The sequence below is a fragment of the Trachypithecus francoisi genome, unplaced genomic scaffold (genome assembly GCF_009764315.1).
Source record: "Trachypithecus francoisi isolate TF-2019V2 unplaced genomic scaffold, Tfra_2.0 Lachesis_group20, whole genome shotgun sequence".
Lineage (NCBI taxonomy): Eukaryota > Metazoa > Chordata > Mammalia > Primates > Cercopithecidae > Trachypithecus > Trachypithecus francoisi.
The window spans coordinates 20,403,915-20,536,739 of NW_022681466.1; the positions used below are offsets into that span (position 1 = coordinate 20,403,915).

Here is a 132,825-nt window from a genome sequence, read left to right on the forward strand (position 1 = left end):
GCCAGCATTACTCTAATACTAAAACCAGATAAAGATATTACAAAAAGTAAAACTCCAGACTAATATATCTCATGAACATAAATGCAAAAATCCCTAACAGAATATTAGCAAATTAAATCCAACAATGTATAAAAATATTTATTCACATAGCCAAGAAGGATTTATTCCAAATATGCAATGCTGGTCCAACATTTAAGAATTAATTAATGTAATCCATAACATTAACAGGTTAAAGAAAAATCATATGATCATATCAATAAATGCAGAAAATGCATTTGACAAAATCTATTACCAATTTGTGATAAAAATTCTCAGGAAACTAGGAATAGAGGGGATTTTTTAACTTAGCAAAGAAAGTCTACAAAAAGTCTATAACTAACATCACACTTAAAGGCAAGAAACTAGGTGTTTTCCCTTTCTCTTAGACTGGGCATGAGGCAAGGATATCCCCTCTCACCATTCTTATTCAACATTATACTCAAAGTCCTAGCTGATGCGATAAGATAAGAAGGAAAATAAAAGGTATACAGAGTGGTAAGGAAGAAATAAAACTGTCTTTGTTCACAGATGATATGATTGTCAATGTAGAAAATCCCAAGAATAGGCAAAAAATTCCTGGAACTAAGTAATTATAGTAAAGTCACAGGATATAAGGTTAATATACAAAAGTCAATTGCCTTTCTATATACCAACAATGAACATTTGGACTTTGAAATTAAAAGCACAATATCATTTATATTAGCATGAAAAAATTAAATATTAAGGCATAAATACAATAATATATGTACAGGATCTATATGAGGAAAACCACAAAACTCCAATAAAATATATCAAACAATATCTAAATAAATGGAGAGAGATTCCATTCATAGATGGGAAGACTTAATATTGTTAACATGTTAATTCTCCCCAACTTGACCTACAGATTCACTGTAATCCCAAACAAGCTCCCAGCAAGTTATTTTGTGGTTATCAACAAAATGATTCTATGGTTTACATGCAGTAGCAAAAGACTCAGAATAACACCAAACTAAAGAACAAAGTCAGAGGACCGATGCTACTCAAATGTAAGACTTACTATATGGTAATCGAGACAGCGTGGTATTGACAAAATAATAGACAAAATGATAATGGAGCAGAATAAAGAACCCACACGTAGACTCTTATAAATGTAGTCAACTAATCTTTGACAAAGGAGCAAAGGAGCAAATGTTATTCCATGGAGGAAGAACAGTCTGTTCAGCAAATGGTGCTGGAACAATTGGATATCAATATGCAAAAAAATGAATCTAGACATACAATTTATACTTTTCATAAAAATTAACTCCAAATGGATCTTAGAATTACATATAAAACATAAAAGTATATAACTCTAGAAGATAACAGGAATATCTAGTTACCTTAGGTTTGGCAATGAGCTTTCAGGTATGACAACAAAAGCATGTGACTCATGAAGGAAAAATTATTAAGTTGGACTTTATTAAAATTAAAAACTTCTTCTCTGTGAAAGGCATTATTGAAGGAATGAAAAGCTGAAAGAATAAAGAGAAAGAATTTTGTTTGCAAATTTTCACAAAGAATGTGAAAAGATCTTTGCAAACATGTATTTAATTAAAAATTTGGAAAAAAAGAAAAAAGATGTCACCTCTATCATCTTGTCAGATGTCAGTCAGCTCAAGCGGGTTGGTAATGTCTATGTCTTCTACATCCTTTATGGCTTCTGTACCAGTTGTTCTATCAATTATTGAAAGTAAATTATTGAAATATTCAATTATTATTATCGAGTTATCTATTTTCCTTTTTTTAATTCTTTACATTTTGACTTGAATATTTTGAAGCTCTGTTGTTAGGTGCAGATACATTATTTCTCCTTGATGTATTTAACCTGTATTCATTATGAAATACCCCTTTCATGCTGAGTAGTATGTGTTTTAACATTTATTTTGCCTGATACCAATATATTCACTTGAGCTATATTATGATTACTGCCTGTGTAGTGTCTATATCTTTTATTTTTACTTTGGGACTATTTGTGTCTGAATCTAATGTATGTCTTTTGCAGTTAGTGATGATTGAGTTTTTCTTTTTACTCAGTCTGTCTGACAATTTTTGCCTTTTGATTGCATTATTAGAACTATAACATTTAATACAATGATTGATATGATTATACTTAAATTTACCATTTTGCTAATTGTTTTCTGTATTTCTCCTGTCTTTCTGTTGTTGTTGTTCTTTCTTTCATCTTTAATTGGGCTCTTTTTTCTTAAATAATATTTTCCAGTGTAGATTTTTAGTTTTTCTGTTTTTGAGTTGTATTATTTCAGTTGTTTTCTTAGTGGTAGCGCCAGTGATTGCAATATGCGTATTATTCTATCACAGTCTACTTCAGATTAATACGTAAATTTAATTCTAGTAAAATACAGAACCTTGCCTTCAACATTGCTTCACTTTCTCGTCTTTTGTAGTTTTATTGTCATATATATTACATGCATATATGTTGCAATCTGTTAATATAGTATTTAATTTATTGTTAATAAACTTAATGTCTTTTACAGTTACTAAGAAAATAAATTGAAAGATTTATTAAAAAGAATTTGTATCCAAAATACACAAAGTCCAGCCTGGGTGATGGAGCAAGACTCTGTCTCAAAAAAAAAAAAAAAAAAAAAAATATATATATATATATACACACACATGTTCTTAAGAGTTCTTTGCATATATATATATGCAAAGAGTTCTTTGAGTCACTTCAATAAAAATCACTTCAATAAAAAAATACACAGATGGCAAATAACCATCTGAAAAGATGTTCAACATCAGATGTCATTAGGAAATTGCAAATTAAAACAATAAAATACCACCATACACCTATTAGAATGGTCAAAATAAAAAAAAACTGACAATACCAAATGCTGGGAAGGATAAGGATAACAGGAATACTTTTTCATTGCTGGTGGTAATGCAAAATGGTAAGCCACTTTGGGAGACAGTATGGCAGTTTCTTATAAAACTACACAGTCGGCCGGGCGCAGTGGCTCAAGCCTGTAATCCCAGCACTTTGGGAGGCCGAGACGGGCGGATCACGAGGTCAGGAGATCGAGACCATCCTGGCTAACATGGTGAAACCCCGTCTCTACTAAAAAATATAAAAAACTAGCCGGGCGAGGTGGCGGGCGCTTGTAGTCCCAGCTACTCGGGAGGCTGAGGCAGGAGAATGGCGTGAACCCGGGAGGCGGAGCTTGCAGTGAGCTGAGATCCGGCCACTGCACTCCAGCCTGGGTGGCAGAGCGAAACTCCGTCTCAAAAAAAAAAAAAACTACACAGTCACACTCCAGCAGTCACACTCCTAGGTTATCTACACAATTGGGCTGAAAACTTGTGTTCATACAAAAACCTGCACACAAATGTTTATAGCGGCTTTATTCTTAATCACCAAAAACTGGAAGCAACCAAGATTTCCTTTAATGGGCAAATGGATAAACACACTATGCTATATCCATACAATGTATATCCATACAATGAACATTATTCAGCAATAAAAAATGAGCTATCAAGTCACAAAAAGACATGGAGGAAGCTTAAATGCATATTACTAAGTGAAAGAAGCCAGTCTAAAAAGTCTACATACTGTATAATTCCAACCAGCTACATGACATTTTGGAAAAAGCAAAACTGTAGAGACAGTAAAAAGATCAGTGGTTGCCAGGGCTCAGGGGAAGGGATAAATAAGTGAAGCAGAGAGGATTTTTAGGGTGGTGAAACTATTCTGTATGAAACTGCAATGGTGCACACATGCCATTATGAATTTGTCAAAACCCACATAAACTTAAAACACAAAGAATGAACCTTAATGTGAACTATGGACTATAATTAATAACAAATTAATATTGGTTCATCATTTGTAACAAATGTGCCACACTAATGCAAGATCTTAATAATAGGAGAAATTGTGTAAGGAGGAATGAGGGTATGGGGTGCGGTAGGTGTATAGAACTCAATGTATTATCTGCTCTATTATTCTATAACCTAAACCTATACTTTAAAAAATACAGTATATGAATTTATCTTAAAAGTAAAATCATAGGGACCAAAATAAATAACTTTTTTGGTTCTAATACAAAGATAATATACATGCCTTTATATCATACAAGAGCGATTCCAAACAAATAAATATATGGAGAGTATAAAATTTTTATTTTATTATACTTTGATACCTTTCTTGACCTTACTATACTTCTAGGTACAAAGCAACATACTGTTTGTAAACAATAAAACATTTCATTAAAAATCATTCATTAATACTTCAAGTTTCCTTTGTACACTGGAGATACTGGATTAAATGCCTTCTTAGAAATGCCATGTTAACCATTTATTTTAAAGTTTCTAAAATGCATGTTTTCCAGTGGTTTGGTCTTAGTGATTTTACTTAATGGAAATATCTATGATGCTCTGGGATGTGAAAATCATCTTATGTCCCCCACTTCCACAAGTAAGTAACAATGCTTTCACCTCTAATCTTCATATGGCTGATTTTTGTTTGAAGTTTATGGGCAAGATTTAGCTCCGTAGATAAGGACAGAAACGCAGGTCTGACAAACTACACCAACATCAGGACTAAAAGTCGCAGGACTACAAACCACTGCAGAGGAAAACACAGGGAGTAATTATAATTTAGAGGTATTTTATGCCTCTACCACTTGGAGGTATTTCATGCCAACAATATAAATCTGCCTTTAATATCACACCATTTCAGTACCTATATTATACCAAGTAATGATCAGCTCATTTAAGTTGTGGAAGATTATTTACAAGTTTCAAACTTTATAATTTGATGATCTTAATAGGAGAAAGGGAGAATCCTATTTTTTCTTTTACTATCAGCATTTTACAGTATCTTCTGCAGTGCCCCATTTATGAGTTCCTATTTCTAGTTTTCTAGTTCCTATTTCCTAGTTCTCTGTTTTCTAGGTAGGACAATTATGTTTTCCTTCATTGTACAGTAGGTTAAGACAGAACATTATAGAAATGTTTATAATACAAGAGAGTACATCAGGAAGAATTAATATACATTAAAATAGCTATATTTAGAAATTTGGGCTTTGGCTGGGCGCAGTGACTCATGCTTGTAATCCTAGAACTTTGGGAGGCCAAGGCGGGCAGACTGCTTGAGCTCAGAAATTCAAGACCAGTTGGGGCAACAGGGTGAAACTCTGTCTCTACTAAAAATACAAAAATGTTTATGCACACCTGTAATCCCGGCTACTCGGGAAGCTGAGGTTGAAGGATGGCTTGAGCCTGGGAGGCAGAGTTGCCGTAAGCTGAGACTGCGCCACACTGCACTGCAGCGTGGGTGACAGAGCCAGACTCCGTCTCAAAAAATAAATAAATAAATAAAAATAAAGGGCCAAGCATAGTAGCCCACACCTGTAATCCCAGCACTTTGGGAAGCCAAGGCAGACGGATCATTTGAGGTCAGGAGTTCAATCGAGACCAGCCTGGCCAACATGGTGAAACTCTGTCCCTACTTTTTACAAAAATTAGCCAGCTGTGGTAGCTACTGGGGAGGCTGAGGCAGAAGAATCACTTGAACCCGGGAGACGGAGGTTGTGGTGAGCTGAGATCGCGCCACTGCACTCCAGCCTGGATGACAGAGTGAGACTCTATCTCAAAAAAAAAAAAAAAAAAAAAAAAAAAAAATTGGGGCTTTGAATTTTTACTTCCCTTTAGCTAAATATATATATATATATTTTGGTAAGAGAATCACTGTAAAGATCCTATTCAGTTATGCCAAGTGAATTACTTATATATATTCTTCTGACTCTATAACCTAAATATTTAGATATTTATATTTTATAGTTACCACAACAGCTAGCGCAATTACTGTGTAGACCGTCATCTTTTCCAAAGCCTGGTCGACAGCTATCCAGACGTACTACTTGCAAACTGTGGTCCACAAAATGCATTGCTGGTAGAGTTTTATTAAAGTTATGGTAGAAAATATATGCTTGGCTCCAAAAAAATTCTTCTATTCGATTTCTTGCCTAAGGTTGAAAAATACCAGAGAAAGGTACAATTATTAAACCATGAGCCAAATTTATCCTCCAGTATCATAGGCAATAATGTACTGTAAGCATGCCATACTTTATATAAATTCCTGAAAAGGTGTGTGTTAACACCAAAATTAGTCTAGCCTTGACCTTATCAGCTGTTGTTAATTAATATGTGCAATGGTTAAGAAAAATTGGCTGGGTACGGTGTCTCACACCTGTAAACCCAGCACTTTGGGAGACCAAGGTGGGCAGATCAAGAGATCAAGAGATTGAGACCATCCTGGCCAACACGGTGAAACCCCGTCTCTATTAAAAATTCAAAAATTAGCTGGGTGTGGTGTTATGTGCCTGTAGTCCCAGCTACTCAGGAGGCTGAGGCAGGAGAATCCCTTGAACCCAGGAGGCAGAGGTTGCAGTGAGCCGAGATGGCACCACTGCACTCCAGCCTGGCGACAGAGCAAGATTCTGTCTCAAAAAAAACCAAAATAAAATTAAAATTAAAATTAAGATTAGGCTGGGCGCGGTGGCTCATGCCTGTGATCTTAGCACTTTGGGAGGCAGAGGTGGGCGAATCGCTTGAGGCCACGAGTTCGAGACCAGCCTGGCCAACATGGTGAAACCTCGTCTCTACTAAACAGTACAAAACTTAGCCAGGTGTAGTGGCAGGCACCTGTAATTCCAGCTACTCGGGAAGCTGAGGCACAAGAATCACTTGAATCCGGAGGCAGAGGCTGCAGTGAGCCGAGACTGCGCCACTGCACTGCAGCCTGGGTGACAGAATGAGACTCCATCTCAAAAACAAAACAAAACAAAATGAAAAGAAAAATTAAGACTAAAAAACTTGTTTTGAATTATTTGCAATGTCTATCCCATATGTAGATAATTGGGGGTTCATTATATCTAATTTCCATGATCATCAAAGAAAAAGAGCCAAGCAAAACGGAAAGTAAGACTTTTCTTGGCCGAGTGTGGTGGCTTACACCTGTGATCCCAGCACTTTGGGAGGCTGAGGTGGGCAGATCACTTGAGGTCAGGAGTGAGACCACCCTAGCCAACATGGTGAAACCCCGTCTCTGATAAAAGTACAAAAAATTAGCTGGGTGTGGTGGTGCGCACCTTTAGTCCCAGCTACTTGGGAGGCTGAGGCAGGAGAATTGCTTGAACCTGGGAGATGGAGCTTGCAGTGAGCTGAGATGGCCGCCACTGCACTCCAGCCTGGGCAACAGAGCAAGACTGTGTCTCAAAAAAAAAAAAAAAAAAAAAAAGAAAAGAAAAAAAGACTTTTCTTTAATTAGCATTATAAACTGATGATGTTAATTTTGGGTTTTTGAGCACAGAATTTAATAATAACTAATTTTAACTAAGTACTTCTCATAAGCCATGCACAGTATCAATTAAGGGTATGAGCTCAGGAACTAGACCAGAGAGTGAAGGGATTTTTAAGACTATGTCCTTAGCCTCTGAGGATGGTAGAGGGGAGAGCAACTATTATGACCAATGTAGATATAATTTTGGAAGCACCATTGGCTTAACGTAGGGTGACATGTTTGTGAAGTTGTTCTTTAAGTTACTATTTAATCATCACTTGGGGAACAAAGACCAGGGATCTATCCTTCTGTAATAGATAAGATACATAATAGTAACCTTGGGAACTATCTAATATTACAGATGTGCTACTCCAGAATAACACATCTTGATACTCCAGCTCTCTTTTGATAAAGAAAAAAAATCACATCTTGAAATAACTAAGAATCTCATAACCTCAGTTTAAAAAACTGAAACCAAAAATTGATACTTGAAAAGTCAATATTATTAATACTTCATATTTGTTTTTTAAAAATAATTTATTTCCTCCTTAGAAATGTTTTTATTACTGATAAATATTCACAACATGGAGAAATAGGTTTTTAAAGAAATGTTTCAATATAACAAAGTATTTACAAAAATTTTTTAAATAGCTTTATTGATTTTCAAATACTCTTCCTTGGCTGAGGCAGGAAGATCACTTGAGCCCAGGAGTTTGAGTCTGCAGTGAGCTATGGTCGCACCACTGCACTCCAGCCTGGGTGACACCCTGTCTCTAAAAAAAGAAAAAGACAAATACTTCTTCCTTACCATGAAATTCTCACCTGGAGGATATTATGATTAGTGATATCTTCACAGTCAACAGATCCATTGCAAGCACCTTTCCACCCTGGTGCAAAAGGATTAACTGAAGAGAAAAAACCAATAGATTCACAAAGGGATTCTGAAAAGTTCCAAACATTTCAATAAAGGTCCAAGTGCTGCATTCCTTGTGCATGCAGGCATGTGTTTAGTCCAGCTATCTAATCCTAGTAATAAAACAAGGTGCACAATTTGAATAATTTATACTTGATGGTTTCACTCCATCTGGGGGCTAATGTAAGTAACTACAAGGCTTTAAAATGAATAGAAATAAATTTGGTTTGGTTATTCACTTTTACTAAGTTTTCAAAAATACAATTTAAAATTCTATAAGAAGTTATAAGTGAAATATTAGCTGCATAAAGGCTGTATTAATAAAATATTGATTTTAAAGAAGCAACAATATGTCATTTGAAAGTAATTAGTGTGTTAAGTTTTAAAACCATCAACAGGCTAAGGTCAACTACATACTTTAGTGCTTAACAAACATTTAAGACCTATTACTTTTAAAATATCTTATATTAACATGGTAATTAATTTTGCAATCTATTGTGGTTCAGGACTAAATTCAAAATTAAAGAAATTTTAAAAATTTTACCTTGAAATGCTATAAATAGCTCATGTATGAGGCCATGTTCTGGAATTTCAACAGAATGGCATTTATATGATGGCTCTATGACATGGCATGACAAATCAGATATTAGATTATCCAAGATTTTCTTCAGCATTCTAAAGAACGCATCATTGTATCTCCCTATGCAAGACTTTGTGGTAAAACGTACAGCCATCTGATATGAATAATCAGGTTCCCGATAGGCTTTAAAAACAGAAAGATGAGAGTAAAAGCAATGGTGCCTAGCATTAATTTCCTCTACCAAACAATTTTCAAATACCATGTAATACTCAATCCCATCAATCTTGCAATCAGCATAGAAACTTATCGAATAACGTTTTATCAGTTAGTCCTCACAAAAATACACAAAACTGTTAACTTTAATGAAAAATGTTGTTTTCATCTGATATATTATCTACTTGGTACATCAAGAGAAATGGCTTCTGTGGGTTGGCTATATAGATAACAGTATCAAGAAAAAGAAAGACTTTTTGGGGAGGGCCTTAATTCACAGAAATTATTATTGCTGTCAGCACAGCCCAGTGAAAGGATCATTAACTTGCTTTTATAGAATTAAAGATCAGTTTTAAAATTACCTGCTAAATTGTGATAAAGTAGATGTGCTTGCATATCTAGACAGAGGCAAGTAGGGAGTTGAAAGAAGATTATTTAGGATAAACTATCTTCATGTCAACTTAGGAGTTTGCTTAGTCAAATACATCCCAAAATATTCTGTAAGTCATAATTGGTGATAGTCACCTATTACAGACTCTTTTTCATTAAACGAAGAAACCATACACTTAATTATGATCCGAACTAAATGTACAAGTTAAAAGGTGCCTAAATTCTTACCAAAGACCATAAAGTCATATCTCTTTTTGACTGTCTTTTCTTCTTGGGTTTCTGCTTTAACAATCTTATAAGAAAGAGTACATGTGTAAAGTCCAGACAAAGGCTCCAAAAAATCTTTCACCATCAGCTGTCCAGTTTTAGTTATATTTATTCTATTATTTCCTAAACAGAATAGTAAATTACTTATTTAACATACAACATATCAAGCATTATTTAGTACACTTGGAGTTACAAATAGATACAAAATTTTTAAAAATTAATGAACTATCTCAACTTTAAGAATCCCACAAAATCTTAATTCTGTCCTATTACTCTATGGAAGACTACATGAGATAAGTACACTTTTGAAATATATTTTGGTTTTCTTTGTTTCTTGGCATCTAGTGTCAATTGGCTCATACCAGTAATTCAGAAAAAGGGATTACATTGCTCTGTAGTACTACACAATTTCTTCAGACAAGACGGAAACTAATTAATAATATTTATGTTCCAAGGCACTCTTAACATCATGAAAAATTATATATTAGATATTTCATCTCCTATTACTGGTGCTACAATGATAAATTTTAGGTTTTATAAAGACCTTTGAATTAATACAGCTCTGAGAAGCAGGGCACAAAAATTACCGCTTCAGTTTTTGCATATGGAGAAAATAAGGAAGTGGCCAAAATATAACATGATTTTTCTAAGTAGGGAGCAAGAGAAACTGCCATTAAAATTAAATTTCAATTTGTTCTTTCCAATAAGCAATAGTGATTTTCTAAAAATATGTTCACACCATTAAAAAAGTACATATTAAAATCAAATTTACCTGTTAACGTCTTTTCATTAGGCCCAATCCATAAGTAGGTGGGGTCCACTATTTCTTTTTTAGAAAGCTTAAAATCCATACAGATAAGGACTGGACTATTTTGATGTAACTTTACATATATTTTTTCTGTGAGGAAATAAAATAATGTATAACTACATTATATAGCAAAATTAAATTAAGAAATATACTCCTACCATTTTGTCCTGAAGACACGAAGTAGTTCTTGCTGGATTTCACTATTTTGAAAATCAATATATAACATTTAGAACGCTAGTCTGAAGTCCTTTTTGCTTCTCATAGTAATTTTTTTAAAACTCTACACTATTAGTCATGAGTCATGACATTTTTCCATATTACAGTTTTGTTTATAAAAATATGCATTATACATTTAAAGTTCATTTTAATGTACAGATTTAGAACTCACTCAAATCATAATTTTTTGGAGGGTTGGTGGAAGCAATTCAAAGTTCAGAAAAGGCCTGGGCATGGTGGCTCATGCCTGTAATCCCAGCATTTTGGAAGGCCAAGGCAGCAGGTTGCTTGAGTCCAGGAGTTTGAGACCAGCCTGAGGAAAATGGCAAAACCCCATATCTACTAAAAATACAAAATTTAGCTTGGCATGGTGATGCAGACCTATAATCCCAGCTACCCGGGAGGCTGATGGAGGAGACTCGCTTGAACCCGGGAGGCAGAGGCTGCAGTGAGCCGAGACTGCACCACTGCACTCCCGCCTGGGCAACAGAGCGAGACTCCCTCTCAAAAAAAGTTCAGAAAAAGACTTCAGCAACACTATTTTAAAGATGATCAGCCGGGAGTGGTGGCTCACGCCTGTAGTCCCAGCACTTTGGGAGGATCACCTAGGTCAGGAGTTCAAGACCAGCTTGGCCAACATGGTGAAACCCCCCGTCTCTACTAAAAATATACAAAAATTTGCCGGGCATGGTGGTGGGCGCCTGTAATCCCAGCTACTTGGGAGGCTGAGGCAGTAGAATTGCTTGAATCCAGGAGGCGGAGGTTGCAGTGAGCCGAGATCACACCACTGCACTCCAGCCTGGGTGATGGAGAGAGACCCTGTCTTAAAATATATATATATGTATATATATGTGTATATATATACAAACACACACACACATATATATACACACATATATATATGCTGGGTGCTGTGGCTCATGCCTGTAATCCCAGCATTTCGGGAGGCTGAGGCATGCGGATCACCTGAGGTAAGAAGTTCGATACCAGCCTGACCAACATGGTGAAACCCCATCTCTAACTGCAGATTTTCTCCATTAGGAACAATAATTAAGCCTATCTGGGGCATATAGGAAGATGTGCGATTACTCCTTGTTTCTGGTTGGGTGGACAGAATGATGGTATGCTTGGAATCACTGCAACCCAGAAATATATTAATTTTAAAGCCTACTGAATGCCAGGCTCTGAGCACATGAAGACAACGTCCTACAATTTGGTTGGGGGTCGGGGAGAGAACCCAAACATACAAGGAGTCTAAACATGACACGTGCTATCAACTGGCTCAATTTATCTAAAATTAGCTATGTAATTAATTTTCCTTGGGAAAGTTTCACTGCAGAGATAGAGGACATTTGAGCTGAGCCCTGAAGGATGCGTGTGAGTTTTCCAGTTAATAAGGGGAAGATTAAAGATATTCCAAACAGAAGGCCTTGGAAATCACTCCTCTGCGTGGGTTTCCCGCGTTGCAAAGCAGCAGAGACACCTGGAAGTGAGATGGCATCAGAGAAAGAGATCTGAAATAAATCCCAGCCCCTTGCGAGCTGCAAGGCTTTAGAGCAAGGCGACACAATAGGGGTCGCTGTAAGGATGAAAAGATGCGACCGTCGTGAACTGCCAAGCAGATTCTTGGTATAATAGATGCTCAATAAAGGCTGGCTCATTCCCCTTCCCTCCAGGTAAGGGAAGCTCTTCCGGGAAGAGCTTCGCAGTTCCGGCCCCTCCAATGGGCCCGCGTGTATAGAGGTCCTTATTACCTGGCTGTCCTGTCTTGCCATAAAGGAAGCCCTTCGCATTGAATAACGTAGATCGCGGGCATCGGACTGCGGAGGAAAGAAACCACCGACTTTTACTTAGAAGAGGAGCGGGGTTCAGAGTCGGGCAGGGCAGGGCAGGGCAAGGCAAAGGAGGCAGGACCGGGAAGCTCGGGCAGAGGGAGAGGACTGGGCACCGGGCGGAGGGAGCCCCACCTCCTGTGAGGCACCAGAGCACCGCGGGGAGTAGGACCCACGTTCGCATCACAGTTCAGGGGCTGGCGTCGCAGGAAGCGTCGAGGGACAGACCCCTTCCTACCTCAGCCCCGGCCCAACACCTCTGCACCTCCCCACCTCCTCCACAGTGCGGAGCAGAACGCCGGGGTCGCCTCCCCTACCCGTCCGTCGCCACCGCGGGAGCGGACGCGCAGGAGAGCGCGTGAGTGCTGCGATTCTCGCGCGCTGGGGCTGGGCGACCGCGAGGGAGGCGAGGCGAACGCCAGCTCCCCTCGCGCCCACAGAGCAGCAGGCACGCGAACTCTTCGCGCCTCGCTTCCGGCGCCATTTTCTCGCACTCCTGGCCCCTTGTTCTCTGAGTGGAGCGGAAGGGAGGAAGAGAGTAAAGGAAAAGAAGCCACAGCGTCGCGTTCCGGGGATTCCCCAGTCTAGGGGCTGAAGGGATCAAGGAGAGAACACCGCGAGTCACAAGGACCGTGGTGGGGTAGGGCGGCTAGGGGATGCGATGAGGAATCCCCTAGGAAGGGGACCTGAGGAAGGCAGAGACTTGTGACAATTTCCCCCTCACGTGAAGCAGAGAGGCCCGTGTGGGGATTTCCTACGCCTCTCTTCTCATGAACACTGAAACTGTGTGTCCAATCTCTTTCAAACTGACACGCGATTTTTACCTAATTGCATTCTTTACCCGCAAGACCAAGACCCAGAGGAGCCACTGCTGAGCCAAGAAGGCGCCTCTGGGCCTTCCCACTCTAGAGGAACGTTGAATCTTCATTTTCACTTCAAGTATGAGGCGATGTGAGAGACCTCCCCCAGTGCAAACGTATCTAGGTTGATGAAGTGACCTTGCTTTAAATATGGGCCCAGTTGTAAGGCAAGAGCCAGACTGGCTTTTTCTGTAGGGACGAATGATTAGTCAAGATCAGGGAGCTCCAAAGGGGATCATGCCCTCGCCTTTGATGGTTCCTTCTTGGCTACTAGTTTGGTGACCCGAAAGGCCCTGTGTGTTGTCTGTTTCTTAGCAGCGGGACACCACCCTCAGTAGTGGTTTTGAGTAGGCTGGTTAGTAGAGAGAGCCCAAGGTTCAGACAGGGTGCAGAATGGTTATTTTGGGTGAGATCAAGAGTTTTCGGTTTTATTTCCTTTGAGCCGAGTCAGTACTTGGACTATCTCATATGGTCCAGGAGCAACCTTTGTCAGTAATTTCATTTTTAGTCACTGTTAATTTTACCTATATAGCATAAGCCATGAAATGTGACTCAGTGAGTCAGATCCACCCATTGTCAGTTACCATGTCTGGATTCATGGTCTGGTCTCAACTGCTCTCTTCTTAAGGTGATGATAATGAAGACAGATTTAGGCATTATCTTGATTCCCTACAAGTTCATCATTCCAGTTTTTGTCAAAGTACATTATAAATCCACAGTGTGTTTTATTGGCTTCTCGGTTTTTTGTAAGTAATTGATCCTTGTAAATCCTATGTGATAAACTAAATCCTATGAGAAGAGACTTAACCAAATGAGTAATAGTTGTCTGTCAGAAGTACCCATCCACTCTTTTTATATAAACTTTTTATTTTAGAAGAGTTTTATATTTACAGAAAAATTGCAAAAACAGTGCAGGGAGTTTTTACATACTCCCTCCCGATTTTCCCTATTACTGACGTCTTACATGGGTATGGTACATTTCTTACAATTAATGAACTAATATTGATACATTACTATTAACTGAAGTCCAAACTTTATTCAGATTTCCTTACTTTTTTATTCAATGTCCTCTCCACCCCGTTTCTTTTTGTTTGTTTGTTTGTTTGTTTGTTTTTGCTCCAGGATCTCATGCGGGATCCCACATTACCTATAGTCATTGTATCTCCTTAGATTCCCCTTGACTGGGTCAGACTTCTCTTGTTTTTGAAGGTCCTGGCTTTAACTGGTGAGGTATTTTGTAGAATGCCTCTCTACTGGAATTTTGTCTTTCTCCATATTAGACTGGAACTATGGGTTCTTAGGATGAAGATTACAGAGATAAAATGACATTCTCATCACATCATATGAAGGAGACATACTATCAACATGCCTTATCACTTGATGTTAACCTTGGTCTGCTGGCTGAGGTACTGTTTGTTAGGTTTCTCCACTGTCAGCTTATTCCCCCGCTTTCATACTATATTTTTTGGAAGGAAGTCACTTTGTGCACCCACACTTAAACAGTGGGGATTTATGCTGCATCTCCTTGAAGATGGAGTAGCTACATAAATTATTTTACCAATCCACTTTCAATCCCCTTAGGTGTCACTCTCGGGAGTCTGAAATACTCAGTATTGAACTATTTACAGAGTACTAACACATTCTACTTTCAAATATACAGAGAACATTGTAATGGAAAATCATAAAGTTTCCTTACAACTTTTTTTTTTTTTTTTGAGATGAAGTCTCACTCTGTCGCCCAGGCTGGAGTGCAGTGGCATGATCTTGGCTCCCTGAAACCTTCGCTTGCAGGGTTCAAGCGATTTTCCTGCCTCAGCCTCCTGAGTAGCTGGGATTACAGGCGTGCGCCACCACAGCCAGCTAATTTTTGTGTTTTTAGTAGAGACAGTATTTCGCCATGTTGGCCAGGCTGGTCTCGAACTCCTGACCTCGTGATCCACCTGCCTTGGCCTCCCAAAGTGCTGGGATTATAGGTGTGAGCCACCGCGCCTGGCCTACAGCTTTTTAATAACCAAATAAGTTTTCATCCTCATACCATCCTTGTGAAATTTTACAGTTCCTCTTCTGCTACTTTTGATGTGCTATTTTTGCTTCTAGAAACTAACAAACAACAAATTTCCCCTTTCAGTACTAAAATTAGACCTAGTGTTTAGAGTATTTCTCCAAAATTGATATCCTGCAGAACTCCCAACTCATGCAGTTATAGAGATGCTACTGTGGTGCTTAAAGCCAGTGTAGCTTTTCACCCACTTAAATATATTTGTATATACAGACATCACATAGACTGCCTATACCAATGACGTACTATTGTTTAAAACTACAATTCATAAAATTACAGCATGTATAACTTGTAAGTGTGGGTTTCTTCTGATATGGTCAGCTGATGCACAAACCCTCAACCTTAAGTCTCAAATATATTTGTATACACTCATATAATTTTCTAATAGAGGTGACGGTGGCCTTTTGAGACTCATTCGTATATTGTCCAACACTCTGGGCATCTTTAGAAGGGCTCACCTGAACAATGTCACTTAAACCTCAATGTGAAGAAAAGTTCTGCTTTGAAAAACAGTTTTGTGGTCACTTCCCCTTTCCTCTGTCTGCAGTCAAATGTGTGCTTTACCTCTGGACAGTAGGGAGGATGTTGGGAGAAGATGTTGACTGATACATATCTGTATACTAACATCTTTAAGTTAATTTTACTATCTTACTGCCCCTACCTTCAACCCTTAGCTCTACTTTCTTTGATTAATTTTCTGGTACAGCCTACACGTATTTTTGTAAGGTGTCTATTTGGAAGAAGGCAGGCTGGGAGAAAATCAACACACTCTATAAAACACTCACTCTATTTATATAGAGTGGGTAGTATTGTGTGAGTCGTGGCAAATAAACCAAGCAGTTTCCAGAGGGAAAACAAAAGTGAGATAATTGCTTCCAAAGATTAAAAAGTTGAATTGATAAAAGTGCCAAAATCCAACTGTCTTTCTGAAAACTTGGATCAAAAACTTTTACCATGCGAAATGAAAAAGTGAGGAAGGAAAAAAATAATTTGAAAGAAGGGAGTTCTCATTGATACTTTCACGGCTGTTATCACCGAATCTAGACAAAAAGTTCCAGATCTCCCTCAATTTAAGATAAACGTCTTTGAACTTGAGCTTGCCAAGAAAGCAAGGCTGACCCCCCACCCCCCGTGTGATATTACTTTTCTCATCCATTATCCTTCTAAAATAGACATTTTGAGACAATTTAGTGATGCGCCATTTCCATCCTGTCAGGGTTCCTTGGGTTTGACATTCAAAAGGGGGCTGGAGGTGCGGAACCCGCCGCATTCCGCGGCCAGCGTCCTTTAAAGCCGCCGCCAGCCAGCGCCGCTGTAACCCCGCGCACCGGCAGGTCGCCGGCTCCTGCCCCTTTCAGTCTGCGCCGACGCAGCGGCCGGATCCCGGGGACTCCCCGCGCCGGGAATCTCCCGCCAGCTGCGCGCTGAGTCCAGGCGACGGCAGGAGCACGTGGAGAGGCCGGGTAGCCACAGCGGCAGCTCCAGCCGGGCCCGGCAGCGACATGGAAGGTGAGCCTCCAGCCCGCTTCTTTTCTCTGGGGTCTTTGAGAAGCTTGGCCTGTGCACAGCAGAAAGAGTTTCTTATGAATCTCGGTTTTGCTTCTATTTATTTCTTTTGTCAAAAGTAAATATGAGGTATTTCAGAGGACAAAGCGCGTCGGTTCTCTTACGTCTCTCATTTGTCCTTCCCCCGCCCTTTGGAAAGTGATAACTTCTTTGCAATTTTATTTCTAAGGGGTTGTCAGACATGGGGGGTCTACCCTACATCTGCAGAGGAAGAGCACTTAAGGGGTGTCCCTGAAACGCCTGCAAATCTGGGGGTGGAATAACTAACACTTTCGGATATTTTTTCCTTCATGGCCTCAGTGTTCATTGGAATTAGGCTAATCTGAGTAACTTATTTTCTTACAAGGGTAAATGGTGTCATATGGGAAAGGTACATTTTAAAGCGGTTGGCTTTAAAATTCCCTTGGAATTCGATCTTCTAATGAGTCTTCTTTACCCAACGCAAAAATCAGGTTCACTTTAGGAGTTTCATATTAATTAATTTTGAAAGTCGTAACGCTATCCTCGCTTCTCAAACATTTTTCATTCTGTACTTCCTTGGGATACCTAAAATTTCACACTGCTACTGTAAACTCTTCAATGGTCTTTTCAGCAAGTGTTTCTAAAACCTTGAAAATGGCAAATGCATCTCAACTTGGGGGGATGGTGGGATTATGAAATTCAGAATTTCATTCTATTAAAAATGAGATATTGTCACCTAACTAAAACATTACTTTGATAAATATGAAGATTGTGAATATTTTCTTCGTAATAATGGGAGGATCTCTAATTAACAATGAACTGATCTTTGGCAGCTTTATTTCTAGAGTATATTAAATTATTAAAATATCAAAAACTTTATGCTTTTGATTTTTTAAATTAGGGGTTGAAAACTAAAAATTTTGCATTTTTAACATTTAAGTAATGGTCTATTGAAGTGTAATTTTTAACAAAGGTTTTATTGGCCAATAACAAGGAAAAAAAGTTGGGCTGTTGTATACTATGGGAAAAATAATTTTTAAAAAGCTCTTATGCTTTAATTATTACAAATGATTAATTTGTTTTTATGAAATTATAAATCAGTACTCCGACACTATTTTTCCTAGCCTTAACCATACCACATATCAAGGATAATGCACAGAATTGTGTAAATCCATAGAAACTGGAATATTTCTCTATAAATGTTAATACTTCCAAATTCATTTATTTAATGTGAAATAAAGAAACTAATCTTATTATATAGAATAAATAAAGAAACATATCTTAGGTTATTGGTGTACTAACATAGATATTTAATAAGCCTGGATGAAGACTCGCTTAAGAAGAAAAGAATGAAAACTTGTGTAGAATTTAATTTAGAATGTGTAGACTATGAATGGAAAGAGAATATAGATCAATAATTCTTAAAAGTTGTGTTTACATGCTTAGATTAAATTTATAGGTCCATGGAGATAGTATAGATTATGCTTAATGCAAAAACTTTAACATTTAAATTTTAAAAAGAGGTTAATTATGTGAATTTGGCTATTTTAATGTCCTTGAGGATAGAGTATTTGATGTGGTAAAATATCTAGTTCATTATGGCTACCCAAAATTGACTAATCTGGCCCATGTTTTTGATATTTAAAATATTTTTTATATCATCTTGTGGTTTTGATTTCAGTCTAGAATAGAGATTTGGTCTGTAGTGTATACCTCTCTTGGCAATGTAAGAAAGTAGAATACTTTATGGAATACTTTTATTTTCTGCCCAATTTGGGGGTTACATTGATTCATAACAGTTTATTTTACAATGCAATACTGAATATAATTCATTCAGCATATAAAGTCATTTAGCAAATTCATTTGTCTTTTAATTAATGTATTGAGACTTTCTATGTATGAAGATGTCAGATGAATAAACTTTTGAAATAGAAATCTTGTAGAAATGAAGATTTAATGCATATACTAAATCAGAAGCTATAGCTTTTTAATTTTCTCACAATCTGTGATCTTAAATATTTTCTACTCAAAGACTATGAATCACTAAATTTTATTATTTGTACTATAACATCTCTTCTGTCTGTTATGGTCAGGAAATGAGGTGGTTCACAAACATGAATTTCACAGATAATGACAGACTTCTTATTTAATGTAAACCATTTTTATTTTTAACAATATTGAGTAAAAATTTTTCTAAGTATATTTATTACACAGCCCCCTGCTTTATAAGCAAGGTACACAAGAGATAAGTTTATCTCCGCAACTCTGAGTTACTGTTCTGACCATCAGATCATGTATTATTCCATAATATATTCTCACAGGGATTTTGAGTGATGTAAAGTTGAATGCCCCTACACCAAATATACCCAGGATATTGTACAATTTTTGTCTCCTTCTTGATATTAGCTTATATTTCTTACCACGTAGATTGTTTGGTAGTAGTTTTTTGTTTCAGGTCCCTTTCCATGTTCTGGATGGCTGAGATTAATGGAGATAAAGCCTGTAGTTGATGGAATCTGTTTGTCCTCAGTTGTATGCCTATGGAGGATGAAATACAAAGGTTTTAAGAAACAAAAGCCACAGAAAGGCCATGGCGTCCTGGTAGAACATATTTTTTCAAAATTCCTGTTTGTGCTTCCTATAATCCAGTATGCTATTTCACGCTTCCATGTCTTTACTATTATGTTCACCCATTCTCTACTTGGTTATGCCTGCTCATCTTTCAAGACTGTTCAGGCATCATCGCCATGAAGGCTCTACGATGACCTTCTTCTGATGACCTCCTCCTAGTGCCTTCTGGTGATCACCCCTACCCACTCTCTCATGTTCCTTCACCTTGGCTAAAGGCCTCTCCTTTCTGTGTATATTTCTACCACATTGTGTTGAAATTATTTATTGATTTAGGTGTTTATTGCGCCTCTGGTCTTTAAGCTTCTGGAGAGCAGAGACTGTGTCTTGTTTTTGTACACTGAGTGCCAAGGACAGTTTCCGGTTCATAGAAGGACCTCAGAATTTGTTGCATTCAATTAAAATAGTGCTGAAAAAGTACTTTTTATTATGTTTATTGTGATGCATTTTATTTAAATAAATTTTTAAAGTAGGAGATTGGGGCTAGTAATTATTTGATAAAACTCAGTAGTTTTTTTTAACACTTAAGCTGTATAATTGAAAAAGAAAGCTTGGAAAACAAAAATGTTGTTGGATATATTTTGCTACACTGTCACTTAAAGCCAATTTTAACAAAATTAGATTTAGGGGGTACATGTGCAGGTTTCTTACATAAGTATATTATGTGATGCTGAGGTTTGGGCTTCTATTGATCCTGTCACCCAAATAACGACCATAGTATCCTATAGGTAGTTTTTCAACCCTTGCCCTCCTCCCACCCTTCCCCATTTTGGGGTCCCCAGTGTCTAATTTGGGGGTCACATTAACTCATAACAGTCCATGTGTACCCAGTGTTTAGCTCCCACTCGTAAGTGAGAACATGCGGTATTTGGTTTTCTGTTTCTGTGTTAATTCACTAAGAATAATGGCCTCCAGATGCATCCATGTTGTTGCAAAGGATATGATTTCATTCTTTTTTGTGTAAAGTCAGATTTTAACTGTTAAGTTTACATAAGCAGATTTCAGGATCACAATTAGTCTATTAAAATATCCATTGAATATGAGCAGAAATTTGTTTTCTCAGTAAGATATAGATGATGCCATAAAATTAGCATACATTTTCAAATGATACTTTTAAAATATATTGTTATAAAATTTCATTCATATAAATGTATATACTTACACTTTTTTAGGACTAAAAGATTGTTGGTAGATCTTTTATCAGACATCCAGTTTTTTTTTTTTTAGAGACAGGCCTCGCTCTGTTGCCCAGGCTATCACAAGCTCCTAGGCTCAGACGATCCTCCTGCCTCAGCCTTCTGAGTAGCTAGGACTACAGGCATGCACCACCATAACAAGCCACCATGACCTGCTAATTTAGTATCTTTTATTTTTTGTAGAAATGGGGGTCTCGTTATGTTGCTTAGATTGGTCTTGAACTCCTAGCCACAAGTGATCCTTCTGCCTCAACCTTCCCAAGTGCTGGGATCACAGGAGTGAGCCACTGCACCTGGCCTAGATAGATGTCCGACGATAACTGGCTCATATGTCAAGCTATAATTCCAGAACATGTATGAGAAGAACTGAGTGATTAACACAGAAACTTGCCTGTAGTAGGTGCTCAATAAATGTTTTTTGTCCTAATGATTCATTAATTATTTTGAAAAGAGACCCTACACATCACAAGGCCATAGAATGTACTCTGCTATTTAGCCTTTATTAAATTTATCTCAGTCTTAACTGGTACATTTATGATAATTAGAAATCATAAGGATGAGGCCAGGAGTGGTGGCTCACGCCTGTAATCCTAGCACTTTGGGAGGCTGAGGCGGGCAGATTGCTTGAGCCTGGGACTTCAAGACCATCCTGGGCAATGTGGTAAAACCCTGACTCTACAAAAACTACAAAAATTAGCCAGGAGTGGTAGCACATGCCTGTAGTAACAGCTACTTGGGAGGCTGAGGTAGGAAGATGGCTTGAGCCTGGGAGGTCGAGGCTACTGTGAGTCATGAGCGTGCCCCTGTACTCCAGCCTGGGCAACAGAGCAAGACCTTGTTTCAAAAAAAAAAAAAAAAATCATAAGGATGACACCAAGGCCTTTTGGATCACTAAAAAAAGATTCAATAATGAAACAATACTTATAATTCATTTATAATATATGTAGATTGAAAAGTAATCTGTGTATAACTTTATTAATTAATATTACTGTATAACTCATCAAAATACTTTTATCCCTAGTGATTCTGAATGGGATTATTTTTTCAGCCTAATTGAAATCTGGTTTTTGCATCCAAAAGTAAAGGTTTTTTGGTTTTTTTTGGTTTTGTTTTTGTTTTTTTTGAGACGGAGTCTTGCTCTGTCGCCTGGGCTGGAGTGCAGTGGCCAGATCTCAGCTCACTGCAAGCTCCGCCTCCCGGGTTCACGCCATTCTCCTGACTCAGCCTCCGGAGTAGCTGGGACTACAGGTGCCCGCCACCTCGCCCGGCCAGTGTTTTGTATTTTTTTTAGTAGAGACGGGGTTTCACCGTGTTAGCCAGGATGGTCTCGATCTCCTGACCTCGTGATCCGCCCGCCTCGGCCTCCCAAAGTGCTGGGATTACAGGCTTGAGCCACCGCGCCCGGCCGGTTTTTTTTTTTTAATTAAAAAGTTATTTAAAAAATTTAAGGGCTGGGCACAGTGGCTCACACCTGTAATCCCAGAACTTTGGGAGGCCAAGGTGGGAGGATTTCTTGAGGCCAGGAATTTGAGACCAGCCTGGGCAACATGGTGAGTCCCTGTTTCATAAAAGATAATAATAAAATAAAAATAAATTGGCCTGGTGTGGTGGTGTGCACCTGTAGTCCCAGCTACTCGGGAGGCTGAGGTGGTAGGATGGCTTGACCTGGGAGTTTGAGGCTTCAGTTAGCTGTAATGACGCCACTGCACTCCAGCATGGGCAACAGAGTGAGAACCTGTCTCAACAACAACAAAAAATTTAAGTCCAAAGTGGTATAGAGTAAATTAAAATAATATGGAATTACCATATTATATTAGATACCAATACCATATGACAATATTATGTTAGATATGTGTCCAATCCAGGAGAGAGTTAAAAACTAGGTACTTGATGGTTGCAGGCGCCTGTAGTCCCAGTTACTCGGGAGGCTGAGACAGGAGAATTGGTTGAACCCAGGGGGCAGAGATTTTGGTGAGCCAAGATCGGGCCACTGCACTCCAGCCTGGGCGACAGTGTGAGACTCCATCTCAAAAACAAACAAACAAACAAACAAACAAACAAAAAAACAAAAAAAGCAAAAAAAAACTAGGTGCTTGATAATGGATATGAAACAAAGTGCATTACGCTTTACTTCTTGTCAGTACTTAAAATCAGCTTACTGCATGATTTTTTGTGACAGTGGAATTGGCAATATGTCACACATTGTACTTAGTAGTATTCTTAGAGATGAAATTTTTGGCACATTAGGTTATTGTGGGTTTACAAAGGAAAGTTTTCTTTCTTTCTTTTTTCTTTAAATAGAGACAAAGTCTTGCTGTGTTACCTAGGCTGGTCTTGAACTCCTGAGCACAAAAGATTCTCCTGCCTTGGCCTCCCAAAGTGCTAGGATTACAGGGATAAGCCACCAATGCCCAGCCAATGAAGGACACTTTTAAAATAAGAAATGGAAAACATTTCAATACTGTCACTCGTGAAACAGTGCAAAGCTATTATTTTTCTACTCTGAATTATCTAAGGATTATTCAACTAAGTTTCTTGTTTATTTTGTTGATTAATACACCTATAGCCCCTTCTAGACTGTTAGTTTCCAAAGTTTAGGGGTCTCTCTCTTTTATTTTTTAATTTTTGAGATGGGGTCTCTCTACATTGCAGGCTGGTCTCAAACTCCTGGGCTCAAGCAATCCTCCCACCTCATCCTCTTGAGTAGCTGGGACTAGAGGCATGTGCCACCATGCGTAACTAGGGATCTTTTCATAACCGGTGGTAACTAGTACCCAACCCAGTCCCCAGCACATAGTAGGCCTGTAGTCATATTTGTTTAATAAATTAATGAATGAGTTGCCTGTGTGTTTGGTCACTTGACTCTTTACTTGCCCAGCTTTTATAGTAAAAGGGAGGAAGGAAAATAGGGACATTCAAACTGGTATATTTTGCTGGCTAATTTTTAAAGGTACTGTTAAAGGTTTAGTAGAAGAGACTGAAGTATTGGCTAAATCCAATGGGTGAATACTGCCATTTTTCTTTCTTTCTTTCTTTTTCTTTTTGAGACGGAGTCTCACTGTGTCGCCCAGGCTGGAGTGCAGTGGCGCGATCTCGGCTCACTGCAAGCTCCGCCTCCCGGGTTCGCGCCATTCTCCCGCCTCAGCCTCAGCCTCCGAGTAGCTGGGACTACAGGCGCCCGCCACCACCGCCCGGCCAGTTTTTTGTATTTTTAGTAGAGACGGGGTTTCACCACGTTAGCCAGGATGGTCTTGATCTCCTGACCTCGTGATCCATCCGCCTCGGCCTCCCAAAGTGCTGGGACTACAGGCTTGAGCCACCGCGCCCGGCCAAATACTGCCATTTTTCTAATCCACGCCCCTCACAAAATACAATGCCTTCTAACTTTTGGCTTTATTCAATAATTTTGGTACATTTTTTATTTCAGTACCTATTTAAACAAGCACTGCAGTTTCCACAATAAACCATTTCTTCACAATAGATGTTTTGATTCTTAAACTTGTTGAACATAACTTCACTTAATTTGAATACTCTATCACAGCAACATCAGTTCATTTAAGAAGTACTGTCTATTAGAGAGACTATTAATTTACCAGAATGTTTGGCACATCAGAACAATTTAACAATTTCCTGTTTCCTAGAGGAGTCTGTGGATATGAGAAAAAGATCACTCTCACAAACCTATAACATTTTTATGGATATAGAATTACATCATAACTGATGGAAAACATTGTCCAGTATGAAAACTGGAAGTAACTAATTTTATTTCTTTAACAACTAATCATTTTTGCTGTCATCTACCTCTATTTATTAGTTAAGAAATCCCTTAACCTAGACTGCGAAGAATCACTAATAGTTGGTTTATATGCTTGCATACAGTGTAGGCAGTTCCACAAGTGTGCTTCACGGGCCAACTGGATTTCAATTTCGTTTGAATTTCACATAAAATTCCAGACTTTAAAGTATTGAAGATGATCAGTGTATAAATTTATCCTCTGACCTCAGAATGAGACTTTTTTTTCCAAATATTAACATTTTATAAATGTGATGAGTAAAATCATGGTGCTGCTGGTCTTTTTTCTCCTGTGCATATTTTCTCATGTAAAATTATTATTATTATTATTATTATTATTATTATTATTTTGAGACAGAGTCTGGCTCTTCTTGCCCAGGCTGGAGTGCAGTGGTACGATCTTGGCTCACTACAACCTCCGCCTCCCAGGTTCAAGGAATTCTCCTGCCTCAGTCTCCTGAGTAGCTGGGATTACAGGTGCCCGCTACCATGCCCGGCTAATTTTTGTACTTTTAGTAGAGACAGTATGTCACCATGATGGCCAGGCAGGTCTCGAACTCCTGATCTCAGGTGATCCGCCCTTGGCATCCCAAAGTGTTGGGATTACAGGCGTGAGCCACCATGCTGTAAGTTATTTAAGTAAGAATATTATTAACAGTTTGTGACCAGCCTGGCCAACATGGTGAAACCACAGTGAAATCTACTAAAAATACAAAAATTAGCCGGGTGTGGTGGCATGTGCCTGTAATCCCAGCTACTCAGGAGGCTGAGTCAGGAGAGTTGCTTGAACCCGGGAAGCCTAGGTTGCAGTGAGTGGAGATTGAACCACTGCACTCCAGCCTGGGCAACAGAGCCAGACTCTGTCTCAATAAATAAATAAATAAATAAATAAATAAAAAAGAATATTACTAACTGTCTTATTCCCTGTACTTCATTAAGTGGTTGTAAAGGCTAAGGCTCAGGTGCTTGGGGCACACTTCTGTCAGAGTATAGTAATCAACTACTCACTAACAAGGACATGTAACATGTAACCTTACAAGCATTGAAAAGATTTATAATGTACATATACAATATACATTGTATATTATAATACATGTTATATCATCATTGTATACTATAAATCTTAAATGCTTATAATAAGGTTGGGGCACTTCTTGTTTGATTTTTTTTTTTTTTTTTTGAGGCGGAGTCTTGCTCTGTCGCCCAGGCTGGAGTGCAGTGGCCGGATCTCAGCTCACTGCAAGCTCCGCCTCCCGGGTTCCCGCCATTCTCCTGCCTCAGCCTCCCAAGTAGCTGGGACTACAGGCACCCGCCACCTCGCCCGGCTAGTTTTTTGTATTTTTAGTAGAGACGGGGTTTCACTGTGTTCGCCAGGATGGTCTCGATCTCCTGACCTTGTGATCCGCCCGCCTCGGCCTCCCAAAGTGCTGGGATTACAGGCTTGAGCCACCGCGCCCGGCCTCTTGTTTGATTTTTATGTTCAGAATTAAATAAAATGAATGTTAAGTATTTTTGCAATTCAACTTTGAAGCAAAGATTACTTATCATCCTTTCTCAAGTTTCTGGGAATAGTTTAATTAAAAACTGTTCTGAAATAATAAGGTGAAGCACTCCTACCTCAGCCTCCTGAGTAGCTGGGATTACAGGCATGTGCCAATACTGCCAGACTAATTTTTCAGATTTGAATTAGTAGGGCTAGGAGACCAGAATGCACAAACAAGTACATAGCTTCTAAGTGTGCCAAGCCAATAGCATAGTATGCACTTCTCAATAAAAGGAATTTGGAGATTCTCAAAGGACTCTACAGATACCATTGCAAACATCAATGACCTAGCATGGATTTAGTTGCCCCAGACCTAAACAACTAGAGCATGTTTACACATAATCCAATTTGGGGAGGGAGATCCAATCTGTATAATAGGACAAATAATGATTGAACAAGTCGATATTAGGAATTCATGTAATGCTTATAGATTTTATAACTACTGTAACTCTACGCGGTGATACTTGATGATTATATGACGACCTTGAGGTGTTTCACCATTAGTCTCACATTTCAACAAGAATTAAGATTAGACACAAAAACAAGACAAAAACTTGTTTTTTTGCAACAGAACATGGTTTATACTAAAATCTTATGTGGGATCAGATGCAAGTGTAATGTTCCAAATGAGAGATTGGAGAAGGAGCAAGAGACCACTGTTAAGCCCATCTTCCTCTTGCCATAGATCAGCACCTGTGGCAGCCCTCTGCAACCCTGGATTCCATAAAACACATTTTGAAAATGACTGATTTAGACCGTCACGTATTTTTCCTACTAGTAACCTTGTATCTAGACTTGCCTCTTTGAATTTGTTTTGAGGATTGCTGCCAGAATGATCTTCCTAAAATATAAAGTTATCCTCCTACTCAGACACCATTTAAAATATTTTTTAGTTGGACATTTAGGATACTCCACAACGTAGCTTCAGTACCTTTCCAGCGGTATCTTCTGTCCTCTAATGTGACTCTGGACTGCTTAGTATTCCCTGTTCAGGCATTGCTTTCCCTCACTGTCCATTTTTCTAATGCTGTTCTTCCAACTCAACAAGTCCAAAAATGAACTAATTTTCTCTCCATTACAAACCAACTTCTTCTGACTTCCCAGCACTGTGAATAGCACCACAATCATGCCAACTGAAATCCTCACTCATCCTTTATGGTCTATTCCAAATGCCGTCTCCTTTAGGAAGCCATCCCTCAGTCTAAGAAGAATCCTCCCTTTTCTGAAACATAGTGACATTTTGTGCTATCTAATGACTTGAAGGCTCTAACTCTGTTTTATGTTCAAACATGTCGCATTTTTGCATGGTTTTAGTACACTCTAATTTGTCTAGGATTGCAATTACCATGTACATTGAGGAAGGATATTTTTGTTTAGTTTAGAGCTTAGCCTCTTTTACCATTTTATTATTGTTTTTTATTTAATACATGGTTTTATTTCCTTGTTTTTAAAATTTTATTTCCTTTTTTTTTCTAAATTGATGCAGCATGCATCCTTCTGCATTTAGCTATTGCATTCATGGTGATTCTATAAATATGTCTATCTACCTTATTCTGTCTTCTGGAATAATTGTGCTGGTGCATTTGCATTTTGAAATATAGAGTATTATTTACTCTCACTTATTCCACATTTATATTACAATTGGGACTTTGTTTTTTTGGTTTTTTTTGTTTGTTTGTTTGTTTGAGACGGAGTCTTGCTCTGTCACCCAGGCTGGAATGCTGTGACGTGATCTAGGCTCACTGCAATCTCTGCCTCTCCGGTTCAAGCGATTCTCCTGCCTTAGCCTCCTGAGTAGCTGGGATTACAGGCATGCGCCACCACGCCCAGCTAATTTTGTATTTTTAGTAGAGACAGGGTTTCACCATATTGGCCAGGCTGGTCTTGAACTCCAGACCTCGTGATCCACCTGCCTTGGCCTCCCCAAAGTTCTGGGATTACGGGCGTGAGCCACCATGCTCGGCCTACTTTTTTTTAGACGGAGTTTCGCTCTTGTTGCCCAGGATGGAGGGGAATGGCGCGATCTCAGCTCACTGTAACCTTCACCTCCCAGGTTCAAGCAAGTCTTCTGCCCCAGCCTCCCCAGTAGCTGGGATTACAGGCATGTGCCACCACACCCGGCTAATTTGTATTTTTAGTAGAGACAGGGTTTCTCCATGTTGATCAGGCTAGCCTCGAACTCCTGACCTCAGGTGATCCACCTGCCTTGGCCTCCCAAAGTGCCGGAATTACAGGCGTGAACCACCGCTCCTGGCCTGTTATTTTTTTTAAATAAAAAAAATTTTGACCAGCATTGCTTACAGTTTAAACAGTAGCAGCAAAACTTGTCATCACTCTGATAGCATACATTGCATCAGTGGTGGGTTGTCTTCACATATGTACTTAACATATGGTTTTTATTGTTTAAAAGATTTTAAAAGATAATTGAAGAATGACAGTTTTATAGCATTTAATTTTGAGGAATCTTGTAATACAACATTTATTATACAATATAATTCAAAGTCAGAAATCTTCATTCTTCATTCTAAAACTATTTATGGAATACCTGTTTTGTGCCACATATGCAAAATACTGGCAATACAGTGGTGAACAAGGCAGGCAAAGCTTTGGCCCTTACAGACCAAAGAACAAGTAATAACAATTGAAATAATTAAATTTATGCTAAGTGCTATGAAGGAAATAAAAAGAATGCTAATATGGAGAGTAATGGTGGGAGGCAGGCTCAGGAACCTCTCCTCTAAAGAAGAGGTCTGGCTAGTGATAGGAATTTGGCTTTGGCTGTCTTCTTCAGCAAATAGATGATAATAGATGATTTTTTTTTTTTTTTTTTATGAGATGGAGTCTCACTCTTGTCACCGAGGCTGGAGTGCAGTAGCACAATCTTGGCTCACTGCAACCTCCGCCTCTGGGGTTCAAGCGATTCTCCTGCCTCAGCCTTCTGAGTAGCTGGGATTACAGGTGCACACCACCACGCCTGGCTAATTTTTGTATTTTCAGTAGAGAACAGGGTTTCACCTTGATCGTCAGGTTGGTCTCGAACTCCTGACCTCTTGATCTGCCCCCCCCCCCGCCTCCCAAAGTGCTGGGGATTATGGGCGTGAGCCACCGCGCCCAGTCAATGATATTTAAAGCCAAGGGAATGAGATCACCTAAACAGAGAATATATTGAGAGAAGTGCTCTCAGGATAGTGCCTGGAGACATACCTCATTTGGTCAGGTAGAGGAGAAGCCAGCAAAAGAAAAAGAGCAGCCAGTGAGACAGGAAGAAAACCATCAGAGTGTGGTGTAACGGAATTCAAGAAAGAAGAGTATTTCATGAAGGAGTGGGTGGTCAGCTATGTTGAATGTGGCTGAGAAATCAAGCAAGATAAGGACAAAGAGTGTGGTTGGTTTTGGCAACATAACACTTGCTAGTGACCTTGACAAAAGTGGTTTCTGTGGAGTGGTGGGGATGGAAAGCAAATCGAAGTGGTTAAAGCGGGAATGGGAATAGAGGAAGTAGAAACGTTGATTACAAACCATTTTTTCCAGAAGTTTAGCTATGAGGGTGAAGAAGAGAAATCAGTGGGATGTTGCTGGAGGGAAATGTGGATTAAGAGAGGTTTTTTGTTTGTTTTTGTTTTTCAAAGATAAGTGATATTTACACTATCTGTAGCTTAAGTTTATTGAAAGAAAAATACCGATATTGAAACATTTGAAATCCCAATTTGCAGGGAAGTTTGGGGAATTAGTGATCACTGAAAACATCTTCATATTTAGTTTATGCATGACATGTAAATCAATTTGATTTTAAGCTGTATATGGAACCCATTCAGTGAGTGGTTGGTGTAGATGCAACTTATAAAAATTCTGTAGCAGAATCATGAGAAACTCTTGAAATTCAAAGTTTTTTTCAAAAGCAAGAAGATACTGTTATAATTGCATTTCTTAGGTTTAGGATTTAGATATTTGGAGATGTGTCAGTGTTCAATGGATTTTCTTTAAATCAAGGAATAACATACAATTAAAGTGCACATATATTTTGTATGTAGTTTGATTATTTTTCATCTATATACAACCTTGCAGATCAACATATGGAACATTTGCATCATCTCAGAAGGTTTCCTTGTGTCCATTTTTTGTTAATTTCTCCCTTTGCCCCAAATTAATCACTATTCAGACTTCTATCCTCATAGATAGTTTTCCTGTTGTTGAATTTCATATAAATTAATTATACAGTATATGCTTTTCTGGAGTCTAGCTTCTTTTCCTCAATAGATTTTTGAGATCCATCCAAGTCGTTATATTTATTAGTAGTTCACTCTCTTTTATTATTGAGTAGTATGGATATATCACAATTTATACCTTCTGCTGTTGATGGACAATTGATTGTTTCCAGTGTTTTGCTGTATTACAAACATTCTTTTGCATGTCTTTTAGTGGACATATATGTATTCATGTCTCTTGAATATATACCTAGGTGGCCAGGCACGGTGGCTCACACCTGTAATTCCCCCACTTTGGGAGACCGAGGTGGGCAGATCACTTGAGCCCAGGAGTTCAACACCACCCTGAGCAACATGGTGTAATCCTGTCTCTACAAGAAAAAGTACAAAAATTAGCCAAGCCTAGTGGTGTGCGCCTGTAGTCCCAATACTGGAGGTCAAGGCTGCAATGAGCCATGATCACACTACTCCAGCCTGAGTGACAGAGCAAGACTCTCTCTATATATAAATGTGTATATATATATATAATATATATAAAATACACACACACACAGACACACACACACACACACACCAGGACTACCATTTCTAGGTTCTAATGTAGGTGTATGTTTAGCTTTAATACATATTGCCAAAGAGTTTCCAAAGTGGTTGGATCAGTTTACCCTCCCACTAGCAATGTCTGAGAGTTACACTTGTTCCACATCTTTTTGTTAACACTTGCTATTATCAGTCTTTTTAATTTTTGCCATTCTTATGGGTGTGTAGGGAGCGGTATTTCATTGTGGTTTTAATTTGCATTTTCCTGATGAGTAATTACATTGAATGTCTTTTCTTACATTTATCGGCCATTTGGATCCTGTTTCCTGAAGTATCTAAGGTCTTCTGGTCATTTAGGTTTTTTTTTTCTTCTTCTTCTTTTTCTGTCCCAGTCTGTTACCCAGGCTGGAGTTCAGTGGTACAATCTTGATTTACTGCAGCCTTCACCTCCCAGCGATTCTCCTGCCTCAGCCTCCTGAGTAGCTGGGATTACAGGTGCCCACCACCACACCTGGCTAATTTTTGTATTTTAATAGAGATGGGGTTTCACCATGTTGGCCAGGCTGGTCTCAAACTCCTGACCTCAGGTGATCCACCTGCCTTGGCCTCCCAAAGTGCTGGGATTACAGGCATGAGTCACTGCACCCAGCCAGGAATGTGTACTTTGTCAGATGTGTAGCACAAATACTTTCTCCCAGTCTGTAACTTGTTTATTTTTCTTAATCTATTTGATGAATAAAATTCTTAATTTTAGTGAAGATTAATTGATCAGCTTCTTTTTTGTGACTAAGTGCTGCTTATATCTTGCTAAAGAATTCTTTGCGGGGCACGTTGGCTCCCACCTATAATCCCAGCACTTTGGGAGGGTGAGGTGGGAGGATCATTCAAGGCCAAGAGTTTAAGACCAGCCTGGGCAACATAACGAGACCTCATCTCTCCAAACATTTTTTAAAAAATTAGCTGAGGATGGTGATGCATACCTGTAGTCCCAGCTACTCAGGAAGCTGAGGTGGGCAGATTGCTTAAGCCCAGGAGTTCGGGGCTGCAGTGAGCTACGGGTCATGTCACTGCATTCCAGCCTGTGCAACAGAGTGAGACCCTGTCTCTAAGAAAAAAAGAAAAATCTTTACCTACTCCAGGGTCATGAAAATATTCTGTTTTCCTTTAGAAGTTTGATTGTTTCAACTTTCATATTTGGCTCTGTTACCCACTTCAAATTAATGATTTTATTTTTGGCTCCAGCTATTTTACAGTTATAAAACTAGGCTTCATTTCAATATGTTGGATTCAATCATTCTACCAGAAACATCTTTTTAAAGTAGTAATGACAGGCCAGGTGCGGTGGCTCATGCCTGTAATCTTAGCACTTTGGGAGGCCAAGGCGGGCGGATCACGAGGTCAGGAGATCGAGACCATCCTGGCTGACACAGTGAAACCCTGTCTCTACTAAAAATACAAAAAATTAGCCGGGCATGGTGGCAGGCGCCCGTAGTCCCAGCTACTTGGGAGGCTGAGGCAGGAGGATGGCGTGAACCCGGGAGGCGGAGCTTGTGGTGAGCCGAGATTGCGCCACTGCACTCCAGTCTGGGCCACACAGTGAGACTCTGTCTCAAAAATAAAAATAAAAATAAAATAAAAATAAAGTAGCAATGACATGAAATGCCCATTTTTCCTTTTCTCTCTGCATGTTCATTTGGTAGCATGTGATATACAAGGTAAAATTGGAATATACGTTTTTGTCTACAACTTAAGGGTAACTGACCTTTTCAGGAAAATAACACTAGACACTGACTTTGTTGTTTTAACTACAGTTGTCAGCAATTCCCCTGCGCCCCACGGTCTACAATTTCCTTATTAAACACATAATCTAGTAGAAAAAATGGAATGCATTTTTTTTTTTAAAGGGGAGGGTAGGAAGAACTGAAATAGTAACATGGTTATATTTGATCTGGTGTTTTTAAACAAGCAGTCTTGATGTTTCTTAACATTTACCTTAGCTCAAGGAAATAGGGAAGGAAGTATTTCATGATTGGGAGGATTACTCTCACTTTAACGCATGTCTTTGTTTTTGTTATCTTCCTTTCCCCCAGTCAGCAATAGTGCACAGTCAGTTGAGGTGTTTGAAATTAACTGGATCCAAAATCTCTTCTAGTTCTGGCCTTCTAAAATCTATAATCTATATAGGAAGGCATTTAAAACACGATTTAAATTCTCTGAAGCAACAGTAAAACTCAAGAGACAAATCCTGCTTCTCTTCTTAATGTGTCACTGACTTTGTGCCCTGGGGCAATTACTGGCCTTTATGTTTTTTGTCATTATTTGTATCTTGGATTTTGTCTGTAAAGTGGGGAAAATAATAAATGCCATTGACCCTATTTATCTTCCAGAAATGTTATGAGAAAAAAAGAAATCTCATTGCACTATTAGGCTGAGTGCTTGATGCCACGTTTTTGGAGAGCCACAGGCAAACAAAAATGGGTTCAGAAGACAGCTCTCACCATGGTCAAGAAACTGAGTGGTAGCATCTGAGCTATCCTGTTATACTTATCCTGTATGTTCCCAGAAAGCTGAACTAGGACCTGAAATAGACATTTCAGAAATTTGAGTTCAGCTACATTTAAGAAAGAATACTTTTAACTACTAGAGTTTTTCTGAAATGGAAAGGAATAACTTCTGTATTATTCTAAGTATTCAAGCAGAGGCTGTATAACCCAAGTAGGGGGATATTAGGGGACATTCAAATATCAGCTGGCAGAGGAAGGAGAGGTAAGCTAGTTACGATAATAATTTCAATTCTAATACGCTAATTTCATCAGTGATAGGGATCATTTTTCATCCTACAGAACTGTTCTTGTACTGATGGAATTTAAGGAATGATTATATATGATGGTGATACGGAGAACTGGTAAAGGATTTTGCAGAAATGACAACTAACACTTCTCTGCCACATTTATGGACCCAGGCGTTAATGTTGCAATTGTGAAAACATTCTAGTAATCAGTGCCTCAATTTCTAAAACTTTTAATTAAAAAGTAAAAGCGAACATTTTAGATAAGATAAACTTTTTCTTTTTTAAAAAGAGGTATGGGTATAAAGGACTCCACTTACTATTATAAAGAAGGAATGGAATATCAACATTCAGAGACAGCTTTCTGGCAGCTGTCAGGCACCAGAGGTGCCTGGCAGCTGGCAAACTCAATACAGGCTTCTTTCTGAGATTTGACATTTTGCTTTCCTTTAGTGCTTATACTTCCTACTGGGAAAACAGACCATGGAGTAGAAATATGATCTCTGACATTAAGAGAAAAATTTTGTTAGCTAATATTCTTAATTGAATGATAATTATTTAATAGTACAGTATTAGAAATAAAGGCAAGTTTATAACCATTAGAATCAAAAACATGATTGCACATTTTTGTTGCAAATGTAAATATTTGGTTTTGTTCATAATTTATATTTGAACTAATAGGTAACACATTCATATGTGAACTTCCATGAAATCTCAGTTAACTAGACTCTTGCCATTTCCAAGTTTAAATTTTATTTATAATCTGCCCCCTTTCATTTTATAGCACATGAAGTGTTAGAAACTCTGAAAAAAAAAACCAAAAACCCTTTATTAATTTTTTTTTTTTGAGACGGAGTCTCGCTCTGTAGCCTGGGCTGGAGTGCAGTGGCCGGATCTCAGCTCACTGCAACCTCCGCCTCCCGGGTTTACGCCATTCTCCTGCCTCAGCCTCCGGAGTAGCTGGGACTACAGGCGCCCGCCACCTCGTCCAGCTAGATTTTTTTTGTATTTTTTTAGTAGTAGAGACGGGGTTTCACCGTGTTAGCCAGGATGGTCTCGATCTCCTGACCTCGTGATCCGCCCGTCTCGGCCTCCCAAAGTGCTGGGATTACAGGCTTGAGCCACCGCGCCCGGCAACCTTGGTATCTTAAAAAAGCTAACTGGTGAAAAAATTTATACAGTATCATTGTCAATGAAAAGAGAATCTAAAGGCTAAAAACAAATTTGAAATTGTCATCCCTCAGTAAGCATGTGATGAAGTCTCATTTTCTATACTGGCAGAAAACAATTTGAGATTGCTAGAATGGCTATGAAGGGCTATGAATGGGAGAGTGCTGTGGAACACTGCAAAAGAAATAAGCTTTAACTTTTACAGTCTAATATATATGTCAGTATCTCAGTAATAGAATAGTTGTGTCCATTAGAAGATGTGCTATTTAAGAGATAAGGTGTTAATGGAAAACACTTATGTTTTAATTAAACCTTAAAACATATCAGGAAATTGGTTATTTAGTTGTGGAAAGAGCAAAAAGATAAATGAAATAAGTATTAACTAGAGTTTTCTGCTAGATTACAACTCTGGCTTTTAAATGAGATAAGAAAATGGTTTTATCTAATGATACCAAAAAATCCTGATGAAAACATGATGCTAAGTGTATATTTGTATACATACCTGTATGTTCATTTTAAAATATTTTATCTGGATATTTGGCATCCTGAGGTGGATATTTTTACCCTCTGAAAAGTCGCGTTAATTTTTCAATCACTGACATTTGTAAAGTGCTTTGTATGAAAGGTGCTGTCTAAATGCTTTATTTCTTTGATTACTGCATCAATGAAAACCACAACTTTCTCTTGAAATTCCAATTGCAGAGTTTTGAAAGTAACCATAAAAGTATTAGTAATAGACCTAGAACGGGCTCCATAAGCTGTTTCTGTAAAGGACCAGATAGTGAGTGTTTTAGGCTTTGCGGGTCATATGATCTCTGTCACAACTACTTAGTTGGACTGGTGGAGTACAAAAGCAGCCACAGACAATATACAAATGAATGGGTTTAGCTGTGTTCCAATAAAACCTTTTTTTTTGGAGACAGAGTCTCGGCCTGTTGCCCAAGGCTGGATTGCAATGGGGCAATCTCGGCTTATTGAAACCTCTGCCTCTCAGGTTCAAGCGATTCTCCTGCCTCCCCCTCCTGAGTAGCTGGGATTATAGGCACCTGCCACCAAGCCTGGCTAATTTTTTTTGTAGTTTTAGTAAAGACGGGGTTTCACCATGTTGGCCAGGCTGTTCTCGAACTTCTGACCTCAAGTGATCACCTGCCTTGGCCTCCCAAAGTGCTGGGATTACAGGTGTGAGCCACTGCACCTGGCCTCCGATAAAACTTTATTGATGAACATTGCAATTTGAATTTTATAAAATGTTCAAGTGTATTCTTCTGATTTTTAAAAACCACTTAAAAATGTAAAAACCATTCTTAGTTCACAGGCAGTACACTAACTGGCAGTGAGCCATAGTTTGCAAAACCTTGATCTAGTGTGTTCGTAGGGATCAACAATAGAGATATAAAACTTCACTTGTTCATTCAACAAATATTTATTCAGTATCCATCATGACCTAACACTAGTGTGGGAGCTGAAGATACAGCAATACAAAACAGACAACATCCCTGTTCTCAGGGAGCTTACATTCTTGTGGGGAAAGACAGATTTAAAAAAATGAGTGATGATGATCTGGGAGGCCGAGGTGGGTGGATTACCTGAGGTCATGAGTTCGAGACCAGCCTGACCAACATGGAGAAACCCCGTCTCTATTAAAAATACAAAATTAGCTGAGCGTGGTGGCGCATGCCTGTAATCCCAGCTACTCAGGAGGCTGAGGCAGGAGAATCTCTTGAACCGGTGAGGCGGAGGTTGCGGTGAGCTGAGATCATGCCATTGCACTGTAGCCTGGACAACAAGAGAAAAAAAAAAAAACCAAAAACTCTGTCTCAAAAAAAAATGAATGATGGTGATTAGGAAGAAATTTTATAAAGAAAAATAAAGCAAGGTAAGAGGAAAGAAAATGACAATGGAGGATGACATTTTATGTAGGGTAATAGGTAAACCTTGTTTGAAAAGGTGTCTTTTAAGCAGATACCTGAACGAAAAGAGAAATTGAGCCAAGTGGCTTCCAGGAGGAAAGCATTATAGTCAGAGGGAAGGGTGAATGCAAAGGCCTTGCGGCAGGAGAATGCTTTCCCTGTCCAAATAACAGGAGAAATGTAGACAATTGATGAGATTTATATTTCAACAAAACTAACCCACTCCAAGATTCTTCCATCATTTGTACCAGCTATGTATAAACATCAGTACAGGAAACTATATTTCTATCAAAAGCAATATAGGGACTCTTCCTACTTAACTTTGTAGAGCATTCTTTTGGAAAATATTTCAAAGCTATGTTGACTGCCTACACATTAAAAAGACCACAGTAGACCCCATCAAATGGAAACTTTTTGTGGCTTCGTTAGGGGGGACTGAAGTGTAAAGAAGTTACAGAATGATTAATTAAAAACTAAGATGTTTTTGCTGCATTTAGAAATATTTAACAAGTTTCTGGTCTTCAACTGGGAGTTCCTTCGCCATCTGTCCACTCCTGTCTTTGAATGGGCTTCATGCCCCTATAAATAGCTTGAAGTTTAGGGAGGGAAATGTACTTCAATCTATCTTGTTGTTGTGTTTTAATTTAGTAGCTAAGAAGAACATTCATGTGGCCCGATCATAGACCATTTTTCTATCTCTTTTAAGTTATGAATGCTAAGGTAGTCAGAATCTCATTTTTCTCTTAGAACTACACTCAGTTACTTCTGGTGTTATTTACAGTACACAAAGGACACTTTAAAAACATTGAGAGCTATTTAAATGTCAGAGGGTTTAAAATGTTCAGGGGACCAGGACCTTTTGCCTTTAGTTCACCAAATCAAAAGCCATCTTTCTGTGCAGTGACTAAAAGATGTTCCCACACGAAGGTTGCTCATGCGAAAGCTTTGAGCTAGTTTTCGTTCTTTCTTTTTTTTCCCGCCGTTAAGAATCCTTTCAGCATGCAGTTGAAAGTTTCATAGTTAGCATTTTTAAAAAACACTATCAAACTTACAGAAAAGTTGCAATACAGCACAAAAAAGCTTTTTTTCTGCAAGTTTTGAAAGTAATGTTGCTGACACGGTGTTCTCTCTCTCCCCTATGCTTTAGTGTATGTGCCCTGCCCTCACAATAAAATAATCAAAACCAGGAAATCAACATTGGTACATTACTACCATTCAATCCTCAGACCCCATTCAGATTTCTCCAATTGCTTCTATGATGTTCTTTACCACAAGAGATTTCGGTTCAGAATCACACATTGCTTTTCGTTGTCATGTCTCTTTCCTCTCCTTTAGTCTGGAACAGTGCCTCAGTCTTTCACAACCTTGAAACTTGAGGATTATAAGCTAGCTGCTTTGTAAACTATCCCTGCAAATTTGAGTTTAGTTGTTTCTTTATGGTTTGATTCGCGTTTTGCATGTGTGGCAGGAATATCACAGAAGTGATGCTGTGTTCTACTCACTATCACAAGGCACATAATTTTTGTTTGTCCCGTTACTGATGATGATCACACGTAACTTTGCTCCGTTACAGTGATATCAAGCAGGCTTTTCCATTATATAGGTGCTCTTTTCTTTCAACCTTGTAATTAATAAATATTTTTGGAGAGAAGCACTTTGAAACTATATAAATATCCCATTTGTCATCAGACTTTTAATTTATTCATTTATTAATATCAGAATGTACTCATAAATTTCTGGTTTTTTTTCAATAGGTTATAATCTAATACTATTATTATCGTTATGCTCCCTTGTCCCAGATTTGGCCAATGGAAACCCCTTCAAGATGACTGCTCTGTCCTTTTGAGATATCCTCTTCATTCTGTGAGCACTTCCTTGCTTTCTGGCACAGCAAAATGTTCCAGACTCATGTTTTCAATTCTCACGTCTTAGCCACACCAGTAGCTGGTACTACAGGTATGCGCCACCATACCTGGCTAATTTTTTTATTTCTCGTAGAGATGGGGTTTCGCCACGTTGGCCAGTCTTGTCTCAAACACTTGAGGCTGAGACGGGCCTCAAATGATCCACCTGCCTCAGCCTCCCAAAATGCTGGGATTATAGGAGTGAGCCACTATGCCCAGCTTGGAGTAAATCATTTCTTCAAGGAGCCTCATTCCTTTAAATGGAGAATAATATTTAGAAGTTAATATCTAGAAGCTATTGTAGTGTCACTGTTCCTAGGTGCTCTCGGTGAACAGGAAAAGGGACTGTATTTATGTATACCCATGTACACACATTTACATCTATATTTTATATCTTTTTTTTTTTTTGCTTTGTTGTCATCCAGGCTGGAGTGCAGTGGCACCATCATAGCTCACCGCAGCCCTGAACTTGTGAGTTCAAGTGATTCTCCTGCTTCAGCCTCCTGAGTAGCTAGGACTACAGGTGCACTTCACCACACCCTTCTAATTTTAATATTTTTTTGTAGAGACAGGGTCTCACTATGTTGTCCAGGCTAATTTTAAACTCCTGGCATCAAGCAATCCTCCTGCCTTGGCCTCCCAAAGTGCTGGGATTACAGGCATGAGCCACCTCACCTGGCCTATCTTTTTATATATAGTAGAAGCCACGAGTTCATGCTGGTACATCCACTTCCAATACAGTACCACAGGCTTCCATAATTGTAACTCCCTTCTCTGAGAGAAAAACCTGGCTCTCATATTATGTTTACTTATTTGACCAGTCCTCCATTATGTAATACAACCAGAACTATTGTTCTTGTATAAGACCTTTCATTTCAAAAAATATGAAAAAAAAAAAGAAAGAAAATTAAAACAAAAAGGGCTGGGCATGGTGGTTCATGCCTATAATCCCAGCCCTTTGGGAAGCTAAGGCAAGAGGATCCCTTGAGGCCAGGAGTTCAAGACAAGCCTGGGCAACATAGTGAGACTCTGTCACTACAAAAAACTTTAAGAGCCAGATGTGGTGGCACACACCTGTAGTCCTAGGTACTCAGTAGACTCAGGCAGGAGGACTGCTTGAGCCCAGGAGTTTAAGGTTACAGTGAGCTGTGATCATGCCACTGCTCTCAAGCTTGGGCAAAAGAGCAAAATCCTATCTCTTAAAAAAAAGTAAAACAAGGAAAGAAAAATTCCTACATGCTTCAGAGGAACACATAGAATTCAGAATTTATGTAATATATCATTCACAATGTCCAGCATACAATCCAAAATTATGTGGTCATATGAAGAAGCAGGAAAATGTGACCCATACTCAAGAGAAAAGGAAATCAATGGTAGTTGACCTCAAGATGGCATACCTAATGGAACTAGCAGACAAGAATTTTTATAAACCATAATAATTACACTTCTATAATTGAAGTTATAGAAGGAAAAGAGTGGGAGAATGGAACAGAAAAAATATTTGAAAGCATTTAGAGAAAAATGAAAAGGATGTAAAGGAAAATATGCTTTTAATTAACAAATAGAAAAGCTCAGCAGATTAATTAAAACGAACTAAATGGAAATTCTAGAACTAAAAGTTACAATATCTGAAAAAGAAAACTCATTAGATAGGCTTAACAGCAAATTAAGATGACAGAAGAAAGAGTAAATGAACTTGAAAATATGAAAATAGAAATTATTCATTCTGAATATCAGAGAAAAAAAGGTATTGTTGGGAGATAAAGCAACAATGTCTCAGGGAACTGTGGGAAAATGTTAAAAGATCTAACACATATAATTCAAGTTATAGAAGGAAAACGGGGGGAAAGGAACAGAAAAAAAATTTGAAGAAATAATGGCTGAAAATTTCTTAAGTTTGGTGAGAAACATAACTTTACAGATTTAAGAAGTTCCATGAACCCAAGTGGGATATATGCAAATAAAATTACAGCTAGGAATGTTATGGTCAAACTGCTGAAAGCCAAAAGTAAAGAGAAAAATCTTGAAAGCACTTAGAGAAAAGGAACACATTACCCATAGGAAAGCAACAACACAAGATATCACTGATTTCTCATCAGAAACAGTAGAAGACAGAAGACAGTGGAATGCCGTCTTCAAAGAGCTGGAAGAAAAAAAAAAACTGGGCCAGGTGTGGTGGTTCATGCCTCTAATACCATTTTGGGAGGCTGAGGTGAGAGGATGGCTTGAGGCCAGGAGTTCAAGATCAGCCTTGTCATCAAAGCAAGTCCCTGTCTCTAGAAAAAGAAAAAAAAAAAAAAAAACTAAGAAAAAAACCCTGTAAACCCAGAATTCTATATCTAGTAAAAATATCCTGTAAGATTGAAGACAAAGTAAAGACATTTTCAAATAAATGAAAACTAGGAAAAGTCCCTCAGATAATTGCACTGCTAAAAATGCTAAAGTTCTTTAGCCTGTAGGGAAATGATACCAGATCAGAACTCAAATATTTATGAAAAAATGAAAAGCACCAGGCCAGGCACAGTGGCTCACACCTGTAATCCTAACACTTTGGGAGGCCGGAGTGGGAGGACCACTTCAGCCCAGGAGTTTGAGACCAACCTGGGCAACATAGTGAGACCCCATCCCTCCAAAAAAAATTTTTTTTTAATTAGTCAGGCATGGTGGTGCTTCTATAGTCCCAGCTACTTGGGAGGCTGAGGTGGGAGGATTGCTTGAGCCCAGGAGGTTGAGGCTGTGGTGAACCATGATTGTGCCACTGCACTCCAGCCTGGGCAACACAGTGAGATCCTATCTCAAAAAAAAGAAAAAAGGCACCAGAAATGTTAAATATATGGGTAAATAGAAAGTACTGTGTTTTCATCTTAATCTTTAAAATACAATATGACTATTCAAAGCAAGAATTAGCATTGTAAGGTTTAAAGTATATGCAGATGTGATACATATGACAACTATAGTATAAAGCTTGGAGGATAGGAAATGGGCCTAAATGGTTGCAAGCTTTCTGCATTTTATGTGAAATGTATGATTTTAACTCTAAGAAGACTGGAAAATTAAAGATATATTTTATAGTCCCTAGAACAGGGAGAAATAGACAAATCAACAATCTCCAACAATATTTGGAGATTTTAGTACTCCTTTTTCAGCAACTAAACAACTAGTCAAAAATTAGTATATCCATAGCTCTGAATGACATTGTCAACTACCTTGATCGAATTAACATTTATTAAACAGTACACTTGAGAACTACAGAATACCTAGAAGCAGCTTCTCCACTCCTTATTGAATCTCCCCCTGGTTCTGCTCACCTGCCTCCACTCCTGCCTCCACCATGTCCATCAGGGTGACCCAGAAGTTCTACAGGGTGTCCATCTCTGGCCCCAGGACCTTCAGCAGCCACTCCTATGTGAGTAGGCCCAGTGTCTGCATCAGTTCCTCAAGCTTTTGAGCTTCTCCCAAGTAGGCAGCAGCATCAGTGTCCAGGGTGTCCTGGGTGCCAGCATGGGTCTGGGTGGAGGCTATGGCCGAGATGGTGGTTATAGGAGGCATCACAGCCATCACGGTCAACCAGAGCCTGCTGAGCCCTCTTAAGTTGGAGGTGGACCCCAACATCCAGGCTGTGTGCACTGAGGAGAAGGAGCAGATCAAGACCCTCAACAAGTTTGCCTCCTTCATCACAGTTCCTGAAGCAGCAGAACAAGATGCTGGGGACCAGGTAGAGCCTCCTGCAGCAGCAGAAGATGACTTGGAGCAGCAAGGACAACATATCCAAGAGCTACATCAACAACCTTTCGTGGCAGCCAGACACTCTGGGCCAGGAGAAGCTGAAGCTGGAGGCAGATCTTGGCAACATGCAGGGGCTGGTGGAGGACTTCAAGAACAATTCGAGGATGAGATCAGTAAGTGTACAGAGATGGAGAATTAAACTGTCCTTATCAAGAAGGATGTCGATGAGGCATAGATGAACAGGGTAGAGCTGGAGTCTCACCTGGATGGCAAGCTGGTAAGATCAGCTTCCTCAGGCAGCTGTATGAAGAGGAGATCCGGGAGCTGCAGTCCCAGATCTCGGACACATCTGTGGGGCTGTCCATGGACAACACCCACTCTCTGGACACGGATGGCGTCATTGCTGAGGTCGAGGCCCAGTATGAGGAGATCGCCAACTGCAGCTGGGCCAAGGCTGACAGCATGCACCAGATCAAATATGGGCTGCAGACCCTGGCTGGGAAGCACCAGGATGACCTGCGTTGTACAAAGACAGATATCTCCAAGATAAACTGGAACATCAGCCGGCTCCAATCTGAGACTGAGGGCCTCAAAGACCAGAGGGCTTCCCTGGAGGCCGCCATTGTGGATGTGTGGGGAGCGGTCCGTTAAGGATGCCAATGTCAAGGGGTCCAAGCTGGAGGCTGCCCTACAGCGGGCCAAGCAGGACGTGGCGCATCAGCTGCACAAGTACTAGGACATTGACCCTGGACATTGAGATCACCGCCTACAGGAAGCTGCTGGAGGGTGAGAAGAGCCAGCTGAAGTCTGGGATGCAGAGCATGAGTATCCATATGAAGACCACCAGGGTGGTCTGAGCTCAGCCTACAGGGGCCTTACAAGCACTGGCCTCAGCTACAGCTTGGGATCCAGCTTTGGCTATGGCAGGGGCTCCAGCTCCTTCAGCTGCGCCCGCTTCTCCAGGGCCGTAGTTGTGAAGAAGATCGAGACCGCGATGGGAAGCTGGTGTCCCAGTCCTCTGAAGTCCTGCCCAGGTGAACGGCCACAGCAGCCCCACCCAGCCTACCCCCTCCTGTGGCTTCCCCAGAGCCTGTGGAGGAGGCCGCTGTGCAGGGGAGTATAGGGAACAGGAGACCCACCTGAGGCTCAGCCCTAACCCTCAGCCCAGGGGGAGTTTACTGCCTGGGGTACCCCCCTTGCCCATGACTCCAGTTACAAAACAATTACATCACTTTTTCTTCCTCCTAAATAAAGCCTGAGCTAGATCTGCAAAACAAAACAAAACCAACAAAAAACAGAACACACATACATCTCAACTACACATGGCACATTCACCTAAAACACAAGTCTTAATCCTTTTAAAAGGACTACAGTCATACAGACTGTGTTCTCTGACTGACTGTAGTGCAATGGAATTTGACTTCAATAACAAGTTAGCTAAAGAATTCCCAAATTCCCCCAAATATCTGGAAGTTAAACACTTATAAATAACCAGTGGATCAAAGAAGTCACAAGGGAAATTATAACTGAATTATAATTAAAATAAAACATCAGCGTTTATGAGATGCAGCTAAAGCAATGCTTGCAGGAAAACTTATAGCTTTAAATGTTTATAATTAGAAAAGAAGAAAGGAATAAAGTCAGTCACTAAAATTTCACCTTAAGAGGGCAGAAACAGCAAGTTAAGCCCAAAGTAGAAGGAAGATGCACTTTTGAACAAGTTCTAGTTTCACTGTATTGAAACTAGATGTATGCCTCCTACCTTATAACCCAGTAATTCCACACCTAGATATTGATTCAAGAGACATGAAAGCATATGACCACAGAAATACTTGTGCAAGGATGATCATACTGCAGTCTAATCATGAGAAAAACAAACATATCCCAGTTGAGGGACATTCTACAAAATACCTGACCAGTACTTAAAACTGTTAAGATCATCAAAACAAGGAAAGTCTGAGAAACTGTTCCAACCAAGAGGAACCTAAGGAGACAAGACGACTAAATGTAATGTGGGATCCTGGAAGGGATCCTGCAACAGTAAAAGGACATTAGATGAAAACTAAGGAAATCTGAATACTTAGATAGTAATAATGTAAGAATATATGTTCATTAATTATAAGAGATGTACCATACTAATGTAAGATGTTAATAATAGGGGAAATTGTGTGTGGGGTATATGGGAACTCTCTGTGCTATCTTTGTAATTTTTCCATAAATTTAAAACTACTCTAAATTTAAAAGTTTATTATTTTAAAAAAGAATATCATAGTAGTTTGACTTAAAATAGCCCAAACTGGAAACAGTCTAGGTGTCCATCAATAAGAGAATGGATAAACAAACTGGGATATTCATATGGAATACTACTTAGCAATATAAAAGAATGAACTACGGATAAACACCACAGAATGGATGTATCTCAAAACATTATGTTGAGTGAAAGAAGCCTCAGGCAAAATAATGTATACCATATGTCTGTGTGATTCTGTTTTTATGAAGTTCTAAAATAGGCTAAACTAATCTATGGTGGAAAAAGTCAAAACAGTAGTTGTCTCTGGAGTATGTGGGTGGGAATTGACTAGTAAGAGATGTGAGGGAGCTTTTCTGGGATGATGCTAATGTTCTGTATCTTGATAGGGGTTTGTATTACATGAGGATATGCATTTTTAAAAACTTATAGAATGTTACACCTAAGATCTATGCTTATCACTGTATGTAAAATTTACCTTTTAAAATCTTATAAACAGATACTGAATTTTAGTTAATAATAATCATGCTGAAATGTTAGGACTGAGGTAGACTGATATCTGCAACTTATTTTGAAATGCATCAAAAAAGCTGGATCGATGAATGGATTGAGTGATGAATGGGTGGAAAGATATGTGATATTGCTGCAAATGACATGATTTTATTCTTTTTAATGGCTGATTGGTATTTCATTTTATACATATTTACCACTTTTAACTGTTTTTTTTTCTGTGTGTTCAACAGTGTTCATAATAAAAAATGGGGCAAGAATAAAGAATATATGAAATTATTTCTAATGGGAGCCACTTTTTGCATATTATTCTTGGTGTAAGTAGATCTCTGGCAGACGGTTCTTAGAGTAACGTTGCTGCATCAATATTTTCTTTTCATTCTCCTTGAAAGGCTTTTAAGCAGAGTATAGAGAAAGAGCAGTCTTGCCCTGAAAGAGGAATTCTGCTGCTAAGTTTTCTGAAATGATATCCCTTATTAAATTTAAAATGCTCAAACCTGTAGAAATGTACCCTAAGTAGCTAATATTTATAACCTCTTTCTTTTCAGATATACAAACAAATGTGGAACTCAAAAGCACTCAGGAGCAGTCTGTGCCCACAGGTAACATCGGGTCTTTCCTCTCTGGAAATATACCTTTACTAAAAATACCAAAGAAAGAAGATCATGCTTATTCTGGTTGCAGTAAAAATGCTATGGAAATATGTGTGTGTTTTTTTTAATATGGTTGTCTCTTGCTGATGAAAAAAGAACTCATCCGTTTAGATCATGTAAGTTCTTTAGCATCTTAGGGCCAAACACACGCTATCTAATGTTGATCACTGTTTGTTTGTTTTTAATTTTTCAGCTGATTGCTCTGAAGACAGTTTTTGTTGAATAATATAGTAGCTTGTATTTGAACAACTTGCGATTTTTACTCTAGAACAGTGGTCTGCAAACTTTTTTGTAAAGGACCAGATAGTAAATACTTAGACTTTGCAGGCTACATATGGTCTCTGTCACATATTATTTTTTGTATGTCTTACAACCCTTAAAAAATGGAAAAACCATTCCTACCTCCTGCGCTCACACAGAAGCAGGCTATGGTCAGACTTGTGTCTCAGGCCATGGTTTACTGATCCCTGCTCTAGAATAAATTATAAACATTTATAATAATTTATTTCCTGAAAATAACTTCTGCATTCCCTCATCGATTAACTCACTGTGTGAATCAAAGCTTACATTGTATTACAAAATTTAATTTATCACTGAAATGCCTTTTTGTGTTACTGTAAGTTGTAATCACATCTTTTTTTTTTTTTTTTTGAGATGGAATTTCACTCTTGTTGCCTAGCCTGGAGTGCAATGGCGTGATCGCGGCTCACCGCAACCTCCGCCTTCCGGGTTCAAGCGATTCTCCTACCTCAGCCTCCCAAGTAGTTGAGATTACAGGCATGCGCCACCATGCCTGGCTACTTTTGTATTTTTAGTAGAAACGGGGTTTCACCATGTTGGTCAGGCTGGTCTCGAACTCCCAACCTCAGGTGATCCACCTGCCTCGGCCTCCCAAAGTGCTGGGATTATAAGTATGAGCCATTGCGCCCGGCCAATCACATCTTTTAATTGAACCTAAAGCTCATATTAATTGTTTAGGTGTCCACTGTATTTTAGTCATTTCAGGCTTGAGAAAAGTGAACCATTGTTTAGTATGGTGTCTTAGAGTTTGCAGAGTATACATTATAATATGCAGAAATTAGAAACTTTAGATATTCATAAATCAAACACTGAGTCCATGGTGATCACATTTTCAGGGGCTCCTAGTGATGGGTTTTGTGAGACGTGTTTCTCTTTCGCTTCCGCCGGTTTGGTCGTGGCTCTGCAGAAAGGAGTGCCACTGTAGAGCTTCTAGTTACCTCCTTATTTCAACCCAGCCTCAGTGCCACGGGAGTCAGTGTCTGACTATTTTTTGTGTTAATGGGAACTCAGTAAATATTTTATTGAAGATTGGGAAGGAGTTAGATAAAAAGAGGGTAACTTTTTAGTTCATTTCTTCTGCTATCCTCTTTTTGTTAAGCTACTATGCTTATATGTGAAACTAATTCTAGTTACATCGTTCCTTTTTCTTCTAGTACTATCAATATTTATTATACTTTCTCTTAAACTTATTTTGTAACAAGTTTGCTATTTATTTAAGCATGCTTTTATTATGTCTGCTCCCTTTCACTTATGAACTTTCATAACACTTTGTATTTCCTTTATTTAATCCCTTGTCTGAGCCTACCGTGTGTTAGAGTTGTGGGCTTCTTTTATCTGTGTCTCAAAGTATGAGCTCCTTGAAGACATAATGACTTATTCACATCGGTAGCCTTGTCAACGTTTAGTAAATGTTCAAACAAATAAAGAAACTTGGGGTCCAATATGTTTTCCACAGAATCACATTTATAATGTGAACAGAAGGGAAAAACAGAATTTGGCATACAGAAAGCTTACAGATCTTCCTCCTAGGAAAGCATCTTTCCCAAATTAGGTTATGCCAGTGTTTGCAGGCTTAGTATTTCTGGTCATTGCTTTGTCATAAATAGCAATGGCATCCTACTGAATGTCGTGAGATATACCAATGGAGAGAGAATTTTTCTCCAGAAGGAACCTGAGTGCCCTTTAACTCAGATGAAAGAAATATTCAAGAAAGTTGTGTGTATTCAGAGGGTACATGAACCCTGGGCATATTTCTTTTTCTTTTCTTTTCTTTTTTTTTTGAGATGAAGTCTTACTCTGTCACCCAGGCTGGAGTGCAGTGGCGCTATCTTGGCTCTCTGCAACCTCCACCTCCCAAGTTCAAGTGATTCTCCTGCCTCAGCCTCCCGAGTAGCTGGTATTACAGGCACACACCTCCATGCCCAACTAATTTTTGTATTTTTAGTAGAGATGGGGTTTCACCATGTTGGCCAGGCTGGTCTCGAACTCCTGACCTCAGGTGATCTGCCCACCTCGGCCTCCCAAAGTGCTGGAATTACAGGCGTGAGCCACTGTGAACCCTGGGCATATTTCTAAACCTCAAGAGTTTTCATGTATATATCCCTTTTGGGTATGTGTGAGGGGGTACTGTCACTAAAGGATTGTGTGAGGCTGAAAGTTAATTGGAGGTCTACTTAATACATATTTATAAAAATCCTTTAACATTGAACCACATACTTAAAACTCCTTTTATCTTTTAGAAAGTCCAGCAGTTTTGAATGACTACAGTTTAACCAAATCTCATGAAATGGAAAATGTGGACAGTGGAGAAGGCCCAGCCAATGAAGACGAAGACATAGGAGGTGAGCCGTAGTGTACAGACTAAACACTGATGGCTGTAGATATTGCTAAGGCTTAGTGTGGAGAGGAAATCAGCTCTCCAGGGAAAACTTGCATTTGTGGGTTTGGTTAGGAGTGATTCTGTTTTGCTAATTTCACAAATATTTGCATTTCATAGTTGTACGTTATCAGCAAATTTTGAGAATTTAAGGTGCTTATCCAGAGTTCCAATTGTATTAACTTTACCTAAAACATAATGTTTATTTTACTATTTTCCATTATAAAAGTAATACGTGTTTATTGTAGAAAGTTTCTCTGGGGTGTTTTCTGACACCAACAAACCAATTTTCCAGTTCTCCAGACAATGACTTGGTGTCCAACAATTCAATTCAATTTTTTTTTTTTGAGGTGAAGTCTCACTGTCACCCAGGCCAGAGTGTGGTGGCGCAATCTCTGCTCACTGCAGCCTCCGCCTCCCACGTTTTAGTGAGTCTCCTGCCTCAGCCTCCCAAATAGCTGAGATTACAGGCACCCACCACCACGCCCAGCTAATTTTTGTATTTTTTTAGTAGAGACAGGGTTTTACCATGTTGGCCAGGCTGGCCAGGAGCTCCTGACCTCAAGTGATCGCCAAACTCAGCCTTCCAAAGTACTGGGATTATAGGCATGAACCACCATGCCTAGCCCAATTCAATTCAATTCTGATTCTAATTCCTGATGTTTGCGTAGACCCCACAGGTTACAGGCTCAGTTCCACAATACTGCACAGTACTCTCTCCACTTCAGACACCAGTCTCAAGTACCAGGTCCCCAGATTACCTGCACTTCTGTCTGGCTTAGCTACAAAATCGGGGACTCCCCTCCACATGTTTAATAATTTGCTAGGATGACTCAACAGGACTTGTTACATAACTCATTTATTCATTCCTTTACTCTCAGCTACTTTCCCTCCTTCTTACTGTCTATGCCCAAACTTTCCCACCTTTGGGAGGAACATTAGGTTTAGCCACTGTGCTGGTCTACATCATAGGCGGCAATACTAGTCTAGCAAGTACCTCTCCCTCAGTCAACTCCCATACATACAGGGTAGGGTTACAAAGGTACAGAACTAGTGGGCTATTTCTACCACTGGCCAATATATCTGCATTCAATATTAACCTCAATTTTGCCAGATGGGGTAAAGGCATAGCCTGCCTCGTCAGGCCCTTAGGAATTCTGACATGAAGGTTTAAAGCTATAGTTACAGTTTCTTGCTTTGGGAATCATCTCTGTTTCTGGCATTTGTAGGTTGCAGTGCTGGTCTTGCAACCACTGCATCTGATAGGAAAGAGAAAGCTGATGTGACGATGTACGGAAGGAAAAAAAGAATAGTCATCACACCAATATCCTCCTCTTTGGCAAGAATTGTATAGTCATATTAGCATCCTCCCCCACCTCCTCTTCCCAATCCACCAGAAAAACAGAGGAATCTACCTAATGGGAACACTCCCTTAGCTCATCTGAGAGTGACCTCACACTTGTGCACATGCATAAACCAACCCTTCATGCCTATACCTCACCCTATTTTAGACAGTGTTTCAATTGGTCCAATTCTCTATCAAACTATTACTCTGAGGAGGATAGCTCTTTGCCCATTGTTTGACATTATGGGCTGTAAGTAGAGTGCTGCTTAGTGTGAAGAAATGTGGCTCAGCCGTTCAAATTGGTGCAATATCTTCTGTTCCGGTTCTTTGATGGTACTGACCATTTGTGTCTACCACCAGATAAGCAAAGCCCCATCCAGAGTCAGTGTTTATCCCTGTCAAAACCTGTAATCCCAGCACTTTGAGAGACTGAAGCAGGAGGATCTCTTGAGCTCAGAAATTCGGCCCAGCCTGGGCAACATGGTGAAGCCCCATCTCTATTAAAAAAAATAATTATAATAATAATACAAATATATTAGCCGGGGTGGTGGTGTGTACCTGTAGTCCCAGCTACTTGGGAGGCTAAGGCTGAAGGATCACTTGAGCCTGGGAGGTTGAGGCTGCAATGAGCTGTGATCCCGCCACTGCACTCCAGCCTGGGCAATAGAATGAGATCCTGTCTCAAAAGAACAACAACAGGCAGGCCATAGTGACTCACACCTGTAATCCCAGCACTTTGGGAGGCTGAGGCGAGTGGATCGTTTGAAGTTGGGAGTTCGAGACCAGCCTGACCAACTGGTGAAACCCCGTCTCTGCTAAAAATACAAAAATTTGCCAGGTGTGGTGGTACTCACCTGTAATCCCAGCTACTGGGGAGGCTGAGGCAGGAGAATTGCTTGAACCTGGGAGGTGGAAGTTGCAGTGAGCCGAGATTGCACCAGTGCGCTCCAGCTTGGGCGACACAGTGAGACTCCATCTCAAAAAAAGAACAAAAACAAAAATGATTTGTAGCCTTTGGGACTACCAGCATTGGCTCTTCAATGCAATCCACTTGCCAACTATGTGTGGGGTCTTCCCCCTGGGGAATCTTCCCCATAGTCATCTACAGTAACTGTCTCTCTTATTGGCAGACAGAATAGTTTGTTGCTGTTTTGTGCCTCAGGGGGTCCTAGAGAAATATGTCCAAATTCAGCCCATCTTCTGCAGTGGCTGTAGCACCCCACAACCTGTCTACTCATTTCATGGACCCACATGCTTACCTCAAACAAGCACACTGTGATACTTACTAATTGGTTCTGATCAGCTTCCAAGTCTGGAAGGGGGGTCTTTTGCTGAGCATTGACATCGCCTACTTTAATGCACTCCTCAAATTCCTATAGTGATTTTCATAGGGCTTTGTCCCATATGAGAGTCCCTTTAATATGCCAAGTTTCCGTTGCATTCTTGCCTTACCACATGGACAGGCTGTTGGCCATTGCCCATGAATCAGAAACTGAAACATATGGGCATGTATCACTGTTCAGTTCTTCCATCACTTTTAGGAAAACAACAGATTATTCAGCTCACCGAGCTGATTTGTTTTTACCTTCTTTAATTACAGTTGTGGTGTTCCAAACAGGATGTTGTCCATTTACCTTAAAACTACCATCCACAGCCAGGCATGGTGGCTCTTGCCTGTAATCCTAACACTTTGGGAGGCCAAGGCAGGAGGATTGCTTGAGCTCAGGAGTTTAAGACCAGCCTGGGCAATATAGTGAGACCTTGTCTCTACAAAACACTTAAAAATTAGCTTGTCATGGTGCCACATGCCTGTGGTCCCATCTACTTGGGTGACTGAGGTGGGAGGATCGTTTGAGCCTGGGAGGTTGAGGCTGCAGTGAGCCCTGATTGTGTCACTGCACTCTAGGCTGGATGATAGAATAAGACCCTGTCTTAAAAAGCAAACAAAAAACCTCCATCCACAAATCAAGCATCTCTCTGTTGGTCAAAGACTACTTTATAGGGCACTGTTTAAGTGATGATAGAATCCAGTAGCTCCTCATATAGTTCCAAAGTCACTTGTAGAAGAAAAGAGGATCCCTACTCCTGAGTATATCATCTTTTCATTCCCCAGGTAGCATGATTCTCTATAAACTATTTCTATGTTATAGAACTCTTCTGGGCACTGCCCTCCCCATTAGAACACTTCTCTGACATCACCCAAGACTTCATTCATATTTTAGGTTTTAAAATTATTTTTTTGTCCTTTAGTCATAAGGACAATTTCAATTAATGTCCAATAGCAGGCTAATAATTGCCTCTCAAATGGAAATTCTCTGGTCCAAAATCCAGTTGTTGTCATCGCTGGGAAGCACTCACAGGTTTTTGCCATAAGTCGTTATCCAACTCTCACATACCAAGCCTAAATTTCCCCTACCCTAAGTCATCCCAGGGCCAGATACCAGTCAACCAGAGACCATCCCTATGCCCTAAGGCCCACCAGAATTATTCAGACTAGCCAATCCTAAACTGTTTACCCAGCCCTGCCTTGCCTTTTCCACAGCAACCTCAATTAAGGCTCTGACCTAAGCTTTTTCCTCATTCCTCTTTTCTGCCTCCTGACCAACACTGGTGCTTTCTCCTGTGACCTTGCATAGCACATAATAACCATCTCTCTGGGACCTGTGAATGTGACAAACTTCTTTCCAGGCCTTGTTCTTATTTTCTTTGTGTCCACACTGACTTTACCATATCATATCTGACATGTACATTCTTAGACACCACTTAACTGAGGCATTTACCATGACCTGGTGTATTAGTCTGTTCTCATGCTGCTATGAAGAAATACCCAAGACTGGGCAATGTATAAAGAAAAGAGGTTTAATTGACTCACAGTTCTACATAGATGGGGAAGCCTCAGAAAACTTACAATCATAGCAGAAGGCATCTCTTCACAGGGCAGCAGGAGAGAATGAGTGCCAGCAGGGGAACTGCCAGACACTTATAAAACCATCAGATCTTGGTCGGGCGCAGTGGCTCATGCCTGTAATCCCAGCACTTTGGGAGGCTGAGGCAGGAAGATCACAAAATCAGGAGATTGAGACCATCCTGGCTAACATGGTGAAATCCCATCTCTCCTAAAAATACAAAAAATTAGCTGGGGGTGGTGGTAGGCCAAGGTGCCTGTAGTCCCAGCTACTTGGGAGGCTGAGGCAGGAGAATGGCTTGAACCCTGGAGGCGGAGCTTTCAGTGAGCCGAGATCACGCCACTGCACTCCAGCCCGGGCGACAGAGCAAGACTCCATCTCAAAAGGAAAAACAAAACAAAACAAAACCATCAGATATTGTGAGAACTCACTATCATGAGACCAACATGGGGGAAACCACCTCCATAATTCAATTACCCCATGATTCAATCCCATCGGGTCCCTCTCACAACATGTAGGGATAATGGGGGTTACAATTCAAGATGAGATTTGGGTAGGGACACAGTTAAACCATATCATTCTGCCCCAGCCCCCACCCAAATTGCATGTCCTCACATTTCAAAACACAATCATGCCTTCCCAACAGTCCTCCAAGTCTTAACTCACTTCAACATTAACCCAAAAGTCCAAGGCCAAAGTCTCATCTGAGACAAGGCAAGCCCCTTCTGCCTATGAGTCTGTAAAATCAAAAGCAAGGTAGTTACTTCCCAGATACAATGGGGGTACAGGCACTGTGTAAATATACTGGTTCCAAATGGGAGATATTGGCCACAGCAAAGGGGATACAGGCCCCATGTAAGTCCGAAATCCAATAGGGCAGTTACTAAACCTTGAAGTTCCAAAATGATCCCCTTTGACTCCATGTCTCATATCCATGTCATAATGATGCAAGAGGTGGGCTCCCATGGCCTTGGGCAGTTCCGCCCCTGTGGCTTTGCAGGGTACAGCCCCCTTCCTGTACTGTCGAGTGTCTGTGGCTTTTCCAGGTGCATGACACAAGCCATCAATGGATCTACCATTCTGGGGTCTGGAGGACAGTGGCCCTCTTCTCACAGCTCCACTAGAGAGTGCCCCAGTAGAGACTCTGTGTGGGGGCTCTGACCCCACATTTCCCTTTTGCATGAAATTCTGCATGAGGGCTCCACCCCTGAGGCAAACTTCTGCCTGGACATCCAGATGTTTTCATACATCCTCTGAAATCTAGGCAGAGGTTCCCAAACCTCAATTCTTGAATTGTATGAACCCATAGGCTCAACATCACATGGAAGATGCCAAGGCTTGGGGCTTGTATTCTCTGAAGCAACAGCCTGAGCTGTACCTTTGCCCCTTTTAGCCACAGCTGGAGCAGCTGGGACACAGGGCACCATGTCCTGAGCCTGCACAGAACAGGGGGACCCTGGACCCAGCCCAGGAAACCATTTTTCCTCCTAAACCTCTGGGCCTGTGATGGGAGGGGCTGCTGTGAAGGTCTCTGATATGCCCTGCAGACATTTTCCCCATTGTCTTTGTAATCAACATTAGGCACCTCGTTACTTATGCAAATTTCTGCAGCTGGTTTGAATTTCTCCTCAAAATGGGTTTTTCTTTTCTATCACATTGTCAGGCTGCAAATTTTCCAAACTTTTATGCTCTGCTTCCTCTTGAACGCTTTGCTGCTTAGACATTTCTTCCAACAGATACCTTAAATCATCTCTCTCAAGTTCAAAGTTCCACAGATCTCTAGGGCAGGGGCAAAATACTGCCAATCTCTTTACTGAAGCATAGCAAACATTACCTTTGCTCCAGTTCTCAAGAAGTTCCTCATCTCCATCTGAGACTACCTCAGCCTGGACTTCATTGTCCATATCACTGTCAGCATTTTGGTCAAAACCATTCAATAAGTCTCTAGGAAGTTCCAAGCTTTCCCACATCTTCCTGTCTTCTGAGCCCTCCAAGTCTCTAGGAAGTTCCAAACTTTCCCACATTTTTCTGTCTTCTTTTGAGCCCTCCAAGCTGTTCCAGCCTCTGTCTTTTACCCAGATCCAAAGTTGCTTCTACATTTTTGGGTATCTTCGTAGCAGTACCCCACTTTCTGTGGTACCAATTTACTGTATTAGTCCACTCTCACACTGCTATGAAGACATACCCAAGACTGGGTAATTTATAAAGAAAAAATGTTTAATGGACTCACAGTTCTGCATGGCTGGGGAGGCCTCAGGAAACTTACAATCATGGCAGAAGGTACCTCTTCACAGGATGGCAGAAGAGAGAGTGAGTGCCAGCAGGGGAAATATCGGATGCTTATAAAACTATCAGATCTTGTGAGAACTCACTCACTATCATGAGAACAGCATGGGGGAAACCACTCCCATGATTCAGTTACCTCCCACTGGGTCCCTCCCATGACATGGGATTATGGGGCTTACAATTCAAGATGAGATTTGGGTGGGGACACAGCCAAGCCATATCACCTGGGTAATGGGCATATTTAGTGTGTGAATCCTGATTATCACAAAGCCAGTTCCACATGGCTTGCATATGAAGCATATCAGCTGCTTCATCTGGGGTGTTCCAGTTGGCATTGAAAGGGGAAGTCAGATAGTTCCCCTTCTCAAGGTAAATAGACCTTATAACGGCTCTTATCTGGTCCACCAGGTCAGCTGTTCCCTTAGGAATGACCTGCTGTGTGTCTGGATCATGTGTAGCCATCTGTGATTGTTCCATAGTGAGCTGTGGATCCTGTATCAACCCAAACATGCTCTTCCGCTCTGAAGCATTTAAATGCCAATATACTGCCCCTAAATTATTTATTCTTGCAATTCATTTTAGTCAAAATTCTTTAGGAAGCTGATGGTACTGACCTACAAAATAAAGTAACTCTTTCACACTATACCCTCTGGTTTCAGTAGTTTCTTGGTTTTGCCCTCCCCTACCTGGACTCACTTTTTGGTGACCAGAGGTCTTAGAGATATTTTCTGTTTTTCTCACATATTTTTTCCCATTAGAGGCAGCTTTGAGTCTAGCATCCAAAGTTCAGGCCCACCGGAATCTGAGCGTGGTTCATCTTTTTAACTTTCATTTCACCAACCCAACACTCTTTTTAACTTTCATTTTAGCTGTTACAGATAACAGTAACCATTGGATTGTGTATTTCACTTTTTTCTTATTAGTTTGCATTTCCTTAAGTATTTAATGAACCAACTCCCCAGGAGTTGGGTTCATCTTTAAATTTCACTGGTAACTTTTATCTTTAGTAACTGATCACAGCCCAGTTGCTGCTCCATAGGTGACTATATGGCCACTCAGGAATCAAAATTTCCTCATTCCCTACCCTTTTATTTTTATCCTTCCAAATCACATGTTTCTGTGAGCCAGGGCTGATCTAGCAAATCCTACTCCTGACACCAATTCTGGGGTGTTTTCCATCCACAACCAAGTCTCTAGGCAATTCAGTTGTTGGGTGTCCAACAATTCAATTCTGATACTAACTCTGAGAATTAGTACAGACCACACAGGTTAAGGGCTCAGTCCCACAGACTGCCCCTACTTCAGACACCAGTCTCAAATACCAGGCCCTCAGGTGACCCACACTTCTTCCAACTTGGGCAAATTTGAGTGTTCCCACATCCTTCCTCAGGTTTGATAATTTTCTGGAATGACCACAGAGCTCAAAAAATGTCTTTACTTATCATTACCAGTTTATTATAAAAGATACAACTCAGGAACAGTCAAATGGTAGGGAGGCACAGAGCAAGGAAGGGGTGACATGAAGCTTCCATACTTTCTCTGGGCATGCCACACCCCCAGCTCCTCCCTATATTCACCAACCTGGAAGCTCTCTGAATCTTGTTCAAGGACGTTTATAGGACTCAATCTCCAGCCTAGTTTCCTCCCTCTTCTTGCCTGAGGTCACTGGGTGGGGCTGAAAGGTCCAGCTCTCTAATTATCAGGTCCTTCTGGTGAATAGCTCTATCCTGAGGCTGTCTAGTGGCCCATGCCTCAGCTACCTCATTAGCATAATCTAAGGTGCTATTGAAAGGGGCTCTTTATGAATACATAACACACTCCTGTCCCTGCTACTTAGAAGCTGAGGCAGGAGGATCTAGTGAGAAAAAGAAAGCAAAAAAAAGCAAAAACAACAACAACAACAACAAAAAAAAAACGCTTCTATTACTTAGGAAATTCCAAGGTCTTTAAAAGTTCTGTGCCTGATCCTGGGAGCAGGAACAAAGACCAAATATGTTTTTGTATTATACCACAGTTTGGAAAGTTCATTGAAATAGAAAGAGAAAAGAAAACCCCACCTCTATCCTACCACCCAAAGATAGTCTCTAATAGCATTACAGAGTACTTACTTCCAGGCTTTTTTGTGAGTTTTGAGCATTATATTTATATTAATATTGCTCACATTTTATGGTAACATTTATGTTGATAAATCTAATCACTTTTACTTTATGAATGTTACTCTGTTACTCAGATCTCATCTTAAATGTCATTTCTTCAGAAAAGCTTTTCCTGACAATTCAGTCACTATTTTAACACAATCCTATTTTAATTCATCGCATGACACTGAACACAGATAACTTTGGAGTTTTGTTTAGTGTCTACTCTCCTTCCAGCCTTCATTAACCTGGATCTTGGGCTATTTTTTTCCTTGCTAGATATTTACAGCACCTAGAACAGTACCTGGACCTACTGTGGTAGGTGTGCAATAAATTTTGTTCAGTAAGTGGCTAAATGAAAGCCCTAGGTCAGTTATATGTGTGTGTATATGAGTTTCTTAAAGGAAGAAAAGAAAATAGGCTGGGTGCAGTGGCTTGACTCACACTTGTAATCCTAATACTTTGGGAGGCCAAGGTGGGTGGATTACTTGAGGTCAGGAGTTCGAGATCAGCCTGGGCAATATGGCAAAACCCCATCTCTACAAAAAAAAATTTTTTTTAATTAGTCGTGTGTGTGCCTGTAGTCCCAGCTACTTAGGAGGCTGAGGTGGGAGGATCACTTGAGCCCAGGAGGCAGAGGTTGCAGTGAGCCAAGATCACACTGCTGCACTCCAGCCTGGACAGTAGAGTGAGACCCCTTCTCAAGAAAAGAAAATCATTGCTCAGAGTCTTCTTCTTTTACCTTAAATGTCTTAAGAGACCAAGAAATGGAGTTATTTGTCTAAAACTTCTGAGATTCAAATCACAGCTTCAAATAACATTCCAGCTGTGCCGAACTATACATTAACTTGTACCAGTTTTTAACCACAGAGACAGAAAAATGCTGCCTGGCACAGGATGTGGTCATTTGTGCTGAGGAAAGGCATATGATGTATCAGCTTCATGCAACTTCTTGAAGGTGACATCCATGGAGTCTCACTCAGAATGAGGCAAATGATAGCTGTGCTTGTGGCTTGTTTTCTTCTGAGTTATGGTTTCTGAGTTCTGGTTGGTAATACCATTAAGTCTGTAGTTGAAATAGTGATCCCTATGCCATTGTTGGTTTGGGAATTTATAATTTATGTTACAAATTTACTTTGGGTTCAGGAGTAGCCTATGAGTTTTATATTTTCAGGTAGTTTGGGATAAAAAAAAACAGATTAAATACTGAAACATAAACAAGAAACCAATAATTTCCATTCAATAATAGGAATTTAAAACAAATATTGTAAAAACCCAAGTGGTGAAGCACCTTGTTAGGAACCCATACAATAGTATCACCTTACCTCCAACTATATGTCAATGGGTTAATAGGATGTCTGTGTAGAGAAATTATTTTTCTCAGTTGCTCGGGGTCTAGGAGTATCATGCAGTTCTTGATAGAGAATAGAAGATATGATCAATCCTCTAAATAATTTGGGAAAGAGAAAAGAAACAGTTATTTACTTTAAGCTTCATTCAGAAAGAAATGAATAGGCTAATTTTGTTATTGTTGTTGTTTTAGTTGTTGCTTTGTTGCCCAGGCTGGAGTGCAGTGGTACAATCTCAGCTCACTGCAACCTCTGCCTCCTAATTTCAAGTTACCTCTCATGCCTCAGCCTCCTGAGTAGCTGGGACTACAGGCATGTGCCATCATGCCTGGCTAATTTTTATATTTTTAGGAGAGACGGGGTTTTACCAGCTCTACTGGATGGCCAGACCGGTCTCGAACTCGTGACCTCAAGTGATCCACCCACCTTGGCCTCCCAAAGTGCTAGGATTACACCACTCCTGGCCTGAATAGGTTAATTATAATGTTGAAAGATCATTCCATTATTTTGTGATTAATCTGCAAACAGATTATAGTAGTCCCCCTTCTCTGCGGTTTCACTTTCGGCAGTTTCCATTCCATGGTCAACCATGATCCCAAAATAGGTGAGTTCAGTACAATAAAATATTTTGAGAGACAGTCAACAATCACATACCTTTTATTATAGTATAGTGTTATAATTGTTCTATTTTATTGTTATTGTTACTAATCTCTTACTGTGCCAGATTTATAAATTAAAACTTTATCATAGGTGTGTATGTATAGGAAAAAACACAGTATTCAGTCATATACCACATAACATTTGGGTCAATGATGGACTGCAAAAACAGTGCTGGTCTCATAAGTTAAGACCTATTTTTACTGTATCTTTTCTATGTTTAGATATACGAATACTTACCATTGTGTTACAGTTGCCTACAGTATTCAGTACAGTAACATGCTGTACAGTCTAAGAGCAGTAGGCTGTACCATATACCTGAGGTTTGTAGTAGGCCATACTGTCTAGGTTTCTATAAATAAAGTGTGCTCTATAATGTTTGCATAATGATGAAATCACCTAATGATCCATTTCTTAGAATGCATCCCATCGTTAAGGAGCATGTGACTGTATATAGGGTTTGGTACTATCTGCAATTTCAGACATCCACTGGGGGTCTTGGAAAGTATCCTCTGTGAATAAGGGGGGTCTACTCTACTGTACTATTAACACTGGCACTTAATCTGGGTCATATATGTTTGGAAAAGGTGGTTACCAGGACCCTGCTTTTATAAAATATATAATATGATCAGTATGTATAAATTATACATACTAAATTATAAAAATAATAGAATGTAAAAACAGCATTGCCCAATAGAAGTTATACCTATTGCATAATAAGGTACCACTGCCATATGCAGCACAGGAAAACATTAAGACTAGAGTTAGGCCTAGTGCTGTGACACAAGCCTGTAGTCCCAGCTACTCAGGAGGCTGAGGCAGGAGGAGCACTTGATCCCAGGAGGTTGAGGCTGGAGTGCATCATGATCACACCTATGAATAGCCACTGCACTCCAGCCTGGGCAATATAGCAAGACTCCATCTACAAAAAAAGAAAAGATTAGAATTAGAATTATACTTTTAAAGGTAATTAGGGGAACTTAGCTATAATGTAATAACTATTTAAAAACGTGCTTTAGAGAATTCTATTATGTTTAAGTTTAACGGAAGCATTTATTTTTTAATGTCATTTGAAAGATTTTAGGAACCAAAGACTTGTCTGGAGTGTTTAAAATTCAGAATAATTGCAGTTATGTTTAATTTATATGTTAAAAAATGAAATATCATGTGCATCTTCATAACTTTCCAGCTCTTAGAAAATTGTTTTATAGAAAATTTCACACCCTGATAGAAACACTCACTTTATTTTTTCTCTTGTGGAAAGACAGACTAATTTCTAGGGGAAAAGTTTTTACCCAACTAGAGTTGTTTGGAAAACAAAACAAAAATACTCAGAAAAAACTTTTAAAAAGTGTTAACATTGGCCGGGCACGGTGGCACACGCCTATAATCCCAGCACTTTGAGAGGTCCAGGCAGGCAGATCGCCTGAGGTCAGGAGTTCAAGACCAGCCTGGCCAACATGGTGAAACCCCATCTCTACTAAAAACACAAAAATTAGCTGGGCATGGTGGCGCATGTCTGTAATCCCAGCTACTCGGGAGGCTAAGGCGGGAGAATCTTCTGAGCCTGGGAGGCAGAGGTTCCAGCAATGAGCTGAGATCGCACCAAGTGCACTCAAGCCTGGGCGACAGAGTGAGACTCTGTCTGAAAAAAACAAAAATAAAACAAACAAAAGTATTAACATTGAATATAAATACACTTGTTTATGATCCCACAGACATTGTGGTAATGTTTTACAGTATATTCCCAGGAGCCTAGTGAGGGTATTAGCAAACTTTTTCTGTAAAGGATGAAATAGTAAATATCTTAGGCTTTGTGGGCTATACAATCTCTGTTGCATCTTCTCAACTCTGCCATTGCAAGGTAAGACAACTACAGAAGATGCATAAATGAATGTGAGTGGCTTTGTACCAATAAAACTTTATTTACAAAAATAGGCAGTGGGTTGGATTTGACCTGCAGGCCATAATTCCCTTACTCCTAACCTAGTGTATACATTTATTGTATGATTATTTAAGAAAAGATTTGGCACTTGAAAGGAATGGTGTTTGTGTAACCATTTCAAAAGGGCATCAGTGAGGATTCTAACACTATTACTTTAAAAATTAGAAAAAGATATATCACTAACAGCTTTGTATCACATGCATGTATAGTTGATATAGCTCTAGTTACATAAATTAATTAGACATAAATAAAACCACATGTAGACTAAATGTTGTGTTACCATTTAGTTGGTTTTCTCCTTTATTCCTGAAAATTTAAATCTAACAAGCTAATGCACTGGCAAATATTTACATCAACTCAAGTTTATTTCCTCCAGAAGACTTTTTTATACTATCCCACCTCCCACAGTGTGGTCTCAGAGATGAATTTTTAAGGGTATGTTCAGTTAGTACTTATTTAAACACCTAATTATATATTGTATTCGAAATTGTTTGTGCATGGCAAGCTTTCACCCCATTATATCATAAACTTTTTGAAAAAAGGAGCCCTAAGCTATATTTACATATTTCTTTTTTTTTGAAACAAGAGTCTTGCTCTGTCCCCCAGGCCAGAGTGCAGTGGCGCCATCTTGGCTCACTGCAAGCTCCGCCTCCCGGGTTCATGCTGTTCTCCTGCCTCAGCCTCCCTAGTAGCTGGGACTACAGGCGCCCGCCACCACACCCAGCTAATTATTTTTGTATTTTTAATAGAGACAGGGTTTCATCGTGTTAGCCAGGATGGTCTCCATCTCCTGACCTTGTGATCCGCCCACCTGGGCCTTCCAAAGTGCTGGGATTACAGGTGTGAACCACCGCGCCCGGCCTGTATTTACATCTTTCTAAGAATACTTACCTATGAAGTGGTATAATCCAACCAGATTGGAAAGCACAGGAAATGAAGAAATTCAGAGTTCTTTTTCTAGCCTGCTCATTCACTCTTATGAACAATTATTATTTCTCTTCCTCTTAGTGACCAACCGTAACTATCTTCAGACTAATCTTGAGCCATAGGAAATAACCCAGAGATCCCCAAGTCTTTATTTTTGTTTCGCATCCAGTGACTACTGGAAATATCACAGGCACTTTACTGAATACAAAAGATTTGGGACCGTCTACTTGGATCTAAAATGTAAGCGAGATACTGTGATGTCAAAAGCAAGAGTTAAAACAATTTTCTAACGTATCATGAGAAAGAATATTCTTGTTGCTTATATCTTGGCCTGTGATCACAAGCAACTAACAATCAAATAAAAACCTCTGAGTATCAAGGCTAGAGGGAAGGTGTGTTTCATGCTAGTGTACTGAGGGATATTAACTAGGTAGAGATAAGACTCGAGATGGTGGGATGTCATCCCAGCAAGGCAATTGTCATGCACAAACAATTTCAGATAGAATGTAATTAGATGCTTCAATTAGTGGAAAAGACACGGCCTTATGGCCTGAATGACTGAAATAGAACTCTTGCGGCTTTTTATTTCAGTTCTTTTTCCTCTAAGATTGGATTCCTGGCTTTGCCATTTCCCACTTAGAAAATGGAAGTAGCCAGGCGTGGTGGCTCACGCCTTTAATCCCAGCACTTTGGGAGGCCGAGGCGGGCGGATCACTAGGTCAGGAGATCGAGACCATCCTGGCAAACATGGTGAAACCCTGTCTCTATTAAAAATACAAAAAAATTAGCTGGGCGTGGTGGTGGGCACCTGTAGTCCCAGCTACTCGGGAGGCTGAGGCAGGAGAATGGCATGAACCCAGGGGCGCGGAGCTTGCAGTGAGCGGACATCATGCCACTGCACTCCAGCCTGGGTGACAAAGTAAGACTCTGTCTCAAAAAAAAAAAGAAAATGGAAGGAAAGATTCTGTCATGAGCATGTATGTTATGAGGGTATGATGCATTTGCTGATAGTATTTTTTCTTCTTTGAATAGTTGAGGAATAAAAGTTGGGCTACTGAGCCCCTGTATTTAACACTCCACTGTCCTCCCAGTTTTCAGCAGCCCCCATCAGCCACTATCTCTATTTACACAAGCCATTTGTTCTGGAGCTGCTCTAGGGGTAAAAAGTACACAATATACCTGGATACCCATCAACTCTAGCTGTTTCCCCTGCCTGAGCTGCACATTGACCCCTTGTCTTAGTTTTCCAGGGCTCCCATAATAAATTACCACAAACTGGGTGACAAAACACCAGTTTGTCACAAAACAACAGAAATTTTTTATCTCACTGTTCTTGAGGGTAGAAGTTCAAAATTAAGGTGTCAGCAGGACAATGGGAAGGGCCTAGGGAAGAATTCTTTTTGCCTTTTTCTGGCTTCTGGTGGCTTCCAACAATGCCTGATGTTCCTTGGTCATGGCAGCATAACTGTAATCGCTGCCTCCATTGTCACGTGGGCTTCTTCTCTGTGAGCATCTCTTGTTTCTCTCCTCCTCTAGGGAGACTAGTCATTGGATTTAGGACCTACCCTAATCCAGTGTGACCTCATCTTAACTAATTACATCTACTTTGACAATATTTCCAAATAAAGTCACATTCTGAGGTTCCAGGAGGACATGAATTTAGGAGGGACACTATTCAACACAGTACACCCTTCATCTCCTGGCTCTACAACTAAATATCAAATAGACCAGATACCCATCATGAAATCGATTTCTTTTTTAATTAATTGTACAGTGGTGATCAATCGGTGTATGTATTTAATTACTTTTGTCCTGTACGAGCTATGGGTCTTGCCTGATTCCATGTGAAAAGTTGAATTTGATCATTTTTGAAAGGCCTCACATTTTCTCTATTGTGACATCTTGTGCAGTGTAGATGCTTAGATCAAAGATAAGAACTTTAATTAGAAAGTTTGCTGAAAAAAATAATTCTTCTCCCCCTTAGGATACATAGCTCCCATCTTCAGTAGCTTTCCATGGCATAGTCTCAGTCCCTTTTGAGGTGTACAACTCTTTGGTACTTGTAAGAAGTACAAACTACTTTGATGCTTCTGAAAGGTGAAAAAAAAAAACTAAGCCACATCTGTGGTTTATGGATGTTAATTACCGCCACATTTAGATGTGTGAAGAAGGGTGGCTGGAGCGAGCTGGGAGAGACCGCGTCAGCCTCGCTTAGGCACTCACTGAGGCTCCCGCGGTACTGCTCAGCACACGCAAATATATGCTTCAAAAGGAAGTGCCATTTTTTATCAAAATATTACATCTCTCAAGCCCAGATCAAGACCTGTCACTCATGGGATGCAGGGGTTATCTTACAAAATCAGCAGTGCTCTGCTGCAGAAGTTCACTCACAGGGGATTTCTGTAAGTGCTTACCATGGGCCGAGCTTTACAGCTTGTACTGTGTCAAACGGGTAAGTTCTGTTGGTGATAAAACCAAGACATCTCTCCCTGAATCTTTTTTTTTTTTTTTTAATCACGCTGTCACCCAGGCTGGAGGTGCAGTGGCATGATCTTGGCTTACTGCACCCCCAACCTCCCAGGCTCAAGTGATCTTCTCACCCCAGCCTCCAGAGTAGCTGTGACTACAGATGCATGCCACCACGCATGGCTAATTTTTTTTTTTCTGTAGATATGGGGTCTCGCTATGTTGCCCAGGCTGGTCTTAAACTTTTGGATTCAATCCATCTTCCTGCGTTGGCTTCCCAAAGTGCTGGGATTACAGGCGTGAGCCACTGTGCCTGGCCCTTGAAACTTTTTAACAGAAAATATCTCTGGATTTTTTTTTTTATAACTAAGCTGCGTATCACAGCAAACTAAAAGGAATGTGTAGGAAGACATTTGACATCTGCAAAAGAGCCATAGACAATTGCAGTGGCTCACAGAAAAATGGTGCTGCCCACTGTCCTTAGTGGATCCTCTGGAGAGTTTTCTCCCTTCTTTTTGCTTTTTTTTTTTTTTTTTGAGATGGAGTCTCACTCCGTCACCCAGGCTGGAGTGCAGTGGTGTGAACTAGGCTCACTGCAAGCTCCACTCCCCGGGCTCACGCCATTCTCCCACCTCAGCCTCCAGAGTAGCTGGGACTACAGGCGCCCTCCACCACGCCCAGCTAATTCTGTTTTTGTAATTTTAGTAGACACTGGGTTTCACCGTGTTAGCCAAGATTGCCTTGATCTCCTGACCTTGTGTTTCACCCTCCTTAGCCTCCCAAAGTGCTGGGATTACAGGCGTGAAGCCACTGCACCCGGCCTCTTTTTGCATTCTTTGTCCATCAAGCAGTAGTGTTGGTGCCGCCTTCCAGCTGGGTTAAGAGAACGCATGAAACACCTTTATGTGCCTGCTGACTTTCATAGCAGATTTTCTTACCAAGTGAGTTCTGCTTCTCAAATAAACTTTGGCACCAGGCACGGTGACCCGAGCCACTGTGTACCTTGGTGATGTTTGATAGTTACAGGAAGGTACCCTGCTGAGGGATAAATGAGGAGTCCCAGTGGTATGCCAAAATCAGCTCATAGCTGCTTGTTAAATTTTCAGGAATTTTGTATGCTGGCTGACTCCATGTCGGTAGCTTGAAATTGGCCATGGTGGAGTATTTATACCACTGAAATCAGCAAATGCCACAAATAAGCCCTTCCCCCATCCTGAGCTGGCTGTTAAGCAATTACCAGCACACCACTGGACTGAAGACAACAAAATCCTGTCCTGGCTCATGAGAACTATCAATTTTTTTGTAATTTGTCAGCCCAAAGGGATTTTGGGTTTTGGGTGTTCTGTTATTGTGTTGTAGTTTGCATGAAAGAGAATAGTGTTAGAGACAGAAGAGTACATGAGCTCCCTCCACTTCATGTTCACAAAAATAACTATATTAAAAATTCAGCTCTGAGACCACACTGTGGGAGGTGGGATAGTATAAAAAGGTCTCCTGGAGGAAATAAACTTGAGTTGATGTAAATATTTGCCAGTGCATTAGCTTGTTAGATTTAAATTTTCAGCAATAAAGGAGAAAAGGCAGGGAGAGAAAGAAAAAGAGGGAGAGAGGGAGGAAGGGAAAGAAAGAGAAAGAGAGAGAGAGAAAAGGAGGGAGAGAAAGAAAAAGAGAGAAAGAGAGGGAGGAAGGGAAAGAAAGAGAAAGAGAGAAAGAGAGAGAGAGAAAGAAAGAAAAGAAAGAGAGAGAGAAAGAAAGAGAAAAGGAGGGAGAGAAAGAAAAAGAGGGAGAGAGGGAGGAAGGGAAAGAAAGAAAAGAGAGAAAGAGAGAGAGAGAAAGAAAGAAAAGAAAGAGAGAGAGAAAGAAAGAGAAAAGGAGGGAGAGAAAGAAAAAGAGGGAGAGAGGGAGGAAGGGAAAGAAAGAGAAAGAGAGAGAGAGAGAGAGAGACCTGGAAATTGATTCTTTTAAAATTATCTACTCCCATTCAATCCTTGGAAAGTTTTCACAGCATTTGAAGAACACTACTGAAGTAAAAGACCCCAATGCCAAAATGTACTCACGTGCTGTTCTTCACTTTAGTTAATGAACCAATAATTATTTAGTGAGCACTTGTGAACACTGCAGAGGATAAATGGATGAATGGATGGTTGGATGGAAAGGCAGAAAGAAAAATGGATAAACACTAAGCATTTACTATATTCCCAGAACTTTGGCATAAAAGAATACAACTATAAAAGACTGTCCTTGCCATGTCTTTGGGACACAATCAAGTACAATAACACCCTGCCACAATACAATGTGTACAATTGGATGTAACAGGATTGCTGATTGCCTCCGGTTGTCTACCCTTGCCCACTTCTTAGACAAGAGCAAGCCAAAGTTCTTACCGTAATGGATAGGAAGTCACTGCCTCATGATCATTTGGGTCTTTTAAGGTTTAATATATGGTCAACTGTGTACAGTTTAAGCTTCACTGTCATTGCTTTGTGCTTTTTGTAACAGTATATTAAAAAAAAAACCCACTTACTGTATTTCATTTTCTTGCAATAATGTGAACCCCATATTTTACAAGATAAAATTTCAGGATCCCATCTACTATGTTGTGGAGGGAGCTCATGTACTCTTCTGTCTCTTTCTCTTTCTCTCTCTCTCTCTTTCTCTTTCTCTCTCTCTTTCTCTCCCTTTCTTCCTCTCTTCCTCTCTTCTTCTCTTCCTCTTTCTCTTTCTTTCTTTCTTTCCTTCCTTCCTTCCTTCCTTCCTTCCTTGTTTTCTTCCTTTCTTTCCCTCTTTCTCTCTCTCTCTCTCTCTTTCTTTCTTTCTTTCTTTCTTTGTCTTGCTCTGTTGTCCAGGCTGGAGTGCAGTGGTGTCATCATGGTTCACTGTAGCCTTGACCTCTTGGGCTCAAGCAATACTTCCATCTCAACCTCCTGAGTAACTAGGACTACAGGCACGCACCATCATGCCCTGCTAATTTTTTAACTTTTTGTAGAGGGGTCTCACTGTGTTTCCCAGGCTGGTCTTGAACTCCTGGGCTTAAGTGATCTTCTTGCCTTGGTCTCCCAAATTGCTGAGATTACAGGCATGAGCCGCCATGCCTGAGCTTCCTTCTTCACTTTATAAAAGAAAAGAACATTTCTCACCCCCCTCTAAGGTGTAAGTACTTCCAAGATGCCAAACAAAGGATCAATTCGATAATTTCTTCTATCAAATTTTCATAAATTATTTCCTTTCCATCCTTCTCATTAGGAGATACATTCCCAATAAATTTTACTTTTTGTATTTGGTAATTATTGATCAAAAATCATAATATACCTATATTGTTTTACTCAATTGTATGTTAATAATTGTAATGCTAATTCAATCCAGAAGAAAACACATTTTGACACATAACACTTCATGTTCACAAAAATAACTATATTTTATTGGGGTTGTTTTTTTGGTGCAGATACATATAATGGGATGAATAATAGATGACTCAAGCATACAGGAGTACTACATTAGGATAAAATTCCATGAGGGGAGTGAAATGGTAATAGAAGTTCAAAGAGAAATTTCCTGATTTTCTTGAAAAGCTTATTTATATATTTTTAAATTTATGATGGAGTAAATTAAATCACAAATATGTATATATTCCTAAGTAGATACATTTGAAAGGGTGTGGTAACAGCTTAAACTATCATTATTTACAATACACAAACTGTATTCTTTTGTTTAAAAATAGTTGAACTCATGATGAAAAGTTATAGATATCAACTTAGTATGTACTTAACGTCCACTATGTGTAAGAGAGATACATAATTTTTCAAAATTCTTTTGAGGGTGCTTGAGCAAAAGATTTGAAAAATGCCAACCACTGTTATATGAAGTCTACAAGATACAGCATAGAGGTGTCTTTAAGTCTGAGCCTGTTTAAAGGCCTACGGCAGAGATTTTCAACCTGAGATCTCAGGATTTGAGAAATCAATCAATAGTATGTGGAATTTTGTGTTTATGGGCATGTGTACCTTTTTCTGGGCAAAGAGTACAGTTCTCAAAGATGTTCACAACCTAGAAAAGATTAAAAAGATCTGACCAAAGCATGTAAAGTCTTAAGACACTTGACTTTGCTGTTTTCATAATAGTTTCATATGCACTGGCATGTGAAATTGCTTCCAACATAAACAATTTTGGTTCAGTTGTTTGTATATAAAATAATGCTAATTATGAAAAATAATGAAATAGATTAAATCCTGCTTCCTTCATCATCATCCTGAAATCTATCCTATGTCAATCTGTTAATTTCATTCTTTGCTTATTCAGAGGCCTTTTCTTTTTCTTAATTTTGATGGAGAAAATTACAGGTGCTTCATCCATAGAAAAATGCTAAATGGAAATGTGGAAAACAGTTTTTAAAAGAATAGACATCATCTGCCCTGACAGTTCTGTTCTGCGGTTTCTTCCAGAATCTAATCAGCAGTCTAGCAATAGGTTGACATAGTATTCAGGCTTAGAATTAGGAAAACTCCATTTGGAAGTGACTAATAACACAGTACTTTCAAAGCTTTGGATTTTAAAGTGTCACACGCACACAGCAGGTGAATGAAGATGTCAGAGTCAGGCCTAAAGGAGGACCCTGGTAATCCAGCCCTTGGTGTATAACCTTCAAACACCAATAAACAAGATTATCTGGATTTAACATGTGATCTTTCTCATTTTGACTGGTAGGTCCAGATGTTTTCTTATTTAGCTGCCTGATTGAAATCTGCTTTAACTGACTGCATTTGGATCTAGATTTGAGGTTGCAGGAATGACAGTCTTGAAAACTACATTCTGCACTGGGTGATGCTGTCTAAACAGTAACATATGGAGACCTAGGGTTTAATAATTAAAAATAATTTGTGACCTTACCCTTAATAGATTTGCTAATTATGTCAACTGAATAAGTAAAAATGGGATCACGATAGATATTTCACTATATTCATCAGTCTGGTGGCATTAAAGACATTGACAAGATGTGTTAGAACCAGACTTTCTGCACCTGCGTCTACAGAAGCAGAAATCTCAGCCGGGGCCTTTGTTATCCTTTCTCTCTCCTCAAGTAATTTCATAGCAGCCCTTGAGAAAATAGGAAAGGCTCTTTGTTAACTTCTGTTAAGTCAGCCTAGGCTGTGGTCATACCTCCCATCCACCAACATTTGAACAAACACTGCTTAATGGTCCATTATTACTCTCTTCATTACTTGGAGCCCGGAATGCTCTCTGGCATTTTTATATGACCTATTCCTTACTCACCATCAGCTTGATTTTCTGGTTCTAGTCCTTCAGGTTGTACTAGTTCTCTCTCTGAGACTGTATAGAAAAGATAATTCTTTCTTTTCTTGTTTTGTCTTATGAGAGAACTCACATTCCTGAATGCACCCTCAGTGAACTTCCCCAGGTGCATTTATACCACTGCTGCTTTGCAGTCCAGAGATAGTGCTCATTAACTGATCAATAACCATAGCCTAGTAAAACACACTAAATTATTAACAATAGAAAGTGAGACAGTATGGTCCATAAAAGCACAAAATATGACAAAGAAGTAATATATCCTCATGTATCTGGATCCTTATGGATATTAACTCGATTTAGAAAGAGCAAAAATCAGTAGTTAGGTATTTGTCTTAAACTGATAATAAAATAACTAAGTGTGGGAAATGTCCAATCAGGCCAACTCTTTTATACTTGGTTTTTTAACCCTCCTTTCCTACTGTCAAGTAGCAGGTGCCCTTGTGTTTTTCAACAAGCTAATTCTTGTTAATTTTGTTGAAAGGGAATGAAATCAGTTGCACAGGCACAAAAGGAGTTAAAAATAGTTAAATAGTTAAAAATAGTCTTCTGAGCATTTGTCATATGGAAGTAATCATAGCTCAGAAACTATACTTATCACGATGCTTCTTGTAATCGTTGGTGAATGGGTAGCTAAAGATTCCCATTTTGAGACAGAGTCAGTATCAGAGTCAGTATCAGAGCTATCAATTTTATTTTGTTTTGTTTATCTGTATAGACTTATTTTTAAAACAGCTTTAATGTGGTTATAATGTACATACTTTAAGTGTTCAATTCAATGACTTTTCTAGTAAATTTACAGAGCTGTACAGCTACCACCATGTTTTAGAACATTTCCATCACCCTAAAAAACCCTTTATACTTATTTGTAGTTGATCCCCATTCCTGCCTGCAGCCTCAGGCAACCACTAATATTATTTCTGTCTCTAAAGATTTACAGTTTCTGGGTATTTCATATAAATAGAATAACACAATATGTAATATTTTGTTTCTGGCTTCTTTTACTTAGCATAATGTTTTTGAAGTTCATCTGTGTTGCTGCATGTATCAATAGTTTGTTTATCTCTTTTTTCTTAAAATTTTTGAGATGGGATCTCACTGTGTTGCCTAGGCTGGTCTCCAACTCCTGAGCTCAAGTGATCCTCCCACCTCAGCCTCCCGAGTAACTGGAAACATAGAGAGGCCCCATCTCTACAAAAAAAAAAAAAGAGAGAGTTTTAGTCCCAGCTACTCAGGAGGCTGAGGTGGGAGGATTACTTGAGCCCAGGAGGTCAAAGCTTCCTAGTGAGCCATGATCATGCCACTGCACTCCAGCCTGGGCGACAGTGAGACTCTGTCAAAAAAAAGAAAAAAAAAGAATACCATTGTATTCATGTAGTACATTTTGATTATCAATTCACTGTTTGATGGACATTCAACTGCTTGCATTTTTTACCTTCTATGAACATTTATGTACAAGTCTTTATGTAGACATAGGTTTTCACTGCTTTTGAGCAGATACTTAGAATTGTTGGCTTGTATGGTAAATTTAAGTTTAATTTTATAAGAAACTTGCCCCTATATTAGTTACTGACTGCTGTGTGACAAATGACCCCAAATCCTAGCAACTTAAAACATATTATCTCAGGAATACAGGCACAGCATATCCAGGTTCTCTGCCTCAGTCTCTCCCAAGGCTGCTAACAAGATATTGACCTGAACTGTGGTCTCGTCTAATCTAAAGACTTGACTAGGGAAGGATCAGCTTCCAAGCTCACTCATGTGGTTGTTGTCAGGATTCAGTTCCTGAAGACTATTAGACTGAAGGCCTCATTTCTTCACTGGAGGTTGGCCAGACACTACCTTCAGTTCCTTGCTCTCCAGCTTACTTCATCTGAGAAGCTTGCAAGAAGCACCAGAGAGAGAAAGAGAGAGAACGATGGAAGTCACAGTCTTTTATAACCTAAACACAGAAGGGACACCTTCCATCACTTTTCCATGTTTTTTTCATTAGAAGCAGTCACCTAGGTCCAAATCACACTGGAGGGGAATATTACACAAGAGTGTGAATGCTCGGAGCTGTTTTAGAAGGCTGCCCACCATACTGCGAAACTGTTTTCCAAATGACTGTATCATTTTACACTCCCACCAGCAACGGATGAGGGTTCCATTTTCTTCACATCCTTGCCAACGCTCTTTATCATGTCTTATAGTAGCCATTCTAGCAGGTGTGAAGTGGCATCTCATTATGGGTTTAGTTCACACTTCTCTAATGACTGATGATGATGAGCATCTTTTCATTGGTCTGTCGTCCATTCATATAATTTCCTTGGTGAAATGTTAATTCACATCTTTTGTGCATTTAAAAAATTGTATTTATTACCTTAGAAAAGCTAAAGACTACTGTTGTGCATTTTAAAATTGGATTATTTGTCTTATTACTGAGTTGTAGGATATTTTCATTTATGAATCATGTTTTTAGTGTTATATCTAAGAAATCTTTGCCTATCTCAAGGTCATGAACATATTATGTGCCAGCTACTATGCTATGCCTGTATACACATTATTTTGCTTGATTTCATTCCTGTAATAGCCCTATTAGGTATAGATATTATCATTCCTGCAACACAAATGAGAAAATTCACAGAAGTCAGATTACGTGCTGAGGTCACACAGCTAGTTAGTACAACTTGAACCTGGGTTCTGTCTTACTCCAAAGCCCATGCTCTTTTATCAGAACTTAAAAAAAAAAAAAAAAAAAAAGGCCAGGCACAGTGACTCATGCCCGTAATCTCAGCACTTTGGGAGGCTGAAGTGGGTGGATTGCCTGAGGACAGGAGTTTGAGACCAGCCTGGCCAACATGGTGAAACCCTGTCTCTACTAAAAAAAAATACAAAAAAGTTAGCCGGGTATGGTGGCGTGCGCCTGTAATCCCAGCTACTCAGGAGGCTGAGGCAGGGGAATTGCTTGAAGCAGGGAGGTGGAGGTTGCAGTGAGCCAAGATTGAGCCACTGCGCTCCAGCCTGGGTAACAGAGCGAGACTCCATCTCAAAAAAAAAAAGGCATTCAACTCTATTTTCAGTGGAAAAAGTAAGTTACATACTATATTGTTCCTTCCCTGTAATTACCAATACCCATCCAATATTACTTGAATATTGTTAGTAGAAACCTCTCTATGATCATTAGAAGTTGCTGTTTGAAATAGAAAGGACATAGATTCCAGTTTGTTGGCCAGATTCCATTCTAGTTTTGTTCTGCCAGACAATATTCCTCTGCAGTTTCCAGCAGAGCTAGGATGCATCTTTGCTTGCAGCCTTGAAGTATGTTACTGGGCAGCTGTTAAGCAGTTGTTACACTTCACCCCCAGGGATAAACATGTTCCAGTGACAAGATAGCTTATTCCCTTGTGTACTTTTAATGTTGTACATTCACCCAGGAGAAGTCAGTGCTGAGTTTCTTCTATTATTTCTCAGTGCTCTAATTCCATTATTTGAGAACCAGGGAAGAAGGAAGGGAAGAACCAGAGAAGAGTAAAAGTCTAAATAATATGTTACAGATAGGAAATGTTAATTTTTTTAATGTTTTGTATTTTAATGTAATGCTAAAAAGCACAAGAATCTTCTAATTCTTAATCCTTATATTCATTTCCTTCTCCTCCAAGAATCCTTTATACCCTCTGGGTCTGATTGTTATACCTTAAGTTAGAAATACAATTTATTGTTTCCCTCTATCCTGGGCTAATGTGCTAGCTTTAGGCAAAATTGCAATCTGTACAATTTTTAAAAACACTGTCAACCCTAATTTTGTACTTGAATGAAACAATAGTATAGTTGTTCACTCTTTCCTTTCTTCCTTCTTATATTCTTTCCTTCCTTACTTCCTTGTTTGTTTGGTAAGTAGTCACTGAGCTCTGTATCAGGCACGTGCTAAATGTTGATAGAAGCAGCATAGTATACAGACATTGACATCAAACAGTCACTATGGAGAGAGGACAATGGGGAATATTATAGGAAGAGCAGATTTGGAAAGAGAGAAGAAATGGGAGAGATAATGAGCTTGTTTGCAACTTGTTGAGTGTGAGATAAGTGTTGTATATGTCAGGAAGTATATGTCTGCGGCTTTCCAGATCTACTGGAAATACAAATTTGAGAGTCAACAGCAATGAAAACTTGGATCAGGAAACAGAGTATGTAAAGTGAAAAGGCAAAAGTTTCAAGAACTAGGCCCCAGGAGATAATTCACATCTAGGAGACAGAGAAAGAGGAATAAACAGGATATAAGTAAATAAGTGAGGCAGGACTGGAATCAGCAAAGAATAAGCTAAGGAAAGAGGTTTAAAAAGCAGGGACTGGCCAATGGCAACCTATTGCAAAATGGTGGAGTAGGAAGGGCAGAAGCCAGACCACAGTGGGCAAAGGAGTCAACGAGAGGACTGGCTAGCGCTGTGGGGCATGGGCCTTATTCTGATGCATCAAGAGAAACTACATACTGCATGACAGCATCAGAATCTTGTAGACAAGTTAGGGGTATATTGTGATTTACTACGTCTTCTCTGCCTGGCCTGGTTATTATCACTAAATTGGTTCAGGCTGCCCAAGGAGTTCATGCATTCATTCATTCAATTTCTTTTTTGAGACGGAGTCTCGTCACCCAGGCTGGAGTGCAGTGGAGCTATCTCGGCTCACTGCAACCTCTGCCTCCCGGGTTCAAGCGATTTTCCTGCCTTAGCCTCCTGAGTAGCTGGGACTACAGGTGCATGCCACCATGCCCAGCTATTGTTTGGACATTTTTAGTAGAGACGGGGATTCACCATGTCAGCCAGGCTGGTATCGAACTCCTGGCCTCAAGTGATCTGCCCGCCTTGGCCTCCCAAAGTGCTGGAGTGCTGGGGTTACAGGCATGAGCCACCACACCTGGCCCATTCATTCAATTTCTAAAGTAACTAGGCCCTTGTTAGGTTCTGGGGACACGAATATTATTTAAACCCCACCTTGAAAATACCCCTAGTCTATATGGGAAATAGATACACCAATTGTGATATAACACAAAACATGCTGTATATACCAAGAACTACTTATGCTCTGGACACAGAAGACTTTTTCATTCCTTCCTTTACCTGTGACCCTGAGTTTGATATTGTAACAGTCAGAATGTTTTTTAGCCAATTTAATTGTATTTGGATGACAGTTTTTGAATTTTGCTAAGAATTGTATTTTAACATGCTTTAAACTTTTTCATTCCTGTTTTAAAAAAAGATAGAGTGAATATTCTATGCAAGGGAATTTTGAATGAAAAAGGGAGTTTTTTTCTTTTGGATTTATAAATGAAGTTTCTACCAGGTGCCTACTTTAGTCTATGCTTGTTTAGGCACCATCTAAAACTTCAACCTCTTTAAATGTATTTTCATCCATTATTTTTTGATGGGTAGCAGTTATTTCTCAAAAATATAAATACAAAAGAGTTTAATATGTAGATGAAAATAACCAATAGAAACAATATACTTGTAGACTCTTTGTAGTTTAGAAAGACCTTTCATACATCATGGCCTTCAGTCCTCACAATTCTAAAGAATTATGCCTGGCCCCATGACATTTAAAGAGCTTAGCCCAGCTGAGCAGCTGGGACCTTACCTACTGCTGATGTGTAGTGTATTTCTGTTGTAAAAGTAGTAAATCTCCTCTTGTTCTAATGGGGAAGCAAAGAATTGCAATGAAATTATTAAACAAAATTATTTTTATTATTGTGCCCATGAATGAGCTATTTGATAGTCAGATAAGGCAAAGATTAATGTTATTAGTAAAACTGAGGGTGGTTCCTTTGCAAATGAAACTTTTTACACGCTAATGCTCTTGCATTTGAAGTTATGTGCTTTACTGATGGCCAGTTTAGATTTTTTTTTTTTTTTTTTTTTTTTTTTGAGACGGGTCTTACTCTGTTGCCCAGGCTGGCTGGAGTGCAGTGGCATGATTACAGCTTACTGCAGCCTGGACCTCCCCAGGCTCAGATGATCCTCCCTTCTCAGCCTCTTGAGTAGTTGCAACTACAGGCATGATGTATTCCCAGCTATTCCCAGGTATTCTACCATACCTGGCTGTTTTCTGATGACTTTAATTTTTTCTTTCTTTTTTTTTTTTTTTTTTTTTTTGAGATGGTCTCGCTCTGTCTCCCAGGCTAGAGTACAGTGGCATGAACACAGCTCACTGCACACTTGACCTCCTGAGTTCAAGGGAATCTCCTGCCTTAGCCTCCTATGTAGCTGGGACAACAGGCACACACTACCACACCAGGCTAAGTTTTTGATTTTTTGTAGAGACAGGGTCTTATTTTGTTGCCTAGGCTGGTCTCAAACTACTGGGCTCAAGCAGTCCTCCCACCTCTGCCTCCTGAAGTGCTGGAGTTACAGATGTGAGCTACTGCACCTGGCCAAGACTGTATTTCAATGAGAACTTAAACCTATAGAATTTTATCCAAACCTGTATTGAGATATCAGTATTTCATCTCTTGTTAGCCTGATTCACCTTTTCCAGTTTTTTCCTAATTTAAGAATAGGCATTTTCAAGAATAACAGATGTTCATTTTTTTAAATTTTAAGAGGAAAAAAGAAAACATAAATTGTATGAATGTCAAAAGTTTAGTTTGCATTGAAGCTTTATAATTTTACTGGTTAGCAAATATTAAAACTTTCCTTACTCTTTAGTTCTAAAAATATCATTGGTTTCTCTCTCTCATTACTTTACATACAAAAATGTAAATTAGAAAATGAAAATGACCCATCGTTTCAGTGTTCTTCCTAATTCAAAGAGGTCACTGTGGGAGAGAAGTATAGGCATTAATTTTATAAGGAAAACTGTTCTAGTTCATCTGTTTGTGCTAGATTGGGTGACAGTAACAAACTTTGTGGACTGAATACCTACGATACATATATTTCCCATTTTGCTCTTTAGTGCTTCAAGCTTCTAAATCCTATTAACAGCTGTCAAAACCTGGTAAACTATTTAGATGCTTTCACAATTTGTTTAATTGGATAGTTAGAAAATGGCATGCTAGAAAAGCCCACCCCCCCTTTCTTTTAGCCTGGCTGAACATCTGTAGCATTAGGGCCTCATTATCTCTGAATTGGCATAGCAAATCAGTGGCATCATTAAAATGCCACATTAAGATGATTAAGCTTCTTTGTTATCCAGTTGACTTTTGCATGTGCTGAAGATTTCATGGTTATGACCCCCGATCCTTGTAAAACACTTAAATAGCATCACCCTTTTGTGCCTTCCCTAACAGCCTCTATCTCATTTTGTCCCTTCTCACAGTATCTCTGGCAAACCTGAGGATATTACTTCCAACTTTGTCCTTCTTAGAGTTGGATCCTGAGATCTCATAGTTTAAGGTGGAAATTCAGAATCTCTTTTTTACACTGGGAAATTCCTAGTACCAACATGCTCTCCAAGATACCCAAGTTGCCTGTTCTGTTTGCCGTCTTTGATAGGTTCTTCTCTCCAACTGAGCATTTTATGTGCCTGTAAAAACAAACTGAGACACAGTTGGCTGAGACTGCTATTGCCCCTGAAGGATTCAGATGTTGGATCCTTTCCAGGACCTATTGTTTTTGCAGTGTCTCAGGTGAAACCAAAAATGTCTACTCTGGAGTACAAGCCTTTCATGTGATAACCATCACCCCAGGAAATGAAACCATGTGCATCAGCTCCAGTGAGCCAAACCTTTGTTCTCTTCAGCCTACAAAATTCTCTCCGGGGTGTGTGTGTGTTCGTGTGTGTCATCTTCCTAAGAGGCCTCCAAAACACAGACAAAGATGGGAACAATTGTGCCCTAGAGTAGCTCCTTTAGAAAGAAGTTTAGTTTAATCTAATTTCCTATGGGTTAGATTCAATTTAGACATCTTTTCCCCACCTCTGGGAATGTATAGCAATTGCCTTTATCAGCAATTTGTGCTTTGGTATATTCTTTTCTCCCCAAGTTCAGTTATTTAAAAATGTATTCAGGAAGCCTTCAACTTTTTTATTATAAAATAGATCATATGTACAAAAGGCAAGTATAATTACATGTGTAGATTAAAGATTAATAAGAAACCATCCATACACCCACCACCTGACTTAAGAAATAAACTTCCGGCCGGGCGCAGTGGCTCAAGCCTGTAATCCCAGCACTTTGGGAGGCCGAGACGGGCGGATCACGAGGTCAAGAGATCGAGACCATCCTGGCTAACATGGTGAAACCCCGCCTCTACTAAAAAAATACAAAAAACTAGCCGGGCGAGGTGGCGGGCGCCTGTAGTCCCAGCTACTCGGGAGGCTGAGGCAGGAGAATGGCGTAAACCCGGGAGGCGGAGCTTGCAGTGAGCTGAGATCCGGCCACTGCACTCCAGCCTGGGCGACAGAGCGAGACTCCGTCTCAAAAAAAAAAAAAAAAAAAAGAAAGAAACTTCCACCAGTGTCTATGAGGCTTCCTCATAGTTTTCTAAGTGTCAACTTAAGATGTATGTCTAAGAAACCTGATATATATTATAAGAAGATTAGAATTTACAAAACCAAAACATGAGATCATTCACACTATAAAATGTTTATTCACTTTACAAAAGAGTTCAGGATACTATCAGGCAGTTCCCCAAATATATTCAAGTATTTGTTGCCAGGTCTTTAAGATTTTCTGCCTTTATTAAATGAATGGGTGTTGCCAGTCACTGACAACTGAAGTCAGGGAAAAATAAACATTTCTGAATGTAGAATGTTAATCAGCGGGGTAGTGTTATTGGTTTTGCATGAAACATTTTATGAACACATCAACTACATAAAAGCAGATCTGTAGCAATGAAATTATATCATACTAAATATAAAGCAGAATAAGATGGGTGTATGAGAACAAAGAAACATAGTTTTTTTTCTAGTTAAGGGTATCAAGGAAGACTGCATGGAAGAAGTGTCATTTAAACTGCATGTGGAAGTTTGAATACACTGTTGAAATGGTAGAAGGATATTTTAGGTGTGGGAAAGGCTGGAGAAGAGGCTTGGAGAACTGTGATTAGTCAGGGTGCTGCTGTGCTTCTCAGACTTTAATGTGCATAAGAATCTTTGAAGATCTTGTTAAAATGCAAATTCTGGTCCAGTAGGTCTAGGTTGAGGCCTGAGCACCTGTGTTTCTAACAAGCTCCCAGGGGGTTGCAGAACTGCTTATCCAAGGACCTCACTTTGAATAGTAAAGTTCTAATATAGAGAGAAAGGTGATTCAAGAAGACTGAGAAATGAGATGATTAAGTAGTCCTGGGGCAAGTTCTGGACAGGTGCTTGAATGCCTCATTAAGGAGTTTGAACTGTATTCTATAAGCAAATTAAATCATTGAAAGTTTTAAACAAGAGTTTCATTCTACAGCATGATTATTCTGGCAATAGGATGCAGTATAACAGAGGTCACATGTACCATGGGCCAGTTAGGAGGCAAATGCAATGATATATTCATATACCAGGAATTTATTGGATGTCTACTTTATGTAGGGCATTGTGTCTAACTCCAAGTAGTGGCTGTCAAACTGCATTGTATATAAGGTTTATGTGGACAGCATGTTTTTAAATGCACATTTCCCGTCTCCACCCCCAGATTAGTAGATCTATGGTAGGAGCCCAAACATTTCTATTTTCAAATCACATAACCTTTGGTCTTACAGATACAAGTTAAGCAGTGTCATAGGGAATACTGAGTTACAGACACACACAATCTGTATAGCTTCTGCCCTCAGCTAGCTTACATATTTATGGAGGAGACTAGGGGAGGTGAGTTTATAAGTAACCCAGGAAGAAGAAGCAGGCTATTTTCCAGCTGCGGGGATCAGGGAAGGCTTAGTAGCTGGGAGATAGCATATTAGTTTGACCTTAAAAGATGTGTAGGACAGTGGCCAGGCACAGTGGCTTATACCTCTAATCCCAGCACTTTGGGAGGCTGAGGCGGGAGGATTACGAGGTCAGGAGATCGAGACCATCCTGGCTAACATGGTGGAACCCCGTCTCTACTAAAAATACAAAAAATTAGCTGGGCGTGGTGGCGGGCACCTGTAGTCCCAGCTACTTGGGAGGCTGAGCCAGGAGAATGGCATGAACCCGTGAGGCAGAGGTTGCAGTGAGCTGAGATCGCACCACTGCACTCCAGCCTGGGCGACAGAGCGAGATTCCATCTCAAAAAAAAAAAAGATATGTAGGACTTGGACCTGTGGCCATGTTGGGGAAAGATCTTTTAGGCAGTGGAAATAAATTTGGACGAAACCAAGACCACTTAGAAGTTCTTTAGTTAAAGATCTAAGTAGTCAAAATTAATATGCCAAAGATAGGTTGGGGCCAGATCCCAAAAGGCCTTTTAAATTCTTTGTTTCTGAGTTTGGAATTTATTTTGTTGGCAGTGGGAAATATTGAAGAATTTTGACAGGGCTATGATATGACCAGAGCTAGAATTTAGGAAGAACAATCTTGTAGCCATGAACAAGATGAGCTGGAAAGGAGAAAGAAGGTAGGCAAGGAGAACAGCGCGGGTGCTATAGCAGTAAGTAGATCACGGGAAAGTCATAGGGTCTGAGAATTAGGTAATGGGCATGCAAAATACTGGAGTGGAGAAACAGATTAGAGATTGGACAGACAGATAGAACCACTGAATGATTGAATGTGGGGCCCAATCAGGAGAAAGGAAAGATGACCGTAAGGATTCTAGCCTGAGTAACTGGGAAGATACCTAGGAAGCCTTCAGAGACAGAGGACTAAAGAAGGGAGAGAGATTACACCTAGAGTTATATATATATAGGAATTAATCATGTAAGATGTTAGTTGAAGCCTTAAGAATGAATGAAATTGCCATGCAAGAGGGGTATAGAGGGAAGAAAAAAGAAGGTTAAGGATAGTGTTTAGGATGCAGAGGGAAGAAAACGGGGCAAGAAGGAAGCAATCAGAAAGGCAAGGAAAGAGGTATGGTTTCATTGAAGAAATAGGAGTACAGGGGCCGGGCACGGTGGCTCACACCTGTAATCCCAACATTTTGGGAGGCCAAGACAGGTGGATCACCTGAAGTCAGGAGTTCGAGACCAGCCTGGCCAACATGGTGAAACCCTGTCTCTACTAAAAATACAAAAATTAGCCGGGTGTGGTGGCACCTGCCTGTAATCCCAGCTACTTGGGTGGCTGAGGCAGGAGAATCGCTTGGACCTAGGAGGCAGAGGTTGCAGTGAGCTGAAATCACACCACTGTACTCCAGCCTGGGCAACAGAGTGAGACTCCGTCTCAAAAAAAAAAAAAAAAAAAAAAAGGAGAGAAAAGAAAAGAAAAGAAAAAGAAATAGGAAAGCAGAAGAACAAGAACAAAGAATGGTGAGAGGTCAGTAGTGTTGAGGACTACAAAGAAGTTGGGGAGAGTGGCATACAAAAAGGCATTGAATCTAGGAATCAGAAGACTATGGTTGGTGATATTCAACGGAGCAGATTCAGTGAATTGTGGAGGCAGAAGCCATATTATGGAGAATTCTGAGGCCTTTTTGAAGCTGTAGAGGCAGTAAGTATAGCTTACCTGTGTCTTTTTTCTTTTTTTGAGACCGAGTCTTGCTCTATCACCCAGGCTGGAGTGCAATGGTGCGATCTCAGCTCACTGCAACCTCCGTCTCCCAGGTTCAAGTGATTCTCCTGCCTCAGCCTCCCAAGTAGCTGGGACTATAGGCATGCACCACCATGCCCAGCTAATTTTTTGTATTTTCAGTAGAGATGGGGTTTCACTGTGTTGGCCAGGATAGTCTCGATCTCCTGACCTCGTGATCTGCCCACCTCGGCCTCCCAGAGTGCTGGGATTACAGGTGTGAGCCACTGCGCCTAGCCCACCTGTGTCTTAAATCTGTCTAGAAAGGATTGTTGAGGCCAGGCGCGGTGGCTCACGCCTGTAATCCCAGCACTTTGGGAGGCCAAGGTGGGTGGATCACGAGGTTAGGGGTTCAAGACCAGCCTGGTCAAGATGGTGAAACCCTGTCTCTACTAAAAAAAAAAAAAAAAAAAAATAGCCAGGCATGGTGGTGGGTACCTGTAATCCCAGCTACTCAGGAGCCTGAGGCAGGAGAATCGCTTGAACCTGGGAGGCAGAGCTTGCAGTGAGCCAAGATCGTACCACTGCACTCCAGCCTGGGCGACAGAGTGAGACTGTGTCTCAAAAAAAAAAAAAAAAAAGAAAGGAATGTTGAGAGAGGATGAATTTAGGTATGATGTGATGAAAGGTGAAACCAAATTGCAGAAGGAAAGGAAAAGAGGAGTTGGCACCTAGAGAGCCTGAAGACATAGAGTTGATAGATCTTGGAGATCGATTTGATGTGGAGATTGAAAGAGAAAAGGTTCCACAGTTTCACGACTTGGAGACTGGAAGAAGGGTGATGCCATTTGTCAACAAAAATAAGTCATAAATTAGAAGCAAGTTTGGGTTCAATGATGACAAGTTTGACTTTAGACACACTCATTAGTATTTTCTAATAGAATTTTCTAAGTAGAACACCCCTTTTCTCTGCTCCAATAAGTCTTTCAGGGAATGGGATGAATCCCTTCATTAGAGCAGGCTTGTGCCTTTCCTGGTTTTGGTGGACTGTATTTGGAGGCTAAGTACTAAGCCTAATATCTCTCAGGAATCTCATTCATACCTTAGATTTTAATTTATTTTATTTTATCTTTTTTGAGCTGGTGTCTGCGCCCAGGCTGAAGTGCAGTGGTGCAGTATTGGGTCACTGCAACCTCCACCTCTCAGGTTGAAGCAATTCTCCTGCCTCAGCCTCCCCAGTAGCTAGGAGCCACCATGCCCAGCTAATTTTTTGTTTTAGTGGAGATGGGGTTTCGCCCTGTTGACCAGGCTGGTCTCAAACTCCTGACCTCAAGTGATCCATCTGCCTTGGCTTCCCAAAGTGCTAGGATTACAGGCGAGAGCCACCACGCCTGGCCAACAATTTATTATGACTTACCTTGAGAAGGTAACAGAGTTGAATATTAGAAAAAATTAGAATCTGGTTGGGCGCTGTGGCTCAGGCCTGTAATCCCAGCACTTTGGGAGGCCGAGGCGGGTGGATCAGTTGAGGTCATGGCGAAACCCGGTCTCCACTAAAAATGCAAAAATCAGCTAGGCATGGTGGCATGTGCCTGTAATCCCAGCTACTTGGGTGGCTGAGGCAGGAGAATCACTTGAACCTGGGAAGCAGAGATTGCAGGGAGCCGATCGTGCCACTGCACTCCAGCCTGGGCAATGGAGCAAGACTATGTCTCAAAAAATAAAATAGAATAAAATAAAAATAAATTGCTAATCTCCAGTAACCAAGCAAAGAGGTCATCGAAGTCATTCGTCTAAAACTGGTAAGAATCCAAAGGTAAACCAGCAACTATGTAAGCCCAGAGGACTTCTCTAATACCCTGTCCCTGTGTCCTTATGTCCCTGGGTCTCAAATACTGTCTTCCTTGCTCTACAGCTGACTCCTAAAGGACTAAAGCTAAGATCTGCTTTTGAGCCAGGATGGTGTAGTATTGACTTCCAGGTCAGACCAACTAAAGCCAAAATCCTGAGGGAAAGGAGCAGCTCTCTTATGTCCTCTGTTTTCAGAAAGACCCAGCACATTGATCTTACTACATTTTAAAGTTCAGTGACCATGGAGTGTGGCCTGAGTCTGGTCATGTTCACATTTTCTAACCAAAATGGAAAGAATCCTTTTCTGCTGGCCTTTTCTATCTGCTGTTTTTGGTTTTCAGTAGCTGAAATTTTCCGTTGAGGTTCTTTTAAACGCCTACATGCAAACTGAAGCGCACTCAAGCTTTGGTGGGATATTACCCGCAGCTGGAGTGATGGAGGAAGGGAGGCGGGTACAAGCCTCAGGTGCATCCTTCTCTTAAAAAAAAATTAAAAAAAAAAACACTTAAGCAAACAAATTCCATTTGAAAGCAAGGAAGACCTATCCAGAGAAAGAAGAAAGTGAACCTCTTTCCAAGTAGGAAACAGATATCATTTCTTATATAACCCAGATCCATAGGGTGGGCAAATTTGAAACATGTTGGACTTATCCTACAGTCCTACTTCTTTGCTAGTCAAAGAGTGAAACGTTGTGAACCATGAACTGTGGTAGGAAGCAGTGGAACGGTGTGGCAGCCCTGGCTCCTCTGATGGTGGTTAGGCCCTGTCTTGCTCTATTAAGCAAACACAGTTAATATAGATGAAAGGTAACCTTGATAGAAGTGAAAATTGAAACTTGGGTTCAAGGTAGCAAGCCAGGCACAGCTGCAGTTGTACTTCCTCCTGTGTGGCAAGAGGAGCAACACTTACTGATGTTTTTGGAAGGGATGTAGTTTTTTAAAATATCTTTTTTTCAGAGTGTTTTGGGTTTTAACATTTACACCATTGATGGGAGTGTGTGGAATATAGTTGGTAAGAATCCACTTAGGCCTTATATGTCTAGTGCGTGAGGTCAAATCCTAGTAATTCATAGTTCAAGGTTAGGTGTTGGCCGGGCGCGGTGGCTCAAGCCTGTAATCCCAGCACTTTGGGAGGCCGAGACGGGCGGATCACGAGGTCAGGAGATCGAGACCATCCTGGCTAACACGGTGAAACCCCGTCTCTACTAAAAAAAAAAAATACAAAAAACTAGCCGGGCGAGGTGGCTGGCGCCTGTAGTCCCAGCTACTCGGGAGGCTGAGGCAGGAGAATGGCGTAAACCCGGGAGGCGGAGCTTGCAGTGAGCTGAGATCCAGCCACTGCACTCCAGCCTGGGTGACAGAGCAAGACTCCGCCTCAAAAAAAAAATAAATAAAATAAAAAATAAAAAAAAAAATAAAGGTTAGGTGTTGCGTTCTAATCACACCTCTGCCAGTAACTGGACATGTAACCTTCGACGAATGACTGAAAACGTCTCTGCTCCCAGATTTCCTCATCTGAGAAACAAGAGGGTTGGATTAGATGACCTTTAAATTCCTTTCCAGCCCTCACTCCATTGATTTGTGATTCCTCATGGGGAGGTACAACTTTCGATTTCTAAGGACCAATGTTGAAAAAGTAAGCATTTACGTAGCATATTTTATATATGACAACTCCCTTACAAATGTTTATTATTCTTACATCAGGCAAATTTTTAGGTTTTACTAGTGTCAGTGCAAGTACATAAATTTGCTTCTTTATTATGTTCTTCATATTTTTCCCACGTTCTTCACATGTTCTTAGACTCTTCATGAAGAGTATGATAGCTGTTCTTTTAAATTTCATTTATTTACATTGCAGCTCTTAAGACAGTACTTGGTCAGCCAACTCACTTGAGCCAGTCCCTCCTCTCCTATCCAGTCCTATTACACAATCCTTGAGTCCTTGAGTTTAGTCCTCCCTAACTTGGGACCTACGGGTCCTTCCCCTTATTTAGATTGAGCCCCATTTACCTGTGTCAATGAAAGTAACTCCTTAGGTTATATGAAAGAATAACTTTTCCTTTTGTCTTTCTCAACACTATTTCATTAGTACTGACAGCTTCCTCTACAGTCAGTGTTGTGCCTTTATCAGCTCCAAGAGAGACAGAGATAAGATGTGTTTTAGCAATTCATATACGTGGAGAGGGAAGAGGCAAAGCGTGGCTTAAAATTAGAAAACCTACGTTAACTATTCAACTCTTAATCTGAATAGCTTACATTGCATGCATTTGAAGGATTCAAACAGTATTTTCTCCTTGAAACCTAAGAGTACATCACCTTGCCTTTTTAACTGCAGCCACCAAAAACAGTACTAGACCTGAGAACCCTTCCTCTCCCCTAGTACTGGAGAAGAGTTGCTCAATATTTGTTTCATGGCCACTTTGAGCAAACTTAGCTAAAATCTATTATCTGTAATTTTCTGGATAGCCTAAAACACTATCGTCTGTTTTTATGTGTAAGTATGTGTGTTTTCCTCTGACTGTGGTTCTGAATTTAAATAACGTGCGGTCATGCTAATGGTGCCTTCTTGTTTTGTAGAGGTATAGTGTTTTGTTAGCTTCATTTGGTATTTAATTGTCAGTTGTGGGTCTCTGCTGTTTGAGCTGCTTTGATAGCTTCAAGTACAGTCATTGTTCATTTCTTGCATTTTCTTCCCTGCAGATGATTCAATGAAAGTGAAAGATGAATACAGTGAAAGAGATGAGAATGTTTTAAAGCCAGAGCCCATGGGAAATGCAGAAGAGCCTGAAATCCCTTACAGCTATTCAAGAGAATATAATGAATATGAAAACATTAAGTTGGAGAGACATGTTGTCTCATTTGATAGTAGCAGGCCAACCAGTGGAAAGATGAACTGTGATGTGTGTGGATTATCCTGCATCAGCTTCAATGTCTTAATGGTTCATAAGCGAAGCCATACTGGTAAATAGTCTGCTTTTTTCATTCTTTTGAAAACTATCCTAATGCAGCCATGTGAGAAATGAAGTGGTGGAATTCGGAACTTTTGGTTACTTTCATTGATTTTTGCTATAATGCTGATGTGTCTCTCTCTCTCTGCATTGCCATTTACTCAGTGCTTTTTATTCCTGCCTCACCATGCATCTGGCAAACATATTGCAAATGCTATGAATAAAAAAAGACTGTAGAGAGCACAGTGTTCTAGGTCAGCCAAATACTTTTTCTTCAGTTTCTAAGTAGGAGTTGAATTGTGTGATTTGCTTCTTAGCCATCTTTCATATATTTTTGCATAACATTTTTAATAAGAGCAAATCTTCTTATTGTATTGGGTTCAAATTTGGTAAATGAAAAGACATAGTTTTTATTTCCAGTTTAAAATAATGTATCTTCAGACAATAAACAGGCAGTCTATAGAAATGCATACAAACACAACCACTGCACTTGAGCCAGTCGATTTCATTCCGCATCTCATATGAAGACTTTAAAAAGGAGAATTTCTAGCCCTCAGCACCTTGTAAGGACTTCAGTTTCTGGCTCTTTTTTCGAAAGAGATTAAATTTAAAAGGAATACTAAAAAATTAGCCAGGCATGATGGCAAACAGTTGTAGTCCCAGCTATTCTAAAGGCTGAGGTAATAGGCTCACTTAAACCCAGGAGGTCAAGGCTTCAGTGAGCCATGATGGGACCATTGCACTCCAGCCTGAGCAACAGAGCAAGAAGACCCTGTCTCAAAAAAAGAAAAAGAAAAAAGGAATACCAAGTAATATAAAAAACTTAGATCTAGAAAGCACTTCTAGAGCTACTCTTGTTTCTTTGCTCTGATTCAATATGATACCTAAAATAGCCTTGCTAGTGGGTGCTTTTTCTCTTCTAAAGAGGATATTTCATAAGTAAGTCTTAGGCTTGCCTTGAAATGCAGCTCCAAACTGATCTCAATGTGAACAGTAACTGTCTAAAAGATGAGCTTTTGCCCTAGGCATCTAATCTGTGCATATGTTTCTCCACTTGCCTGTGATCAGAAATCTCCTTTTTTGTCCCTTTTAAAGGTGAACGCCCATTCCAGTGTAATCAGTGTGGGGCATCTTTTACTCAGAAAGGTAACCTCCTCCGCCACATTAAACTGCACACAGGGGAAAAACCTTTTAAGTGTCACCTCTGCAACTATGCATGCCAAAGAAGAGATGCGCTCACAGGGCATCTTAGGACACATTCTGGTAAGTGAGAGAAATGAGCACTCCATGTCTAGGAACTGCACTCCTCAGAGCCCAATGTGGAAACTAGAAAGAGTTAAGTAGGAAGGTTTCAATCTGTCGTTCTTGTTCTGAAGGGTTACAATAGCAGAGACCTCTAGGGCTAATTACACTGCCATTAAGGCATTAATTGCTCTCCGTCTGCCTCAGTGGAGATGATCATCTCCTCGCCATCCTCGCACCCCTGGAGAACAACACAGTCAGATAGGAAGAGCCCACCCTATAAAAAATGTCTTCTTAATTTTTGTGAGAAAATTATAGCCGTGAGTATTTTCTTCTGGTAAACTTTATTAGATTGTTTTCCTAATACACACACTCTTTCCATTCAAAAGACGAAACAAGCAAATGATGTACAGTTTGGAAATTATGAAAAACTGTAATTTGGATATAAATCATTGTTTGGTGGCTACTTTTTGGCCATTCAGGATAAATTTCTTAAATCCAACTTTCCTCTTGATCGGCCCACTTTTTAAATCAACATGAGGTCTCACTATGTTTCTCCGGCTGGTCTCAAACTTCTGAGCTCAGGCATTCCTCCCACTTTGGCCTCCCGAAGTGCTGGGATTACAGGCATGAGCCACCATGCCCAGCCAGCCTACTTATTTTAAATCTCTAAAAGATGAACAACAGTAAGGATTTGGAAAAAGCTATGTGCTGTCTTGATGTTTTTACTCCTTATTTTGACCAAGATAATACTTTTTTTTTTTTCAAGATTTAGAATTTCCTTCCTAGAAAAATAAGACTGAGTTTATTTTCAAATTTGGGACCTCATGTTATTGATGTTATCTGGCAAATTTTAATTGGAAGAAAAGGTTTGTTTTCATGTCAGTTCACATCTACTGCTTTGATTAAAACCTAGCCCCAAACTCAAAACTTGTTATAATTCAGCCACTAGGATTAAAGAAGTCAGCCCCAACAAAACCCACCATGAGAGATCATAACTGGCAAATGAAGGGTTTCTCTCTTTTACAACTCATTTTTCAAAGTAATGAATTAAGGATGAGTTTGGTTCGAAAAAATTAGAATAGTTCTCTACTGTTGCCTTTTTCATGTAAGAAACAATAGTAGGCTTTTTAAAGACAGATTCCAGAGAACCCAATTTATGCAGAAACGTAACATTTTTAGCCCTAGCAAACCTGCATTTGTTTTAATTTAGGATTCCATAAGGATCTTTTAGTGCTTTAAATCCCAAAGCCTCTGTTTTAAACAGAGCAAGAGGAGTTAGAAAATAAAAATTTTAGCCCCTAAAACTGACAAATACATTGAGTATATTTTATCAACAATCAGAAAGACCAGGCTTGCACAGATAGTTGAAGTTATTACTTACATATTTCAAGCAATAAAGCATTTGGAGAGTTGGCAGAATAAAGATTGCATGAATTGTATGGATGAAAGTTTTCCTTCATCTTAAACATTTAGAGGAAGTCATTTTTACAATTCATTTTTATTTCTTTTTCTTTCTTTTCTTTTCTTTTCTTTTTTTTTTTTCTTGAGACATAGTCTTGCTCTGTTGCCCAGGGTGAAGTGCAGTGGTGTGATCTCAGCTCACTGCAACCTCTGCCTCCCAGGTTCAAGCAATTCTCCTGCCTCAGCCTCCCTAGTAGCTGGGATTATATATGCCTACCACGACGCCCAGCTAATTTTGTTTGTTTCTTTGTTTGTTTGAGACAGAGTCTCACTCTGTCGCCCAGGCTGGAATGCAGTGGCGTGATCTCAGCTCACTGCAACCTCCGCCTCCCAGGTTCAAGTGATTCTTCTGCCTCAGCCTTCTGAGTGGCTGGGACTACAGGTGTGCGCCATCATGCCTGGCTAAGTTTTGTATTTTTAGTAGAGATGGGGATTCGCCACATTGGCCAGGTTGGTCTCGAACTCCTGACCTCGTGATCCGCCTGCCTTGGCCTCCAAAAGTGGTGGGATTACAGGCATGAGCCACTGTGCCTGGCTAATTTTTGTATTTGTAGAAGAGATGGGGTTTTGCCATGTTGGGCAGGCTGGTCTCGAACCCCTGACCTTAGGTGATCCACCCACTTTGGCCTCCCAAAGTGCTGGGATTACAGGTGTGAGCCACTGCGCCTGGCCTATTTTTATTTCTATTATTCAAAAATATCCTGGCTGGGTGCAATGGCTCACACCTGTAATCCTCTCACTTTGGGAGACCAGAGTGGCCTTTGGGAGGCCAAGGCTTCACCTGAGCCTGTGAAGTTGGGTCTGTCGCGAGCTGTGATTGAGCCACTACACCCCAGCCTGGGTGATGGAGTGAGACCCTGTCTCAAAAACAAAAAACCAAAAAAGTCCTTAATTAGCTCAGTTTTTATTGTTTTAGCCTAGGCTTTGCTATACCCACGTGGCAAGGATGAACTAAATTTATCCAAATATGTCAATGTTATGAAAAGGCCATCAGTTTCTCTAACTCCCACAAACTACAGCAATCTCTACTTACAGCCAGATGGATGTCCCAACTAAGGAATCCTGTCCTGTTTCATTGCTTATACCACATCAACCTCCTTGAAGAATAAAAGGGCCCTATTTTTTTTTTCCCAAAGAAAACAAGATTTGACCTGGAGCCAAAACACTATGCTAAATAGTAATCACTAAATCCAAATTCTTCCATTTGTGATAGGAGGCGACCCTTTCAAAGAATACTCTGACATAATGATTAATCATAGACCATAACCTTATTTAAGCTTACCAAATTTAAAATATAAATTCAAAAGTATCAAAATACTCTGGCTTCACTCAGCAGTCTCATTTCTAGTGAACAGTTGTCACAGAGCCCCAATACCTGACCTGTATGGAACCCCTGAGGGTCACTGAGTGTGCCTTATGTTCTCCTTCTAGTGGAGAAACCCTACAAATGTGAGTTTTGTGGAAGGAGTTACAAGCAGAGAAGTTCCCTTGAGGAGCACAAGGAGCGCTGCCGTACATTTCTTCAGAGCACTGACCCGGGAGACACTGGTGAGTTCACGCAACACACATTTAGCGAGCATCTGCTGTCCTAGGTGGTGAGATACAGTAGTAAGTAAAAAGACTCATGGAATTTATATTTTACTGGGGACAGACAGATTATAAAGAAAGTAAATGAGCAAACTGTAAGTTGAGAGATTAGAGGCTGGTAAGTGCTATTGAGAAAAATGAAGCAGTTACCGAGGAGCGAGGGTGAGAATCAGGGTAGGCTTTGATGAGGTGACATTTTAACAGGCTTCTTAACAGGGTGAGCGAGCCCTGCAGGTAACTAGGGAACAGCAAGAGCAAAGGCCCTGGGGCACAAATTTGAAGAAGTGTACATAGTCCTTTGTGTGCGAGTCATGGGACCTGAAGCCAGAGAGGAAACGGGAAACCAGATCTTATCAGGCCTTGCAGGCTATTGTAAAGGCTTTGGCTTTTACTCTGAGTGAAATTGAAAATCTTTAGAGGGTTTTGTACAAAGAAGTGACATCATTGGCTTTCTTATTTGAAAGAATCACTCTACTTGCTTTTGAGAAGAGATTGTATTTGGGGCAAGGTTGAAAACTGGGGGATCCAGTTAGGAGGCCATTGCAATAATTCAAGCAAGAAAAAATTATGTGTTGTTAGTGGTAGAGGTGGTGAGAAGTATTCTAATTCTCTGTATATTTAAAGGTAGAGTCAACAAGATTTCCTAACAGATTGATAAAGAATGGAGTTGTCAAACAATGGCAAAAATTGAGGGTAGAGGAGGTTGGGGAGTGTCTAGGGAAGACTCAATGAAAACTACAAGGATTTTCTTTGCACAAGGCCCAATTTATATCCTTGTCTACTCATATGATTTATTGTGATGCTTCTATTTGGCTTTGGGGATTGCTTGTTTTATTCAGCGATTTGAATTAGATGCCTACTGGCAATTGGTTCAAACACTAGATGTTCTTCTATATCTCAATTGTGGTTTTATTTCCTTTTCATTCTTTAGTTGAAACAGCCTGAAACTTTTTTGTGTCACATCTCTGCAGCTGTCTTTTGTCCCATTGAGTTGGCTGTCAGCCTGGCTCTGCAGCTTGGGTTGTCTGACATTTTTATTTGGTAACTTGAACCAATTGCTTATTTAGAATAGGTACAAACCCTCATGGGATTTAGTGTTGGACAGCAATTGTTGCAGTTGAGTAGTTTGAATAGCCTAAAACAGAAATATTACAAAAATATCAAAGAAATAACGTGAAACTCAGAAAAAATGGGGTAGAAATGACTACTTAAACTGCCCTCATTTTGAGTAAGAGGAAACTTTTGTTTTAGATAAAACCTATTGTATAATGTTAGGAGCTGGCCAACTGAATTCTGTTGGCTTGCAGTGCTTCTGCTTTTTATCCATCTTTGGTTTTATCAAGGAGTCGGATTTCTAACTTGATAAAGGAAATCCAACTTATTTGGATAAAGCTTATCCAAATAAAAAGAAATGTTTACTCCCTTACAAAAAACAAACAGGTCAGACACAGAGGCACACACCTGTAGTCCTAGCTACTAAGGAGGCTGAGGCAAGAGGATTGCTTGAGGCTAGGAGCTCAAGCCCAGCCTGGGCAACAAAGCAAGACACCATCTCTAAAAATAATAATAAAATAAAAAGAAAAACCTAATATTTGGGTTTTGACATCTTCTTCTCTTTGTTTTGTTTTGCTTTTATCTGAGTCTGCTTGCTAGGAAAGGTTTCGACATCTTAAGTGACATGCTTCATGGCAGTCAGGCAGTACTTGCTCAAGGACGGAATGTAGGCATCTCTACTTGCAGTTCTGTATTTCAGACAATAGGCAAAGATTCTACTGTAAGAGATTCCCAAGCTATGAAAATCTATCATATTCCAAGTAGAATCACTAATATTTAAAGCTAGAATGAAAGAGAGCATCTGACCCTAATTCTTCATTTTAGAGATGACAAGACTGAGACTCACCCAAAATTCAGTGACCTACTTAAAATTCACCAGAACTTTAGTTGTTTTTGTGATTAGTCATATTTTTTAATTTTAAAAAATTTGAGATATAACTCACATACTATAAAATTTACCTTTTTAAAGTGCACATTTCCATAATTTTAGTATATTCACAAAGTTGTACAACCATCACCACTATCTAATTTCAGAACATTATCACCATTCGCAAAAGCAGTGCTGTGCCCATTAGCAGTCACTCCGTATTCCCCCTTCCTCTAGCGCCTGGCAGTCACCAATCTACTTTCTATCTCTATGGATTTGCCTGTTCCAGACATTTCACATAAATGGAATCATACAATATGTGGCCTTTTGTGTTGGCTTCTTTTACTTAGCATAATATTTTTGAGGCATTTATATATGCTGAGGCATTTATCAGTACTTCATTCCTTTTTATGGATGGATAATATTCCATTGTTTGGATTTGGCACATTCCATTATCCATTCATCAGCTAATGGACATTTGGGTCCTTTACACCTTTTCCACTTTTTGGCTTGATTAGCTATATTTCTTAAAGGTTATATATTATCTGGTTTGCAAAAGAAATATAGTAACACACACACTAATAGACACACGAATATATGCATATATGTGTGTCCTGATTCTCCTGGAAGGAGGGGGGAAAATCAGAAAACTACACTCTATAAAGAGTAAGTTCAAAATTATTGATTTTGAAGTAAGGTCACCACCTTACTTCCCATTCTCACAACCTTTTTTAGGAATTTCAAATAAGGAAAAGTATCAAAAGTAGTATTTTGGCTATTCTCAGTGATATTAGGTGATTCAGGAAATGCTGAAATACAGAGGTTGAGTTAATTTGCATTTCATAGGGTGGTTTGGTGGATGTGTGCACCATACTTTAAGTCTCAGCAAAAACAGATAAAGGGTTAACTAAGTCAGCAAGTTTTGATTTTTTTTTTCAAACAAATATGTTGTAATGGTGGTTTCAGTTTATAAATGTGTAAATTCACAGCTTAATCAAGTTACTGCATCTCAGTTCATACATTATTCTTTTATATTTCAAATAGTTCCTGTAATTTTTCCTGAGGCCAAAATTTACAGAATATTTAATCCAACATAAGCCAATTCTTTAACTATTTTGCACCCTTCCATGTATGGTTTCCATTTCTGTTTCCTTCTTAGAATTGGGAGTCCACTGTGGACATGGGGTTCCATTCTGGGCATGAGCAGTGTAGCACATCTTATGCCCCATCCCTCATTTGTAAAGAGATGATGCTTCGTTGCTGTTGTGCCTGCAGCACTCATTCTTCAAGTGCTTATTGTAAATCGAAGTGCAGCGTAGTGTGAGAGCCAAGCCCGTGGACAAACCTGCCCTCAAGGGGACGCAGCACTTTCTGGAAGCAAGCAGATGGATAAAAAGGCCTTGGAGTGAAGACCTGCCTGCAAAAAAAATGCAGGTATTGGGCAACAGGACTTCTGGCCTTGCTAATCATTTCTTTTATCCAGATAGCACTTGAGTTCTCTATGTGCCAGGCTCCGTATCAAAGCTGTTTGTAAAGATGAGTTAAGGTTAAGCCCCTACACTTTAAGGATTTACAATCCTGGCCGGGCACGGTGGCTCACTCCTGTAATCCTAACACTTTGAGAGGCCGAGGTGGGCAGATCACAAGGTCAAGAGATGGAGACCAGCCTGGCCAGTGTGGTGAAACCCTGTCTCTACTAAAAACACAAAAATTAGCTGGTGGTGCTCGCTTGTAGTCCTAGCTACTCAGGAGGGAGGCTGAGGCAGAAGAATCGCTTGAATCCGGGAGGTGGAGGTTGCAGTGAGCTGAGATTGTGCCACTGTACTCCAGCCTGGCAACAGAGCAAGACTCCGTCTCAAAAAAAAAAAAAAAAAAATTAAAATTAAAATTAAAATTAAAAAAAAAAGTCACAAGTGATATTTAGTCCAAGTTTCTACACCAGGCATCACAAGTGACACCATCAAAATATTCCAATTCTGTCTTAATGAAGTATATATGAAAAGAAGGAAAAATACAGAAGACCATGGACTGCATTTTCTCATTAGCTTGATTATTATTTCAGAAAGAGACTAACAGCTGGTATAGAGATTCATTTAGCCTCATTTCACACAAATTATGAATACTTGGAGCAGGAAATATTTTTGTGTAACAATGAGTTCTAGCAACAGTAATATTTTTAAGTAATTGAATAATCACATCTATTTATGAATCTAGGACTCCAAACCTTTCATCTTCGATAGCTCTTCACGCTAATACAAGCATGAGGGCTTCAGAATAAACTTATATTTTTACCAACTTAGCAGACCAAAGAAAATGTTTAAAAATTTTTACGTTTGCTTCCCAGCACTTTGGGAGGCCAAGGCGGGTGGATCACAAGGTCAAGAGATCGAGACCATCCTGGCTAACACGGTGAAACCCCGTCTCTACTCAACATATAAAAAAAATTAGCCAGGCGTGGTGGCAGGCGCCTGTAGTCCCAGCTACTCGGGAGGCTGAGGCAGGAGAAAGGTGTGAACCCGGGAGGCAGAGGTTGCAGTGAGCCAAGATTGCGCCACTGCACTCCAGCCTGGGCCACAGAGCGAGACTCCATCTCAAAAAAAAAAAAAAAAAAATTTAAGTTTGCTTTCCCAACATATTCTTTATTTTTTTTTTTTTTTTTTTTTTGAGAGAGAGTCTCGCTTTGTCACCCAGGCTGGAGTGCAGTGGCACGATCTCCGCTCACTGCAACCTCCACCTTCTGGGTTCAAGCAATTCTCCTACCTCAGTCTACCGAGTACCTGGGATTACAGGCACCCGCCACCACGCCCAGCTAATTTTTGTGTTTTTAGTAGAGACGGGGGTTTCACCATGTTGGCCAGGCTAGTCTCGAACTCTTGACCTCAGGTGATCCGCCACCTTGGCCTCTCAAATTGTTGGGATTATGGGTGTAAGCCACCGCACTTGGCCAAATCTATTCTTTTTAAAAATCAATACTGGCTGGGCGCGGTGGCTCACACCTGTAATCCCAGCACTTTGGGATGCCAAGGTGGGCGGATCGTAAGGTCAGGAGTTCGAGACCAGCCTGGCCAAAATAGTGAAACCCCGTCTGTACAAAAATTAGCCGGGCATGGTGGCATGTGCCTGTTGTCCCAGCTACTTGGGAGGCTGAGGCAGGAGAATTGCTTGAACCCGGGAGGCAGAGGTTGTGGTGAGCCGAGATCATGCCACTGCACTCTGGCCTAGGCAACAGCGTGAGATTCCGTCTCAAAAAATAAAAAATAGAAAATACTATCTCATAGGTAGTATTCATTTTACTTGTTCAAAAAGGCAACAGTTTTATGAAACTTTTTTGTTAGAACCTGCCTCTGTCTTTGATACCAATCTCTTGTTAGACAATTCCTATTGCATAATAACACCACTTTGTTTCACTCTCCATTAGCTACTGACTGACCACACCATAGAAGAGACAGGAAGCAATACCTCTTGTTTAAGCTCCACTTAACGCTTCAAGATCTAATGAAGGATTTTGAACAAAAACAAAAGCACAGTACAATTACATAGTTAAACCTCCAATGACTTTCAGATAGAAATTGTATCATGGAAACGATTAACTAAAACCAAATATTAAGACTTATACAGGGAATGAAGGTAGTAATTTATTCTGTAATTGTGACTTTGTACTACATTTTATTATTTTTTCAGCACGTCTTTAAAATAACTTTTCTAATGAAAATTAGTATATCTACTATTTAGTAGGCAAGCGATGTGAAGGGAATTTGATCCACAATGACAGTCCTACTCATTCTGTTCTCACTCGTGAACCAAATGTGCAAATTGTTCCTTGCCGCCATTCCATATTCCCCACACCCACCCCTTGCAGCATTAAACCGCCAAACACCACCCAGGAACGGATTTCCTATTTCGTCATTTAAACCCATTATCTTGTTCCCTTACTATCTTGCCAAACTGGTTTCCCTCCACTTACATTTCTGAGACATGATGTAGCAAGATAACAAGTCTAGACTGTTTGTATAAATAGACAGTTGGGTCCTAAAGTTGGAGAAAAGGACCAAAAGCTAATAGTCCTCTTGTTTTATTTTCAGTGCACTGCCTAAACCACTCAGTAATCCCAAAGAGCTTGTCCAGTTACAAAGCATTTCTTTGTGTATGTGTGATGTGTGTGTGTGTTGTTGTTATTGTTGTTGTTGTTTAGAGACAGGGCTCACTCTGTTCCTCACACTGGAGTGCAGTGGCAAGATCATAGCTCCCTGGGCTCAAGCAATCCCCCTGCCTCGGCCTCCTAAAGTGCTGGATTACAGGCACAAGCCATGGCACCTGGCTCTCTGTGTTTCAAAGGGCGCTCATTTTATAGTATCGTGCATCAGCTCTTCAACGAGTGTGAGGCAAAAGACTAGCAGTTTAGGAAAGAAAATGAGAATGCCATCTTCAATTGAAAACTAGCCTTTGCCTAACTTACCAACTAGAAAACAAGGTTAATTCAGTGAAGATCAACGGAATCACTGGAGTGTGTTCACATGTACAATGAGGGTGGAGCTCTTGTAGTTAATATTTTGAGTGAATGACCCAGAAAGAGGGTGTGGGTGAACAGGAGTCCTCTAGATTCGTTTCAGAGGATTTCTTTCAATCTCATCGGAGTTGTGGAAATGGGAAAGTCTCCACCCGTGCCTCAAATATGCCCATCCATGAACACTGCAGAATTTTATGTTTTTAAATGTCAGGCATTTGGTCACTGATTTACAGAGTAATGTTTATCTGGAAATGACTCTCAAGACCAGTTTGGTGGGTAACGAGGAATAAAAGGTGATGTTATCTCAAAAGTCTGCCATTTAGTGACCTGCCCTAATTACAGTTATTTAGGTCAATGTGTCCACACTTCAGCATCCTCCCAAATAGAGGATGTTGATTACGTGTCCTCAGAAGGCTGCTTGTTGTAATTGACATTGACTTCGGTAAAATGTAGACAGCGACTGTTGAGAAACAAATGGGAAAACTAGATGGGTAGCACCATGCTTGGGGTAATTCCCGGGTAATGATTTGGCAGTGAGAGGAGGGACCACAGGAGAGTAATGAGAACAATGGTAAAATGGGCATAAAAGGTAAACATTCCCAGAATACTGTTTTTCATTCTTTTTTCACTATAAATCTTTTTGTTGATAAGTACAGGGTTGAGGGGAGGCTTACTTAGATTTAACCTTCTCAAAATTGCTGGAACCAGGATGAATGTTCCTAGTCAAAGCACAAACTTAGCTACCTCTCCCCTGATTCTAAGAAAAAAGTCTCCTTCTAACAGCCCCAGGAACTTACTGCAAATTCCAAGCTTTGTCTTTCATCTCTCTGCTCTTGGGGCTCTGGGTAGTGCCACATCTGGTGGTGGTTTTGTGTGAAAGGAAATAATATATATAAATAATTTCCTGTTTGGTCATTTAAACCTATCCCTGTGCTGGACAGAAGTTGACCCACTTCACTCAATAGCAGTGTCTTGTGGCTGAAGTGCCCGTTATTTACAACTGCTGGTCAGCCGGAGTCAATTGAGTACTTGCTCACTAGCCCAAAAGCCACTCAGGCCTCCTATTCTGACCCTTACTGTTTTCATTTACACAAACAGTTGTTAATAGCTTCACTGAAGGCTATGATTCATTTCTTTAGAGCCTAGAATTATTTTTGACAAGAAACTCACTGTCTAGTAAATATTGTCATTATTATCACACTATTATCATCCTCTTCTCTTTCTCATTTTTTGAAGCTGGATTTCTTTTTCTTTTTAAGAGATGGGATCTCACTGTGTTGCCCAAGCTGAACTTGAACTCCTAGGCTTAAGCCATGCTCTCACCTCAGCCTCCTGAGTAGCTGGGACGATGGGCTAGTGCCATCACACCTGGCAGAGCCAGATTTTATTTTATTCCGGAAAAAAAAAAAAAAAAAAAGCTGAGCTTTGGCTGGGTGCAGTGGCTCACGCCTGTAATCCCAACACTTTGGGAGACTGAAGTGGGAGGACTGCCTGAGGCCAAGAGTTGGAGACCAGCCTGAGCAATATATTGAGACTAATAATTTTTTTTTTTTTTAATTAGCCAGGCATGGTGGCTTTAGACTGTAGTTCCAGCTACTTTGGAAGCTGAGATAGGATTACTTGAGCCCAGGAGGTTTAGCCTGCAGTGAGCTGTGATCTTGCCACTGCACTCCACCCTGGGTGACAGAGTTGAGAACCTGTTTCAAAAACAAGTAAATAAATTAACTAATGAAAACTGAGCTTTATAATGTATTGTATAATGACTAACATACAGGTTTTTAATGCCACTAATAAAATTAGAAATATTTACTACTTTGGGGCTTGTTTTCTTTTTAGACAGAGTCTCACTCTGTCATTCAGGCTGGAGTGCAGTGGCACTATTAGGTTGGTGCAAAAGTAATTGCGGTCTTTGCAGTTACCTTTAATGGTTCACTGTAACCTCAAACCCCTGGGCTCAAGGAACCCTCCCACCTCAGTCTCCCAAGTCGCTAGGACTACAGGTGCATGCCAACATGCCCGGGTAATTTTTTTAAATTACTTTTTGTAGAAACAGGATCTTGCTATATTGCCCAGGCTGGTCTCGACTCCTGGCCTCAAGCAATCCTCCTGCCTCAGTCTCCCAAAGCACTGGGATTACAGGGGTGAGCCACTGTGCCAGCCACTACTTGCTTTTTACTCTAATCCCTTAAACTAATTTCAATGTATTCTTCCTTAGACATAATAGAAATGTATGGATAGTTCATTTTAGTTTGGATCTCCTGAGGTGTTTTTGAGAAAACAGAGACAGATGTTTACAGCATCACAGTATGTTTGCCCAGGGCAGGTGTGGGCAAACTGTGGCACTGTAGGCAAGGGCAGCCAGTGGCCTGTTTGTGTACAGGGGTTTTTATGTTTTTAAAAGGCTGTGGAATAGAAAAACAAAACAAAACAAAAACAAAAAAGAATATAACATAGAGACTATATGTGTCTAACAAATTTTTAAAATTTACTGTCTGACCCTTTATAGAAAAAGATTGCTGATCTCTGGCTCAGGCTAGCATCATGTGTTAAAATGTCAAGCCTTGTATTTAGAGCAGCTAGTATCTCTTTGAACTTTATTTTATTTATTTATTTAATTTTTGGAGATAGAGTTTTGCTCTTGTTGCCCAGGCGGGAGTGCAATGGTGCAATCTCAGCTCACTGCAACCTCCGCCTCTTGCGTTCAAGCAATTCTCCTGCCTCAGCCTCCCGAGAGCTGGGATTACAGGCGTTCGTCGCCACACCTGGCTAATTATTTGTATTTTTAGTAGAGATGGGGTTTCTCCATGTTAGTCAGGCTGGTCACAAACTCCCGACCTCAGGTGATCTGCCCGCCTCGGCCTCCCAGAGTGCTGGGATTACAGGTGTGAGCCACCGCGCCCAGCCCTCTTTGAACTTGAGACATAAATTTGGGCACTGCCTGCTGAATTGAGGTAAATTATATTGATTACAGTTTACTATTTTAGTCTATTAGATATTGCCACTATTTATATACTCTTCTAGTAGTTCTCAATTCTGGCTGCATTTTAAAATCACCTGGGGAGCTTTAAAATATTCTTGCCTAGGCCCCTGTACCAGAAAACCTGATGTAATTGATCTGAAGTGGGGCCTGGGCATAGGTATTTCTTACTTGCTCTTCAGGTGATTCTAATGTGCAGCCAGGTCTGAGAACCACAGGCCTACACTACTCACAGGTCTATTTGTGGATGGGCAATTAGCCCACATTCATAGGCAGGATTTTTTGTGTTTCGTTTGTTTGTTTCTTTGTTTTTTGAGACAGAGTTTCGCCCTTGTTGTCCAGGCTGGAGTGCAATGGTGCCATCTCGGCTCACTGCAACCTCCGCCTCCCAGATTCAAGCCATTCTCCTGCCTCAGCCTCCCGAGTAGCTGGGATTACAGGCGTGCACCACCATGCCAGGCTAATTTTGTATTTTTACTAGAGACAGGGTTTCTCCAGGTTGGTGAGGCTGGTCTCGAACTCCGACCTCAGGTGATCCGCCCACCTCTGCCTCCCAAAGTGCTGGGATTACAGGCATGAGCCATTGCGCCCGGCCCATAGGCAGTTTTTATTCACATTTGTATTAGAAATTCAATAGAGATGCGTTATACAAATTGTTCTTTAATTTCAAGGCAGAAGTGTTGCTTAGGGAAATTTTAACTGAGACTATTTTCAAATGGGAAGAGCATATGTAACATACAATACAGAGCACAGAGAAACAGAATATGAAAGATAGGAACTGAGAGAAGCGTGCTGAAAAAAAAAAGAAAAAGAAAGAAACCACTCAGAATTTCAATACACAAATCACTGAGTAGATGTCTTGCTATCTGTGTGAGTGTATCTGTTTTCAAAAGTGCTGTTAATAAACAGAGCAGTAAATCTGGGGCACCATGCTTTTTTTTTTTCAAAGTTGTTAAGAAGAATTATAGCAGTCTGCAGGTGTCACACGCAGTTACTCAGAATCAGAAAGAAGGCTGATCGGGGGTTAGAAGATCTCCATCTATCTGTCTTTTTGCAACCAACCACGTCCAGGCTGTTTATTTAATACTTCCTCTTGCTAATGAAGGTACTGGTTGGGGATGGGTCGAGCTTTCCCATCTCGGCATAAGACTGCAAGATTTGAATGTGCCCTGGTATCGGCTTCACTGACCACAGCAGGTACCCCAGGCAAGAATCTGAGCAGTTATAACAGGTAACAACAATAGAGTGTGCATCCAACTTCGGACACTTCTCCTTCCAGTTTATTTCCTTTTCCCCCCATGTACCAATGTGTTCTTTTCTCTCTTCTTTTTATATTTTTCCAAACCAGCAAGTGCGGAGGCAAGACACAGCAAAGCAGAGATGGGAAGTGAAAGAGCTCTCGTACTGGACAGATTAGCAAGCAATGTGGCAAAACGAAAAAGCTCAATGCCTCAGAAATTCATTGGTAAGAATACAAAGCTTTTTCCTGCTGCTGTTAGCAGATAGTTTGAATGAAATAACATAGGATGCTTGCTACACAAGTCCCTTCCTGACTTAACCTCTGTTAAAATAATTAGTTTTTCATTGTGTACTTTTATTCTTCGTGGTTCATTTTGATAGCTCTAGAAAATGGGATAAAAGATATTAACTAAAGCATCATCATGACAGAAGATCGGAGTATTTGATATATAATTTCCTAAATGGATGTGATGTTTAAAATCCTGTTCCTTCCTCTTTACTCTGAATGACATATGTTGCATGAGAGAGTTTATGTAATTTATACCAGTAAGATGTTCAAGATAGCATTTTTGTAATCTTTTGTAATTATATTTTACAAGTTGGTTCGTTAGCATGCTCAAACTTTTTTCATGCTCTAAAACATATTGCCATATTTTCTTGAATTTGATTGAGAATTGGCTTTAAGGGAAAGTGGTTGGGCAAACATAGATTTAAATAACAAGGTTTGATTTAATCATTTGTCTTACTGGAGTTAATTTTTATGCCATTTTCACATTGTAAAAAATACAGCAGGATGAGATGGCTACGAAATAATTATGTTCATGAAGTGTTAGGACCTCCAAATGGCAGAGATATTTTGCTGAACTCTCCCAGATGTTTACATAAATGTGACCATGATATTTAAAATAGATTTGTATTTGTGAAGTAGACAACTGAAATTGAATGTATCTGTTTTGCTATCAATTGAAAGTTGGTGATATTGAACAAAAATAGTTATCACATGAAAATAGACCTCCCTCAACATCAGTAATATTTTAGAAACCTGTCTCAGTCTCTTTTTCCAAAGCTGCTTGCAGCTGTTGATTTTTTATTTCAGTCCTTTTGTATTTATTCTTCTCAATAGCTCTTACAGATAATAAGTTGCCTGCCTGGTTTTTAAATCTGACTAAATTTGATTCTGGTATAGATAATGTTTTTACAAGCAAACATTCTATGTGAATTATAGAGGTATATTGAAAGAACCCATATATTTCAAAATTACCTCATTTGGTATTTCTGCCTATTTATTTTGTTTTGACTAGCTGAAAGGTTTTTGTGCACTTTCAGTCACTTTAAGAATAAATTGTGTCGGAGGAAAGTTGGTATATTTCAGTTGAGGGAGATCCCCTCCTCCTTGCTGTCCTCCCTCCCCTTGGTGAAACATGTCAGGGGAGCATGTAGTGACTTCCATTTAGAGTTTAGGCACAGTAAACAAATGGTGAGTTTAAGACATTATCTAAAACATTGCTCATGTATCTTTTGGGCTTTACTTATGTGAAGAGGTTCTGACTGGAGTACAAAAGAAAGCTTACCTCATTATTCTGAGTGTATTTTAATTTGGAGAAAGTTGTGGGTTTTGTTTGTTTTGAGATGGGGTCTCACTCTTCGGCCTAGGCTGGTGTACAGTGGTGCAATCATAGCCTCGAACCCCTGGGCTCAAGAAATCCTCCTACCCCAGCCTCCCAAGTAGCTGGAACTATGGGCACGCACCACCAGGCTCAGCTAATTTTTAAACTTTTTGTAGAGATGAAGTCTCCTTATGTTACCCAGGCTGGTCTGGAGTAAGTTTTGACTCTAGAAATGACTGAAGCCGACATGAGGAGGGACATCACAGGGAGAGCTGGGCAAGAAAAAAATGTAAAGCGACTTAATTTCTTTCTTTCCTTCTTTCTTTTTTTTTGTTGTTGTTGTTGTGACAGAGTTTCACTCTTGTCGCCCAGGCTAGAGTACAATGGCACGATCTCGGCTCACGGCAACCTCCGCCTCCTGGGTTCAAGCGATTTTCCTGCCTCAGCCTCCCAAGTAGCTGGGATTACAGGCACGCACCACCATGCCCGGCTAATTTTGTATTTTTAGTAGAGACGGGGTTTCTCCATGTTGTTCAGGCTGGTCTTGAACTCCGGACCTCAGGTGATCCGCCCACCTCCGCCTCCCAAAGTGCTGGGATTACAGGCATGAGTCACCACTCCTGGCCATGACTTAATTTCAATCCAGTTATGGCCAATGCATTTTGGTCTAAGAGAACTAAGTTTGAGAGGCAGTCCCTAATATTTACAGTTGCCCCAAACCTAGCCCTACTTAACATAATCAAAGTTGCTTTGGTATTTCCTGGGTTCAAAAATACAGCATGCTTCCTATGTGCAAATTCACGCCATTTTTCCTGCTGCCTCGGGGATCTGTTTCGTTTGTTTGCTACTATTGCAACCCAGAGGATTTTCACTTCACCACTTCCAGACTTGTGAGAGATGCTGATCTCGTAGGTGCTGATTTCTCTCATCTTCTGAACCATCGCATTCTCTCTGTGCTGGATCAGAAACCTAGAAGAGTTAGCTCTTGATTGAGCTGAAGTCGCAACTTCAGGGCTTCAGGGCCCAGAATAACTGGGGGAATTTTTTTTTTTTTTTTTGGTAAACTGTGGTGTAGTGCAATAAGAAGAGTACTGGATTAGAAGCTAAAAGACCCAGGTTCTGATCCTAGCTCTGTCATTTCTTAACTGTGTGTTTAGACAAATCACGTAACCTTTCTGGGGCTCTCTTTACTCATCTGTGAAATGAGGAGACTGAATAGGTGATGAAGTGACCAGGAAGGTTCCTCCCATGTACAAGTCTGTGAGATTAATTAGAAAAGAAATAAAAGGCAGCAACTATTGATACCACTGTGTGTTTAGAAAGCCCATGTGTGTAACTTCAGATAACCTTTTTCTCAAGGCGATACAGATATGGTGTTTATGCTATACACCATATCCTAGGTTTTTAGGGTCTTTTTTTTTTTTTTTTTAGGAAGATGGTATAAATCTGAGAATCTAAAACACAGTTGCATTAGCCCGACATTCATGTGTTTTACTTAGGGCAGTACTACTTGTTCATTCACTCTTTCGTCCATTCATTCATCATACAGAAGGTTAAGAGTTCCTGTCATATATATGGTATTCTTGTTCTTGGGCATTGTTCTAATCTTCTTGCATTAACTTGTATCCTAAACCTTTGTTTGAAAGGTTTTTTAAAAATAAAAATAAAAGAAACCCCTTAAATTATTTAACTGAATAAACCTTTGTGATAGAAAATAGTAACGTCAACGGAGGGAAAAATGACCATTATCTGTGACACTGTGCAGTGTATGAGATGAAGTGATATAAAACGTGGGGCTACTGTTTTCTCTCCATCTCCCCTTGCCTCGCCTCACCTCTCCTCTCCTGTCCTCTTCCCTCTCCTTCCCTCCCCTCCTCTTCCCTACTCTCCTCCTCTTCTCCTCTTCTCTCCTTTCTCCTGTATTTCCTCTCCAAGGCACTGTTTTTTGAAGATTCAACTGCCAGGGTAATGGCAATGGGTAAGGTGTGAAGGAAGAATGAGTCATTCCCTTTAATCCTTGCTGACAGTTGCACAGCACTCAGACCAGCCTTGACTTCCCTGACCTCTTGAACTGTGAGGGTAAAGGTGAAATTAGACCATCAGGTCAGCCCGCTTCTACCTCAGGCAGGCTGGAGATAATTACCAGTAGGGAACACTTTGCATCCGTTAGAGATGAACTGGGGAAGAGGGACAGATTGGATCAAGTCTAAATGTATTTTGAGACACAAACATGCTCTCAAGTTGGAGAAAAATAATTTTTTTTTTCTAATTCTCCAAGAAATTTTGTATGGCTTTGTTTCAAATGGGAAAAAAAATGGACACACGTCCATCAGGAATCACCATCTTTACACTGTCAGAATAATTCTGTTTAAGTTGTTGTTTTCAAAGGACAAGAAGACATTCCTTTGCACATACTGTCCTTTAGGGGATTTCCTTTCTCTGAATCTTGTTCTCCTGTTAGAAACTTGTCTGACTACACTTCAAACTAGGCCATCCTCAAATACTTGGCTCAAAATGGATTTCTCTCTTGGATGGAGAAGAAAAATGACTACATTTCTGCATATTTCTCCTGATTTTTATTCTTTCCCAAAAAAACAGATGTTATTCAGACCGAAGTGGTTACCATAGCATCTCCTTATTTTAAAAGTTTTATGTATTACTTTATTAAAGGAAGTTTTCATATCGAAAAGAACATGAAAAAAAGATCTCACTCACCTGTGGTAAACATGTTAATGAGGTTTTGACACTTCAACAAACCATCGGATCTCCCTGTGAAGTAACTAATGAGAAATTGCCTGCTTTGGTTAACAGCAACAGGAAGCAGTTTTAATACCTGTTTCTAAGAGAGAAAAAAGTATTTTTCCAACCCCTTCCCAAATCCCTGATGTCCATAATCCTGTAAACATTACAATGTCATAGTATTTTAGGGGTATTAGGAACCACCAGTGAGGCTCTTTTCCATGGAAGGCTTCCTTCCATGGAAGGAAGGAGGATCAGAGAGGTGGAGTGACACAGCTGCAGGTGACAGAGTAGCGCCAGACCTCGGCCTATAAGGCACTGCAGTCCAGGCCCTTCCTTCCCCAGGAGGGGACCAAGAGCAGTGCATGTCATGTGGGGGGGCTTTGGACAGTGAGGAGTCTGGTCATTGAAAGTTGGTGGGAGAGACCAGGTGCAGTGGCTTACACCTATAATTCCCCACTTTGGGAGGCCAAAGCAGGTGGATCACTTGAGGTCAGGAGTTCAAGACCAGCCTGGCCAATATGGTGAAACCCTGTTTCTACTAAAAATACATAAATTAGCCAGGTGTGGTGGTAGGTGCCTATAATCCCAGCTGTTTGGGAGGCTGAGGCACAAGAATCGCTTGAACCCAGGAGGCAGACGTTGCAGTAAGCTGAGATTGCACCAGCCTGGGCAACAGAGCAAAGACTCTGTTTCAAAAACAAAAAAGAAAGTTGATAGAAAAAAACCCTTGAAGAAGGGCCATTGTTCTCCCTCAAGGGTGATCCTCTTTAGAAAAGAACAGTCTTCCCTGGTGACTCCATGAGAACAGATGACATCCACACCGCACTTCCCAGTGTCTCACAGAGGACAAAGACTTCTGCAGCGACCAAATGTGGTCTCAAGCTCAGCTTTCCCCAGCGCCACCCCCACAGCTCTCTCTGTTCTTTCCTCCTTCCTGTTTCTTCTTGTTCTCTGGCTCCCCTCTGTTTTCCACCTCCTGCAAGAAGTGTTAGTTTCACTTAGGTTGAGATCAGAGCCATGATGATGATTGGATATTCCATTTTCCTGCCTTTTTTGTTCGTTTGCTTTTGGATGTGTGCTGATAGTAAGAGTGAGGGAGAACACTTGTGAGAAATTATATGACACAGCAGCAAACACATTTAAGTGACCTGAAAAACTTTAAGACTTAAAACCTGAATCTCACCTTACCCCATCATGGTGACTATAAATACTGGATTTCTGTTATTTTTCTAAAGGTTCAATCATTTTGCCCGCCTCTTCAAAAAACCTTTCAATGGCTGCCAGTGAAATCAAATCCAAACCATTCAGTCAGGCCTTCTGAGCCCTCCACAATCTGTCTCCAACTTACCTCTTCTAATTTTATCATTTCAGTCAACCAGTCCTTTGCTTCAGCCACAGTGAACTCCTCCTGCCTCTTCTGTGTAATATTTCACTCTTGTCTGAATGCCTCCCTCACGTCTGCCCTTAAAATACACATTGTAGGCCAGGCACAGTGGCTCATGGCTGTAATCCCAGCAGTTTAGGAGACCAAGGCGGGAGGATCACTTGAGCTCAGGAATTTGAGACCAGCCCAAGCAACATAGTGAAACTCTGTCTCTGCAGAAAAAAAAAAAAAAAAAAAAAAATTAGCCAGGCATGGTGGCATGGGCCTGTGGTCCCAGCTACTTGGGGGGCTGAGGTGGGAGTATCGCTTGAGCTCAGGAGGTTGAAGCTGCAGTGAGCTGTGATCACGCCACTGCAATCCCACCTGGGCAACAGAGTGAGACCCTGTCTCAAAAAAAAAAAAAAGGACACATTGTCCACATTCCCATACCCCTATGTTCTCTCTCTGCTCCATCCTCCCTCTGCACTCCAGGCAAGTTTACTAGTCTGCTTCTTCTTATAGATATGACTGTCTCCACCACCGTCACTACCACCACCTCTGATTTCAAGGAGACTATAAAGAATAGATGAATCTTTGCCCCATATTAAGTGTGGTATATTTGAGAAGTAGTTCAGTTTTCTCTTTCCACTCTCTTGGCTACTTTATGTTTTGTTCTACCATGTAGCATTAAGGATACTGACTTGTCATGAAATGGTGTAAATGCTGCATCTCCTCTGTTGGATTGCAATTTTGTTGTATTCCTCAAATCACCCAACATGGTGCTAAGCAAATAATGAGAATAGAGTGCTCACACATGCCTGGCACTGTTAAGTCCTTTATAGACATCATAACAACTCTGTGCAGCACATACTTCTTGAATGCATGTGCTGGTTCATGTGGAAAAAAGCAGTTGCTGCCACTAAGCCCCCTTTCTCTCTGCTATGGGAACCATTGCAGCAGAAAACTCGAAGTCACTGCTGGTGGTGGGGCTGTGCAGCCACCGGCAAGGTAGCAGCCATGAAACAGCAGTTAACACTCAAACATATATACTGGGATATGTGGGCTCTTGGATTACATCCTGGTTCTCTGTTCGCCAACTGAGCAATCTTGGAAAGTGCATCAACCTGTTTGTGCTTTAGGTTCTTCATCTAAGAGATGATAATTCATACCTTAAAAGGTATCATACAAAAATTAGCCAGGCACATGCCTGTAGTCCCAGCTACTTGGGAGGCTGAAGCAGGAGAATCACTTAAACCAGGGAGACAGAGGTTGCAGTGAGTCGAGATTGCACCATTGCACTCCAGCCTGGGTGACAGAGCAAGACCCTGTCTCAAAAAAAAAAAAAATGGTATCAACCCCTAACAGGCTGGTAAAATGAGACAGTATGCAAAGTATCTAGGATGGCACGGTGGATACAGCAGGGGCTCAATAAATAGTACTTATCATTATTGGGATTATTGTATATAAGGCATAGTGCGAGGTAGTGTGAAATATAAAGACCAGAAGTAAACATATTAGGGTGGTGGGTCTTCCCCCTCAACCCTGCAGACAGCGTTCTGAATCCACTTGCTCAGTTAAGGGCCCCTTTAGCTCTAGCCTGTGATTCTGTACTTCCAAGTTGGCACTTAGAAGCCAACAACCATATGTCCTCACCACATTGCATCAGTTCGGGTCAGGTGGTTTCTTAGTTTAGAGTTAATAAAGCCAAGCTATGAGAGATTGACACCTTTAAAAGGAACCACAGGTAGGGAATGGCCCACCCAGGCAACCTTAGTTTCTAAACTTAGGACTTGCTGTTGCCGTGTGTATTTTTGTTGGAAGAAGACCTCTAATTCAGCCTGAAGCTGGTATCATGAATCATTCAAAGGCGTGGTGTGATTTTGACTAGAAGCTGGACCAGATGCTCTATGCAGGTTTGGAAGCAGTTACACTTTTGTGGTTTGACTAACCTTTTTTATGAGTGTGTTACTAAAGAAACGTGAGCTGTTGGCTTTTCAATTACTGTAGTTTACCCTTTCTGAGTTTCATACACATTGAGTCATCGTGTCTACAGGTGACTGATAATCATCTGCACTGTTCAAGTTACCGTAACTCGGAGACGAGGGGATCTGATGATTGCAAGTTGCATGCACGTGAACATCTGAGGCTGCCCCGTCTCCTTAACAATGAACAATGGTCTGTGTTAACTACAGAATTTAGTCACGTATTTCCACTCATCCAGGGGTTTATTTTCCTCTTAATGTTTTGCCTTTTACAATTTTAGCACTCAGCTGTTTTCTGACATATGCTGCAGGTGGTATAGATTATGAAATTGCAGGCCTCGTTAAATAAAGCAAATCCTTGGGAGAAAGGATAAAATCAGAATTTGTGATGGGCCTATCCCACCCAGAAACCTTCTGGAGCCTGTTAGGTGAAAAGAGAAAAAGTTTCTCAAGGACCCCTGGTATTTAGGGAATTGAATAGAGATGGCCACACTGGAAAATAACCAATAACCTTAAAAAGGCCAAGAAACCGAAGTTCATCATTTCTGTGTCACATTCTAGGGAAGGAATGTCTGTGACCTTAGCTGGCTTTCATGTTTTCAGTCTTCCAGATGGCCTTGACCAAAGATATATCCAATCTGGAAACTGAAAATAAAAACCATTGATTGCTTTGGCCAAGGTCTACTCTGCTGTTGCTTCTCATTGAGTTTCCAAGACAGGGTGTTTTTCTTTGCATAATTTTTTTTGCTCTCAGGTATTTATCTGGAAACTATCAGGTTGGCCTTAAGGTCAGCTGTTTGCGGGGATGCAAAGACAAATTCATCTCATGGGAATAGATCTTTTAGCTGGTTCTTTTGTCTCCAATTTCTCACTGTTCTGGTCCGCCTTACACATTGCTGTTACGTTAACCACAGCCTGCCTTTCTCAAGGGCAGGTAGCCTTGGCTCTTTGTTCAGATTCACACCCTACAGTGGGCCATTCGGAATGCCCACCATTCTGTCTTACCGTGCGTTGTCTTTTTTCAGTGTTTCCCCATTTTCAGTGTTTCCCCACATGTAGGATGCAAATTGCCAGCAGGCACACGGGGCGCTTAAAACCTGGGTCCACACAGCAGGACAATTATTTTCTTTCAAGTTGTCTTTCAGTCTCACAGTATACTAAGGAGAAAAATTTAGACTTAATTTGATGCCAGTTGTCTTTAACACTAATCTCACACTTGGTAATCTCTGTTTCTAACAAAGGGGGAAGGGATCTTAGTCTCCAAGTACTCACAGTAGTATCCGATCAAAATTTAATGAAATGCTCTCTTTCATTGTCTTCATTTTTCATAGTTATCTTCTACTTGTGGAAAGTGATTCTGGTTTTCCGTTTATGTTAGTGATATAAAGTTTCCTTAAAAACCACATTTATTTTAGAAAAAAAAAGAAAGAAAATGTGAGCCAAATCAAACAGAGAAAAAAACCCAAGCATTCACCAAGTGTTTTCCATGTGGCAGACCCTGTTCTAAGTGCTTTCCAGTGACCCTGTGAGGTACATACGATTATCTTCACTTTACATGAGGACACGGAACACAGACAGGTTAAGTGATTTGCCCAAGGTCACACAACTGGTGACCAATGGAGCCAGCATCAAACCCAGCCCATCTAACAGCAGAGTTCGTTCTCTCAACCACCACACTGCCCTGGTGTGTGAATACTGCAGAATGTGAAGGAAGAGCGAAGCCTGAGAAATACTGTACTTCATACTTCTTGATCACATTTCAGCCAGACTCGCTTCCTGCACGTCCCGTGTAGTCCCACCTCTCTGCCTTCATTCCTGCACTCCCCCTCAACTAGGATGTCCTCTCCCCCTTCTCTGAAAATCTAAATTCTTCCAGTTCATCAAGACCCTTCTCAAAATTTAGATTTTCCAAGAATGTTTTCCCTTCCCCAACTACTTCTGAAGTTTCTGCATTCCCTTAATACCTAAATACAATTTATACCAAGTTGTCTTGCCTGTGCCTGTATGTTACCATATTATTCTTTTTACAGAACACATGTTACTTCCCTGCCTAAATGCCTCAAATGTGACCATTTAGAATAAAAGCAAAGACCTCCATAGAGCAAAGCAGTCGTTTTACAACTTTTTTTTTTTTTTTTGAGACAAGATCTCACCCTGCCACCCAGGCTGGAGAGCAGTGGCATGATCTCGGCTCATTGCAACCTCCGCCTCCCAGGCTCAGGTGATCCTCCCACCTCAGCCTCCTGAGTAGCTGGGACTACAGGTGCCTGGCTAATTTTTGTACTTTTTTGTAGAGACGAGGTTTCTCCATGTTGCCCGGGCTGGTCTCGAACTCCTGGGCTCAAGTGATCCTCCCTCCCCGGCCTCCCAAAGTACTAGGAGTACAGGGCTGAGCCACCGCACCTGGCCAACTTTTAACTTATATTTTTTCTCGAGTCCCATATGTATAGGTCTTATCTCTTATCCACTAGGTTAGAGATACCTCAAGAACAGGAAATGGTTCTTCCAATCCTTTTGTTTTCTCCTGTTTTTTTTTTTTAATTATTATTATTATTCTTCGTCTTTATTTTCATTGCTGAATTCTTTACCATATGGCAGTGACACATTTTGGAATCTAAACATGCCTAGGAAACATTACAGAAGGATATGGTTTAGCAAATCTCTCCAGAATCCAAGCTAACAGAATGGAGAGGCTCAACAGTGACCTCAGCCTCACCTCCAGCACTCGGCTCCCCTCCCTCGCTTTCTGTCCCCTCTCCCCACCACTCACCACTGAGCACATCTGCCCTCACTGCAGCTCCCATCCCTGCCTTCCCTGTGACCAGAGAGCCTCTGTTTTCTAACACACAACACCCACACGCCCCGAAGGTGGCTAAACTCTGTTTTCAAAACTTCTCAGCAGTTTGACATGAGAAGTAGGAGAGGGTGACCACAAGTATATTTTTTCAGTTAAGTGTGAGATAGACCCTAATGATCACATGTGTATCAGAGATATACTTGCCAAGCAAAGGAAGAGAAACACACTTTGGGAAAGGGACAAAGACCATGATCTCTTCTCAAGAAAACTTTTCTCAAACTTTCTACATTTGAAGCTCTGTCACTTCAGTCTCAGTCAGCCACGACTGGTGAGTTTGGGGAGTAGCCAGTTGGAGTCTGGGGAGCTATTTTCTCTATCTCTGTAGCTATTTAAAAAGCTGCTGAGATGAGGGACCGAGTGTCCCCACTCTTTGCAGCACTTCCGTCCCCCTGGCTACCTAATATTCCTGGCAGAAAATAACAAGCAAAAGCAAAATAAGAGTTGGGAGTTGACTGTGTCTTAAGAGATCGTGAACTATAGCAGAAGCCCCAGGCTCCCGTGGGCTGGTAGCTCCCTTGTCCCTCTAGCTCCATCCTAACATCCTGCTTCTTTCCCTCCTTTCTTGAGGGCTCCCCTCTGACATGCACAGTGGGCATACCTTACCATGTGGCCTCGACTGAACCACATCTCTGCCCCTCCCTTCTGCCTGCTGGCTTTATTTTAACCATCCAAACACGTTGCTGCTAACCAGTGTCCCCTGAGATAGCACAATGGGAAACCATTCTGCCAGGCTTGGTCTTCTTGAGCAGCAGGCAGCTTAACTTTCCTCCCTTTCTGAGGTCTCTAGAAAATATTTACAAACTCTCTGCCTTGACAGTGTTCCCTTTGTAACCCTTTCTGTCACTTGTTCCAGGTGAGAAGCGCCACTGCTTTGATGTCAACTATAATTCGAGTTACATGTATGAGAAAGAGAGTGAGCTCATACAGACCCGCATGATGGACCAAGCCATCAATAATGCCATCAGCTATCTCGGCGCCGAAGCCCTGCGCCCCTTGGTCCAGACACCGCCCGCTCCCACCTCGGAGATGGTTCCAGTTATCAGCAGCATGTATCCCATAGCCCTCACCCGGGCTGAGATGCCAAACGGTGCCCCACAGGAGCTGGAAAAGAAAAGCATCCACCTTCCAGAGAAGAGTGTGCCTTCTGAGAGAGGCCTTTCTCCCAACAATAGTGGCCACGACTCTACGGACACTGACAGCAACCATGAAGAACGCCAGAATCACATATATCAGCAAAATCACATGGTCCTGCCTCGGGCCCGCAATGGGATGCCACTTCTGAAGGAGGTTCCCCGCTCTTACGAACTCCTCAAGCCCCCGCCTGTCTGCCCAAGAGACTCCATCAAAGTGATCAACAAGGAAGGGGAGGTGATGGATGTGTACCGGTGTGACCACTGCCGCGTCCTCTTCCTGGACTATGTGATGTTCACAATTCACATGGGCTGCCACGGCTTCCGTGACCCTTTCGAGTGTAATATGTGTGGATATCGAAGCCATGATCGGTATGAGTTCTCGTCTCACATAGCCAGAGGAGAACACAGAGCCCTGCTGAAGTGATCATCTGGTCTCAGGGATTGCCCCTAAGTATTCAGCATCGTTTCTAAAAACCAATGACCTCGCCTAACAGATTGCTCTCAAAACATACTCAGTTCCAAACTTCTATTCATACCATTTTTAGCTATGTTCACACGGGTAGCCAGAGAAACACTGTCTTCCTTCAGAAATTATTCACAGATCTAGCATATTATTACTTTTGTGAAACCTTTGTTTTCCCATCAAGGACTTGAATTTTATGGAATTTAAGAGCCAAAAAGGTATTTGGTAATCATTGTCTTCTACAGCAATGGAATGAGTGGTCCTGGAGATGTGCTACATGAGACATTCTTTCTGAGATGTATCAACCATATGTGGAAAAGCCTTTCGGTCATACGTGCAAATCCACAAAGAGGAAGAGCTGACCAGCTGACCTTGCTGGGAAGCTTCACCCTTCTGCACTTCACAGGCTGAAGGGTTAAGATCTAATCTCCCTAATCTAAATGACAGTCTAAGAGTAAGTAAAAGAACAGCCATAAAATAAGTATCAGTTAGAAGTAACTGAAGACCCCATTCTCCAAGCATCAGATCCATTTCCTATCACAACATTTTTTAAAAATGTCATCTGATGGCACTTCTGCTTCTATCCTTTACCCTCCCATATCCAGTGAAAAGCTGAGCTGCTTTGGGCTAAACCAATTGTCTATAGGAGAAAATCTATGCCAGAAGAACTGATGGTTTTAAATATAGACCATCAGCGAAACTCCAGAAATTTGTCCACTGTGGATGATGACATCGCTTTCCTTTGGTCAAGGTTGGCACAGCAAGGTTATAAAGGGGGAAATGGTTTGGCAGCACCAACAGAAAACAAACAACCAAAACACAGCTACCTAAAGCTTCTTCAGAGAGTTCATGGAGAATTGGTGATGCAGACCCAAAACAAATTTGCCAGTGATTTTTTTCCACCAAAAAAAAAAAAATCAAAAAAGTATGGCTTAGCCTCCCCCTCCCCACAGGAGAGGAATTGGAGATAGATGCCATGTGTGTTTAGATTGGAGCTGAGCTCCGGGATGGGGTGAGGAGGTACACCTCTATTGAGAGGTTCTCCTTGATCAGACAGGCTTCGGCCCTTTTTTTCCCATTTATAATGGAATTGCTGTATTCCATGAAAATTCCTGAAAGTCTGATCACAGTTCTGCAGGTGTATAAGTCATCCTTGTCACTCATAATGTGTACATACTATCAGGAGGAGTGCTGTTATCATTGTAAAATTAGCATTGGAATAAGAGGTCACAAAATCTGTTTGCTAATTAGCTATGTGACTTTGAGTAAATCATTTACCTTTTTTTTTTTTTTTTTTTGAGACAGGATCTCAATCTGTTGCCCAAGCTGGAGTGCAGTGGTGCAATCATGGCTCACTGCAGCTTCAACCTCCCCAGGCTCAGGTGATCCTCCCACCTCAGCCTCCTGAGTACTGGGAAAACAGGTGTGCACCACCATGTCTGGCTAAATGTTGTTCTTTTTGTAGAGATAGGATCTCACTATGTTGCCTATGCTGGTCTTCAACTCCTGGGCTCAAGCAATCAGCCTGCCTCAGCCTCCTAAAAGTGCTGGGATTACAGGTGTGAACCACCACACCTGTCCTCATTTAACTCTTAAAACTCAGTTTCTGGCCAGGCTCGGTGGCTCACACCTGTAATCTCAACACTTTGGGAGACCGAGGCAGGTGCATCATTTGAGGTCAGGAGTTCGAGACCAGCCTGGCCCACATGGTGAAACCCTATCTCTACTAAAAATACAAAAATTAGCTGGGCAGTAGTGGCACATGTCTGTAATCCCAGCTACTCGGGAGGCTGAGGCAGGAGAATCGCTTGAGCCTGGAGGCGGAGGTTGTGGTGAGCGGAGATCGCACTACTGCACTCCAGCCTGGGCGACACAGTGAGACCGTGTCTCAAACAAAACAAAACAAAACAAACAGAGACAAAAAAAACCTCAGTTTCCTCATCCATAAAATAGGAATTGGACTTAAACGTTCTCTTAGGTCCCTTCTAGCTTTAATTCTTATGTGATTATGCAGTAACCACAAGTTATTTTTTAAACCTCCTAATGTATGGATATTAAGCAGAGGAGTATTTATATGAATACACGTTTCACATTCCTTTGGTATGAAAATGGTGTGTTAAGTTTTTCCTTTAACCACTGAGTTGTGAATGTGAAGAAGGTGGTGGAGAGGAACAAAAAACAGAAAGGTATTTTGATCTTGCCCCAAAGCGTACACACAAATTGGCACATGCAGCTGTTTGCCAAAGCCTTTTTTTTTTTTTTTTCCTTTTTAAGAAATTATGTTAGGGGAAATAAATTCTGCTTCCAGGGACAACTTCATGGAGCCTATTTACAAATTAAGAGTCAGCTTTGTGAACATTTCTACCAGAGCCAAGAATCCCAGATTCCTGGTAGATTAGCGTTTTATTTCTAAAGGGCTTATGCATTCGGCTCCAACTCAACTCATCTATGTGCTGCCAGTAATTAAAATGTTCCACCTCAGACTGCACAAATGGCTTATCCTTCTTTGTGGCATGGCGTCTGTCTCAGGAAGAAAGGTTTTATGAAATTCCATGGCAACAGTCCCAACATGTTTGAGACTTCAGCTAAAGGAATGGATGTATTTTGGTGTGTAGTCTTCAGTATATCACCGTATTTCCGTAATACTAGACTCCAAGCTATGCCAGATTGCTTATTCCCTTTGTGAAAGAGAAGTTGCTCATTATGTTCTTGAAATATCACACATCGTGTCGGTTCTTCAAGGGACAAGAGAAAGAGAATTTGGAAGCAGGGATTAGTAGAAGAGGAAACAAGGGAAAGGAAGCCTTTCCACTAGATGACTGTTCAAGTCTTTGCAGAGGAGACCAACTTTTTTTGTTTTGTTTTGTTTTGTTTTGAGACAGAGTCTCGCTCTTGTCCAGGCTGGAGTGCAGTGACACGATCTCGGCTCACTGCAACCTCCGCCTCCCAGGTTCAAGCAATTCTCCTGCCTCAGCATCCCGAGTAGCTAGGATTACAGGTGCCCACCACTACGGCCGGCTAATTTTTGTATTTTTAGTAGAGACAGAGTTTCACCATGTTGGCCAGGCCAGTCTCGAACTCCTGACCTCAGGTGATCTGCTTGCCTCGGCCTCCCAAAGTGCTGGGATTACAGGCGTGAGTGAGCCACTGTGCCCAACCTGAGACCACCTTTTGCATCTCAAGATTGTGAAACCAAGGCCCATTCCACCAGCCTGGGGACTCTTTTTATAGATATGATCCTCCTTTTTCCTGTGACTAATTAATTTGCTGCATGATTTCTGTTCTTCTGAGGTTAGTTTTCTGAGTAAGGTGACCACTCACAAAGGCACTTTCTTTGTGGCATTCTGAGCCTAGATTGGGACCCATCAATTCCAGAAAAAAATTTATGTGTGGAAACTCTGCATCCTTAAGCCTTGAAGTTGAACCAGATATGCAGTGGTTATCATCACACAGATAAACGCTTCCTTCTGTACATACCCCTTATGCAGTACTAATTAACCAACCCCTTGCTGGGGCTGGGGGAGTGAGGGTGAAGGAGAATCTTAGCAGAAGAAGGGCAGAGTCAGGACTTGCATATGCCACTGCTGGGCACTGAAGCACTGGAGCAGCTTCAGGCAGTACCTGCACTTTCTCATGCAGACTCCCTCTGAACACAAGCCTTTGTAGGCCCCTCTCCTGCATTTCCCACCAGCCTCTTATCAGGCAGGCCTTCCAGCATACACCCAGGAGGCCACGGTCTGAGGAACAACCAAACCCATGCAAAGGGCCAGGCGTGGTGGCTCATGCCTGTTAATCCCAGCACTTTGGGAGGCTGAGGCAGGCAGATCACCTGAGGTTGGGAGTTCGAGACCAGCCTGACCAACATGGAGAAACCCCATCTCTACTAAAAATACAAAATTAGCCGGGCGTGGTGGCGCATGCCTGTAATCCTAGCTACTCGGGAAGCTGAGGCAGGAGAATCGCTTGAACCCGGGAGGTGGAGGTTGCAGTGAGCCAAGATGGCACCACTGCACTCCAGCCTGGGCAACAAGAGTGAAACTCTGTCTAAAACAGAAACAAACAAACAAACAAAAACCCATGCAAACTTTCCTTGTAGCCAAGGTGACAGAACTGGGCTGAGGGTGGAAAAGAAACAGAACCAGCACTCCAAGAGTTTTTAAATTTATTTTTATATTTTGTGTGTGTGTGTGTATATATATATATATACACACACACACATACATATATATATATATTTTCTTAGAGGACCAGGGTCTCACTATGTTGCCTAGGCCAGACTCAAACTCCTGTGCTCAAGCAATCCTCTTGCCTCAACCTCCCAAGTAACTGGGATTACAGGCATGCACAAACAGTGCCCAGCTCTCCAAATGTTTTCTGTCACTACCTGAAGTGTGGCATCGGTACTTCCTACGGAGAGACAACTAAATAGAAATGTCTCTCCCATGAGTCGCCACCACGACCGCCAGAAAAAAAAAAGAAAAGAAAATGAACTCATCAGTCTTTAGTTTCCTCAAGTTATTCTCCCAAAAAGACATTCGCCCTGGCACAGATAAGCCAGCTAATCTTTTTTTTTTTTTTTTTTTTTTTTTTTTTTTTTTTTTGAGACGGAGTCTCGGTCTGTCATCCAGGCTGGAGTGCAGTGGCGCGATCTCGGCTCACTGCAAGCTCCACCTCCCGGAGGGTTCACGCCATTCTCCTGCCTCGGCCTCCGGAGTAGCTGGGACTACAGGCGCCCACCACCTCGCCCAGCTAATTTTTTGTATTTTGTATTTTTAGGGGGTTTCACTATTTTAGCCAGATGGTCTCAATCTCCTGACCTTGTGATCCGCCCATCTCGGCCTCCCACAGTGCTGGGATTACAGGCGGGAGCCACCGCGCCCGGCCTAGCCAGCTAATCTTATGCTTTGTGACCCATTCTGAGCTGTTCCTGACACAGCTTCTGACTTTGTCAGTGACCAAATTTCTTTTCTTTTTTTTTTTTTTTTTCAGACGGAGTGTCGCTCTGTCGGCCCGGCTGGAGTGCAGTGGCCGGATCTCAGCTCACTGCAAGCTCCACCTCCCGGGTTTACGCCATTCTCCTGCCTCTGGCTCCCGAGTAGCTGGGACTACAGGCGCCCGCCACCTCGCCCGGCTAGTTTTTTGTATTTTTTTAGTAGAGACGGGGTTTCACCGTGTTAGCCAGGATGGTCTTGATCTCCTGACCTCGTGATCCGCCCGTCTCGGCCTCCCAAAGTGCTGGGATTACAGGCTTGAGCCACCGTGCCCAGCCTGTCAGTGACCAAATTTCTCACCTTTTAAATGCAGTGCTCATCCTGGCTAACACGGTGAAACCCCGTCTCTACTAAAAAATACAAAAAACTAGCCGGGTGAGGTGGCGGGCGCCTGTAGTCCCAGCTACTCGGGAGGCTGAGGCAGGAGAATGGTGTAAACCTGGGAGGTGGAGCTTGCAGTGAGCTGAGATCCGGCCACTGCACTCCAGCCTGGGTGACAGAGCGAGACTCCGTCTCAAAAAAAAAAAAAAAATGCAGTGCTTATTAACATTTTGTTAGGCCCATACTCAAAATGGTCCAGATATAAAATGGCCTCAGATTTTGACCTCCTAGGCTCAAACAATCCTCCCACGTCAGCCTCCCAAGTAGCTGGGACTATAGGCACACCACCATGCACAGCTAATTTTTTTTTTTTTTTTTTTTTTGCAGAGATGGCTTTTGCCATACTGCCCAGGCTAGTCTCAAAATCCTGGGCTCAAGCAATCTGCCCACCTCAGCCTCCCAAAGTACTGGGATTACAGGCAAGAGCCAGTGCGCCCAGCCACAGCCTCAGATTTCTTTGGCAAACAGAAATGTTTAAAAACACAAAACCTTGCTCAATTGAAACACTGTGTTACTGTCAAATCTCACATCCACATAAAGTTTTTCTTTTTGGCTTTGTTTCGTGAGGAACAGATAGAACATAAAGTTTTTCCAGGTAGCATCTGTATCACTAGTATTCTCCTATTTCCTGCCCCACCCCCACCTCCCCAACCCTTACTGAATGTGAGGTTTAGGATGTTTTAAGGAGGGCCGGGTGCGGTGGCTCAGGCCTGTAATCCCAGTACTTTGGGAGGCCAAGGCAGGCGGATCACCTGAGTTTGGGAGTTTGAGACCAGCCTAACCAACATGGAGAAACCCCGTATCTACTAAAAATACAAAATTAGCCAGGCGTGGTGGCTCATGCCTGTAATCCCAGCTACTTAGGAGGCTGAGGCAGGAGAATCACTTGAACCCAGGAGGCAGAGGTTGTGGTGAGCCGAGATCGCGCCATTGCACTCCAGCCTGGGTGACAGAGCGAGACTCCATCTCAGAAAAAAAATACAAAAATTAGCTGGATGTGGTGGTGCGCACCTATAATCCCAGCTACTCGGGAGGCTGAGGCAGAAGAATTGCTTGAACCTGGGAGGCACAGGTTGCAGTGAGACGAGATCGCACCATTGCACTCCAGCCTGGACAACAGAGTCAGAATCCATCTCAAAAAAAAAAAAAAAAGCAGTACTGTTACATATAATCCCAGGTGATAAGACCACAATGGAAATGTTTCTTTTAAGCCCTCACTTTAAAGTGTACCCCACTGAGAGGAGGTATGTTGGACTCTAGCAGAGATTTGGAAACTCTGGGACACTCAAGATTTGTGAAGGAGCTTGGCTATCTGAGGACTCAAAAACTCAGCATTGGGACTTGTGAGCTCAAGAAAAGAAAAGGGAGTGGTGAAACTTTGTCCTAAAAGTTAGCACCAGGAACAAAAGAAAAAAAAGCGATATGTAGTGATACCTCATCTTTTAGAGAATTGGAAGCTATTTTTGTGTTCACACAGAAAGTATGTTCAAAAAACCTCTATATCCAGAGTTCAGACAAGGAGAATGATTTGAGATCTAAGTGCCAATAAAGGAGGACAATTTTGATCTGAAACCAGCAGCTGGACCTGGGCCACCTCAGGAAAAGGACTGTTCTCCAAGGCAGCTCGACTGAATAGTTCTGAGAATGAGCCCAGGGTTCGGGACTCCTGACCCTTTAGGACCATGGACACAGAAGAGCCTGAAGGAGAGTTGTGGGCTTAAAACTTCTGAGAGCTTGTAAAGTAACATAAGACTGTGCCTCTCCCTCACCCCAGCTGTAGTCTTTGCCCCACCATGGTTATGAAGATACACAGGTTTTTGCACTTTGAATAAATTGGATACAAGTTTCCTCTTTTTTTTTTTTCCTTTTGAGACAAAGTCTCGCTCTGTTTCCCCAGGCTGAGTGCAGTGGTGCAATCATGGCTCACTTGCAGCCTCAACCTCCTGGGCTCAAGCAACAAGCAGAGCGATCCTCCTGTCTCAACCTCCCAACTAGCTGAGACTACAGGCATGGGCCACCCCACCCAGCTAATTGTTGTACTTTTTGTAGAGACAGAGTCTCACCATGTTGCCCAGGCTGGTCCTGAACTCCTGGGCTCAAGTAATCTGCCCACCTCAGCCTCCCAAAGTGTTGGGATTACAGGCGTGAGGCACCGCAGCCGGCCTGAATTTCTTCTTAATACTGTATCACAATAGTGGACTGTCTTATGTGTGGATATCGATTGAGCTATTTGATATAGGAATGTTAATGGGTTTATTAAATTTTTGTAAGGATATATCAATATCTACATTCCAAGGATGTTGTGAGGTTTTCCATAATTTTGTATATGAGCTAATGTTACCATTGAGGGGTGGTGTGGATTATGTTGGATGGTTGTAAATTTTCAGTGGAAAATGTACTGTGTCATCAATTTAAAGACATGAAAAATATCCCAAGACCATGCTAGATCCTAATAGTAATTCCTTTACAAATGAATGATGGAGGTAACTGATCTCTAACACAGTTTCCTTCATGTTGTTTTAATGCACAAGGGCAGAGGATCTACTGACCCTTGGAACCAACCTGAGCTAACCACGTGCTGTAGACACTTCATGGTGTCGCACCCAGGGAAGTCAAAGCGCTTTGCTCCCTCACTGTCTATGAGTCCTCAGCCATTAGTACCCCACCCCCTGCCACCTCATGAGTTTCTTCAAATGCTTCTCACTGTTCATCTCTCCACGGACCTCACTCCAGAAAGCCTGGAGAGGAGACCCAAGATGCCACCCAGCTTCCCCAAGCCCTTGCCACACATCTGTGAGTCCATCTCACGCTCTGTAAGTGCCTCTTTGCTTCTTCCTCCCTTGAAAAGACTGAGAACACATATTTTAACATGTTAGGAAAATGGCGCAGCCTTAAAAATGACTGATCCCACCGCCAGTGACTCATGTACACTCCAGGCTAGCAGACAAGGCCCTTTTTGGTGGGCCTGCTTCTGTGGGTTCACGGAAACCAAATTACTGTGGGTTGCAAAGAATTAGCAGGTCATTTACAAAGCAGACATCCCTTCACCCAGACTGTGGTTTTGCATGCTCAGGTTCTCAGTCTATGAGCTTTGGTGCAGGATCATTTTGGCTTCTGGAAAAAACATAGCTTATTTTAAATTTCTGGTTGCCAAAGCCACCACACATGTGGTCTGTGGATGACCATTGTCTGCAGAATGACGAGGAAGGAACAGAATGTGGTTTGGGGCTCAGGGTGGCCTTCCCACTGGGAGGGAAGGCGGGAGGGAACCCTTGCCCTGGGTTGTGACACAGCCTGTGCTCACAGCCTCTCCTCTCATCTGCATTTCTCAGAAATGCCCTCCCTGCCCAGTGGTGATTTCCCTCGTCACTCCTATGGAGTTCTACCCAGAGCCCAGTCGTGTGTGGCACTGTGAAGTCGACTCCTCCGTAAAGACGGTTTAAAGAAAGTCAGCTTCTGAAATGCAGCAATGCTAACCCTTGCCAGAATCCTGTAAGAAGTAGCCCTGCTGATAGTTTTCTAGGTTTATCATGTTTGATTTTTACACTGAAAAATAAAAAAATCCTGGTATGTTTGAAATTAGTCCTTGTGCATCCTTATCATTTGTAGCTGCTGGTGTCAGGATGTAGAAGAGTTTCATCCCACCCCAAGGAATACTTTCTTAATTTCGCCCCTCTATTTCTTAAAGTCCAGTTATCAAGACAAATGAATTATCACTGAAATCAAGGTTCTTACCTGATGCCTTGCTGAGCCTACCACTGTGATCCTGCTGCTGGCCCCTGTACCTACAAGATAGGGCTCCTGGTTCCGCTGGTCCTTAGTTCACTAAGGAAACTGGAGGAGGTTGGGGACCAGGACTTAGCATGATCAACACATTCAGCACAGTGCACCCCTATTCCAAGTCACTGCTCTGCCTTCCTCCCTCAACAGAGGTTCTTCTTAAAATAGAGTCAAGTTCTGACTTTTTCATGTGTCGGGGCTCGTCGACATCCACATTGGGAAACTGGAGTTGCAGTCCTTAAACTCCACCATATTTAACTAGTTTTTCAATACTTGGAGACCCAAACCGAAGGTGTTAGGGGTAAAAGTCCTAAGAGAATGGCATAGGGATGGGGCTGCTTTCTGCCCATCATGATTGTGTTCCCTCTTAAAAAACATTAGAGAAGGGCCGGGCGCGGTGGCTCAAGCCTGTAATCCCAGCACTTTGGGAGGCCAAGACGGGCGGATCACGAGGTCGGGAGTTTGAGACTATCCTGGCTAACACGGTGAAACCCCGTCTCTACTAAAAAATACAAAAAGCTAGCCAGGCGAGGTGGCTGGCGCCTGTAGTCCCAGCTACTCGGAAGGCTGAGGCAGGAGAATGGCGTAAACCCGGGAGGCGGAGCTTGCAGTGAGCTGAGATCTGGCCACTGCAGTCCAGCCAGGCGACAGAGCGAGACTCCGTCTCAAAAAAAAAAAAAAAAAAAACATTAGAGAAGGTAGAGAGAGAGTCTGGCCTTTGCTCAGCCTCATCTAAAGCACCCTCCATTTTCCCTCTTCTGTGGAAGAGGCATGAGAAAGATGGTCTGAAGTTTTAAGACTAGCAAATGTGGGGCCAGGCTGGCACCAGCGTCCTCTGGCTCCAAGTTCAGCACCATCTCCCTCCCATCAGTACCCCAAAATGTCCAAACTGGTTGAGGGTCTCCTACAGGTTTCCCAGTCTTGCTCAAGCTGAGGAGGAGAAAGGAATGGAATGGCACCCTGCCTTTGCATTTTAGCACTGAATACATTCAAAAACGGCCCCTCAGTAGCTGGTTTTCAGCCCTGGAGAGAAGATTATATGGCCTTCCCCATCCCCAATCCCTTCCCAAAGCAGAAGCAGCTCGGGCAGAAGAGAAGGAGACAGGGAGACCTGACCCCCTTTGCCAGCGAGCAGTGACTGGAGGTCCATGCCGGCGTTGGGGTTGAATGGACTCCTGGGCTGAGAAGAGTTTTCCTTCCTGATTCTTGGTAGCTAATTCCATGCCCTAGAGGGTGGTGGACCTGGCAGTGGAGGCCACCCCACACCTGCACCCTCCTCCCCCTCCTCCATCACTCAAAACCCAGGACCATTCACTTAGGCTGCTGTGCCCAAACCTCCACCTGCAGGCAACTGCCACCCAAGGGCAGGCAGGGGGAAAGGACCTAGCTTCTTGCCCTCATCTCCTGTCCCTCAGAATCCAGGGTCTGAGGAAGAGTGGAGGTGACAGCTCCAGGAAGACCAGAAACACTGGCCCAAGGGATGGTGGAGGGGTGCATTTGGCCCAGGCCACAGTTTGGGCTGAGGAGCATTCCCGGATCAGACGGTTGTTTGCATAAAAGCCAAAAGCCACTGCACCTGGGGTGGGGAGGCCCTCTGGGGAGGTGCTCCCTGGCTTGGGGGAGAGGGGGGAAGGAAGGTGTCATGGAAAGTCCCTGAAGGACACGGGGTGTTGAATTTGCTGTGGTTTTGTTTTTAACTCTGTCTTGACCTGTGAAGTAGGCAGCTGCCTCCCTTCCCCCCAAATAACAGACCTTCCCCCAGAATAACACACACATACCCAAGGAAAGGGCTGCAGTGGAAAGGCCTGCGGGTGATGGCAGCTGCCCCCCTTCTCCAGGAGTGAGGGGGCAGGAAGCCCCAGAACAGCTTTTCCCATCACCTCGCCTCTCCACCCCAGTCCCCTGGCCCCCTGGCCCAGAAGAGCTGCCTAGGCAAATAAACCACAGCACTGGGGGTGGTGGTGGATGGGAACTAGGGGGGCGATGCCACCTCCTCCCCCAGGCTTGTCCTTCCACCGCCCAGTCCCCATCCCACCCCCACTGGAATTGCATTCTCAGTGTCTCCCTGAGAATGTCTCACTCACAGACCTCAGCTGCCCCGCTAGACTCCTGGGGAGCTGTGTGTCTCTTTGCGTGTGCGTGTCTGTCTCCATCTGCGCCTGTCTCTCTGCATGTCTGTGTTTGTGTCTGTCTGCCTATCTGTGTGTGTGTGTGTGCGTGCACATGTCTCGTGTGTGTGTGTGTGTGTGTTTGTGTGTGTTGGGGAAAAGCAGGCAGAGTCAGTGAATCCAGCAAAGCTCTGAAGTCCCAAGCAAAAGACAGTCGCAGACTCCCGCGAGTATTTGGAGTCCTGGTTCCAGTCCCAGCCCTCTCCCTCTCCGCATGAGCCCAGACACTTGACTTTCCCTTCTGGGCGTTATTTTTCCCAGAGTCAGGGATCTCTGAAGGGCCTTCCAGCTGGTACTCCTAAGACTGGCCTCAACCTCACTGCACCAGCCGGGCTCTAGGTCTTCCCTCTCCCTCCTCTCCTCACTGGGCGCTGGAGCTAGAGTAACAGTGGCCCGGCCTGTGACTCTCTCTCGAGGCCATTTTCCTAACTGCTCTATCAAATTCCAATCCTGGGCCCCAGGGGTAGGGGACAGGGTCCCCTCACCTGTGGAATTGTAGGAGGCTCGGAATATGCGCGCTGAGGCTGGGTCTGAACCCTTGGTCCCCGCCCTTTCTCAGGTTTCCTCTTAATTCTGCGTGGACCCAGACCCCAGATTCCCGGCTGGGGTGCCTGGGAGACGAAAGCGAGGCTGGCGGAGAGGGGGCAGGGGTGCGGCGCGCGGTGGGAGTGAGGGGGGTGTGAGGGGAGGGGCAGCTGCACTTCTGAGAAACAGCTCGGCGTCTCAGCAGCCCGCAGCCTAACCCCCTGCCTGCGGCTTCACAGCTCCCTCCTACCGCCGCCCACGCCGCTCGGGGCCTCTCCGGGGGTCGGCAGCCCCGGCGGAGGCTGTGGCTGCTGGGGAGGAGCGGCAGCTCGGGGGACAGCAAAGTGGAACCCATGGGGGGTGGGAGTGGATATGGAGGAAAGTGTGGGTCGCGTGACACCCCGGGAGTAAAAGGCCTCCCCTCATCGGGGTCCCGAGCGCCGGATCTCGGCGTGCCCGCGTGTCCCCCCGCCGCCCCCACGCTGTCCCATCACAGCCCGAGGGGGATCCAGAAGTGAAACTGCCCGGGTCACAGCCCAGCGCCGCTGCTGCACCCCGCCCCGCCCTTCCGGGCACTGCAGTGGCGCAGGATCTCCCCGCGCTCGGGCGCCTGCGGGGAGGAAATGGGGGAGGGGCAGGGGAAGTGCCCCGCGGGCATCTGCAGCGCGCGGCTGCTCTCCTCCGGGGTGCCCGCGCGTAACCGGGGTGGGAACCTGGAGAGACCCAAGCCCGGGAGGCCAGGCTGCGGCGCCCGCACTTCCCGCGACGGCCGCTGGGTGTCACTGAAGCCGCGCGGCTGACCCGGCTCGGCGCCTGCGGGTGTGGGAGACGCTGGGACGCCAGGACTAGGCCGCCGCGCGGCACGCAGGTCTCGCCTGCCCGCGCCTGGAGGCCCCGCGACGCTGGGATGCGGCGCCCACACCTCCCTCCACCCGCCTGGCCAAGGGAGCACCCCCCGCGCCGCCCATCGACTCGCAGCGAGGCCCGGACTAAGCAAAGTTCCGCAGCGACCGGCTAGTTGCTGCGGCGCCACGCAAGCCACGAGACCGATGGCGCGTCCCCCCGCGACCTCGCAGGGCCCGGTTCAAAGATCCGCGACCCCGACGCGCGCCCCCTGGCTAAGCCAGCGGCCTTGCCTCCGCAGAGACGCGAGGGGCCGCCACGACCGCGGGCGGCTTGTTGAGGCCTGGCGCCCGTCGGCCCCGACGCGCGCGTGCGACCCGGGTGGTGGCGGAAGGGCGGGCAGCAGGGCAGATCGCCTCCGGCACAGGCCCAGAACGGCTGAGAGACTGGTCCCCCATGCATCCTCCCCTACCCCAGCCTGCCCTGACAATCCAGCCTTACCCAGCCACCCCCTGGCCTCAACACTAAGCTCCTTCAGTAGACGTGTGGGGCAGGGTGCCTTAGCCTGGGAGGAAGGAACCCAAAGATGGGGAATCTGTGTCGGGACTGACAGGTGGAAGAGAGCCAGGGTGGGCCAAGGCCGGGCAAAGAGATTCCCTGGATGGACGGGTGCGGTGACTCAGGCCTGTAATCCCAGCGCTTTGGGAGGCCAAGGCGGGAGGATCACTTGAGGTCAGGAGTTTGAGATCAGCCTGGCCAACATGGCAAAACACTGCCTACTAAAAATACAAAAATTAGCTGGGCGTGGTGGCGCACGCCTGTAATCCCAAGCTACTCGGGAGGCTGAGGCAGGAGAATCGCTTGAACCCAGGGGGCGGAGGTTGCAGTGAGCTGAGATCAGCCAGTGCACTCCAGCCTGGGCGACAGAGCAAGACTTTAAAAAAAAAAAACAGAGAGAGATCCCTGGAATCTTTTGGGAGATTGGGGCAGTGCCAGTAGGAATGCCCTGTAGGACAGGACTCAGGGCACGGGAGTTGGGCAGGGGAATACGGATGACCGTGCCTGTTGGTCACAGCTGCGTGAGGGTGCGGGTGGCTTACAGCTTCCCCTCCAACTCCAAGGTCAGAGGGCCCAGTTCCACTACCCAGACCCTAAGGAGATCCACGTGGTTGTCCTGAGGGGATGGTTTCTGCCTTCCATTCTCCCTCAGTCTGCCCCAAACCACCCTAAGATAAACCTAATCCAAGTAAGAACAAAGTGCTTAGGACAAAAACGCAGCTCCAGGCCGGGCGCAGTGGCTCTCACCTGTAATCCAGCACTTTGGGAGGCTGAAGTGGGCAGATCACCTGAGGTCGGGAGTTCGAGAGACGAGCTTGACCAACATGGATAAACCCCGTCTCTACTAAAAATACAAAATTAGCTGGGCGTGGTGGTTCATGTCTGTAATCCCAGCTACTCGGGAGGCTGAGGCAGGAGAACTGCTTGAACCCAGGAGGCAGAGGTTGCAGTAAACCAAGATCACACCATTGCACTCCAGCCTGGGCAACGGAGCGAAACTCCATCTCAAAAAACGCAAAAACAAAAAAAGCGAAACAAACAACAACAACAAAAAACGCAGCGCCTGCTAAACAGCCCCCCAGTGCCCATCAAAGAAAAACTTGCCCCTTCCTTGGGGTAGATGCAGCCCTGTAAGAGGGTGTCAGATGACATCATAACTCAACCCACATGGGATTGAATTTCAGGCCTCATCCCCATTTCCCAACACTGCCCCCTCCTGTATGGAGAGCCTTGGGAACCCTTGCCAAGCAGCCTCAGCGCCCTCCCCCGAAACCCCAGGATGGCCCACACCCCCAGGTTCTGCAGTCCAGTCTGCAACATCCAACTAACTCTCCCAGGATCCAACTCCTTTACTGTCTCCCCCAACTCAACTGAGAGCTCAGAGTCCTTTGTCCTCATTGCCACTGCATACTCCCCCTCAAGCCCCAAAGCTGAAGTTCTGCCAACAGCGCAGGACAGGAAAGCAGTCTCTGCACACCCCCACCGCTGTGCGAGTTGGACCAAACCCTCACCTCTCTGGGCCCTCTTTCTGTCTGTTGGACCAGATCAGTACTTCACTGGTTCAAGCCTTTTTCCTGAAGATACCATAAGGCTCAAGTTCCAGATAGAAAGGCAGTGCATCCCCCATCACCACCCCAACCTGCCCCTCAAGCCCCTGCCAGAACCCTTGGGTCTGGGAAGCAGTTAGAAAACTGCTTATTGGATAGTTTGGAAAAAGAATCCTCCCGAGTGGCTTTGGGCTCCTCTCTCTGTGTCCTGTCCTTCCTCTCTTCGTCCCTCATCAGGGTGCCTGGCACTGGGGCCCGAGGAAGGAGCCAGGCAGGGTCCCTGACCTGATGTTGAACCCTCGGGCCTGTCCACCACCCGTGAACTTGGATGTTGCAGAACTGGCCAGGGCTTTGTCTGGATGCCCCGCCCATGGAGGTGGGCTCCCCTAGAATCATGCCCATCCCCATCCCAAAGTCCAGAGCGTTGGCAGCAGTCCTCCCTCCCCTCCACACTTGAGCAGGCAGGGAGGCCAACACTGTAGCCACACCCTCCACAGAACCCCTACCCTAAAGGCCCATGGTGCTGCCAAGGATGGCAATGTGCCCTGGCACCCAGCTCCCACCAGCCACGCTGGCCCCGGGAAGCCAGAATGTGTGATGCATGGCAGGCAGCACTTCGCGTCAACTCCCCAGATGTGGGCCCTGTCACCCTCTCTCAGTACTGGGTCCTCCTCTGCATGGAAAGATGATGAGGAATTTCCCCTTTGCCCTCAAGATTTTTTCTGAAATGGTTTTAATAAGTACATATAATTTTACAGTGAAACCCAATAAATCAATTTCAAAAAGACAGTATCTGAGGTCCCAGCCCCCTTCCTCTCCCCCAGAGAAGCCCCTGCTTCCCCTCCCGCCGGCCTGGATTTTCTCAGAACCACAAGCCTCCCCGATCTAGCACTGTAGCTGTCCTTGGCAGTCCTTTCTGCTGTCTGACCAATGTAGGTCATGCTGCAGTCTCTGAGGTAGAGCAGCAGCCTTCCCACATCCTCAGAGCTGGGAGATCTTACCCGGGGGTCACACTGTGAGCTGGCCCTGAGAGGGTCCTTGTCCCCCCAAACTCTTAGCAGCTATGTCTCCAAAAAGCCAGAAATCTTAGACACTCACCAAGAATGGGCTGCTGGTCTCAGGTAACCAAATCAGGGCCAAGTGCTGCCTCCTCCAAGGGCTCCCAGCAGCCTAGGTCCCTCACAGTGGCCAGCACTGAGAAAGGAGGGGGCAGAGAACAAAGGCTAGAGCAGGGCAGGGCTGCATTTCACCACCTGCCACTGGGCTGAGTCTGGCCTCTGTCCCGAACTCCCTCTGTGACCCCAGGTGAGTCCCTGTCTTTGTCTGAACCTCAGTTTCCCATTTGTAAAGGGAGAAGGACATCTGTCTCACAGTCTCCAATTAGCTGATTAAAAGAGAGGCTCTATCCCTGCCCAGTGCCTCAGGCTGTGAAGGGACACTGGGTCCTCTTTTTGTGCAGTCTAAACCCCTGGACATGCTGAAGAGGCAACTCACCTTGACCCCTTTCTCTCACTCCAGGCTGGAACCCTGGCACCCACACCTCAGAGGTGGCCCTGGGCACCCATGGCAAGCCATAGAGCTGATACCACCCTGTTCGGTGCTCGAGCCGCAGCCTGTGGTGGGGATGGCTCTGGGAACCGTGGCAGGTGGCAGGCAGCAAGTTGCACTGGGTCCTGCCTCCAGTCCTGCTAAAAAGAAGCAAAATCTGCCACCCTTCCTGCCCTTGGGCTGCAGTAAGTTCTTCCAACAGATTCCCAGGAGGTCCCAGGCTGGGGTGTGCATGAGACCTCTCTGCCCACCTCTGTCTGCCAGGCCTGGTCCCGGCTTCCCAGCCTTGGGTTAGCCAAGGATGGGGGTGCCTTGGTCAGGAGTGGCTGCCAGGGCTGCCAAGCCCTGCTCAGGGGTTCATTGTAGAGGCTGCACGGTCTCAAGGTCAGCTCAGGACAACCCTCCAGGCCAGAGACCATGGCTGCAGGAAAGGGAGGGGCTCTCTGAGGGAAGACCCCCGTAGGCCACTATTGCTGTCACTGTAGCTGAGGAATGCCACCTGGATGTCAGCCAGACAGGGGAAGCAGAACATGCCCAGACCTGCTCCTCAGACCTGGGTTGGAATCTTGGCTCTCCCACTGTGATCTGGGGCCAGGCTGCCCCCTGGGCCATCAGTGTCCTCACCTACAAAACAGCGTCTCACCACTTCCTGTCCAGGCAGTCCCAAAGATTTGAGGAGGGGCTCTCCATTAAAACATATCAGTATCTAATAGAATATCCAAGCATATACAAAGGTGGAGAGGATAATTTAACAAATCCCCACATACCTAGCACCTGTCACCAAGCTTCAACCAATATCAACAACCAGTGTCAACTCATGGCCATACCATGACTATGCCCACACCCTCTCCTTTAACCTCTGGATTTTATTTTATTATTTTTTTTTTATGTTTTTATTTTTATTTTTTGAGACAAGGTCACGTTCTGTGGCCCAAGCTGGAGTGCAGTGATGTAATCATGGTTCACACCAGCCTCGACCTCCTGGGCTCAAACCATCCTCCCACCCCAGCCTCCCAGGTAGCTGGGACCACAGATGCATGTCACCATACCTGGCTAATTTTTTTATTTTTAGTTTTTGTAGAGAGAGGGCCTCACTATGTTGCCCAGGCTGGTCTCAAACTCCTCCCACCTCAGTGTCCCAAAGTGCTGGGATTACAGGCATGACCCACTGTGTCTGGCCACCTCTGGGTTATTTTAAAAGCAAAACTTCAGCATTACTCAGTATACCCAGGTAATAAACCTGCACATGTACTCCATGAATCTAAAATAAAAGTTGAAAAAGAAAATAGAAAAAGAATAAAAACAAAGCTGAGACATCATATGATCTCACCTTTAAATACTTCGTAATGAATTTCTTAAAGATAAAGGCTTAGAAAAACCATAACTGCAATACCATTATTACACTTAAAAAAGTTAGCCATAATCCCTTAAGATCTCGAATGTCTGATCAGAATTCAGATTTCCCCCAGTTGCTCATAAATGCTTTTTACAGTCAGTTTGGATTTGAATCAAAGGTCAGCACATCATTTGGTCGATAAATGTCTAAATTTCTTGAAATCTGGAGATTGCCCATCTTTTCTTGTAATTTTGTTGCTGTTGAAGAAGAAACTGGGTTGTCTGTTCTGTAGAATTTCCCAGTCTGGATATTTGTCATGGTTTCCCTTGTATTTCCTGTAAACTAGTTGTTGAATCCAAGGAATCAGATTCAGGTTTGGTGTTTTGACAAAAATAATGATTAGTTGGGGTTCACATGTCTGCGGGAGGGTCTGCCTCCTGAGTTGAGCAGCAAGTTCAGGTGCAGTCAATCTGATACATTTATTAACCAGCTCCCATCACGTAAGAGCTCAAACTAAAAAACTCTTAGACAAGGCCGGGCACGGTGGCTTGTGTCTGTAATCCCAGCACTTTGGGAGGACAAGGTGGGTGGATCACTTGAAGTCAGGAGTTCAAGGCCAGCCTGGCCAATATGGTGAAACCCCATCTCTACCACAAATACAAAAAATTAGCCAGGCGTGGTGGCAAGCGCCTGTAATCCCAGTTACTTGGGAGGATGAGGCAGGAGAATTGCTTGAACCCAGGAGGTGGAGGTTGTAGTGAGCTGAGACTGTGCCACTGCATTCCAGCTTGTGCAGTAAAGTGAGACTCCATCTCAAAAAAAACAAAATAAAAAAGCCTCTTAGACAAAAACATAGACTGGTGTGAGCAGTGGGCAGAGGCCAGACATCTGTCTCACAGTCTCCAATGAGCTGATTGACAGAGAGGCTAACAATAGAATATTATCTGGACTTAATTGGAGGCACAGGGGAGTGGTGGATTTATTTATTTATTTATTTATTTTTGAGACTGAATCTTGCTCTCATTGCCCAGGCTGGAGTGCAATGGCACGATCTCGGCTCACTGCAACCTCTGCCTCCCAGGTTCAAGCCCGGGTTCTCCTGCCTCAGCCTCCCTAGTAGCTGGGATTACAGGCGCCCACCACTATGCCCCGGCTAATTTGTGTATTTTTAGTAGAGATGGGGTTTTGCCATGTTGGCCAGGCTGGTCTCGAATTCCTGACCTCGTGATCTGCCTGCCTCAGCCTCCCAAAGTGCTGGGATTACAGCTGTGAGCCACTGCGCCCGGCCAGGAGTGGTGGATTTATATTTGGGAAAGATCGCTCTGGGTGCTGAAGGATGTGTTGGAGAGGGAGGCCAGATGCAGAGGGCTGAATGCTAGCAGGTTCCATTTATATGGCTTTCTGGAAGGGGCAGAACTAGGACAGAAAGGTTTCAGGTTGGGGAGGAGGGAGCAGGGTTGGTAGTAGGGGACACAGGGACTTGTGGGGGGCAATGGGGCCGTTCTGTGTCTTGGTGGTGGGGCTGGATGCATAACTGTGTACGTGCTGGGGCCAACTGTCCCACCAGCTAGTCCAGGACCAGCGGAGGACAAGCATGCTGTTGGACTCATCTCCAACTCCCAGGCCCTGTTGGTTACCCCTCTAGCCTTAGACTGTCAGCAAATCTCTCTGGGATGATGGTCTCTTGTCCATTCACTTACTTAATTAGCAATGACTGGGCGCCCACTATGTGTCAGGCTGCACGGTGGGCACTGGAGACTCTCAGATAACCATGACCACTCCTGCCCTTGAGGAACATCTAGGCAGGCAGGGACATGGCCTCGATCCATTTGACACTTTCACCAAGGCCTCCACAGGTGCCCACCTCTCCGGGTCTCCCCCCCCCCTTTTTTTTTCCAGAC

At 41.9% G+C, this 132,825-nt stretch overlaps 2 protein-coding genes across 6 annotated transcripts; one reads left to right on the plus strand and one right to left on the minus strand.

The window, feature by feature from the left end:
- Positions 1-1,351: 1,351 nt before the first annotated feature.
- ZPBP2 (zona pellucida binding protein 2) lies at positions 1,352-13,249 on the minus strand. Of its 3 annotated transcripts, XR_004430595.1 has the most exons (10): positions 12,712-13,249; positions 12,499-12,564; positions 10,493-10,618; positions 9,682-9,843; positions 8,815-9,033; positions 8,180-8,262; positions 5,861-6,041; positions 4,510-4,639; positions 1,646-1,734; positions 1,352-1,532 (listed from the first exon to the last, which is right to left on the minus strand). XR_004430595.1 is itself a non-coding variant. In XM_033183165.1 (8 exons), exons 1-8 carry the CDS (start codon positions 12,758-12,760, stop codon positions 4,545-4,547), a joined length of 981 nt encoding a protein of 326 aa, XP_033039056.1. In that variant the 5' UTR covers positions 12,761-13,247; the 3' UTR covers positions 4,172-4,544. The 3 variants fall into 3 exon arrangements, 2 of the variants coding, with proteins under 2 accessions (XP_033039056.1, XP_033039057.1); XM_033183165.1 differs by lacking the exons at positions 1,352-1,532; positions 1,646-1,734 and having other exon boundaries at positions 4,172-4,639; positions 12,712-13,247; XM_033183166.1 differs by lacking the exons at positions 1,352-1,532; positions 1,646-1,734 and having other exon boundaries at positions 4,172-4,639; positions 12,894-13,246.
- Positions 13,250-16,875: 3,626 nt separating this feature from the next.
- Positions 16,876-114,172, plus strand: IKZF3 (IKAROS family zinc finger 3). Of its 3 annotated transcripts, XM_033183167.1 has the most exons (8): positions 16,876-17,004; positions 45,732-45,785; positions 48,377-48,478; positions 85,916-86,176; positions 87,259-87,426; positions 90,301-90,417; positions 101,210-101,326; positions 112,505-114,172. In XM_033183167.1, the coding sequence occupies exons 1-8, from the start codon at positions 16,998-17,000 to the stop codon at positions 113,206-113,208; spliced, it is 1,530 nt and encodes a 509-aa protein (XP_033039058.1). In that variant the 5' UTR covers positions 16,876-16,997; the 3' UTR covers positions 113,209-114,172. The 3 variants fall into 3 exon arrangements, with proteins under 3 accessions (XP_033039058.1, XP_033039059.1, XP_033039061.1); XM_033183168.1 differs by lacking the exons at positions 16,876-17,004; positions 45,732-45,785; positions 48,377-48,478 and adding an exon at positions 85,686-85,709; XM_033183170.1 differs by lacking the exons at positions 16,876-17,004; positions 45,732-45,785; positions 48,377-48,478; ... (1 more) ...; positions 87,259-87,426; positions 90,301-90,417 and adding an exon at positions 100,750-101,092.
- The last annotated feature ends 18,653 nt before the right edge of the window (positions 114,173-132,825 follow it).

Bases quoted from the DNA above. Each gene is read 5' to 3' on its own strand.
- ZPBP2 (XM_033183165.1), bottom strand. From the start codon at position 12,760: ATGCGAACGTGGGTCCTACTCCCCGCGGTGCTCTGGTGCCTCACAGGA. The intron at 10,619-12,498 runs GTAATAAGGACC...ATTTCCTCACAG, and splicing joins TGGCAAGACAGGACAGCCAG to AAAAAATATATGTAAAGTTA. The intron at 9,034-9,681 runs GTAAGAATTTAG...CTGTTTTTAAAG, and splicing joins ATATGACTTTATGGTCTTTG to CCTATCGGGAACCTGATTAT.
- IKZF3 (XM_033183167.1), top strand. The intron at 86,177-87,258 runs GTAAATAGTCTG...TCCCTTTTAAAG, and splicing joins TCATAAGCGAAGCCATACTG to GTGAACGCCCATTCCAGTGT. The intron at 90,418-101,209 runs GTGAGTTCACGC...TTTCCAAACCAG, and splicing joins CACTGACCCGGGAGACACTG to CAAGTGCGGAGGCAAGACAC.